The 144,179-nt window shown below is 36.2% G+C and overlaps 1 protein-coding gene across 5 annotated transcripts; it reads right to left on the reverse strand.

Moving 5' to 3' along the window:
- Positions 1-9,992: 9,992 nt before the first annotated feature.
- Positions 9,993-89,101, reverse strand: LNPK (lunapark, ER junction formation factor). Of its 5 annotated transcripts, none has more exons than XM_032356013.1 (14): positions 88,480-88,625; positions 82,117-82,209; position 81,009; positions 80,538-80,579; positions 79,139-79,326; positions 63,844-63,902; positions 56,415-56,455; positions 49,886-49,969; positions 49,753-49,804; positions 30,942-31,154; positions 22,055-22,160; positions 20,540-20,610; positions 19,172-19,342; positions 9,993-11,010 (listed from the first exon to the last, which is right to left on the reverse strand). In XM_032356013.1, the coding sequence occupies exons 1-14, from the start codon at positions 88,608-88,610 to the stop codon at positions 10,775-10,777; spliced, it is 1,488 nt and encodes a 495-aa protein (XP_032211904.1). In that variant the 5' UTR covers positions 88,611-88,625; the 3' UTR covers positions 9,993-10,774. The 5 variants fall into 5 exon arrangements, with proteins under 5 accessions (XP_032211904.1, XP_032211901.1, XP_032211899.1 ...); XM_032356011.1 differs by lacking the exon at position 81,009 and adding an exon at positions 17,442-17,524 and having other exon boundaries at positions 10,844-11,010; positions 82,121-82,209; positions 88,480-88,622; XM_032356010.1 differs by lacking the exons at position 81,009; positions 88,480-88,625 and adding an exon at positions 88,819-89,101 and having other exon boundaries at positions 82,121-82,209.
- Positions 89,102-144,179: the final 55,078 nt, after the last annotated feature.

A 144,179-nucleotide genomic window follows, 5' to 3' on the forward strand; every position in this document is an offset into this window, starting at 1 on the left:
TAAGACCCTTTCCCTCTGCCTCTCCCCATCCCCACCCACTTTCTCTCTCTAAAATAAATGTCTTTAAAAAAAAAAAAAAAAGAACATTTTAAAAAAACACGACAGAAAAAAATAATCAGGTTTTGGTAGGAAAACTCTCACTTTATGACATCACTGCAAGAGCAGGAGGTTTGGGGCGGGGGCTAGGGACAATTAAAGAACAATTAGAGGGGTGGAACTGTAACATTTATAATATCAAAACCCAGTAGGTTACTTTGTGATCCCTTACAATATCCCCATCTTATTTTCAAAATTCGATGTCACCAACTGGCAAGTTTTAAGCAGTTCTCATGTCTATACGTGATCCCTGATAAAGCTCTCAGCAGTCTAAAAGCACGCAAGAGTTCCATTTTTACACTCATTTTGCCACTGACATGGCATGGCTGTCTGGTAGCTGGCATGTAGCTTCTGGCCGTGGGGATCATTTGAAAGGTTCTTTAATGCTCAGAGAAAAGATACTTGAGATTCAATTGGCTTTTTTACATCATTAATCCAAATATTGCAGTAATGATAAGTAATCTCTTTGATTAGTTCGCTGTTCCTCTAGAAGAGAGTGGCAGCCTGCCTGCTCTGTTGGCTCATGGTCCAACTTTGAAAATGAGATAAGGTCTATGGATTCTCTCCCTGGAAAACTGTGCGTGCATACATACAAAATGTTGTAGGCAATTTCTGGAGGCCCATGGACCCTGTTATCCACCTTTGCACAGAAGAATACAAATGTATAAAGAAACAGTAAACCAGCTGATTGAAATGTTTAGGAGGGTGATGAAAGGGCAGGAAGTAGAAAAGGAAGATTCTGTTCTGGGCCACACTTGGCCTAGACTTCCTGTTCTTAAGTTTTCACAGCAGCTCCATGCACTAGATATGATTTTTCTATAGCCAAGGAAACTGAGGTTCAAAGAGGTTATGGAACTTCCCCCAAGGTCAGAGTGCTGAAAGTGGCAGAATACAAATGTTAGCCTGGTCTCCTGCCTTAGTAAGTCCAGCATACATTTCACGGAGCAATTACTGGGTCAATGTACTGCTTTCCCACCTTAGGACTTCTCAAGAGAGAACTGAGCTATTGGTCTAATCACATCTGCTAGACTGGGAACTCCCTGAGAGTAGGGACCGCATCTCATTCATTTTCGATCTCCTGTGCCTGGTCCATAGAAGACACTCTTGAAAGGAGAAATGGATGTATACATTAGCATGCTGGGGCAAAAGTCCTGTGAAGACCAGAAGAAGCCATATGCAGCTGTATGTTGCAAAAACATGAAGGTCCCAGTCATCACTAAATATTCCTCTAGACGACCACTGGGAGCAGACTTTAATAGCTTCAAAAACACACATGGTGAAACTTTTGTAAAGGAGCAGCATTTAATCCTTTTAAAAATTACCTACCTCTAAAACACAAAATAGCTTTACCACAACCTGCCTAAAATGATCAGGTCAGCAATTAAGATCTTCTGGTAGTGAACTACTGCATCGTATAAAAACCAAACTCCTGCTGAAAATAAGTGCATAAATTAGGACTACTTCTAAAGACACTTAATTTTACAAAATTCATAATAAGAACTCCAATGCATTTTTTTTGTTTTTGCAATACTTTCTCTAAGGATGAAAACTAAAAGCCCCATTTCAATGTAGTAAAGGTAATTGCAGCATTTACTGCTCGTGTCATGTTGATTTATGACTATGTATCAAAGGTCATCCTTCTGTACTCATACATTATCAAATTTGAAAGTGCAGTATTTGATTCTGACCAACCTTTAAACTGCCCACAATGTATGTGAAAAATAGATGGAGATCTACCTTGGGTTTTTGTGGGTTTTTTTTTTTTAAATGAACCCATGTTTCGGAAGCAGAGGGGTCAAGAAGCCAGTGGCAAGGTTAGATGTCAGCACTATGAATCTCATACTGTCTTAGCTTATCAATGAGGTCTAGTACAATGATCACAAGCTAAAATTGCTGTACTAATGAAGACAAAGGTCTAAAAAATTAGATAGCAGAGGCCCTCTGACAGAGGGCAGTACCTTGTGGACGATAATGCAGAAATAAGGACATAAATCAGTCTTCAAAGACAATAAAACCTATAATGCACAAATTGAATTGTTTACATGTGTATTGGAGCACTGCTAAAAACGGTTAAGTGTCAACCGCCGTACCTCTTGTTACTCATCTGGAACACAGCAGCCCTGAATTCAGCTTCCTCATTAAGACAAGTCATCTGCTCCCTGCTTCTCTTCTTCCAACTCCAAATACATAGAGCTCCTGTCCCAACACACAATTTAGTAGTTTCGTGCCTTCCTGTCCTGAAAGTAGTGCTGGACATTCACAGTTGCTTCAACCTACTGCTGACCGTATTTGCTGGGAGGATAAACTGCTTGTATCTGAATCTACTAAAACTTGCTGCTCTCTCCTTTGTGGTTGGGAGAGTGGAAAGGTGGGGAGAGGTGGAGAACAGCAGGAAAGAGAGTACGCCCGATCTTCAGTAATGATTGTGGCTGTCTTTAAATAAATAAAATACTATTTAATTTCATCAAGCCTAACTATGGGAGATTACCTATTGAAAAGAAGAACAATCACACAAACACATAAAAAGAATCCACGTTTTCAAAAACCAAAAGAAAAAAAAAATGTTCTGAAATGAATCCACATCATCTACCCAAAACATGTTTCAAGCATATCAATTTTATTTCAGCCTGTACTCAGTTTATAAAATTCACAGCATCCTGTTTGAAACACCCATGTATTATTTGGTTGTGTGAACACTCATAATCAAAAATTCAAGTTCATTCCAAAATTTGAATCATTTTGGTCCTAGGAAAAAAATATTTTTAAAGAAGCAAACCACCATAATTTACTAAAATGTGTTAACTCTTGACAGATAAGCAAACCCTTTAGCATTCTTGCTGTAGACAAGGCACAAAATGCCCATTTTATTTTTAGAAAAAAGAAATAACTTAGCTGACTATAATTCATAAAATATGTATTAGTGCACATTTTAATTACACCTGCCATGTGCAGTATACAATACCTTTTCGTATTTTTTGAGGCAAGTACTCAACTTTAAGGTCTGAATTCCAATGGCCTATATACTGAAAGAGGAAATATTCCTAAATTGTATTTCATGTGTGTGTGTATCCAGGCTCCACCTGATACAATGTCAAAAAAGCACCTACTTAATCCAGAAAATTCCTATGTTAACATCAGATATAACATTAAGTGGGTCAGAAATGAAATAATAAAAATATACAGAAAAACAAAAATATTTTAAAATACCCCATTCTATGGGTGAGTAAAAATATGAGGTCAGAGGGTGTGGAATGCAGAGATCATCAAGAATGGTAGAGTTTATTAAACCAAATTATTTCATATACAATTTAGAAACCTTGCCCAAATAATAGATTCCTGTGAGTGAGAGAAGAGCTTCCCGCCTGTAATCCCGCGTAGTGCCTCAGCCCTTCGGTCATTCCAGCTCAGCTCATCCAGTTACTAAACATCTATGCTGGGGACTAAGGATACAAATGAATCCTCCCCACGCTGTGTGCTCACTGTTATTTCCATATGCTCAAATCTTGAGCTAGTCCTTCTCACGTTCTAGCCATAATTCCTTTACTGATAGGCGTGTCAGAGAGAAGTAGCACGGAGACACTAGGGCTGACCGAGTCCGGTCTATCACTTATTTCTACAAACCCACTCTCTAAACATACATGTAGTAGACACCGTACCAGGTGTGAGTTTTGTTTTGTGTTGTTTTGTTAGAGGAGAGCAAGACTGAGAAAATTTAAATTGAGAAACCCAGCCAGTCTTAGTATTCACAATCAACGAGGGAGGCAGAGAGTTCCAAGAGATCAGGGGACAAGCTACATATGATGTATAAAGGACAAGGAGAACAAAAAGCAAGTAACTGCTTGGGAAAGCTGAGGAAGAGGTCACTGAGATGATGATAGATAAAGCTGGGTCTTAAAGAAACAAGATTTTAACAAGAAGAGCACCACGTAAACTCGGCACAGGGCCTCTCTCAAAAGCATCAAATACTCCTCTGGTCACAATGTGAGGGAGAGTAGCGGAAGAAAAAGCTAGAAAAGGGGATCCTTGCAAGCCCCCTAATGAGTCAGCCATATACAAATGAACCTTAGAATATTTTTTTTGACTTGTGTTTTTTCTCTTTATTTAAATTCAATTAATTAACGTACGTTGTATTATTAGTTTCAGAGGTAGAATTTAGTGATTCATCAGTTGCATATAATAACCACTGCCCTTTACATCAGGTGCGCTCCTAATGCCCATCACCCACTTACCCCTTCCCTCACCCTCCTCCCCTCCAGCTTGTTTTAGAAAACTCCTAGAGCAAAATCGATGCTGGATTTTTAAAAAAAGACAAAGGAAGCAATTGGAGTTTGCCTAAATTGTGAGGATCAAATTATCTGGCCCTCTCCCTACTCAGTAATTCAAATTTTAGATTTACAAAACTGCTCACACTACAAAATCTGCACTAAGACTACAGCAGTGTTTTCCATTTTGGGGGTGTGTGTGTGCACTAACTATTCAACAGCTAATTTATTGTGTCTTCTACATGCCAGACACTAGGAATACATTGATAAGTAAAAACAGATATGGCCCTGCCTTCAAGGAGTTCATAGTCTAGTGTAGGAGATAAATTATCAAAGAATTTCAAGGGGCGGGTGAGTAGAGAGTCTGACAAGCATTCAGCTGAGAAGACTGCCCTTAAGCAATACTTGGCATTATCACAAAAATATGAGAAATCCAAAAGAGGATTATTCTGTTCTTCCAGCTACCAAAAGAGGAGAGGGCTCACAGATAGCGAATAGGACAGGGACTTAATGACCCTAGGTTCTGATTCCATTTTACAACATTCATAAATAAACTAAGTGGTCTTGGGGAATTAATTCCCACTTGCCAGGATTCCACCTCCTTACATGGTTGTAAGAGAACATATGTGAAAGTATCTAGAGCACAGTGGCTGACCAGGAGCAGGTATTCAAACAATGTTCATTTAATTCCTTACTTTCTTCACCTTTCAAAATCAGACGAAGATAAAAATATTTATTTTCACAAAAATGAATGATTTTCCCCAGTTTTCCTAAGTCAAATGCCAGGGATCTGGTAAAAGTCTTTGGCAGCTGAAAATTTGGCCTGTTCTCATATAATCCTGGAATAAGAACTTTAAAAATCTAATTTATGAAGGAGATTTTTGAGAACACTTTTTAATCTCCTCCAACTGCTTCCAACTTCTACCATTATTGCTGCCAAAGAAAAAGGAAGGTATAAATATTAGAAAAGAAAAAAAAAAACTGGAGAAAAATGCATAAAGCAGAAAATCTAGGTTGTAAAAGACATCAAAGAATATAGAGCTATGTAAGTAGACAGTGTTTTCTTCTGAAGTCCACAGTAGTGTAAGTTAAGCCACATAACAGGACCTCTGGAGGCGAGAGAATGGAAAAGTAAACAGAATAAGGCAAACCAAAGGTTACTTGGGGGGACATTTACTTTCAAATAAATTTAACAATTTTTAAAAAGACATTTTTAAATAGTATTGAAGAAAATATACATTTGTTTCTGAAAAGGAAAGAAATTAGGTTGAGGCAAATTAATAGTTTATGGACCGATACAATTTAATGAGGCTTCTATCCTGTATTTTTAAATTTTTATTCTTATGTCTATATTCTAATGCCTGTATTTTTCTTTTTTTTTTTTTTTTTCTAAATTCAGAGCCTGAATACATTTACTTATTAGCTAGGAGGAGTTAATATATTTAGATCTTCAATAACTCTGAAACAAGTCAAATTACAAACGGTAAGATTTAGCAGATCATCAATTCACAATCATCTTTATCTTGATTCATCTTTATGTAAGTATGTGAATTATTTATAATAGCTCTTTGGGAGTCCATAAACTATATCTAAGTCTCTTCTACAATTTTTTTCCAATGAATTGAGGTTATACTATATAGTGACCTCCATTATTTTCTTCTGATTTTTTAAAACAGCTCTGTTCTCCATGATTGTTTCAAAATAGCTATTCATAATTGTGCCAATTATCCCCATTCTTTGCTTTGACTGATTTGCATGAAAAAAATAAGAAAACATATCACATTTTTACAGTAACCAAACTCCAACACCAATATCGATTGGCAGTGTAAAGTTGGTGGTTCAATATAAAGCATCTGCATTAAGAGCTGAGATCTGAGTTTTGGCTTGGTTCAGATGCTAGCTATCCCTATGACCTGTTTAAGTCATTCAGCTTTTCTGACATGCAGCATACAATATAAAATTAGAGTATCTCTCCCATTCACCTTTTCTCTCTCACACACGCACACACACTATAACTATAAGCTATAACTCTCCTAACTCAATCAGGTTCTCCATAACAATACTGCGTACCTAATGCATAAAACAAAAAAGATAAATTTCAAGAATAAAAGGTATAGGTTAACAACAATTAGCAACATTTCCAAACTTGGCTTCTAACTACTCTTATTTGAATGCAATCCAGCAACTATTTATTGCAGGTCCCCATGTCTTTGTGAGTGGGACAATATCCCAGGCAGAGGAAGTGCAAGCTGGGGGATTAGAAAAAAACTTTGCATATACAAACCACAGAACACATTAAGATAGCTACATTAAAAGTGGGGCGGGAATGGTGGCAATAGTTGTGGTCAGAAATGCCAGAGGTAACTAGAAGCAGAATTACACAGGCTCCGTAGGCCCTACCAGTCAGTTTGGACCTCATCCCAAGAACAATGAGGAATCACTGAAGGGTTTAAGAAACAGTGTAGCAGGATTCCTTTCCCAAATTTTAGAACTGGGAAAGGCTCACGCTATAGCGCACAAAATAGATAGCAAGTGAGCAAGACTGGAGACAGAAACCAGTGAAGAGACAGTGCGGAGATACTGGATGCCTCAATGAGAAGAAGCAGGTCAGTAATTCAAAGTAAGACTTCTAAAGTTACTTGTCTGCATTCAAATCACAGAATTTCCACTGACCAAACTGCTTATTCTCTCTACAGCTCAGTTTTCTCATCTATAATCCAGAAATTATGCCAAAGAGCAAATAAGGCACAAATGACAGTTAGCATGTTGCCTGGCACAGAGTAAGAATGCAAATGTTTATTATCATTATTAATGTTAATGGGATGGAGAAATGAAAAAACAGAAATTGACAGTGAAGATGTAGGAAAAAGGGGAAAGGGGAAGAGGGGTCAGTGTAGTTCAAATACATCATATTTTTAAGTTTTGAAGGTTTGAAGGAGAAAATAGTGTTCATTTTTGAATATACTGATTGTGAAAGACATTTAGAAGGCAGGGGATTGTATCTGTCTGAAGGAAAGCAATCTGATCAAGACTGGAAATTTGAGAATCAGAGAGATGGGTGTTAATTAAATCCATGGGGTTGGGGCGCCTGGGTGGCTCAGTGGGTTGAGCCGCTGCCTTTGGCTCGGGTCATGATCTCAGGGTCCTGGGATCAAGTCCCGCATCGGGCTCTCTGCTCAGCAGGGAGCCTGCTTCCCTCTCTTTCTCTCTGCCTGCCTCTCCATCTACTTGTGATTTCTGTCAAATAAATAAATAAAATCTATAAAAAAAAAAATCCATGGGGTTGATGAGATCCTCCAGAAAGAGAATATGCAAATGAAGAAATGCTGGCACCATGAAGAAGCTCTGGAACACTAGTATTTAATGGGTGGGAAGGGGAAGAGAAGCCTGCAAAGGACACTGAGAGGCGGGTGCCAGAGTGTGAGAGCTCCAAAGCCAGAAGAAAAAAAAAATGTTTCGAACCGAAGGGAGTGCTCAACAGTGTCAATACTTCCAAGCAGTGAAATAAGCTAAGAACTGAGAGTTTTCACTGGATTTAGCAACTAAATTATTCATTTGCCTAAAAATATGCGTCAAGCTAGACCTGCAGATACAGGTAAACAAGACAAAAAAGAGCCTTGCACACACACTGTGTGTTGTGAAGATAGTAAACTAGTAAACAAATAAAATACTAATATTGTGACAAGGACCATTAGTAGAGATAAAGTGACATGACAGAGAGTACTAGGCAGAGGCCAGCTTTAGACAGGGAATTCAAGAGCATCCCTCTCTGAGCAGAAAACTTTTAAGTGTAGACTTACTGAAGGACTGGGTTTAGCATGATCACAGAACTGGGAGAGCCGTGGGAGGTACAGCATCGCAGTGGAGGAGAGATGGAGACAAAGAAGTCAGACCGTGTTTGTAGATCACGCTCAGAACACAGTGAGAAGAGTTTGAAAATATCTGTGGAGCATTTCTAAGTAGGGAAGTTTAGATCACTCTAGCTAATAGCACTTAACAGTTTATTTTTCCTTATTTACACTAGTCCTAATAATCAGAAATAGAACATTTAACCATTCTTCAAAACCACTATTTATTACAATATCAGAATAACCTTTTCTATTTTAAAGGGTGCTATACAATTATAGCCTGTTACCTGTTGCAGTGACCTCACTAATCCCCTTTTAACCTGCTTCCATTTTCCTTTCAAAGATGTTTCTCATATTTGCTTGATTCTATCATTCAATTATATTTCTCTGAAGTACCCCTCATTTTCAAGCAATGCACACCAGAATTTCAATGTTTTAAAACAAGAAGATTCGGGGCATGTGGGTGGCTCACCCTGCTAATTAAGCATCTGAATCCAGATTTCGACTCAGATCATGATCTCAGGGTGGTGAGATTGAGCCTCCCATCAGGCTCCGTGCTCATCAGGGAATCTGCTTGAGATCCTCTCTCTTCCTCTGTCCTTCTACCCACTCCAAAAATAAATACATAAATACATAAATAAAAAAAACAAGACAACTCAGCATGATGTCACTAAAACATTTATAGGTCAATAATGTACAAAACCTGAGATCCACCTTCCCCAAAAAAGATTATATTCAGAGATTATATTCCAGTCTCAGGTTCCTACTTCTGTCATCTATGTATTTATTTATATACATGTATATGACAGAGAAAAGTTGATGCAGAAAACTGGCTTGATTCTGAGCAGCTAAATTATATGTCCATATTATATTTTCATTTCCTTATTTACAAGAGGAAGAATTTATAGCCCTTCCGTATTTCACAAGGATATCAATAATATAAAATGCTGTCATTTACTTAATTATTAATTGTCAGGCAGTGAGCTAGGCATATTATATAAATTATTTTTAATCATCCATATACCCCAAAAAGTAGATATTATACCTCCCATTTTACAGTTGAAAAAAAGTCTCAGAGAGGCTGGGTGACTTGCCCAAGACTACAGAGCTAGAATTTAAACCCAGTTCTGTGATTCAAAAACTCTGGTCCCTATACCATAATGCCTCAGACTATTAACAGATTGGACTCATTAAAATACCTATCAGATATAAGATATTAATCATAAAGATGAGCTTTTAAATAATAAATGTTATTTTATTAAATGTTTAATAAACTGTATTTAGTTTACTAAACTTAGAAATATTTGCCATAGATATATATATATATATATATATATACCTATGAACCTTGATTTCAATTTTCTTAATAATGGAGAAGAAAGATAAAAGGAAGATAAAAAAAGATAACCACACTGTATTTAAGGTCCAAAAATTACCATTCTGGGTGACTTTTTTTCACAGTTAATAATACATAGATTAACTCCAATGAATTATTAGTAATTAATTGCTTATTCTCAATACTTATTTATTTCTCAAAATTAGAAATTAAAAATGGCTTCAGGTTTCCCTGAATCAGAAAACCCTAATCTCTGATTAGAACCTCTAAATGCTCCTATTTCTCTGAATTTGAAAAGCAATTAGTCTGAACTGAAGCATCATAATTTACTCTCAGGAGAGTCTATAGATTAATTGTATTGTGAATTGCTCCTACTAAGATTTTTTTAGGTAGCCAAGCCATCCACCAAGACACTGTCTGAAGAAGTCTAAATATTTAACAAAAAGAAACTGCTGCCAGATCATCTTTATTTTCCTTAACAAAATACACACAAGAGCACAAAATTCACTTATATATCACCATTATTTTACAAGTATAAATAATGCTCAGAATTCAAGTACAGTCAAGTGCAGAGGTATTTCCTATATGTTAATATGTAAACATAAGCTAATTATATACATCATGTGCCTTTGGCCCAGCTGCAAAATAAGAAACATCAAAGAAGAAACACTGCACTTGACTGTTCAACTGCATTCTTACTGAGAATTCGTACCAATGCCTATATAGATACAGTTATAACTTTCCTACCACTTAATGTAAATGCCTAAGTAGACATCACCCCTGCAAATACCTCAAGAATTAAAATTCCATCCATTTTTGATGATGAATGATTAAAAATCTTAATTGAGTTTCATTCCTTAAAATAAACACCATTAGAACTTATTCATAACCAAAGTTCTTCCTATGTCAAAATGGTATTATTTATAGGTCACACACAGAGAAAACAAGAATGCTATTCTGTTTACTTTTAGAATGGAAGAAAACATCTAATACCTGGCTAAACAGTGTGGGTCTTTATACATTCCAAAGGTTCTTACTTTACTGATATCACTTGCCTTTAATTTAACATCCAGGAGCTACAACTCTGACATACTGAAATAGCCAAGCAATCTAAATTCAAATGATATCAAGCATATATCCTTACGAGGGAAAAAAGAAAGCACCACCTAGAAAGCGATAACTGACATCAACAAGACTATAAATATCCAGTTGAAGGCACGTGGAAGCATTTACTACATGGCCATCAAAGATTCTCCACTGAGTTCAGGATTAGGAGTAGAATCAGCTCTAGGGACTGCTGATTTGGCTTCATTCATTGAGGTGTCCTCATTTTCAGCCTCTTGTTTCTCCTCTGGTTCCTCTGTGCCAGATACTTTTTCAGTCCCTTGGTCTGTCTCCTCTGTATCTGATATTTTCTCATCTGTCTGCTCTGTACTGTTATCAAGAACATCTTGTTCTTCTACAGATTCTGAAAAGATAAAGAGTCAAGACTTTAGGATTTCCAAAGTTAAAATGCTAAATAAGATAAAAGATAAGCACACACACGGACAAAGAAACAGGAGAATGGTCTAACATTATCCTTAAAATCTTTTAAAATACGTACTTAACTCCCTATTACATACAAGAATTGGTGGAATGAAGGAAAAAACAACTTGGAGAAAACAAACCTATAAACATACTTTTATCTAAAGCCCTATATTTCTCTAAAATTTAGGAATTTTCACAGAATTTAGGAACCTTCCTAAAGATGCATTTAAAAGTTAAATGTCCAAATATATCAAACAAAGTCCCAACAGATTTATAAGACAACAGCCCAGTAAACAAAGCCAATGTATTAACTCCCAGATTACGTTTCCTGAAGGAGTTGTCTCCCTTGCACACAGACAACCCTGTAAACAATAAATGTATACACCTGTGTGTGTATGCATGTGCGTGTGCATGTACAGGCAGTGCCATCTCCCACACTGATTTACCTCTTTATTATCCAAAGACTGGGATGGTCTGAATCCACCTTTTCCAAAGGCATGACAAGTTTCCCCCCATCCCTCTACAACACAAGTTCTCAGGATTTGAATCTCTGGGTCATATGCAGATTTATAAGACCAGTAAACAAAGCCAATGTATTAGCTCCTAGATTATATTATATTAATATAATATACCTACAATACAAGGAAGAGAAAGGGAAGGGTCTTTTGCCCGCCTCCATAGTGGAAGCTAAGTGTGGGTCTTGGTTCCTATCTAAAAATTTACTCCCTTTAAATTTTCCTTTGAGTTTCATTAAATTCAAATCCCTTAATAATAATAACCTTACTCAGTAAAGTCCCTTTAGTTTTTTAAAGTTTAAAGAATAAAATGAGGAAAGGAATGTCAGAAGCAGAAATCTTTGGGCCTCCCAATTTCCAAGTCAAAAATAAAAATCTAGCTTTTGTTTTTATAATAAATAGTAAAAAACATACTTGCTAGGAGAAATATGGTTAAACCACATCAGCCAAACAAATAAGCAAATTTTACTATGCTCCTAGAAGATCCCTTATGATATACTACAAATGTTATTACTTCAAAAAATCTGAAGGAAAAAGCCAATCTACACTAGTAAGAAGTTCAAGTTTAGTTCATTTACAGTACAGGTCAGAGTCTTGCTAAATAAAAACAGATTTGCAAAGAAATTATGTGCTATATGCACACAAGGAAGTAGACATCTTACAAATTCATGGTTTTACCATTATCAGTTTAAATAGATACAAATTATCTAAATCTCACACACTCACGCCAAGACTTTAAAAATACTAAAAAATCAGGGCGCTTGGGTGGCTCAGTGGGTTAAAGCCTCTGCCTTTGGCTCAGGTCATGATCCCAGAGTCCTGGGATCGAGCCCCGCATCGGGCTCTCTGCTTGGCGGAGAGCCTGCTTCCTCTTTTCTCTCTCTCTTTCTCTGCCTGCCTCTCTGCCTACTTGTGATCTCTATCTGTCAAATATATAAATAAATAAAATCTTAAAAAAAAAGTGTATAAAAAAAGACAATTGGAGAGTGAAGTAGCTCTTAAAAAATTAAAATTAAAAAAAATAAAATACTAAAAAATCATTATTACTTTAAACAGACATCTTAGACTCTAGTTTACAGAATTAATTATAACCTCCTTCCCTCTTTCATATATAAAATGAAAAGCCAAAATTCCAGTCAGGGACATCCAATTTAGTGAGGTCTTACTGTATGAAAATTCATAGGATCACAAAATGTAGTGAGGAATGTTCACAAATCCTACTTGTGTCAAATGTCACAAAAATGCTATTTTCAAGTTGAACTGAAAATACACTGCAGTAATGGCATCACAGTACCACTTGGAATCTTATAAAAATCAAGGTAGAAAAGCAGTAGGTCATTTGAGTTTTGTTATTTGAATGTTCCAGTGCACAAAGGAAAAGCAGAAAGTACAAATGAAATTCTCTGGACATGTACGGATCATTTCTGCCACAAGGGCAAGCAAATTCTTCAGTGGAAAGCTTCAGGAGTCGCCAACCATTTGTAATTCTACCCTCCCAGAATTTATGCAGGGTAGAATGGTAAGAGTCAAAGTTTTCCACAACTTTCTGGCCATTGGGCAATACTTACTTGCCCAGAACTTTACAATTTGTTATATTTTAGAAAGCCTTCTGAGACAAACCAATAAAGCCCTACGAAATGAAAAGACAAAAAGCTCAGAATCTGGGACTCAACTCACCAATAAATGTGTTTAGGTGAATAGAGACTCAGATAATTAGTTATAGTCTGTCTGACCAAATGCCTCAGTACTGAACAGGAGAAGTACTCAAGTTCATAGATTATCACAATAAAGCTCTGTGATGTAACTATTTTCAGAAACAGACACATCATTGGTCAAATCCAATTAAATTAAAAAACTCTGGTGTCTTGAGGCAGATAATACAAAAAGAAGTACTATGATAGTTACATTTTTAAATGTATAAAGATGAATTCTAAGAAATACTATGGGCTATCATAATTAGAAAATTACATACACAAAGCTTACTTGTCAATAATTTATTTTATGTCAAAGAAAATACAGAAGACTAAAAACTGGTGAAATGATGCATAAGGCTTGAATATAATGAAAAAGCCTATTAATGACTCTTTTCTACCCCCAGGTTAATCTGCAGAAAAGTCATTTTAAAAACTGTAATACTACAGAAAAACTGGTATGTGTTATGATGCCTATGAAGCAGACATAAGTCTAAATGACACAGATATTCGATTTTTGGATGCCAAACCCATTTTGTTCAAGTCATCCAAATAAGATTTAAGTGAATTAGGTGTGCAAGATTAACAGAGAATTACATGTCTAAGAACTAAAATACAGAGCTTTATAATAAGATTATTAAATGTATTCCAAAAGTATTTACTTGTTTTCTATGGGAGAATATCATTTGCCTATTCTAATAAAAACAGCTAATTTTTTCTGTGAAGTTATAGTTTAAAATAGCTTGATGGTATAAGATAATATAATAGAAGATGTCAATATTTGGACATAAAGTCATAAGAAAGAAACCAGAACTTGTGTTCACACTAATTAAAGAGGCCTCTTCTCCCCCATGCAACATCAGTTTAAGACTAAAATTAAAACAAAGTTAACCAACGTAATACCATCAGTAAGAAAATTTTTTAAATCAACTTTGGCATCCATAATGTCAAGAAAACAATATATCACAATGTTAAAAAACAAAAATGACCTATGGAATTTGTTCCTTTTCCCACTACTGCCCCCTGCCCCTCTCCCCAATGTTCTTTAGAGAGAAAACTTTTTCTACCAAATTGTAAACAACTGGCTTATAGTTGTTTGGAACTGAAACTCATAAAACTGAGTATTAACTGTATAATGAATACCACGGCCTCATCTATAAACCACACACATGCAAAAACATGTATGAACATCACCTTACCTTTTAGGTTTTATTCTCTCTCTTAAAAAAATAATTTTCTTTGAAAATTCGAGAACGGTCTAGCAAAACAAATTCATGTATTTCCTTTAGAAATACATAATTTCTAAGGGGGGGGGAAACTATTCTATTTAGTTTATGCCTTTGAAAATCCTTCATATTTTGGTGAATTCATTTAGATTCTTACTTTTTATTCCGTTTTACAATAACAAAAATTTGTCTTGCTTATGCATCAAACTTTTGCCTTGCTAACACATCAGTACCCACTATATGTGTAGATTATAAAACTTAACCAAAGGAGAATTTGTTCAATTAAAATGGACAGTCTGTCTTTGAACTCACAGGTCTTAAGCAAAGCAGTTTTTATGGGACTTTCTGGCTTAAGGAAAATGGCCAACTTACATTAAGGAACAAAGACATGAATCTCATCTCGAAATTTAACCCATTATGGCTCAATGAATAAAATTAATTAAATAAAAACCACCTATGAGAGAATAACTCATACTAAGCACACAGTAAAACTATTAGGTGAAGGTGCTTCAGCAAAGAGAATCAAAAGACCAAAAGATCTCTAGGTGTAAAACAAACAAAAAGATACTTTTAGGCATGTTTGTATCCTGATAAAGCTATACATAATTAAATATCAATAAAGGTGTAAGCTTTTGGGATCTGGTAAATACATAATTCAACAAAATTTACATTATCAAATAGTTCAATTTCCTAGAGCATCATAACAAACAATAGTAAAAACAGAATTTTCTCTAGTTCAACATAACCTAACAGGAACAGTATGTTGCTTAAAAGAAAGAAAAAAGCAGAAATCAGATTACAAAAATAAATTTCACCTTATATAAATTTTACTTGCTATTTTTGGTATTTTTTATTTTTTCATTTTTTATTTATATTTAATTAGCCAACATATAGTACATCATGAGTTTCAGATATAGTAGTACATCATTAGTTTCATCACTAGTTCAATAACTCATCTGTTGCATATAACACCCAGTGCTCATAAGAGCACATGCCCTCCTTAATGCAATGCCCATCACTTAATTACCCCATATTTTTGATAGTATTGATTAAATGCCATAGGTTTTATTATTAGAAAATTATTTCCAGTTGAATGAAAGCTATCTTTTATTAAAATAATTATATAAGATCTAGACAAATACAACTGAATAATTAAAACAATACTAACATTTTTCAAACATGGTAGCCTAAAATCACTCTATAGGTATGCTAACAATGTAGAAACCTCCTATTCTAAGTATTTATCATAGTTAACAAAAAAGAATGCTACATATCAATTATTTTGGAAAGCATATTTTAGGAAAGCAAAATTGATAAAGCACTTTAATGTGGCTTAGCAGAGATTCACTACTCAGCCATAAAAAAACCAAATAACTTAAAAGTAGTTCATTACTTTGGCATACCATATCTAGTATGCTCTTACATAAAAAGAGAATCCATAATCCTAATTTCTTGTGTTTCCTTTCTTTTTTTTTTTGGATCTCATTTATTTATTTGACAGAGAGATAGAGAGCACAAGTAGGCAGAGTGACAGGCAGAGGGAGAGGGAGAGGGAGAAGCAGGCTCTCTGCTGAGCAGGGAGCCCGATATGTGGGTCAATCCCAGGACCCTGGGATCATGACCTGAGCCGAAGGCAGATGCTTAACTAATTAAACCACCCAAGTGTCCCTTGTATTTCTTTTATACAGTATTACCAAAGCATCTGGATACACAGTTCTAGAAGAAAATTACAGGAATCCAAATGAGTTATTAATAGGAGAAATTTCTTCTAGGTCTCCCTCTTTGATGAAAACTCCAATATCTCTTAAGTTGTTCTAAAGAGTGATCCAAAAGCCTTGTGTCTCATCCTAAATGCAAAATCTTCCACTAGCAGAATCAAGACAAAACTCAAAGTCTTGCATCATAGTTTTTTTTTTAAAAAGGTTGCTTCTAATGATTCAAGATTATTCATATAAGCAGATACAGAATATTTGTTGAAAGGAAAATTCAGATGGAAGAGAGCTATCTTTTTGTTTCCTCTGTGACTTCAATAAACTAATCTCTACAGTTTCTGCCACTATCAAGGAGCTATTTCACTACTTTAAAAAATATAAAAATTGGATGCCTTGGTGGCTCAGTCAGCTAAGTATCTGCCTTCGGCTCAGATCATGATCGCAGGATCCTGGAATCGAGTCCCACATCGGGCTCCCTGCCCAGCAGGGATCTGCTTCTCCCTCTGCCCCACCCGCCACTTGTGTTTGCTTTCTCTCTCTCTCTTTCAAAAATAAATAAAATCTTTAATTTTATTATGTAAATTTATATTTATATTTTATTTATTTATTTTATTTTTTATTTTTATTATATTATATAAATTATATAAATTTTTATATGTTAAATATATAATATATATTAATAATGTATTATATACAAAATATATAATTGATATATAATACATATATAAAAACTTCCCGGCATTTATATATTTATATATTTTATTATTTATAAAAAATAAATTTATTTATTATATATTATTATATATATTATGTTATATACATATATCACGAACGCAGAAATCAGAAATCTAAGACCTTGCTTACACTGGCTGTCAGTACAGAGAGATGACTGAGATGATATAGTCTTACTTAATAGTTCAGTATAATAATCATAAAGGTATGCCACCAGCGTTCAAAACAAATGCAGCTTCATCTTTCACGAGAATACTTGCTAATTACTTGGAAATGGTAACTATATCATAGTGGTGAGACAGTAGTCTTGGAGAAAAGTTTCGATCTTCTGAAAGCTAAAGTAAAAGGTTCTCAGCCTTTTTGATGAATCCAAGGAGAACTATGAAAAAGTTACTACTCCAAGACTATTTTAGCCAATGTAATTGTTTCTTCAGTTCCTTGCCCTACAGAGTTGTTAGACCCTGCCTCTGATTTTGTCTTCACCTATTAATATTACCTTATTAGGGCTGAGTTTGAGCCAGTTAGACTTCATTCTGGAGATTTCAGATAGAAAATGTGACATCGGGGGTATTGTTCCTCCTAGATTTGATGAGAAGGAAAGGTATAGCTAGGTGCTGTTTGCTAACTATTCATCTCAATCTTAGCAGAAGATACTAAAGCATGGGACTCTTTACCAAGACTTTTATTTTGTTGGCTGTTTTCCTTCCTTCCTTTCTTCCTCCCTCCCTCCCCGCCTCCTTCCCTGTTTTTTCTTCTCTTTTCTTTTCCCTTTTCTTTCTCTATCCCCTTTCATTTTCCCTTTCCCCTTTCCTTTCCTTTCTTCCTTCCTTCTTATTAGCTTTCAAATATTCACTTTAGCTTTTAATAAGCAAGTTTACTCATGGAAAGGACTTCAATTTTTCTTCTAGGAATCTTCACTATGAAATTCTTTAGTTTTCTGTCCCAAAAGGCAGCAATAGCAAGGCAGGTGATTTGCATGTGAAAGCATGCAGCTCAGAGCATGACTTAAGCAGAAGAAAACTTGTGATTATGTTTGGAGTTGATGTCGCAGACTTGGAGAAGGTAAAGGTATTGATTCCATGTTGAAAGAACAAGGGCTTTCTGTCATGACTATCTGTGTTCAAATTCATTTTGATAAATGTTAGTAAGCCAAAAGCCAAGCCCAAATCAACACACACATTTTAGGTTCACTCTTCAAGTTAAAAAAAGAAAAAAGGTTCTCAAATTTTCATACTAAACTTCTCATATCTAAAAATTCACTGTCTCATGTCATTCTCAGTTAAAGCAATTTTTTCACTACTCAGCACTTGTATAAATAACTCAAATATATATAAATGAGAATTCCTAGAAATTAAAAGGATGATAAACTATGTGAACTAAACTTCTAATATGGATTTTTTTTTCTATATCAGGCATAGCACCAAAATATAATGGCCTGAGCCATAATTTTAGCATCTTCATCATTCAGAGCTGCTCAACAAACATCACCCCACCTAAGATTAACAGAAATAGTTGGCAATTAATAGTCAGATCTTCCATCTCTTCCCCATTTTTTCATGATTCTTCCTCAAGAAGTCATAAAACAGAATTAGAAGACGAGTTCCAAAAACCAATGAATTCTGATAAATTTTATTTCTCTAAAATAAGGTTGTTTTACATCAAAGGCATCCATTATCAACATTAATCTTGCAGACCCCAAAAAACTGTTTCAAAGGACTACCAGTCCTATCAACATAGTTATCCCATGAATATAAGGATGACTTTCCGATTCCAAAGTTTCCTGCTTCCAGTAACCTTACCAATTCCAGTGGTAGGCACAAACCTATTTCACCAATGTTAATTATAAATCTTATCAGAATTTTAGTCTTATAAGTAGTTGCATAATTCTTATAATCTGCTTCACTTAAATAAATTGAAAAAATGATTCCATGGAAACACTACTAGTCCAATCTCCCAACAGTTACACGAAGATGTCACTCCAAAAACAATGTTTACCTAGCTGTTGCTAGATGCTGCTTAGCACAGTATAACCAACATTTTAAAACTGAAGCACATTAGACCAATCACATAGGAGGCTAGAGTTTCAGAGCCACAGCTGATACGTGCATAATAAATTATGCATAATTATGCATAAATTAATCCATTCTTACCTAAAAGCATTATGCTTTTATTATTAAATAGCAAACATTATTAAGAAGCAAAACTTTTTAATTAACATATTCATACCTTCACTGATCTGGTTCTCTGATGAAATCACACTTCTTGAGGGCAAAGGACCAACTGAACTTGAGCTTTCCACTGCCTGCCTCTTCTCAAAACTAAACTCTGGAAGTCTTGGAGCCTGAGGTCTAGTTTTTCTTGCAGGATTCAAGAAAAAACAGTAGGCACATCTAAAAGCTGCAGAGAATTAAAAAAACACACACACACACACACACAAACCAAAATAAATTCAAGGATTAATGAGATAATTTTCAAGATTACTTTTGCAAAGTAGTCAAAGAACCCTTCAAAAATTACTTATCCCTTGGGAAATTACTTCTGGTTTTAATAATATGGCAGGTGCTCTCCAAAAGCTAATTTTCAAGCACCTTTTCTAATTACTATTAGAATTAGAATATTAATTTTAAAACAGAAAAGATCCTAAGTTACACGACAGGTTATCTAATAGCAAAACAATCTATACTAATCTAAAATGTATTACAGAAATTCCACTTCTAGTCACTACAATCATTAGGTATTTTAAAATCCAGAACCCTGCTCACTTGCCCGAGAAAATGTAGCATAATTAATTAAGTGCAATATTTTTTTAATAGTAGCTGCACATGAGAATCATCTGAGGTACTTCAAAAAAAAGCCTGTCCCCCTCCCTTCAGACTAATTAAAACAGAAAAACAGACTCTTCGTAGGCATGATAATCTTTTTTTTTTTTTTTAATTTGACAGAGAGAGAGTGAGTTCACAAGTAGGCAGAGAGAAAGGGGGAAGCAGGCTCCCCACTGAGCAGAGAGTCTAATGAGGGGCTCGATCCCAGGACCCTGAGATCATGACCTGAGCCAAAGGCAGAGGCTTAACCCACTGAGCCACCCAAGCACCCCTAGGCATGATAATCTTTTTTTTTTTTTTTTTTAAAGATTTTATTTATTTATTTGTCAGAGAGAGAGAGAGAGAATGAGTGCGGGAGAACACAAGCAGGCAGAGCGGCAGGCAGAGGCAGAGAGAGAAGCAGGCTCACCACTGAGCAAGGAGCCCGACACGGGACTCGATCCCAGGACCCCGGGATCATGACCTGAGCCGAAGGCAGTGGCTTAACCAACTGAGCCACCCAGGTGTCCCGGCATGATAATCTTTAAAAGTGCTTCAGGTGATTCTGATACACAGTGAAGTTTGAGAAAACTGACCTAGAAGCTGTACACTGTATGAGAAAAACAACTGCATTGTTTTTCCTGCTTGGCTCTGTGTTCTAAAATAAGAACAATATGCCTGAAAAATACATACAGGGATAGCACCTAAAACAATGTGACATTATATAGGAACTGGCACAGAATGAAATATTTAAGAGTAATATATTTAAATCTAACTGCCCAATAATTCTTACCAATGTATTCAAATTCTTCTTTCAAAGCCATGCCATTATGAGAAAAACACTGCTGACATATAAGGGCATACCTATACGAAAAGGAAAAATGAACATGTCAGTTACAAATGCAGACAAATCCCATGGAAAGGTTACTTTAGCCATCTCAGCTAACTTATATTTTTAGCATAGCAGAATATGTTGTAACAGTTTAGATGTTCCTTACTAAACAATGAACAATACTCTTTAAATATAACAGTCAAAATTTCAGCCCTTTTAAAATATAATTTATACACCAAATTAAAAACAAACTAAGCAAAGTTAAATGAATATGTCCTTACTAAGTTAAAAGAAACATATCCGATGACAGAACACTTAAATTTGAGTTACTTCCGAACATGTATTTCTGGGGATGACAGACCCCAAATCTGTGGCTAGATACAACTGGAAAAGATAGAACTCCTTAGAGATTCACAATGAATGTTACTAAAACCTTTGAGAAGTCTGTATAAAGAAATGAATTTAATTTGCTTAGTCCAATCCAAAGGTTAACATCACATATATCATGATTTCTATACCTACCCCAGTTATACATCTTCCTCATTTTCTATTTATATACTCTCTCTGTTCTCTGTGTACACGCTTAAAAATACTTGGCCCTATGAAACAACTTGTCTGTTTTGAATAGTATACAATTTATAACTGTATATTATATATACATATATAATTTATAATTATATATATAATATATATATATTTGGGGCAAATATATAATTTATAATTATATATGTATATATAATTATATATACTATATATAATTTATAATACTAACATTAAATATATCTAATATACACATATAATTTATAATACTAACATTAAATTCAGTCCTTTTATTAAAATGATAATATTCACCATAACCTTGTCAATATCTACTCAACTATCCTAAGTATTTTTTAGAAGTCTACACTATGACAGTTGCTCTGCTCACATCATCCCTATCTTCCTCAGGTTATTATAAAAATTAAATAAGACAATAAGTGGAAAAGCATTCTGAGAACTAAAAGCGTCAAACATATGTAAATTGTCTTCATCGTTATTAAAATAATCACCATCACCAATTCCAGTACTGACATATATAAAACTCCATTTCTTACAGACTACCAAGTTTTTACTATTTGTTTGCTCTTCAAGCTTAAGTTTCATGAAATGACACAGTTTCTCTAAAAATAATGTCATATACACTGAAAAAATAAAATAAAATTTTAAAAATAAATAATTTTTAAAATGTCATACAATATTATTTTGTTTTCTCTATATATTTTGCTATATTTTAATCTAGATACTTTATCTAAATTCTTACTGAAAAACAACTGAATATTATAGCCTTTGCAGGGCTATAAAATATTCTATTATGTTCTAAAATCAGGAAATAGGAGCCACAGAACTGTAGAACATCTACTGCATACACACACACATGCGCCCTGACCAATAAACTTTTTCCTCATTTTTATTTACCTACCACTTTAATAAGCATACCTGTTCTGTGGACCATCACCAACTAAATATTCAACAATTCTATCCAGAGCACCTCGTTCTCGCGGGAGAATGGGCCTTGCTAAAGGTGGACCCGGAGGATGAAGACCTAGTAAATAAAGAAATATTTATGTATTTGTATAAAATACATTTAAATTTTAATTCAGTTACCAAGTACTACCCATGCTTGTCAGAACTTTTGAAAGATTTTAACAAAAGAAAAATACATCTCTTTAAAGCATTTGAGTTTTCATTAAAAATATTATACTACAAAAAAAAAAGTTAAATTAAGTTCTAGATCAAAACCATCAACATAAACTATTAAGAAATGAAACTATGTTGGGCTCTGTACAAACTAATTTTTTTTCATTTTATTTTATTTCTTTTCAGTGTTCCAGAATTCATTGTTTATGCACCACGCCCAGTGCTCCATGCAATATGTGCCCTCCATAATACCCACCACCAGGCTCACCCACCCGCCTCCCAAACTAATATTTTTAAGTGCCCACACTCTTATTAAGAGGGCATTTGTCGTGAAGAGAACCGGGTGTTGTATATAAGTGACAAATCACTGAATTCAATTCCTGAATTCTACTGAATTGCACTGCATGTTAACTAAAACTTAAAAAATAATTTAAAAATAAATTAAAAATTTAAAAACATGTATATACATGTATGGATAGATAAAACTAAATATATTTTTGTAGGATTATACAAGTAATAGGACATTTTAAAGGACATATAAATAAATAAATAAATAAAATGTCCAGACTCTTAAAATCTTATGTAATAACAAATTAGAAAATTAGGGGACTTCTATTTGGGGCAATAATAGAGTCATGGGGTCAAATTTACCTTCCCACCTAAATTAACTAAAATACTGTGCAAAATATATCATGAAACGGTTTTTAAGACACTGGGTATCAAACAATGTAGGATAAAGATCCCCAAGAGACCAAAAGAGAATAAGAGGAGTCCTGTAACTGCTCCAGCCTGTTGCCTGGAGAAAATTTCCAGGCAAAAGCTCAGGAAAGGTAAGTCAGCTCAGATGTATAAGCATCCCTGAGTTTGAGGAGATAAAGCTAAAACTCTGGGGAGACCAAGGCAGGTTCATAGAAAGAGAATGCAGAGAGCAAGAACACCAAAGATCTACAGAGGAGCCCCAAGACTGTTCAACATCTTACTGGCTAGTGCACGTGTATATTGAAACCGTCTGAGTACACAGAAAAAACTGCCCCCAAATATTAAAGGTAATAGTGTTCACATGGAGCCCAAGTGCTGCATGTTCTCACCAGCCAAAGTGGAAAACACCATAACTCACAGGTTACTGGATTATGTAGTCAGAGGACCTTTGTATAAGGACATAAAAACATCCAGCATTCAATAAGATAAAATTTATAATGCCTGATATCAGACGAAAAATTATTAGACATGCAAATAAGCAGGAAAATAAAACCCACAAGAAAAATCAACCAAAAATGACCTAGAAATGACAGTTTATAGAATTAATATACAAATATATTAAAACATTTATTATGACCACATTCGATATGATTGAGAATCTAGAGGAAAGATTCACTGTGGTAGTCAAGACATGGAAAAAAATTCAAAAGACCCAGACTGAACTTCTACAGATGAATACTACAATGTCTAGAGTAAAAAATTTGCAGATGGGATGAATAGCTGTTTGGACATTATAGGGTGTGCGGAAGTAAACTTGAAGAGACAGTAATAGAAACCATACATAATGAAACACAAAGGAAAGCCTAAAAATTTTTTAAATAAATTATCAGCAAGCCATGGAACAACAACAAGCAGCCTAATATAGATATAATTGGAGTCTATAAAGGGGGAAAAGAAAACAATACTTGAGGAAATTATGCACAAAAATTTTCCAAATTTGATGAAATCTATAAACCCACAAATCCAAGAATATCAACAAACCCTAAGCACAAGAAACATAATTTTGCACCAAGGCACAGGCAATCAAATTACTTAAAACCAGTGATCAAGAGAAAATCATAGCATAGTCAGAAAAAGATATATTTTATACAGAGAAACAGAGGTAAGAATGACAGATTTCTCACCAGAAAATAAGCAAACCAAAAGAGAGTGAAGCAAAGAAAACTATCACTTAGAATTCTGTATTAATAAAAATATCTTTTAAAAATGAAAGCAAGGGTGCCTCGGTGGCTCAGTGGGTTAAAGCCTCTGCCTTCAGCTCAGGTCATGATCTCAGGGTCCTGGGATCAAGGCCTGCATAGGGCTCTCTGTTCAGCAGGGAGCCTGCTTCTCCCCTCTTTCTGCCTGTCTCTCTGCCTGCCTACTTGTGATCTCTGCCGGTCAAATAAATAAATAAAATCTTTTTTAAAAAGAAAAGAAAAATGAAGGCTTTTCAGCATACAAAACTGAAAGAATTCATCATTAGCAGAACTGCACTATAAAAATGTTAAAAGACAGAAAAATGACACCACACAGAAAGAGGTAGTACAAAGGAAACAACTGAAATGGTTACCATGTGGGTAAATATCCAAAACTCTTAAAAAATAATTGATAGCTTAAAGGAAAAATAATCATTTGTTGTAGGGTTTATTAAGTATATTGAAGTAAAATGTAAGGCAACATGCACAAAGGCCAAGAGAGGAGAAATGTAAGTATACTGTTGTTAGATTCTTAAACTGTTTGTGAGCTGGTGTTATATTACTTGAAGATAAACTGTCGTAAGTTAAAGAAATACACTGCAAACCCCAAAAGACCCACTAATATGAAAAAGCAATATAGCTAGTTAGGCAATGAAAAAAGATAAAATACAAGATTTAAACTCAAACTCAAATATACCAATCCTGTTAAATGTACATAGTCTGAACATCCTCATTATTGAGCCACAAACTGTCAAAATAAAAAAGCAAGATCTGATATATGTTGCTTACAAGAAAAAAATTCAATACAAAGACACAAATACGTTAAAAATAAATGACAGAGGGGCATCTGGGTGGCTCAGCTGATTGGGCTTCCAACACTTGGATTCAGCTCAGATTGCGATCTCAGGGTTGTGGGCTTGAGACCCATGGTAGGCTCCACACTCAGTGTGGGGTCCCCTTGGCACTCTCTCTCCCTCTGTCCCTCCCCCTACTCATGTTCTCCCACTCCCTCTAAAATAAATAAATTCTTTAAAAGTAATAATAAACAAATGATAGAAACTATATATAAATAAATATACTAAGACTAATCAAAAGAAATCTGGAGTATCTGTATTAACAGACTTCAGAGCAAACAATACTATCAGAGATAAAAACAGTACTTTTATAATGACAAAGGAGTCAATTCATCAAGGGAGCATAATAATTCTAAATATATATGTGTATCATAGGAGAGCATCAAAACACATAAAGCAAAAAATTAACAGAAACTACAAAAATAGACACATATCTACACTGTGTGTGTATATATGTTATATATATATATATACTTGTGTATATATATACAATACTACAGACATATTTATATATATGCACACACAATAGTACAGTTGGAGATTTCAACAGCTTCCTCTTAATAACTGAAAGAATAAACACAGAAATCAGTAATGATAAAGAAGACCTGAACAACACTATGTGCTACCACCTTATCCTGACATTTATAGCCACTCTATCCCAACAGGAACAGAATATACATATTCAAGTAAATATAAAACATTTAACAAGACAGATGATATTCTGAGACATAAAACAAGCCTCAGTACATTTAAGAAGATTTAAACAATACATAGTTATGTTTTCTGACCAGGACAGAATTGAATTAGAAATCAGCAACAGAAAGACATTAAGAAAATCTCCAAATATTTGGAGACTAACTGACATCCATTTAAATAACCAAGGATGCAAAGAAAAATTAAAATGGAAGTCAGAAAGTATTTAATGAAAAAACAATATACCAAATTTATGATACGCAGCTAAAGCAGTAGGTAAAGGGAAATTTATAACACTAAAACATCTATAAAAGAGGATAAATCTAAAATTCATGAATTCAGCTTCCACCTTAAGAAACTAAAAAGGAAGAGCAAATGAAACCCAAGATAAACAGGATTAAAGAATAATAAAGAGTAAAAATAAAATATAAAATACAAAAATAGAGAAAATCTGGTTCTTTTGAGAATATCAAAACTGATAAACCTCTAGTCAGATTAAACAGGAGGAAAAAAAGGGAAGATAAAAAATACTAATATCAGGAATGAGAGAAATGGCATAAATCTAAATTGTTTACAAGTATATTATTAAGTAATTTTATGCCAATATACTCAAAAATTGCATGAAATAGAGAAATCCTTTGAAAGACTAGCAAATTACCACAGGTTACTCAACAAGAAATAATTATTCAACATGCTAAAATTTATAAAGAACTTTTTATTATCTATGTTCCTAAGAGATAAGTCTGTAGATTTTGTTCTATTGAATCTTTAGTTAAAAACAAATAAAAAAATAATACAACCTTCCACAAAGAAAACACCAGACCCAGATGCTTCCACCTGCAAATTCTACCAAACATTTAAGGAAAAAATAATGTAAATTCTACACAAAACTTTCTGTAAAATTGAAGATGAGAGACTACCTTCTTATACCTTTGATACCCAAACCACAAAAAAGACACTGCAAGAGAAAAAACAAAAACAAAAACAAAAAAACTACAGACCAATATCCTTAAGGAATATTGATGTAAACATTTTTAACTTGATGTAAACATTTACTAACTTTTAGTAAATCAAACCCAACAATATATACAAAAATTAAAACACCATGACTAAGTCAGATTTATCCCAGGAAAGCAAGGAGTCCAACATTTAAAAATCAATCAATGTATTTCACTATATTAATAGATGTTAAAACAAAAAATAAATTAAAACCCTATATGAGCATCTCAATAAATACATTAAAAATGTTAGATAAAATCCACCCTCCCTTACTGATAAAAATTTTCAGCTAATTAGAAATTGAAGGGTACTTCCTCAACCTGATAAAAGCTATCTATGTAAAACAAAATAACAACAAACCCTACAGCTAACACCAGGCTGAATGGTGAAAAGGTAACCGCTTTCCTCCTAAGATCAGCAATAAGGAAGAAGGTCTGCTTTTCCACTTCTTCTTTTTTTTTTTTAAGATTTTAATTATTTTTTTAATTTTATTTATTTGACAGACAGAGATCATAAGTAGGCAGAGGCAGGCAGAGAGAGAAGGAAGCAGGCTCCCCGCTGAGCAGAGAGCCTGATGCGGGGCTGGATCCCAGGACCTGGGACCATGACCCGAGGCAGAGGCCTTAACCCACTGAGCCACCCAGGCGTCCCTTAAAGATTTTATTTTTAAGTAATCCCTACACCTAAAGTTGGGCTTGAACTCATAACCCCAAGATGAAACGTGACAAGCTCCAACTGAGCCCGAAAGGCTCCCCTACTTTTGCCACCTCTAAACATTTTACCAAAGGTTCTAGCTTGTGTAATCAGCAAGAATGAGAAATAAAGGAGCCCAGATTAGAAAAATTATCTTTATTCACAATGTGATAGTCTATGGAAAATACTATAAAATCTACTAAAAAACTAATAAAAAACTATTAAGTTTAGTAAGATTATATAAGACTAATATACAAAAATCAATTGTATTTCTAAGTATATTAGCAATGAATAACTGGAGATAGTAAAACAAAGCCATTTGCAATAGGCTCAAGAAGTGTAAATAATTATATACATATATAACCACGAAAATGTGTAAAATCTACATACTGCACACTACAAAACACTGCTAAGAAAAACTGAAGATCTAACTAAAAAGATATACTGTCTTCATGTAATAAACTAGGCAATATCAGAAGAGACAAATGGAGAGTGGAAGAATAATCTAGTTTTTTTTTTTTTTAAAGATTTTTTCTTTATTTATCTGACAGAGATCACAAGTAGGCAGAGAGGCAGGCAGAGAGAGAGGAGGAAGCAGGCTCCCTGCAGAGCAGAGAGCCCGAGTGGGGCTTGATCCCAGGACCCTGGGATCATGACCTGAGCTGAAGGCAGAGGCTTAACCCACTGAGCCACCCAAGTGCCCCAAGAATAATCTAGTTTTAATTAATGATTTACATCATATAAAAACATTAACAAAAATAAAGAGTTATAAATTGTAACTCCACAATCTTTGAAAACTGACAAAGAACAGTTTGTAGGAGACACTCTGAACTAAGTGACAACACAGAAGACAGCACTGAGAAGAAAGTGAGAGAATAAAATAAGTAAGTGATGTTTGCCTCTATAAAACAAGGCAGGATAAACAATAAGAGAGGCAGCAATGAAGGTTTACACAGAGACCTCATAGAAAGACTTTGCAACAAAAAGAGCCCTTGTAGGATTAAGCCTTACAGTATAAGGATACAAGGTTTTCAAAAAACCTGTGACAAAACTTTAAAGTACTCAAGAATAGTTTAAGAGTAGCAATACTGTATTAATATTTTAAAGGCTAATAAAAAGAGATGTGCCTTGTAAATAATCACAAACCTAAAAGTTGTTGCCATCTAAAAAAGGGCAAATGATGTCAAAATTTTAACAATTAACAAATGAAATTTAGGTTCTAGAATAAGTTCTTTGTATAACAAATCAAGAACATTTTTCAGATTTCATCAGATAAGTTGTTAGTTTACTTGTATTAACAACATTCAATCATTTACAATCAAAAAATAAATTTGAATGCAGACATTAAGTGTCATCCCCCATTATCAAATTTTCAACTTGAATAAGTAAGCCAAATGATATCTTGAAAGCATTTAAGTCAATTTCACTTTTGCTGGAATATTTAACTTCTGAATGTTTAAAATGAAAATGTCCATAAAGGAATCTGGATACATAAAACAACAGATTTCATAAAAATATCTTAAGTGCTGTGCATACTAATAACTTTTAAAATAACATATCCTCATATCTATGCCATTATAGATAACAGTAATTAATACAAACAACAAGAACAATCATTGTAGGAATACTGGTCATTTTTACACAGCTTGGCAAATTATCAAGTACCTGCTGGTTATTAATTTTCAAACATATGGGAGCCCTGTGGTAATACACATTAAATTGATTCTCTTCCACAAATATGGCATAATGAAAAAATGAATTATTAATCTTCTCTATAAGAAATCATTTAACTCATTCATATTTTTGGCAATGCACAACTTAGGTCTTTTACATGGAAAATGAATTAAAAACTTTAGTAAAATATGTTTTATTTACATGATCATGAAATTTAAGCCATTTTTCCCTCTACAGCCCTGTTCTTTATGTGCAATACAGTTTTTATTACTTTATACAAGTTGCTAAACTTTGATTTCCTTAAAACTCAGATACACAAATGTACATAATTCACGCATTCTCACACAAAAAAAGTTCTTCCATTAAACCACTAAGAACTTCACAAATTATGGGTATATCAAATAACAAGAGAAAGATAAATAATTTTCAATCAACTTTGTGATTGAAAAATCAAATTTTTCTCAATTTCACAAAATATATGGCTGCCTTAAATGACATCATTATATGTCAAGTTTACAAGCATTTTTTTCAATAACTACTTTAAAAGTTATGATTTATGTACATTTCATTTGTAGCCAGATTTAATTTGTTTATAAATTAATAGTTTTTTAGTTTTCTAAAATCTCATGCTCCTTTTCTTTGAAGGAAAGGCAGGGGGAAATAAACACTCTTACAGTAACATTTAGATTGTTTTTATTATAAGTGCCCTGAATAACTGATATCAACTACTGACTAGCCTCAAAATCATTATAAATTATGTTAGTAATTAGTCATGAAATAAAAAGGTAATTTAAATTAGAATTAAATATCCTAAAATAAGTAAATAATTTACTATCATATTCAAGAATCTGACATGGAAATTTATACAAAATAATGTAATCTGCTGAAGTATTAGACTTCCATGTCCCATTACACTCCAAAAGAAAGTGGCAGGGTAATATAATCAATTACGCTCCCAAAATGTGATCTTCCCCTAGAGATCTACCTTGAAAAAAGAGATCTACATTGAAAAAAGAGAATCCAAAGAAATGAAATAGAAAAGGCAGTTGTTAATTTAATAGAACTTTATGCTAAAGTATCTGTCAGAAAATACTAAGGTCTGACAGCTTAATAAGAGGAAAAATCGAGGGATGCCTGGGTGGCCCAGTGGGTTAAGCCGCTGCCTTCGGCTCAGGCCATGATCTCAGGGTCCTGGGATTGAGCCCACATCGGGCTCTCTGCTCAGCGGGGAGCCTGCTTCCCCTTCTCTCTCTGCCTGCCTGCCTGTCTGCCTACTTGTGATCTCTCTCTCTCTCTCTCTCTCACTCTCTGTCAAATAAATAAATAAAATCTTAAAAAAAAAAAAAGAAAAGAAAAGAAAAAGAAAAATCTACCAGCCAATATTAACAACAATAGTATTGTATACCACAATACAGAAACAGTCTTCCTGGAATATGTTGTCATGCTTAAAAATATATGTGAAGAGCTTAGCAAAAAGCATGAATATATTCCAGAAGTGTTCTCTTCTATTCCCATTTTATATAAATCTGGAGCCATTCTAAAGCAGAATATAAAAAGATATGCTATACCGTTGACTACAGAATACTACAAAGTTTTATTGCCATTTAAACAAAGAAGCCATAACAGTTAAATGAGCTCAAGAAATAGGTTTCAGTATCACAAGGTGCCAGCTGTAAAGAGTTATGGCTAATTGAATATGGAACTCCTGCTTAATCAGATAACTGCTCTGCTATTTCCAAATGAAATGCCATTTCCATACTGCCTGAAAATGGCCCGTTTTATTGGTAACCAGAGAAAACAATATAAACTGTAAATAACATTAAGTGCTCTGTTTACCCATTCCAGGCACTGAAGTAGCAGGGGATCCAAGACGTCTTGGTAACACATTTGATGATAGGGCTGGAGTAACAGTTCTTTCTGGGGGTCCACCAGGGGCTGAACTATCCTTTGGTGGTCCAGGAGATACTGGAACTTGTGGAGGAGGGCCCTGGCTAGAGCTTGGTGGTGTTGGAGAAAGGTTTCTCTGAGCTGCCGTCCGCTGACGAATCTCTGAGAATAAGAATTAAAAAGTGCATTTTGATTTCATATCCGTAAGGGCCAATACCACAAAATGATTCATGTTTAATAAAGTTCTGTAGCACCAAAAATCATCTGTAGGGTCAAAACTTCTGATAATAAAAAGTTTGTAAGATGTGACATTGAAAACGGACTATAATGGATTACTCTGTTTCTGATCCTACACTTCCAACTACATATAACAAAAGTCTTGATCTAAGTCTATCTACAGATACCACTTTTCAAAATAAATTCAAATAAAATAAAATCATCACCCAATTATGTGTGATGCCTTTTTATGGTAAACTTTCATAATTTATGATGAAGAAAAGTAAGTTTATCAGAATTTGTGGAAACTCTGATGAAAATGGCAGCTTTCTTCAAGATAAGGAAAATGTTAACTCTAAGATATGAGTGAATAAGTATATTCCGGAATTATGAAATAATTTATGAGGTAGTTAATTTAAGCAGTCACAGAAATGCTGAAAAAGTAGTCTTTATTATTAGGTACTATTCCCAATCTCCTTTATACTCTTACTGTCTTTTTGGTAATTTTTTTTTGCCAATACATTCAGTAAAGGAAAACTTCCACTCTGCATAAACAGTATCATCATAAATAAATCTTCTTTTAGTTGCAGAAATTACAAGATTTTCTGTAACAGGGGTTGGTAAATGTGCCAAATCCAGGCCCCCACCCCTTTTTTTAGTTTTATTAAAACACGACAATGCTTTTTTGTTTATATATTGTCTATAGCTGCTGGAGAAGAGCTGTAAGAAGATTTCTTACATATGTAAGAAATCATATGGCTGTCAGAGTCATTTACCGTATTTACTATCTGACCCTTTACAAAAAGTTTCATGATCCCCTACTCCATAAAACAAAATTCAATTCTATCATTTCCCCTTCCCACCAATACCTTATTTGAATGTTGATGGTAAGATCTCAAGAAGTGCTTATTACTTTTTAATTCTACATATTAACTTAAATTATCACAAATCCTCAAACAGTAGGCTGATACTAAACAAGTTAAATTTTAATTGGCATGACTGGTAAAACTGCATACATCCAGAAGCAAAATATTTTAAATCTGGACTCTATTTGACAGTTAAAGATTTTCATGAAAAGTTCATTGCAACTAAAAGTACAGCTCTAGCATCAGGCTTCAGTTAACTACAACCTGGCAGAAAAGTTTGTTTAGAATCTGGCTGTAGCTTACAGCATTACAAGACTTCAGATGGGCTAACTTCATTAACATCTATCTGTAAATTTAGGATAATAATATTAATTAATAGAATTGTTACAAGGGTTAAATGATGTCTGTATTGATAGTTCACATTTATCAAATACATAATATCTCAGATGATGGTGTTTTCACGCAAAGTATTTTCAAATGACCAGTTAGTAGGCTGTAATTACCAAGACCAACTAATCTTCCTCTGGCTCTTAATTTAGTCCCTAACCTAGCCACTAAAATAATAAATTACAAGCAGATCATCTTTATATAAATGGAACTACCTCTATATCTGGCTATTTTTCATGCAGTTTATTTAGAAATTTTCAGATTTTACCTAATTGTATCCTAATAGCTCCTGCAAATTAGCTGTTTACTTAATTATCTTTACTCAAAGGAACTCTTAAAAGGTAGATACACATTGGGAAAGCTATGAAATGCTGCAAAAGGTAGCGAGGGGCACCTGGCTGGCTCTGTTGGTAAAGCAGGCAACTCAGTTTCAGAGTTGTGAGTTGAAGCCCCACAGTGGTGCTTACTTTAAAAAAAAAAAAAAAAAAAAAAAAGTTGCAAAAGATACTAAGATCAATGAAATTATATTAAGGTTAGGTCATTTAAATTAATCTTTTAAAAACAAGGTATCAAATACTATAAATCACTTTTTAGCCAATTTTCAGGTAAGATTACTCCCCAAAAATGACATTTTTCATCCAGATAAGTAAAACTTTAACATGTACCAAACTATATTAAAACTAATTTATTCTTTCACTTCTTGAACAAAGACTTGAAACTGCTTTCTCTGGTTGTGAACCTACCCTGGGAATATTAATTAAAGTACCCTTTTAACATACATCACTCATATCACTCATGAACTACTGAAAGTTAAGGTCTGTAACTAGCTAGGTTAACAAAGGACACCATGTCTAGCATTCCACGAAAGAGACATGGCTTAACAATTTCCGAACATAAATTTAGACAGAAAAAGGAGAAAAATGATATAAAAGAGTCAGGAAAGAGAGAAAACATAGTTCCATTGTTTTCAAAGGAAAAGCACATAACAAAGAGTTACATACCAATAAGAGAAAATAGCTAGCAATACAACACCAAATCTATATTTGGTAAGGTGTTATGAAATAGAATCTGGTAGTCTCAATTTAAAACATCTAAGATTTATTTACTTTTAGTTATTTGCCATTCACAAATGCTTTGTAATATAACTACTCTAAAAATTTCCTGGTATTCAACAAAGTATTATATTGGTTATAGTTAACGTTTCCTGCATTTAAATGTAAAATACCATTCCACAAAAAAGATTTACGAGGCATTTCACATCAATCTGGTAAAGTATCATAAGGAATGTTGCGTAAGTGCAATTCTTGACTAGAGGATGTTTCAACATCCTTATCAGTGTCTGTATTTTTAAATTCAAAACAAGCAAATAGAATCTAAATGAGATTTAAAACTTCTATATTACAATAAACAAAAGAAAACAAAATTTAAAATAATGATAAAACGGCACCTAAGTGGCTCAGTCAGTTAAAATAATGATAAAACAAGATAGTTGTTAAAAAGCATAGACTCTGCCTGAAATAAATTAAAGACAAATACCATATGATTTGACTCACATGTGGAATTTAAGAAACAAAACAGATGAACATAAAGGGAGAAAAAAGAGGCAATCCATAAAACAGACTCTTAACTACAGAGAACTAAGGGTTACTGTAGGAGAGGTGGGTGGGAGGGGGTGGAGATGGGTTAAATGGGTGATAGGGATTAAGGAGAGCACTTGTGATGAGCCTGGGATGTTGTACTGTAAGTGATGAATCACTAAATTCTACACCTGAAACTAATATTCCACTGTATGTTAATTGGAATTTAAATAAAAACTTGAAACTACAAAGAAAAAAAAAGCAGACTCTGGGATCAAGGTGTGTTGATTTAAATTTCAGCTCTATCCTTTTTATTAGATATACAATGCAGCCTTTTCCAAGTTGCTGACAAAACTCAGTTCAGCTTCCTTGTAATAGCAATACTTACCACTTAATAGTTGTTACAAAGATTAAATGAGATAAGCAAAGTGAAGGGCTTAACCAAAGCATAGGTACTTCATAAGTACTTAATGAACAAAAACTATAAGAAGTAGTATTCATCTAAAGGTTGAGATCACAATAGAGACTGTGATCACAGAGATCACAATAAATCAAAAGTTAACCAATCTAGAATTTATATAAAATGTAAATATTAATGTACAAATCAAATATTTTCCTAAACTTATTTGTGAATGTATTTAAATGTATAAATTCACAATTTATGCAAAAACTTAAATCTAGCTTAACTCTAGCTTGCTCTCAAATAATTCTTGAAATAAATATTCTATAACACAAACAATTCTCCTGATTTATCAGATTTTTAAATACTGATTGTTTACATACTTGTAGAGGGTTTTAGCTTCGTTTTGATATTAAGCTATAGTAGGAAGAATACCACACTATAGTTAGGAGACCTGGATTTTCATCCTAGCTAATACCATAGTATTATGGTGGATAGTTCCCTATCCACTCTGGGTTTCAAATTTCTTTAAAGAGCGGTGGCAAAACTACAAAGACAATCCTTGTATTTTCCCTAGCACTGGTCAAAGGTTTTTTTCAACATTATGTCCAGTGCTAAGCCTTGTAAGAAAAAGCATCAAGAAAAAGTCTTTGAATGATTCACATTTGCAAAAGTGGAGATTCTTAAATTTAGGGTGAATTTGGCTCTTTGTAAGTGATTATTAAATGTAGTTAAGTGAGATGTGGGGATATAGCTTCAGGAGAGTTTCTATTTTGAAATTTATGAAAATTCTGGTCTCTATTGTTTAAATTTGTATGATTCCTTTAAATAATCAAAATAATAAAGACCATGCACCTGGCATCTCTTCCTTTTGCTTTCAAAATTTTTTCTAAGGTCTATGTTGACTGTATCATCTTCTATATAACCTACTCATAATAAGCTACTTTAAATTCAGCCTCTGCCCTACTTCTCTACTTAAATTGTTTTTTCAATAGGTGGATGACTTTTTAATAACAAAATGACTCCATAACTACTTCCCTCCCATAGAGGCAAAGGAAAGGAAAGAGAGAGAGAGAGAGAGAAAACTTCCCCAACATTTCATTCCTGGACCTAACACAATCTGTTTTTTGTCCTCCTTCTTAGATACCACACTGTCACTTACCACTTAAGGCACCACTGGTTTGGTTACCAACAAACTTATTACCATTACTGTTACAGCTATTCTTTATCAAATCCCTGTTATCTGCCAGGAACTATAATAGGTGCTTAATGTGAGTTTACTCATGCCACCTAATATTTAGACCAACTCTTTGAGATAATTCCAACCCTCAGTTTTCAAAAGAAGAAACCAAAGCTCAGAGGCTAAGGAACTTTCCAAAAGTCTCAAAGTAAATAAGAGATGGAGGCAGGATACAAATCCCAGGTTTTATTACAACAGTGCCTCAACTCTGCAACCTATCAGATTCGATGACTTCGTTTGTCTTCTACTTAACCTGAACCTTTGCAGACTATGACAGCAGATGCCATCCCTACTACACTTCAACTTTCTAGATACCAGTTTAGTTCTGATTTTAACTCTAATCATTCTTCTGTCTTTTTCCTGAGTTCCTCCTTTCTCCTTCTACTCTTAAGTGTTAATGTCCCCTGGAGTTCCGCCATAGCCTTCTTACTCTATTTTCTCACCCTGAGCAATTTCAGTCAATCCCATGGTTTGAAGAACTATCCTCTATTATTCCAATCGTTCCTACTCTGTACCTATAACCTTAACTTTTTTCCTGAGCTCCATATAAAATAATCAATTACCTATAAACCATACCACCTGGATGTCACTTGATTCAACAAAGCCAAAAGCAAATCCATTATCTTCTAAATAAACCTACTACTCCAATTCTATGTTTCTTATCTTGATTAAAACACTAACATCTATCCAGCTGCCAAAAACCTAGGTGATCTCAAAATGGATAAAAGACCTCAATGTGAGACAAGAATCCATCAGAATCCTAGAGGAGGCAATAATCTCTTTGATATCAGCCACAGCAACTTCTTTCAAGATATGTCTCCAAAGGCAAAGGAAACAAAAGTGAAAATGAACTTTTGGGACTTCATCAAAATCAAAAGCTTCTGCACAGCCAAGGAAACAGTCAACAAAACAAAGAGGCAACCCACGGAATGGGAGAAGATATTTGCAAATGACAGTACAGACAAAAGGTTGATATCCAGGATCTATAAAGAACTCCTCAAACTCAACATACACAAAACAGATAATCATATCAAAAAATGGGCAGAAGATTTGAACAGACACTTCTCCCATGAAGACATACAAATGGCTATCAGACACATGAAAAAATGTTCATCATCTCTAGCCCTCAGGGAGATTCAAATCAAAACCACATTGAGATATCACCTTACACCAGTTAGAATGGCCAAAATTAGCAAGACAGGAAACAACATGTGTTGGAGGGGATGTGTGGAGGAAGGGGAACCCTCTTACACTGTTGGTGGGAATGCAAGTTGGTGCAGCCTCTTTGGAGAACAGTGTGGAGATTCCTCAAGAAATTAAAAAGAGAGCTTCCCTATGACCCTGCAATTGCACTACTGGGTATTTACCTCAAAAATACAGATGTCATGAAAAGAAGGGCCATCTGTACCCCAATGTTTATAGCAGCAATGGCCACGGTCACCAAACTGTGGAAAGAACTAAGATGCCCTTCAATGGACGAATGGATAAGGAAGATGTGGTCCATATACACTATGGAGTATTATGCCTCCATCAGAAAGGACGAATACCCAACTTTTGTCGCAACATGGACAGGACTGGAAGAGATTATGCTGAGTGAAATAAGTCAAGCAGAGAGAGTCAATTATCGTATGGTTTCACTTATTTGTGGAGCATAACAAACAGCATGGAGGACATGGGGAGTTAGAGAGGAGACGGGAGTTGGGGTAAATTGGAATGGGAGGTGAATCATGAGAGACTATGGACTCTGAAAAACAATATGAGGGTTTTGAAGTGGCGGGGGGTGGGAGGTCGGGGTACCAGGTGGAGGGTATTGGAGAGGGCACGGATTGCATGGAGTACTGGGTGTGGTGCAAAAATAATGAATACTGTTATGCTGAAAATAAAAAAAAAAAATTTTTTTTAAATTTAAAAAAAAAACAACAACCTAGGTGATATCTGTCCCCTCCTCCCAGTCCCCACTATCCAAATCTAGTATCATCAAATCTTGTCAAACTACTCTTAAATCTTAATTATCTTCTAAATCTCTTCTTTTGCAAATCCTTTGCCACAACTTTATGTAGTACAAACCTTTTTTTCTTTCCTATATTAGATAATACCTTAATCTTATCTCCATGTCTTCAGCCTTCCATTCTCCATATTACAAAAAAAAAACAAAAAGAAAGAAAGAAAATGTTCTAAAATGCAAAGCCTGCAGAGGCTTCCCATGTTGCATATAAGATAAAGTCCCAAACTCCATAATGTTGCATACAAAATACTTCATAATTATCCCTCCCTCACATTAACACCAGGCACCTCCCTTTTTCAGGCATATAGCACTATTTGCAGTCCCTCAAGGTAACAACTTGTTTCTCTTATCTTTGCATGTGAAGTAGACCTTAAGAGTCTTTTCCCAATGCATTCTCAAAGCAAATTGTTACTAAAATTTATAATGCCTTGTGATTTGTACCTACCTCCATTATGGTCCTTAGTATGTTAAGATTATGTAGGTGTGCACACTCTTTTGAACCAAGAGCTCCCAGATTCAAAAAAAAATACATCTTTGCAGCCCCAGGATTTGGCAAGTAACTAGCAAGAGTATGAGCTTAATAAACATCTATGAAATAAATTTACTTTCCGTTTGCATTTTAATATCAAATTTCCAACTGCCTATTACCCAACTTAGATGGTGTAGTAGGCACAATAATGGCCTCCCAAACATGTCCACATCCTCATCCTCAGAACCTATAAATATTATGCCACATGCAAGGGGAATTAAGACAGCAGACAGAATTAAAATTGTTAATCAGGTGAATAAGTGTTGCCTGCTACATTGAGAATTTCAGCCTAACTTGAGAGCATACAAATAAGCTACCTTCAAGCAAAAAAATATGCTAATCATATATACCACTTGCTAGCCTTTAGTTTACTATTTCGTTCTTCTGCTTTTTAAATTAAGAATATATTTTGCTTATATTATTTATAAACAAATAGTACAATTTAAAAATGAGCAGAGGACCTGAGTAGACATTTTTCCAAAGACATACAGATGGCCAATAGACACATGAAAAGAAACTCAACATCACTAATCATCAAAGAAATAAGTATCAACACTACAATGAGATATCACCTCACACTAGTTAGATTGGCTAGTATCAAAAAGACAAGAAATAACAAGTGTTGGCAAGGATATGGAAGAAAGGGAACCCTTGTAAACTATTGGTAGGAATGTAAATTGGTGCAGTCACTGTGGAAAACAATATGGAGTTTCCTCAAAAAAATTAAAAATTAAAAGTAGAAATACCATACAACTTCCACTTCTGAGTATTTACCAGAAAAAAACAAAAACACTAAATATTCTGAAAAAGTTACATGCACCCTTATGTTCAGTGTATCATTATTTACAATAGCTAAGATATACAAGCAACCTAAGTACCCATCAACAGACAAATGATCAAGAAGATATGATATAGATAAACAGATACACACATACAAACACACACACACACACATATGCATACAACAGAATATTACCCAACCATCAAAAAGGATGAAATCTTGCCACTTGCAACAATATGCATGGGACTAGATGGTATTATACTAAGTGAAATAAGTTAGAAAAAGACAAGTTACCATATGATTTCACTTATATGTAGAATCTTTAAAAAAAAAAAAAAACAAATGAATAAATAAAATGAAAAACAGACTCATAAATACAGAGAACAAACTGGTGATTATCAGAGAATGATGGTGGGGGGACAAAATAGATGAAGGGGATTAAGAGACACAAATTTACAACTATAAAAGACATCACTGGGACAAAAAGTGCACTATAGGGAATATAGTCAACAATATTGCATTAACTTTGGTGACAGATGGTAACTACATGTGACTTGGAGAGTCTTTTAAAATGCACACAATTGTCAAATCACTATGCTGTACACCTAAAACTAATTTAATGTTGTATACCAATTATATTTCTATTAAAAACAGATTATGTTTTGCTTTATAGTTCTTTATCTCAACACTTACTTTTTTCATTACCATGACTATCTATTTCCACTTTAATTTGTCTCCTACCTCTTTCAACTTTAAACAACCTGCACCTTGCAGTTCATCAAGGTTCCATTTGGCAAATTACTACTTTACAACATTTAATCAAAATTCGTTAATTCTAAAAAAAATTTTTTTTCTTTCATTTCCTTCAACTCATTTATTAAGCAACCACTATGAGTAAGGCACTATCAAATGGAATGCAGAGTTGCATACAGAGGTGACAAGCAAAGATAACACAAAATCATGAAACACCAGGTAAATGCCATAGAAAAAGGAACCAACAAAGCACCATGGAGGGTCCAAGAATGGGGAGATTAAATTCAGTGATGGGATGCAGGAAGGGTTCATGGTAATGGTGGCATTTAAGAACACTGAAAAATGGATGGGAAGCTAAATGCCTCTGTTACCTGTACTAAGGTACATGTAGAGTTTTAAAATACAGGTTCAAAATTCTTTGATTTGCCATCCTATAAGGGAGGGAGGATGTCTATGTCTCCTCCCTTGAATCTGTGTTCTGTTACCGTTTGACCAAGAGAATATAGGGGCTCCAGCTTTCTGGACTACTTTCTGTCTCTTGGGCTGCTTGTTCTTAGAACCCAGCCACCATGTTGGAGCAACTCCAAGTGACCCCATGAGAGAAGTCTATGTGGAGAGGAACTAAGTGCCAGCACCAATTTGTCAGCCACGTATATAAGCCATCTTGGTAGTATATCTTCCGGGCCCAATCAGGTAGCTCCAAGAGATATGAGGCAGAGATGAACAATCTCAGCCAAACCTTACCAACACTACAAATTCATGAGCAAAACAAATTAAGGTTGTTCTAAGCCACTACGTTTTGGGGTGTTTTTTATACAACAGATAACCGTAATGGTATAGATATGATACTTAAGAAACCCGAAAAAAAGTGAATTTACTGTTTTACCAGTGTTTTCCAGATTTTCTTAATCAGACATACATCCCCCCAAACATCAAAATATGAAGTATTATTCCCTTTACTGTCAAGATTATAAAGATTAGTGATTCTACTTTAATCTTCCATATCTGCCATGGAACACAAGTAAGTAAACTCTAAAAACCTACTTAAGGAAATTATAATCCATTTTCTCAAGCCATTAAATTTTTCTACAATACTTACTCTGATTTCAAATTTAGCTGTGGGGGAATACAATTGACTTTTCTTTTGTTAATTTCATTAGTAGAAAAAATATTTCATTAGTAGAGATGCAGGGTTATGTTCAAAGGTAAAAAAGAATGCCTATGTAGCTTCCTTTTGAAACAAATATAGGAAAGTCTGTTAAGGATTTCTGATCATAACCAATCCTAGAACCTTGCCATTAGGGATAACTGCAGCCTTTTCAAGTTCAAGCACCCCTCTCTGAAACCACACTTTTCCAGATTAATTACCCTGTTATTCTTTCAACTCCAAGAGGATCTATGACCCATTAGTTATTAAAGGGGTCAACAAACTTTTTTTGTGAAGTGTTAGATAGTAAATATTTTAGGCTTTGTGAACCATACAGTTACTCTTGCATATTCTTTTTCTTCTTTTTTTATTTTTTTGGACACTGCAGACAAAGGGCTGATATCCAAGTTCTATAAAGAACTCCTCAAACTCAACACTCAAAATACAGATAATCACGTCAAAAATGAACAGAAGACATGAACAGACACTTCTCCAATGAAAACCTACAAATGGCTAGCAGACACATGAAAAAATGTTCATCATCATTAGCCCTCAGGGAAATTCTAATGAAAACCACACTGAGATACCATCTTATACCAGTTAGAATGGCAAAGATTAATAAGACAGTAAACAAGAAATGTTGGAGAGGATGTGGAGAAAGGGGAACCCTCTTACACTGTTGGTGGGAATGCAAGTTGGTGCAGCCTCTTGGGAAACAGTGTGGAGATTCCTCAAAAAATTAAAAATAGAGCTACCTATGACCCTGCCATTGCACTACTGGATATTTATGCCAAAGATACAGATGTAGTGAAAAGAAGGGCGATATGTACCCCAATAGCAGCAATGGCCATGGTCGCCAAACTGTGGAAAGAGCCTAGATGTCCTTCAACAGATGAATGGAAAAAGAAGATGTGGTCCATATATAAATGAAATATTACTCAGTCATCAGAAAAGATGAATACCCAACTTTTGTATCAGCATGGATGGGACTGGAGGAGATTATGCTGAGTGAAATTAAGTCAAGCAGAGAAAGTCAATTATCATATGGTTTCACTTACTTGTGGAACATAAGGAACACATGGAGGACATGGAGGACATTAGGAGAAGGAAAGGAAAAAATGAATTGGGGGAAAACAGAGGGGGAGAGGAACCATAAGAGACTATGGATTCTGAAAAACAAAATGAGGGTTTTAGAGGAGAGGCAGGTGGGGGGATGGGTGAGAGTGGTGGTGGGTATTAAGGACGGCATGTATTGCATGGAGCACTGGGTGTGGCACATAAACAATGAGTATTGGAACACTGAAAAAATTAAATTAATTTTTTTTTAAAAGAACACTTTAAAAATGTAAAACCAATTCTAAGGTCAAGAGCCATATCAAACAGATCTTGTAATTTGCAGACCCCTCTATTAACATTCCCAACACCTTTGACTGTCCATCATCCTCCCCTCATGTCCTTATTTCCTTCATGATCATCTTAGATCCCATAACACAGTTATAGTCACTCCCTTGTAACAATTTCACCTCCTCTGCCCCTTTATCACTTTATTTAATCCATTAGGTAAAACCCCAACCCTGGTTAAGACCAACTCTCTTCCTACTTCACACATGTATCCACAGAACTAAACACAACTGGAAAACATGTACAAGCATGCTTTAAATTCATGACTGTTACCTAATTTACTCTTTCTTTCCTTTCTTTTCCTTCCTTCCTTTTCCTTCTTTTCCTTCTTTATAAGTAGTGGGAGCCCACTGTGGGGTTTGAATTCATGACCTTGAGATCAACACCTAAGCTGAGACCGAGCCGGATGCTTAACCAAAAAACTGTGCCACCCAGGTGCCCCAGATTCACAACTGTTAACTTTAAGTGGATATTAGTGTCCCCTGGCATTCCTACATTGTTCTAATCCATTTATTCTCACTCCACTAGAGATTTATTTTATATATTCTCTTCAGGCCCCCAATATCATCTTCCCCATTCTCACTCTCATTAAGAATACAGATACAATCAAAAGACAATTCCCACCAGTTACCTTTATCTGCGCATGTCCTTTGTCTTCACTCCTTACTACTGACAAACTATGCATGCTCCCATCAAAAGCTAACTCCCTCTATGCTACCCAAAGCAATCTACACATTTAATGCAATCCCTATCAAAATCCCACCCATTTTTTTTCAAAGAAATGAAACAAATAATCCTAAAATTTATATGGAACCAGAAAAGACCTCAAATAGCCAAAGGAATATTGAAAAAGAAAGCCAAAGTTGGTGGCATCACAATTCCAGACTTCAAGCTCTATTACAAAGCTGTCATCATCAAGACAGCATGGTACTGGCACAAAAACAGACAAATAGATCAGTGGAACAGAATAGAGAGCCCAGAAATAGACCCTCAACTCTATGGCCAACTATCTTTGACAAAGCAGGAAAGAATGTCCAGTGGAAAAAAGACAGCCTCTTCAATAAATGGTGTTGGGGAAATTGGATGGCCACATGCAGAAAAATGAAATTGGACCATTTCCTTACACCACATACGAAAATAGACTCAAAATGGATGAAGGACCTCAATGTGAGAAAGGAATCTATCAAAATCCTTGAGGAGAACACAGGCAGCAACCTCTTTGACCTCAGCCACAGTAACATCTTCCTAGGAACATTGCCAAAGGCAAGGGAAACAAGGGCAAAAATGAACTATTGGGATTTCATCAAGATCAAAAGCTTTTGCACAGCAAAGGAAATAGTTAACAAAACCAAAAGACAACCGACAGAATGGGAGAAGATATTTGCAAACAACATATCAGATAAAGGGCTAGTGTCCAAAATCTATATAGAACTTAGCAAACTCAACACCCAAAGAACAAATAATCCAATCAAGAAATGGGCAGAAACAGACATTTCTGCAAAGAAGACATCCAGATGGTCAACAGACACATGAAAAAGTGCTCCACATCACTCGGCATCAGGGAAATATAAATCAAAACCACAGTGAGATACCACCTCACACCAGTCAGAATGGCTAAAATTAACAAGTCAGGAAATGACACATGCTGGTGAGGATGCGGAGAAAGGAGAACCCTCCTACACTGTTGGTGGGAATGCAAGGGGGGCAACCACTCTGGAAAACAGCATGGAGGTTCCTCAAAAAGTTGAAAATAGAACTACCCTATGAACCAGCAATTGCACTACTGGGTATCTACCCTAAACATACAAATGTAGTGATCAGAGGGGCACGTGCACCCGAATGTTTATAGCAGTAATGTCTACAATCGCCAAACTATGAAAAGAATCTAGATGTCCATCAACAGATGAATGGATAAAGAAGATGTGGTATATATACACAATGGAATACTATGCAGCCATCAAAAGAAATGAAATCTTGCCATTTGCGATGATGTGGATGGAACTAGAGGGTATCATGCTTCGTGAAATAAGTCAATCGGAGAAAGACAACTATCACATGATCTCCCTGATATGAGGAAATGGAGATGCAACATAGGGGGTTTGGGAGGTAGGAGAAGAATCAATGAAACAAGATGGGATTGGGAGGGAGACAAACCATAAGTGACTCTTAATCTCACAAAACAAATTGAGGATTGATGGGGGGAGGGGAGTCGGGAGACGGAGGTGGGGTTATGGACATTGGGGAGGGTATGTGCTATGGTGAGTGCTGTGAAGTGTGTAAACCTGGCGATTCACAGACCTGTACACCTGGGGATAAAATACCCATATATGTTTATAAAAAATAATAATAAATTTTAAAAATAAATTTTAAAAAGCTAACTCCCACACTTGTACACCAAATCCCATCCCTTCTTGCCTCATCCTGGACAGTTTTCCATCAACTGTGTCCACTCTCTCCATCATCAATTATTCTGTGTCTTCTAGGCCATTCCTAGCAGCACACAAACATGCTATTTCTTTCATGCAGCATATGTTCACCCACATACACAGAATGCTTCCCGTCCAGCTATCCATTTTTCCACTCCCTCTTATGCAAAAGAAGAGCCTCTTCCATCTCCAACTTCTCTACTTCTCTATTTTCTTAAGCCCGATCTAATCAGGCTCTTGCCCTCATTCCTCCTCCAAAATCATTATTTTCAAGGTGACTATGGACCTCAACACTGTTAAAAACCAATGTTCAATTCTCGATTTTAACCTAATTGGCAGTTTTTCTCATAGGTGATCACTACCTTGAAACACTCTCTTTAGTTAGCATCCAGGACCCAACATTCTCCAGGATTTGCTCTTGCTGACCACTTCTCAGTTTCTCTTTATGGTTCTTCCACATTACTCCCAACATCTTAAGGTTGGAGTGCTCCAGGGCAGCCTTGGTTCTTTTCTCTTTTTTCTCCATATTTACATCCTTGGTAATCTCATTCAGTCTCACAGTTTTAATATCACCCACATTTTGATGATACCCAGATTTCTATCTCCAACCCAGATAATTCCTGTTTGCCAGACTTACATTCAATTGCTTCCTTAAAATATCTACTTGAATGTCTGGCATCTCAAATGTACATGTCCCAAATCAAACCCTTTTCTTCACCACATCACCTCCAACTTCCTCTCTTCCCCAAAAAGTGCTCCTCTTGCAATTTCTAACATATGGGTAATTGACAACTCCATCTTCCCAGTTACTCAGGTCAAAATTCTAAGTTATCTGATTCCTCCTTCTCCCATGCCATATCCAATCTATCAAGAATTCTTTTGGGTTCTGACTTCAAAATATACGCAGAATCTGACTAATTCTTAAAACCACCTTCACTGTTACTGAACCAAGGCCCAAGCCAACATCAGTGCTTTCCTAGATTACTACAATAGGTTTCCAAGTAGTCTCCCAGCTGCTACCTTTGCTCCCTTTACAGCCTCAACAGCGTAACCTTCCCTTTAAAACATAATTTAGACTATGTCAATCCTCTGCTCAAAACAAAAACCAAAATTTTTTTAAAGTAACTGAAAACTGAAATTCTTACAACGATCTATTCTCCATAAGGCCCTACATGGTATGATCCTTTCTTTCCTCTCTTACTGCCCCTCCTATTAGTCTCCCCATTGTTCAATCCAGTGCAGCCATACTGGTCATTTTATTTCCAGAGCAATCTGGGCCTCCTGTCTATTTACCCTATGCACTTGAAAATTCCTTTGTCTATAATATTCTCCCTTCAGATATCTGCATGGAGCATTCCCTCATTTTTTTCATATCTCTGATCATTTCCTCACTCCTTTCATATCTTTTTTTAGATATGAAATTTATTTATGTGGCCTTCCCTGACAACCCTTATTTAAAACTTCAACCCACCCACCTTACCCAAGGCACTCCCTATTCACCATTATTTCTTTACTTTCCTCCATCTAACATTTTATATATAAACAAAATATATGGCTATTTCTCTCTCTCTCTCTCTCTCTCTCACACACACACACACACACACACACACGCACACAGTTTTTTGTCTGTTTTATTCCCAATTATGTCCCCAGGGTCTAAAACAATGCCTGGCAGAGAGCACACACTCAAGTAAACATTTATTGGGAAAACAAAACAAAACAAAACAAAACCAGAGATTAGTACATAGAAGTCAAATTTATTCCTGCAGGCCAATTAAAACTTTGAAAAGAAATGTAATTTCTTACCAATCCTAAATATCTCAATTTCTTTATTCACCAGAAATCTATTCAGAAAATTATACTGGCAAATTCCATTTTTTCACTAAATCCAAACTTCAGCATGGAGCCCAATACAGGGCTTCATGACCCTATACATGACCCAATACATGACCCTAAGATCAAGACCTGAGCTGAGATCTAGAACTGGACACTTAACAGACAAAGGCACTTTTTAATCTAAGGACAAAGCCTTCCCAACTCTCAGTCTATGACTCCTAAAGAACTAGAATAAATGCTAAACACTGAAGTACCAGATCATTCTATTAAATGTAAATATGTATATATACACACATATCTACCTTTTATGTTCATTTATTCCTTCATATCAAATGATAACACTGATTTCCTAAGATTAAGCACCCACTAATAAAAATTCCTTATAAAAAGGGGTCGGGACTATACTGTCAAGGTCATGAAAAACAAGGAGAGTCTGAGAAACCAGCACAGCCAAAAAAGCCTAAGCCATGTCAACTAAATGTAATGTGGTATCCTGGATGAGATCCTGAAACAGAAAAAGGACATGAGATAAAAACTAAGGAAATCTGAAGAAACTATGGACTTTAAGTTAATAATAGTGAATCAATATTGGTTCATTAATTTTAGTAAGTGTACTATTTTAATGTAAGATGTTAATGGGGAAACTTGGTACAAGGGTATATGGGACCTCTTTGTACTACCTTTGTAATTTTTCTGTAAATCTAAAAATATTCTAAAAGATTAAGTTTATTAAAAAGGAGGAGATGGGCAGGTTAGTATTTTGTCTGTAAATATCACACTCCTTTCAGTGCTAAACCTAAGCAACTCAAAGAATACTATTCTCAAATATTATAATCAATCTCAGTATAATATATACCATTAGCACTAAGTAATAAAAAATGAAAGACACCTTATACACATGAATCACAGTTCTCATTCAGCAATCATGCAAGACAGCTAACAAAATATCTATATGTATTTATTTTACTAGCTCTCTTGTATTATATGGATATGTATACACAAACATTCACATTTAGTACTTTCCCCCCTTTTTATTCCAGTTCAGAAACAGGTAAAAGACAAGAAACGGAGTAAAAGAGGGAGAGAGGAAAAAGAGGGGAAGGAAGGAAAAGAATGAATGAGTGAATAATGGTTCAAGCACAGACAAATATTTGGCTAAATTCACAGGAACACAGAACTTAAACATAAATAGAAGGTATGACTGTCACCTACAAAATAATAGGAACCTAAAAGAGATCTGAAAAGATTAAAACAACAAAACTCAATTATAATTCTCAAAAAGTAGAATGAGTTGAGATAGAATTTAAAATTTTTTAAATAAGGAAAAAATTCTGAACACCAATTAATTACTTCAGACCTGGAAGAACTACTAGTCATACTAGAATAGGACACTCTAGAAGAAATATTTTTTAAAGTAAAAGAAAAATAGCTTATAAGCTTAAGGTCAAAAACCATATTATATTCCTCTCTGTATTCTCCATGGTGTTTTCACTTAAGATTATTTAAAATGTTCTTTTAAATAAACAATTCATTTATATTATAGCTAAGGGTTAATTCTCCCTAAAAGGATATCCAAAAGCAGTGCCACAAGAATCAAGAGCAGAGAGACCAGCAATGGTTTTTCAATAACTATAATATGACATCAGAAGGAAAAAATGTATTTGGGTTTCAAAAGCTTCTAAGGAAAAATGAATTTAATTCTTCAAGGAAATCATGTTGCCTAAATATTAATAAATACTCATGAATGTCAGTAAAGAGGTCGTATGTCTTTTTTTAATGAGAGAAAACAGATTTTTTTAAGTAATAGCAACAGCTTTCTGCAAAAATCACATTTTAAAAATCTATTTCCTAAAGTTATTTAAAAAGTATTTTTTAAAAGTTGGTGCCAGTTATACAAAATACTTTAAAAAATTATAGAAACCTGGCCTATAGACTAAACACTCTTTTTGAAATTACTAGGTGGTATAAATTACAGAAAAATTTAAATGGATTATGAAGGCAGCAGTTTCAGTGTAAGTATCTAATTTATTTTAATTTCTATAAACCAAATCCTACTTACAGAAAATGGGAGTGGGTGGGATTCTTCCCATATAGCTCAGCCAATTAGAAAAACTAAAACTCTTATGGCTCATTTAGTATCCATGGTCTTTGTGGACATTTAAAAAAGAATTGACTTTCCAAGTTCTAAATGTCATCCTAACATTATAAACCAAGCTACCATTCTGATGATTTAAAAGAACAGAAGTTTACATTTTTAAAAATAATATATTCTAACTTGCAACAAAAGCCTTATAAACTATATTATTATAGTATAGAGAAAAGAACAAAGAGGAAAGCCAATGCAAACTCAAAAATATCTCTTCACATGTCAGTCTTAGAATTACTTCATGTAGCCACTTGAAATAATGACTTTTTAACTTTTACATAATATTCAATGATATAAAAATGATGGTTTCACTAATAATCTGATTAGCTTCAAAAAGCAAGTTAATATTATTATATAGCAGTAATTCCAATTCTTTCTAAATTATTAGAAATTCTAAATCTCTAAATTATTTTATTATCTTCCTAAATAAAAGTGTTTAGAAGAAACTTCAAGCCTGACAAAAATCTTCATTAAATTCCTCAAAAATAAATCATAAAAATATAAGAATTTTTTTTTTTAAGATGTATTTATTTGAGAGAGAAAGAGAAAGCAAGAGCATGGAGGGGAGGGGCAGAAAGATAGGGAGAGAGAAACTTAAGCAGCCTCCAAGCTGAGCGCAGAGCCTGATACAGGGCTCAATATACAACCCTGAGATCATGACCTGAGCCAAAACCAAGAGTCAGATGTTTAACCAACTAAGCCACTAAGGTGCCCCTGTAAGGATTTTCATAAGGTATGCTAAGAGATTCTCATTTGAAAGGGGGAAAAAAAACCTTACAAAATACTGGTGAAATTATTTAAATTTCAAAAGCTTAAAACCAATTACATATTTATCGCAAAAGATAACATCTTTACTCAACATATTCCTGAAAGATCAAAATGAAATAAACTTATTGCCACCCACTCCAAGTCATAACCCGTATTACCAAATATAAATTAACACAAAAGCATTCTACATAAGTTTCTACACACCTCTATCACACTTTTGAACTCACTTGGATAAATATGGATCTTTCCAACAGCAGCAGCAGTTTCTACAAAGTTATTTACCTTGTCCAGGTCTTGCAGTTACAGCTGCTCCAGCAGATGGCGGCTCAAGCTCCTGTCAATTACAATAATGTTATTACAGTGACCTACTACAATGCGCTATTTACAATAAATTAGAGTGATATAACAACCTTACCTTTGCTTTCTTTGAGTCTGGATCAAACCTTTCAAGAATTAATTTAGCAGTTTTATAAGTTTCTTTTTCCATGACTTCTTCAAGCTACAAACAAAAATTTCCGTAAATTGTCACACTTTAAAACATATACACGACTTACTTTTATAAGTCCTATTCCAAAAGTGATCAAGTACAATGCTTAAAATAAACAGCATACAATATATTCAGATAGTATCAAAGACTTCCTACAGTCAAATAATTAAAATCTACATTTTAAAATGGCTTCTAACCTCTAATATGTTACTTGTATTTAACAGCTTTACTGCAAGGAAATACCAAATACTGCTAATTGTTTACATATAATGAGGAGAATAATTACATGCACCAACTTCAATAATGGAATGTGCAAAAATCTATCAGCCATCATTATTGGAAGTTATTAGACATGACAAGCAAATGACAGGCAATTCCTCAGATTTATTTCCTCATAGCACTTAATGCTATTAATTTAAAGAAGGTCGTTAGCCAAGAGCTTTACAAAATAAAATCTCTGTGCCAATTAACTGCTGTCAGCATCGATTTTAGATTATTTATTAGCAGAAGCAATTAGCTTGCTGCAAATGCAGTGAAAACTCACTAACTGGGAGAACAGCCATGGAATTTGCTCAAATGACTTTAAGAGCTGAAACTCCCCCTTTTTTACATAGATTCAAACAACTTTAGAGGGGAAAAAAACCACAGTAAGAATTTAAGTAAAAATTTTACTGAGTTCTATACACACACTAGGGGCTGTAATTAAAACAGTTCATTATTACAGCATTTTATTTACAATACACTCAAGTCAGTCAGGGTTTAATTTAAAAAGCAATAACCAGTAAAGTATCATTTTAGCAGTTATGGCCCAGTATCAGAAAAAGTTTAATTTTAGTATAAGACAGTTGTATTATGACAAATAGCTAATGTGTAGAAGAAAATGCTTTGTAAAAATTGGAATGGGACCTTTTCCTTCTCAGTGACCAATGACAGCCACTTAGATTCATTAAATGTGACATTTATTCAAAAGGTCATTTATTTTAGAATACAACATGGAGCACATTTACCAAGTTTAAAATACAGTTAAAAATATGCTACCCAACAGTAGTTAATGGGCTCCTTATTAAAAATTCAATTCAACATTTAAGAAGCTAAGTGCTTAGATGAATAATTTAACCTTGGTTTAGTGAAAATAAAACATTTTCCTAATTATTTCAAAATTATGATAAATTCTCAAAACAATCAAGTTTAATGTTCTAATGTAAAGGAAATGTAAAGAAAACTTTAGAGTTGAGAAAAACTGGTAATCAGGATTTTAAAAAAAGGACATATCATATATCCCTAAATCTACATAGTCTACAAGGAATCTACATGGAATATCAATGAATTAAATCCAATAATTTTTAATGTTTTAGACCAACATTGTGGCAATAGAACTTTATGTAATGATGGAAATGGCTTATATCTTCACAATGCAGTAACCACTAAGCCATATGTGACAAATGTTGCTTGTGCAACTGAGGAATGGAATTGTAGTTTTATTCCATTTTAAACAATGTAAATTTAAAAGATACATGGGGCTTTTGGCCACTAATGTGGACAACACAGATCTAGATGAAGATGACTGCTAGGCTTAAAAAGATGAGGTAACACTGTGATTTTTAACCAACTGAGCCACCCAAGCGTCCCTTGGTAACACTGTGATTTTTAAAACACACGAAACTCAAAACCAAAATGCAACTTCAACAAATGACTGCAACACTTGGTACACTGTTCAGCAAGTATTCATTTTTATGTCTATGTTCATGTAAAGTATCTTCAATAAAGTCATTTTTTAAAGCATTAAAAGATGTAAATCTATTCTCCTTTTCTTTAGTACTTCTAGCAAAAATTTTTCACATAATTGCTTAATAAACACATGTATCCATACAACATTTTAGGTGAATAACTTGTTTTAAACAGAGACATTCTGATCAGTGCAAAAAACATAAACCTTAAACTCCAAAGTCAGAAAAAATCTGGGTTCAAAGCACACCTCCATTCTTAATTATGTAGAAAGACTGAGCAATTCCACTGGCCTCAGTTTCTCTTTTTGTAAGGCAGATACACTAATATTTTTTTCATAGCACCATTAGGCACTTTAAATACAATAATATATGAGAAAGAGTCTCTAACAGTACCTAACACAAAAACACAAAATCGTTAGTGATACCCCAATTATACAGAATGGGTCTGAAAACAGCAGTGTTTCCAATACGCAACATATTCATCCCAGGATTCAGGAATGAAAAATTAGATTCTCAAAACTCCCTAAAATATAAGTTGCACTGTGTTTTTCATATTTTTTTAATTTTTTAAATTGTTCTATGATAAATTATACTAAAAGTTTCAGGGCTTTTTATTTAAAAAAGAAAATAATAAACATAGTTTATTATCAATCAATATTTTGACAAGATTATGTATTTCAATGACATGTAAAAATTATTTCTACTTGATACAGACATTTCATCATAGATAACACTAAAAGAAGGGAACATGAATACAAATGTCAGAAAATAATTTTTAATTTTAAAAGGTAATCCTACAAATATTTAATATGTAAATTATCATTCTTGAAATAGAATTTTAAAACAGAGCATCAATTGCTCTATCCAGTATTCTTGATCTTTGCTTTGTGCCAAATATTCTAGATATAGAAAAATTTCTTTTGTTACGTACTCGTCAAATTATTAGGAATGTGCCCCAAACCATCTTCAACATACAGCATTAGGGTACATGTTGCATTATATAAACTCATCTTTTTTACAATGATGAAAATACTGTCTGCTTACCCTGATTTTGGTTATACTGCTGAAATCAATACTGTTTTTACTAGTTCAGATTTTACATCATTTTCTGATTTCACATAGGAGTATTCCACAATAATAGTCATATCTTTTCTCTCTGCATTTCTTCTACTAAAGTATTTACAAAGATCTGTAGCCTACAGTGAATATTCAAATACTGGAAAATGGCAGCAAAAATTATTGGGTAATATAAATATAGCATTTGAAACTTCTAGTGAGGTCAACAGCCCTACACAGAATTACATGCTGAACTTGCTAATTTAAGTACTTCTTTTGCTTCTAAAACTTATTTCATAGAATGTCATTCATAGGATTGTACATAAAATATATCATGTATATAAGCTTATTATTACTTACCTGTAAGAATAATTCACCATTGACAAGAAATGGGACCCACAAAATATGGCCACAAAAGCAAGACTGACTGATTAATTAGACTGTAAGACCTCTCTACTGCATGCTCCTGTCCTGTTCCCACAAATGTCCATATTAACCTATAGCTCAGCATGTCAGCATTTCTTGCTCTTTCTTTCAACTGGCAGTAGCGGATTTCTTTGAAGCAGTAACATTTGTAGTTAATTGTTAGGCTATACTACTCAGAGAATTATAACACTTCCCCCTATGTTCCTAATTTCTCAACTGATTTTTCTCAAAATTCAGAAAAACACAAATTTCCTGAGAAATGCCAGAAAGGAATTACCACATAGAAATAATATTCTTGAGGGGCACCAGGGTACCTCACTTAGTCAGTTGAGCTCAGTAGGTCAACTCTTGGTTTTCACTCAGGTCATGATGTCAGGGTCATGAGATTCAGCCCTGCCTCTGGAGCCTGCTTAGAGATTCTCTCCCCTTCCCTTTCCTCTCCTTCCCCCTCTGCTCATCTCCCACCCCCCACCTCCCTTGTGAGCAGGCCCAGGCTTTCTCTTTCTGAAATAAATAAATAAAATCTAAAAAAAAAGGGAAAAAAGAAATACTATTCTTGGAAAAGTATGGTATTTTCATGAACACACTTAAATTTCGACTCATGTTCTGATGGATCTGGATTTTGAACTGTGTTGATGGAATGCTCATGGATGCAAAGGGATTATCGATTAAGCTAATTTTTTTTCAAAAGCTAAACTTTTTTTGAGTAGCAAAATGTACACATCTAGGGAGTTTTTTAGATAATTAGATAATTAGAGATTTTTAGTTTTATTTTAATAAGTAAATAGTTACATTAAGTTCTTAGATTTAAATCATTGTCAAGATACTAATTTTCCTGGGCGCCTGGGTGGCTCAGTGGGTTAAAGCCTCTGCCTTCGGCTCAGGTCATGATCCCAGGGTCCTGGGATCGAGGCCCGCATCGGGCTCTCTGCTCAGCTGGGAGCCTGCTTCCTCCTCTCTCTCTGCCTGCTTCTCTGCCTACTTGTGATCTCTGTCTGTTAAATAAATAAATAAAAATCTTTTTAAAAAAATATTAATTTTCCTAAGTAATTTAACTTTTTAATCAATTAATAGTTCATGTTCTTTCTTAAAATTACACTTATATGAATTATGTATTATTTTACAAATCTATTCAGAATAAAGAGATGCATCCCTAAGGAAACCACCTTTAATAAAATGTCAAGTAGTAAATATAATTGGTTTTCATTTTGTTATTGAAAGAGGAAGGATAGGAACTGAATATTTTTGGACTGATAGTTATATTCCTATAGGCATTTTAATAATAAAAGTATTTTCAAAGCTAATGTAGAGTTTAAACTTAAACATCCATGAGCAAGATCAATTTTTATTGCATTTAGTTTTTGTTCAAAAGTAGTGCCCCTTCTTTTTCCTCTCATTACCAGCAAAATGATCAGCAAGCACTGTGCTCCTTTACTAAACTCACCCTTAACACCTATTTTTCTAAACAAAGTAAATGTAAAGCAACTCAAAGTAGCTCTGTTAAGGGCTTGAGTAATAAAGTCCAGGGATGAAGTTTCCAGTAGTAACCGTCATAACCAACAATAGTCAAGTCAATGCAAATTGTTCCCTAATTAATAAAATGAGTTGGAACAGCCAACTTATTTTTCTTAAATCATACTGCAAGAAATATGGCATATTAAACTATTCTGTAATATTGACACCGTTTGAACCATTTAGATATAGACAACTCTTGGCCCTGAAGTGAATTTTCCAACTGTGAGGCCTAGATGAAGCAGCTTTATGCTGTCCTTCCTTTGAGGGTTATTAAAGAAGTAAATAGCTTAATTTGTCTTTTCAGTTTTCCAAGTATGCTCTGTTACTCTTTTTTGCCCAATCACCTGTTTTCTAAGATTCTGCTTTCTGGTCACGTGACAGCACTGATATTGGATCAGATTCTCTTCATTTAAATTTCTTTTTAAATTTTCTTTTTTTTTTCTTTGTCTTCCTTCTTATATTTTCTATATTAATAAAAATTTCTCCATTTTGATACAAGTAGGGTTTAGCTCTGATCACCTCTATCAGCCCTTCTTTTTAAGCAAACCAAACTAATCATATCACAATTTCTATCAGTATTTCCTCACTTTGAATTTATGGCTGTTATATAATGCATGGAATTAAAGAAATATAATAAGATATAAGGGAATATTTCTATGTTTCAGGACCATTAAAAATGTCAATGCAATGTTGGTAAATCACAGAATACCGAAGAAGCTCAAACAAATAAATCCTTTCACAATTAAAGTTTTTTTATTTTTCAAGCACTTAAACTCTCAAGACCAGTGTCTTTTATTACCAATTCAAAAACAATTTTTTTTAAGTAAGCTCTAGGCCTAATGTGGGGGTTGAACTCACAGCCTCAAGATCAAGAGTTGCATGCTCTATCAACCAAGCCAGCCCTGTGCCCTCACAGAACAATTTTTACACTAATCTTAACTTTCATAATGTTTATTAGTTTCATAATCGTTACTTATTACATGTTACACTAAAATACACTGATCATATGCATCTGATTAAATTTCATTAAGTTTCTACATAACAAGCCACTGTTACCAATTATCATTTTCATACTTCAAAAATAATTATATAAAAAGGCATATGTAAATTCAAGTCAAACACCAAGTTCAATTCACTTATTAGAGGGTATGATAATGCCCTATAAATAGCTAGGGCCCTTCTTCTCTTATGCTTGGCCCCCTTTCCAAACATTTAACTGGCCCCACAAGAGATACCCATGTGATCAGAGCTGCTGATAAAAAATGAAAGAAAAAAAATTCTTTCTTTCCCCCTTTCTTCAGCCTTTTCATGTTAAATTTGACTTTTACAACCAATCTTCTTGATCCCCCTCTCTCCTAGCCTTACCTAGCCTTATTCTGTCCAGAAAACCTGAGAAGTTACATATGTAGATGTTTGATCCTTTTTTAACCCTAATAATCAATTTGGATACCCACCTTTTTACCCCTCTGCCTCATTTAACCTTCCAATGATTCATTTACTTGCTTCTCAGCTTACAACTGCATAGATTCCCAGACTCAAAAAAAAGTCCACATAACTACTTTTTCCTGTCAATCATAACTAATTAGCAAAAATATTCATAATTTAGCTTCATCATTAAAATGCTATCCATACTTGTTACTTGGATGGTCATAACGTATTAACAGATAAACACTGTTTATTCAGTTCTTAATGTATTTGTTTTACATAAATTAATTTTACATAAGTTAACTTACTATTTTCTTCTTCTGGGATTTTAAATCATCCAATGCTTCATCTAGAAAACAAGATTTAAATCAAAGCTAAATCAGATATTAAGATACTTAGATATCTTAAAAACAGTATGCCAAAAGATATATATTAAGCAACCACAAGGAAACTGTCTTATTTTAGAATTTCTCACTGATGTGTACAGATAAAAATTATCTCAATCTTCACACATATATATTTCATACTGTTGCCTATATATTACAAAGCTAAGTAGCAAAAAGTTGACTTTACATAGAATAAAACACCTTTCAAAATTTAAAAAGACCTAAACATTTTATCAAATAGAATTTAAGTAATTAATAATTTTTAATTAAATTTAAAAATAAAATTACTATTTCTTCATTAAAGTTCCAGGATAGCAAACATCTGAATACCCAAATCAAAGTATACTATTTATGTAAAAATCCAAAGACAAACTTATACAAAGATTTTACTGTAATTTTTCAATATTTAGTTTTTAATGTGTTAGCCCACTTACTATTAAAAGGAAAAAAAAGTCTGCTAACATGTGAAAAGAGAGTAGTCATCTATAGTTAGAGAAGAGCAATGAAATATTTATTCCTTAATCGAGAAGTCAGAAAATTTTTTCCATAAAGGGCCAGACAGTAAATACTGGAATTTTGGCCAAAAGGCAAAATCGAATAAGTACTTTTAAAGCAAAAGAATGAACAAATTTCCATAAATCTTTACTGACAAAATCAAATATAATAATAATTAAGTTCAATTTTTTGTAACATAGGTCTATCACTGAAAAGAATAAAATTATTTTCTTTTGGGTGAATAGATAACATTTCACTTAAATGAGGTTCAAAGTTGCTCTTCCCTATCATCAAAACCGACTGCAAATATTAATACCTTAATGTTCATCTGTCATGAGATTTTACACATTTGACTTTTGAAAATGTTTTTTCACATGTATAGGTACTGCTAAATACTGAAATCAAATGACAAGCACATGATTTTAACTGAGGATATTCATTGTTTGGAAAGCATTTATAGAATTCTTTAATTCTTCTATTGATATTTGCCTTTTCTTATCATTACATTGGAAATTAAACACTTCCAATTGAAAATAAGTGGAAGCCCCTCAATTGTACAGTTAAGTGGATTCTGCAATATGGAAACTTCATTTGCACTTCTTGAAGTCTGAAAATCACTGCTGGATTGCTTTTCTTTTGGCCAAGATCAAGTGTGAAAAACACTGTTGGAACAATTGTTTGAGCTCAGATCATATACTTGATACAAATTTCTGGGGGAATGGAGATTGTGCTTCTTGTTTTAACTTTTCACAATCTTTTTAGAAAATTACTTTGTGTTATTACAATGATATTTGTTTCCAAAATGACTTTATAGCGTATAGGTTTTGCACATAAGGACTGTTTTGTCTTGCAATCTTAGGCTGAATTCATTAAGAACCATTATCAACTCTGCAGCAAAAGCTAATTTTCCAAAGCCAGTCAGCATTCAATCACAGTGGTTGAAGGTGATTCTTTGCATGCAGAAATATTACACTCTAGGCCCTGAGCTCAAAATTTCACAATAAAACTTTACCACTGCTGAGCCATCAAACTGCTGTGGGGCTGGGCAGGTTATGATAGTCAGCTTCTATTTCTTTTTTTTTTTTTTTTTAAGATTTTATTTGTTGATTTGACAGACAGAGATCACAAGCAGACAGAGAGGCAGGCAGAGAGAGAGAGAGAGGGAAGCAGGCTCCCTGCTGAGCAGAGAGCCTGATGCGGGACTCGATCCCAGGACCCTGAGATCATGACCCGAGCCGAAGGCAGCGGCCCAACCCACTGAGCCACCCAGGCGCCCTCAGCTTCTATTTCTGATTAAAGTTCACATAATTGACAATGGTTAAGTTCATGAGTGTAAATGAAGTTCCCATTGACACTACTAATTTAATAACACATGGTAGGTTCAATTATGCTTGGCAAAGTACCCGCTGTCACATAACACAATGAGTAACCACAAAATTTAAACACCTTACAATTTCACAAGTTTGTACATTAATCCAAATAAGCCTTTTTCTGCTTCCCACACTTTTTTAATATAGTTGACACACAATGCTACATGAGTTTCAGATATACAACTTAGTGATTTGACAAGTTTATACATTATGCGATGTTCACAAGTGTAGCTACCATCTGTCCTGTTACATCACTATTACAGTACCACTGACTGTATTTCTTATGCTGTGCCTTTTATTCCCATGACCTACTCATTGCATAACTTGAGGCCTATATCTCCCTCCCCCCTTTACCATTTTGCTCAATCTCCCACTCCCCCTCTCCTCTGTCAATCATCAGTTTATTCTCTGTTATTTACAGGTCTGATTCTGCTTTTTGTTTTTTTTTGTTTTTTTTTTAGAGTCCATTTATGAGTAGAATCATATGTTGTCTTTCTCAGTCTGACTTATTTCACTTCACATAATACCTTCTAGGTCTATCCATGTTGTCTCAAATGGCAGTCTCATCTTTTTTATGGCTGTGTAATATTCCATAGTATATGATATATACACAGAACATGTTCCTTATCCATTTGTCTATCAATAGGCACTTTGGTTACTTCTGTGATTATTGTAAACAATGCTGCAATAAACATAGGGATGCATACATCTTTTCCAGTCTGTTTTTTGTTTTGTTTTGTTTTCATTTTTTCTGGGTAAATACCCACTAGTTGAATTATTGGATCATATGGTATTTCTCTTTTTAATTTTTTGAGAAACCTCCAAATTATTCCCCACAACGGCTGTAGTACCACAACGGCTGTACCAATTTACTTCCCTACCAACAGTGCACAAGGGTTTCTTTCTCACTGAAACTTGTTTATCTTTTTGATTTTAGCCTTTCTAACAGGTGTGGGATGGTATTTCATTGTAGTTTTGATTGGTACTTCCCTGATGATTGATGATATTGAGTACCTTTTCATGTGTCTGTTGGCCATGTGTATATCTTCTTTGGAAATATTTTACCACCAATATTTATAACACACCTTAGCAGATTCTACTTCAGGTTGTACTGAACTGGTGTTTTTTCAACTTTGAAGATATTCTGTCCTAGAGTTGTTTTATAGAGATTTTATGTAGAAGTTAATTCAGTAACTGCAAACTCAAAATTGATTCCTCAAATAAACTACAATTGAGGAGTATCAGAGTCAAGGAAGATCACTTGGAATCATTTACCATGTTTTTAAATTAACTATCTTGCTTCCAATATTCTCAGTTCTTCAAATTGTTCATGCCAAAAGGCTACTTACTAACTAAGCAAGTATAGCTTCTCTGAACAATTCTGTTCAGCTGCTGCAATCAAACACAATTCAATTAATTCACCACTGGTAAATAAATGGCTTTCCCTGCTTCACTAATAAGCCACTCAGAAACTTACTGCATTGAAGCTCCATTTTCACTTTTAATTTTTATGAAGAAATTCAGCTATGATGAGATATTCCATTTTAAATGTTTTACTTTTTCTGACCATTGCTTTTCTGTGAGTTGGGAGTATCATGAGTTAAGTACTCACGGTAATATGGTAATGTCAATGTATATTTGTATTCTTTTAGCATAGTCCACTATGCCCTAAAAATGCAACATTCAAAGTCCAATCTTCTCTTCTTTTGTTGTTTTTACATGTTGAGTATGCATTGATAATTAAAAAAAAAAAATTGTCACAATACATACGGCACATGGCACATGAAATGTCAACTTATAAATTTGTATCATTTGTCGTACATTCTCCAACAGTCTCAAGTGTTGAGATGAGAGCACCACATAGTTTGCTACAAGTACTTAACTCTGCCACTGTAGGATGAAAGCAGCTACAGACAACATTTAAATGAATGGGCAGTGTTTTGATCCAGTAAAAACAGAAATCTGAATTTCATATAAATGTAATGTCACAAAATATTCTTTTGAATTTATTCAATGATTTGAAAATGTAAAAATCATTCTTTTCTTTAGGATTTTATTTATTTATTTGACAGAGAGAGAAAGAGAGCACAAATGCACAAGCAGGGGGAGGGGCAGAGAGAGAAGCAAAGCTCGTTGGGGAGGAGGAAGCCTGACACAGGGTTCAATCCCAGGACCCTGAACCAAAGGCAGCCACTTAACCAACTAAGCCACCCAGGCATCCCTAAAAGTCATTCTTAAATCATGACCTGTACAAGGTAGTGGGCAAGACTTGGCCCACAGGCTATAGTTTGCGAACCCTTAATCTATATTATGTCCAAAGCAAAAAACAAAGGAAATAAAACTAAAACAGAACAAAAAACAAGGACACAATCAATAGCTTCAGGCTGACTTGATGCTAAAAAAATATATTTGTAGGACATTAAGATAATCTTTTCTGATGTCTATTTTAAATGTACATGTAATACCAATTCAAATGAATTAGATTTTTTTAAATAAAAGGATCCCTGAAGTAAATTTTTAACGCAACGCCTTTATATAATAACCATGTCCTGATGTGCCTATTTCTAAGTTAAAATATTCATACATTTAATTTCCTTAGAAAAGTGTTTCCAATCACTCTTTTAAAATAAGTTTTCTTATATTTTCTACTATTTTGTTAGTTCTATGAGGTCAGAGAGCATATTTGTTTTAAACTTATTCCTGTCCTCCTGGTATTTACCATACTATCAAATATCACGGGAAACAACATCATATGTTTATTTTCCTTTTTGATATTTGATATTTGAAAAATACTGATATTTAGTATCAATATTTTTTAAAACCACAGCAAACATAATACTTAATAATAAAAAGTAAAAGCTTTTTCACTGAGTATCGGAAACTAGAAAAGGAGTCTGCTTTCCCACTTCAATTCACTATTATACTGAGTCCTAACCCATTAAATAAGACAAGAAAAATTTAAAAAACAAGAAAAATAAAAAAGAATAAGGTACAGAAAAGAAAAATCAGCACCATCAGCCCATATGTATATTAATACTTCGCAATTTTTATATATTTTGGCATACAGTTTCACTTAATACTCATAATAATCCATCCTAAACATTTTATGTTTATGATGATGATAATATAGGTTTCCACTTTACAAATTAGGAAACTGATGTTCAGAGAATTAAAACTTATCTGTAGGACAAAAAGACAGCCAATGTGGCTGGAGCAAAAGCAAAAAATGTAGAGTAGAAAGAGATGAAGTTAGAGAATGGGCATAAGCCAGAAAGTAGGATAAAATAATTCAGATTTACTCTAGTTGCCACAGGAAATCAACAGAGAATCTGAAACAGAAAAGACACGACTAAATATACCTCAAAAATAGACTATTTAGGAAGCCACTCCTAGTATAAGTAGGAGATGATGATCACCTGAATTAGAACAGTAGTAATAGTAAAGCAGGTTAGAAGTGGTCAGATCTGAAATAATGTTGGAGGTAGAGATGACAGGACTTTGAAGGGGAGAGAGAAACTCATGGTAGATTAAAGGGAATATGGAGTCAGGACAGGGATTTCCCCCCAGCTGTTTATATGGAAGGGAGATTATATACCAATAGAGACAATCAAATAGAAATAGCTAATACAAAAGAGGATAATGGCAGGAAGAGATAACTGCAAGAACAATGTTCTTGAAATGGCCAGAATATCCAAAATCCAAAGCATAATAGATGGAATCAAGGTCAGTCTTCCAGACTACCACAGAAGGATGCCAACATACTGAGTAACAGATGGAGCTAACTTGATATATTTGGTGGTGGAGGTAGTTCTCATCTGTTTATATCTATTTTCTCCATAAAGTGAGACTCACACATGAGAGTGACCAGGTAGATTTTTGTGGGGTTTTGCTTGTTTTATGAATTTTGAATTTTTATTTGGTTGGTTGATTGGTTGGTTTTATTTTGGTTTGGTTTTTGTTTATTTGCAGGAAGGCAGGTATTAGTTATTTGAAGAGAAATACCAACTCAAAAAATACTCTTAAAGAGAAAAAAGTGAATTTTCTAAGAAACTATGAAATAGGACTGTGCAACAGTACTGAGTATACCTTTAATATTTACAATATAGATTTAAAATAAGTCTGGTCAGGGGCACCTAGATGGCTCAGTCTGTTAAGCATCTGCCTTTGGCTCTGGTCATGATCCCAGGGTCCTGGAATTAAGCCCCACATCAGGATCCCTGATCAGCAGGGACTCTGCTTCTCCCTCTCCCATTGCTCCTCCGCAGCCCAACTCATGTTCTCTCTCTCAAATAAATAAATAAATAACCTTTAAAAAAAAAATAAGTCTGGTCAGTATGCTGTATGATTTTCCTCTTCTAAATTTAGCTTTTCTGATGCAGGGACAGATCAAGCTTATGAAAGTTTTAACCAGGATAGAGTCTTGCCAGTCACAGATTAAGCACATAATCGTATTTAAAGAAGGTACAGTTTTTGCCAGACAAGTAGGATGCAAAAGAGGGGCAAAGGAATCAAGGGTATCTGCAAGGAATGGTCACTGGGCTAGCCCAGTGAGCCTAAACCAAGTTGGAGAGAAGCCGTAACTCAGGGGGGCAGTTTGAAAGTCATGTATCTGTATGAACCGTACTTGGATCTTGAATTAAACAAACAAAATACGTACATTTTATGATATTAAGAATTCCTTTTCAGATAGGATAATGTATTGTATTACATTAATGATAGTATACTATATAATTTATTTTTTTAAACATCTGTCATGGATAGATATAACTAGGATATACTTCAAAATAGTAGAGTGGGTAGATAAGTAGATAGAGTTAAAAATTAAACAAGACTAACCAGGAGTTGATGGTTGTTTATGTTGTGTGATAGGTATATGAGGACTTATACTATTTACAACCTGCTTTTGTGTATGTAATTTTGTATATGAAATTTTCCACAGTGAAAAGTTAAACAAGAAAAGAATAAAGAAGTCACATATAAAGTTCATTTAAATAAAATTTATATACCTTTGTTAAATTATAACTCATACTTTTAAGACCTGAAAATCTTTAAAATCTATACATACACAGAATACAGAAGGAAATATTATCACAATTTACATATTTCCATAAAAACAAAAGCCTAGGAGCTATGAGGTTAAAGAGAATGGTACAATTAATAGTACAAATCAAAAGATGTCTAAGTATATTCTACTCTATAATAATGTAAGTTTTGCATAAAGATTAACAAATAATTTCTCTCAATTTAAGAGATGAATTAATGAAATTAGTTATTTTGTGTAAAAAAATCTAAAGGAACAAGACAAAAATAACACAAAGAGAATCCTCTTGATTATTCAAAATACTTGATAGTAAACAACCCTTCAATATTTACAAGATTTTCATTTCAATATCCTGTTTCACAATCTACCATTCAGTTACAAACCAATGCACTATCAGAAGGTGTTTTTTTAAATGTATTTATAAGAATTTAGAAATTAAACTTACTATTTCTTTCTGTTCTCTTGGAAAAGAAGAAAATAAGCACTGTTCTTATGCTCCAGATGCTACAGAGGAAGCAAAATTCAGAAACAAAAACCATTATTAGGATAAGTGAATTAGAAGACATATAAAATGAAAACAAATACACATTTCCACTTAGAATTCAGTACAGTGCTTCCCTTTATATTTTGAAAATCAGAAAGTACTCCTTTCTTTCAGAAACATCAGAGGTCTACATCTGCATTCAAAAGAGTTCTCAACCTAAAATCCACAGACTTTCTGAGGGTTCCCCAGAATTATGAAATTGCCATTGTGTGCATAACTTTATTTCTCTGGAGAGACCACTGTGTTCATCACTCTGTAAGGAGTCTATGAAACCTTCCCTCAAAAAACAAATTAGACAGTCCCCTCTAACTAAGTAAGCATCAACTCCAAAAATCTGTCCATTCCCATGCATTGAGGGAAAAGCATTTTACAAATCCAGCACATTGCATAAATGTAAGTTGCGGGACACCTGGGTGGCTCAGTGGGTTAAAGCCTCTGCTTTCAGCTCAGGTCATGATCCCAGGGTCCAGGGACTGAGCCCCACATCCGGCTCTCTGCTTGGCAAGGAGCCTGCTTCCTCCTCTCTCTCTGCCTGCCTCTCTGCCTACCTGTGATCTCTGTCTGTCAAATAAATGAATAAAAACCTTTTAAAAAATAAATAAATAAATGCAAGTTGCTACTACTTCCCTATTATTTAACATTGGAAGGATCTTCCCTACTAAACAAAATAAGCTATCTAGAAGAAAAAAACCCTATCTTCAACTAAGTACTTGATAAGTAAACTTAGCTAAACACCACCTTTTAAATATTTTATGAGGAGAATTCTCTGGGACTTATATTAGTAAAACATCAAATGATATTAAAAGTAAATTAAAGAATGATCCTAATCACAAATTTGTTAAGGTCATCTCTTAAATTCAATGTAACTATAGCAAAATACCTCTTTCTCCAAAGAACATGGTGGAACATATGTAAACATCATTCATAATTTCATAAAAGCAATACATTTTAGGGGTGCCTGGGTGGCATTAAATTCATATCTTTCAATAATTACTCTAAATGTAAATGGACTTAATGCTCTAATCAAAAGACAGAGGGTATCAGAATGGATTAAGAAAAAATAAGACCCATCAATATACTGCTTACAAGAAACTCATTTTAGACCCACACACCTCCAGATTGAAAGTGACAGGGTAGAGAACCATTTATCATGTTAATGGACATCAAAAGAAAGCTGGAGTAGCCATCCTTGTATCACACAAACTATTATCTTAAACCAAAGAATGTAAAAAGAGATTATTATATTTATAATATCATAATAAATGGGTCTATCCAAAAAGAAGATCTAATAATTATAAATATTTATGCAGTTAATATAAAGCAATTAATAACAAAATTAAAGAAACTCATTGATAATAATACAATAATAGTAGGGAACTTTAAATTTCCCCCTCACTGCAATGGACAGATCATCTAAGCAGAAGATCAATAAGGAAACAAGGGCTTTGAATGACACACTGGACCAGAAGGACTTCACAGATATATTCAGAACATTACAACCTAAAGCAGCAGAATACACATTCTTCTCAAATGCAGAGGGAACAGTCTCCAAAACAGACCACACACTACATCACAAATCGGGTCTCAACCAGTACAAAAAGACTGAGATCATATGTCATGCATATTTTCAGACCACAATGCTATAAAACTTGAACCACAAGAAAAAATTTGAAAGGGAAGTTAAATAAAATCCTACTAAAGAATGAGTGGGCCAACCAGGAAATTAATGAAGAATTTATAAAATTCATGGAAACAAATGAAAACACAACAGTTCAAAACTTCTGGGATGCAGCAAAGGTAGTCCTAAGAGGGAAGTATATAGCAATACAAGCTTTCCTTAAGAAACAAATCTCAAATACACAACTTACCCTTACACTCAAAAAAGAGCAGCAAATAAAGCTTAAATCCAGCAGGAGAAGAGAAATAATAAAGATTACAGCAGAAAAAAAATGATACAGAAATTTAAAAATAAAAAACAATAGAACAGATCAGTGAAACTAGAGAGCTGGATCTTTGGAAGAATTTAGTAAGATCGATAAATTACAAGCCAGACTCATCAAAAAGAAAAGAGAAACACTGAAGAAATACAATTACAAGAGAATATTAGGTGCAATCATATGCCAATAAATTAGCAATTAAATTTGGAAAAAAAAATGGATAAAGTCTTAGAAATATATAAACTACCAAAACTGAGAGGAGAAAAAATAGAAAACCTGAAAAGATCCATAACCAGCAAAGAAACTGAACTAGTTAAAAACAAACAAACAAACAAATCCCCAACAAACAAGAGTCTAGGGCCAAGTGGCTTCCCAGGGAAATTCTACCAAACATTTAAAGAAGAATTAATACCTACTCCTCAGAAACTGTTCCAAAAAATAGAAATAGAACGACAACTTCCAAACTCATTCTATGAGGCCAGCATTATCTTAATCCCAAAACCAGACAAAGACCCCACTAAAAAGGAGAATTACAACCAATATCCCTGAGGAACATGGATGTAAAAATTCTCACCAAGATACTAGCTAATAGGATCCAACAGTATACTGAAATGATTATATACCACAACCAAGTGGAGCTTATTCCTGGGCTGCAGGGGTGGTTCAAATCATCCTCAAATCAATCAACGTGACACACTACATTAATAAAAGGACAAGAACCATATGATCTTCTCAATAGATGCAGAAAAAGCATCTTTTCTTGATGAAAAAACTCTCTGCCATGTAGGGATAGAGGTAATATACCTCAGTATCATAAAAGCCATATACAAAAGACCCCAGCAAATATCATCTTGAACAGGGAAAACTGAGGGCTTTTCCCCTAAGGTTAGGAATACAACAGGGATGCCCACTCTCACCACTGTTGTTTAACATAGTACTGGAAGTCCCAGCCTCAACAATCAGACAACAAAAATAAAAGGCATCCAAATTGGCAAAGCAGTCAAACTTTCACTCTTTGCAGATGATATGATATTCTATGTAGAAAACCCAAAAAACTCCACCAAGAAACTATTAGAACCGATACAGGAATTCAGCAAAGTTGCAGGATATAAAATCAATCCACACAAGTCAGTTGCACTTCTCTACATAGCAATAAAGCAGAAGAAAGAGAACTCAAGGAATTGATCCCATTTACATTGTACCAAAAACCGTAAGATACATAGGAATAAACCTAGCCAAAGAGGTAAAGGATCTGTGTTCTGAAAACTATAGAACACTTATGAAAGAAATTGAGGAAGACACAAAGAAATGGAAAGACATTCCATGTTCATGGATTGGAAGAACAAATATTGTTAAAATGTCTATGTTACCCAAAGCAATCTACACATTCAATGCAATCCCTATCAAAATAACACTAACATATTTCACAGACCTGGAACAAATAATTCTAAAATTTGTACGGAACCAGAAAAGACCTCAAATAGCCAAAGGAATGTTGAAAGAGAAAAAACAAAGCTTGTGGCACAACAGTGCCGGATGTCAAGCTCTATTAAAAATTTGTAGTAAAGACACTATGGTATTGGCACAAAAACAGACATATAGATCAATGGAACAGAACAGAGAACCCAGAAATGGACCTTTAACTCTATGGTCAACTAATCTTCAGCAAAACAGGTAAGAATATCCAATGCGAAAAAGGACAGTCTCTTCAACAAATGGTATTTGGAAAATTGAAGAACCACATATAGAAGAATGAAACTGGACCACTTTCTTAAACCATACACAAAAATAAACTCAAAATGGATGAAAGACCTAAATACAAGACAGAAATCCATCAAAATCCTAAAAGAGAACACAGGTAGCAACCTCTTCATTCTCAGCCACAGAAACTTCTTGCTGGACAGGTCTCTAAAGGCAAGCGGAAACAAAGGCAAAAAGGAACTACTGGGACTTTAACAAAATAAAAAGCTTTTGCACAGCAAAGGAAATAGTCAACAAAACCAAAAGATAACCAACAGAATGGGAGAAGATATTTGCAAATGTCTTATCAGATAAAGGGCTGGTATCCAAAATACTTAAAGAATTTATCAAACTCAACACCCCCAAAACAAACAAACAAACAAAAAACCCAGTCAAGAAATGGGCAGAAGGAGAGATAGAGAGGAGACGGGAGTTGGGGGAAATTGGAAGGGGAGGTGAACCATGAGAGACTATGGACTCTGAAAAACAATCTGAGGGTTTTGAAGGGGTGGGGGATGGGAGGTCGGGGTACCAGGTGGTGGGTATTATAGAGGGCACAGATTGCATGGAGCACTGGGTGTGGTGCAAAAATAATGAATACTGTTATGCTGAAAATAAAAAATAAATTAAAAAAAAAGAAATGGGCAGAAGACATGAACAGACACTTCTTTAAGGACATACAAATGACAAACAGACACATGAAAAAATGCTCAACATCACTCAGCATCAGGGACATACAAGTCAAAACCACAATGAGCTACTACCTGACACTGGTTAGAATGGCTAAAATTAACAAGTCAGGAAATGACAGATGTTGGCAAGGATGTGGAGAAAGGGGAACCCTCCTACACTGCTGGTAGGAATGCAAACTAGAACAGCCACTCTGAAAAACAGTATGGAGGTTTCTCAAAAAATTAAAAATAGAACTACCCTACCAAACAGCAATTGCACTACTAGGTATCTATCCAAAGGATACAAAAATAGTTATAAGAAAGGGGACATGTACCCCAATGTTTATAGCAGCAATGTCCACAAGAGCAAAACTGTGGAAAGAGCCATATATATATATGCATATATATATATATATATATAAAATATTTATATTGTATAAAAATATATTTTTATATAATGCAATATTACATTATATTATATAGATTTATATTTATTTGTAATACTCCTATATTTACATATAAATATATATTTATACATAATGCAATATCACTCAGCCATATAAAAGAATGAAACCTTGCCTTTTGCTACAACATCGATGGAACTAGAGGGTATTATGCTTACAGAAGTCAGTCATTCCGAGAAAGACAAATACCATATGAGTTCACTAATATGTACAATTTAAGAAATAAAGCAGATGAACATAGGGGAAGAGAAGGGAAAATAAAATAAGATGAAAACAGAGAAGACGACAAACCATAAGAGACTCTTAACTCTAGGAAACAAACAGGGTTGCTGGAAGGGAGGCTGGTGGAGGGATGGGGTAACTGGGTGATGGGTATTAAGTAGGGCACTTGATGTAAAAGAGCAATGGCTATTATATGCAACTGATGAATCACTAAATTCTACCCTTGAAACTAATAAAATTTGACTATATGTTAACTAAATTGAATTTAAATGAAGAATTTTTAAAATTTAAAAAAAAAAAAAAGATTCTCTTTCGTTCTGCCTCTCCAGTCCTGCCTTTGCCGCAGTTGTGCTCTCTCCCTCTCTAGAGAGGAGGGAGAAAGAAAGGAAGAAAGGAAGGAAGGAAGGAAGGAAAGCAGGCAGGCAGGCAGGCAGGAAGACATTGAATCTGAATTCATGTTATTTCTTCACTCTAAAATACATCATTGCTATTCTTGGGAGTTAGCTTGCAAGTCACCAGTGACCCCTGTCTCCTGATATTTACACCTTTGTGTAGTCCTCTTACCAGTGTTGGTCTGTATAACCAATAGAATATGGCAGAAGTAATAGTATGTCACTTCAAGATTAGGTTATAAAGGACTGCAGCTTCCATGTTAGGCCTCTTCTTCCACTCACCATCTTTCTCTCTCTCTTCTCTTCTAAGAGAAGCCAGCTGGTATGCCATGAGGACATGAGGGAACTCTATGGAAAGGCCCATGTGGCAAAAAACAGAAGTCTGTGGCAGAGAGCCAGTGAAGAGATGAGGCCTGCCAAAAACTACATGTATGAGCTTAGAAGTAAATTCTCCAGCCTTAGTTAAGCCTTCAGGTAACCTTAGCTCCAGCCAACAGCTTAACTGAAATTTGTATATAAATAAAGACCCTAAGCTAGAACCACCTAAGTTGCTCCCACATTCCTTCCTGCCCCTCAGAAACTGTGAGAGATAATAAACATTTGTTGTTTTAAGTTACTAAGTTCTAGAACAATTTATTACAGCAACAGATAATCAAAATATGCTTTTTATGTTGTGGTGACTCGTTTTTATGACTCAGACAACTATCTAAGCATTAAAAAAGGCACTGAGCACTGTCCTTATCAAGGGAAGGGAGAGGAGAGTTTAGACATACTGCTCATAACACTCAAGGATGCTACAACAGGAAACTCTCATACTAGTTCTACACTACAAACCCACTGAAATAGTGGCAGCACAGAGATGATATACGCGGAAAAAAATGTACAGGAAAACAGAGAACATGGGAAGGAATTGCAGAGAAAGTGACTAGTATTCCGTAGAAAATCAGTAAATTTTCTTTGATATTTTTTAGAAGCATATATACTTTTCAAAGTGTGAAAACTACAAGAATTGAAATATACTCCCTTACTTCAAAATAAAACGCAGTAATCCCTTTTGCAGACAACAGGTTCTCCTTTTGGTTTTTATCAGAATTGCTGCTGGAGAAATGAGCTATCAAACAACACACACTTCTTTCAAGACTTGAGCAGCAGAACATATGTAGTGCATTCATCTTTAAGGCTAAATTAAAAGAAATCCTTTTGTATTTTTAAAACAAAGTTTAGGGGGGGAAGGTACTTCAGAAATCCGTCTTAGTTATTCCAATAAAGGTTTTGCTTTCCTAATAGTTAAATATTTTTTTATTAGTCTTGATGTAAAAGAAAACTTAATCTGAATAGAAAATTCCTTAACATGATAAAATGTTCCAATGCAAGAGTCAAAATAATTCCCATGATAATGGGAAACATCAGAAGCATTCCCAAGGAACAAATTCAGAATGTTCACTATTTTCTCAATAACTTAACATTGTCCTGAAGGTACTAGCCAACAAAATAAGCCAAAAGAAAAAAAAAATCAGATAAAAAATACGAAAGGTGGTAAAATTATTGCTGTTCACAAATGTTTGAATACTCATAAACTTTTTTTAAGATTTATTTATTTATTTGCGAGTGCAAGAGTGAGAGCACAAGTGATGTACAGAGGGAGAGGGAGAAGCAGACTCCCAGCTAGCTGGGCAAGGAGCCAACGCAATGCTTGATCCCAGGACCCTGACGTCATGAACTAAACCAATGGCAGACACCTAACTGAATGAGCCACCCCGGGTGCCCCAGTAACTATAAACTCAAAAAAATCAACTGAAAAACTTATTAGAAACAAGATGGGGGTGTCTGGATGGCTCAGTTGGTTGGGCACCTGCCTTTGGCTCAAGTCATGATCCCAGAGTCCTGGGATCCAGCCCCACACTGGGCTCCCAGCTCAGTGGGAACCCTGATTTTGCTATCAAATAAATAACTAAAATCTTGAAAAAAAAATACAAAACAAAATTTTAAAAAACGAGATGATTCTTGTAGTTGAATACAGAATTAGTATGGAAAATCAGTAAGTTCAAATATACAATCAGTTCTAGAATATACTAAAAACTCTCCCTTAACCTATTTCATCAAATCATCCCAGTTTTCTTTTCTGAATGAAATTGATACTATTTGAAACATTAGTACAGCATGAATTTCTGTTATACATAATCTAGTGACTTACACCATAAAATTACAAAGGTATACTAACAGGGAATACTTGGAACCTCAATATAACAAAATTACATTTTAATTATAGTAAATATTTTAAATCCCTAATATTTAGTGTTTTACTGTACTAAAATTAAAAATGGTAGATGTTAAAATATAGCAGAAAATCTAAAATTCAATCAACATAATCACACCTTCCTCACTTGTACTAAAGGATTAACATTCCATAAACCTCCACCCAAAACATGAAGGTTTTTCATCAACCTTCAAATATGAAGCACTTTCTGACAAACTCAGGTGCTATTTTTTCAACAACCACATCACCCCCATCCATTTTACTGTTTTTAGAGGAGATTTAGCAATATATAAAGCTAAAAATTAAAAGATATACATGTGTCAATATTTATAACTATGTTGACTACTTTGTCAGTTTAACTATCAAAGGTTTTAGGAAGAATTACCTTCACATTCAGACAAACTAGTAACAATAATTTATTCCTTATAAGGAACAAGGCAGGAATCAAGCTTTTTTTTCTTTAATTGACTTTAATTTACATATATATATGTATAACCCAACACCATTTTCCCCCAATGATTTGAAATGTCATTTTATCATATATAAAAACCATATAGATCATACCATACTATATACATATTATATACAAAAATTCCTTTGAGACTTTATTTCTGGATTCTTGTGTCTCTTTGGTCTATGGAAAACTTCTAATTAATTCATACACTATTTATTTATGCACTGTGCATAAATAATTTATACACTATTTATATTCTATAGCAAACTTTTAATTAATGAAGTTTTATAATGTATTTAATGCCTGGCAGACCTCTGCTCCTTATTCCTCTCCTTTTTTAGAATTTTCAGAACAATTTTTATGTGTTTATTTTTCATTAAAAAGTATGGAAGGGCACCTGGGTGGCTTACTCGGTTGAGCGTCCAACTCTTGGATTTCAGCTCAGGTCAGGATCTCAGTGTTCTGAGACTGAGCCCCTCATTGGGTTCCATGTTCAGCAGGGAGTCTGCTTGATTCTCTCTCTCTCCCATCTCCCTCTGCCCCTCCCCCCTTCTCTCTCAAATACTAAGTAAATCTTTTTTAAAAAGTATGGAAAAAGTGTGCCCAGATTTTTGAAGTACTGTTGGTATTTTTAATGTGAACACACACTTTTAGATTAATCTAGGGAGAACTGATCTCAAAATAATACTAAATCTTCCCATCTAAGAATAGGATCTGTCTCTTAATTATATCTCAGTAAATAATTCTTTCAGTATAGAATTCTATTAAGTGAATAACCATCAATATTCAAATATCTATCAACATTGCAAAAGTGATGGCTTGCAAAATGATTTCTTACCTACCAAAACCTCTTAGTAAATATTCTCTTTGAGTAAATAACAAAGAGATGTTCACAGATACCTTCTCCTTTAAGAGCCAACTTTGGTTGATGACAGATACTTTGTATTCTTATTAGAGTGCCATGAAAGAAATGTTTAACTTTCCTCAAAAGGTTTGTCAAATTATACCTGTCAACTCTTCTAGATGGATTGAGAAAATATATTTTGCCAGTTAGTTCTGAGGGGGGCAGAAAGGAGACATTGAAAGCTGTGTAAGATCAAAGCCCTATCCTCAAATGGCCTTCAATTCAAGTAGGAAAACAAACAAACAAAAAGAAAACATAAAAAACAGGGATAAGACAACCTTCCTCAGTTTCTTTGTTGAACTTTTTCTTTCCCTAACTCCATTTAAAGAGGAATTTAGGAAAACAAACAAACAAAACAGAAGGAAAATATGGTTAAATGCTCTGGGAAGGTCAATGTTTTATGCCAATAAGCCTCTATAATGATCTTATAGAGAATGAAATTTCTAGGAAGTTACAATCTGTAAGAATAAAGTATCGCATGGAGCACTGGGTGTGGTGCAAAAACAATGAATACTGTTACACTGAATAGAAATAAAAAATAAAAAATAAAATTTAAAAAAAACCTGCTATAATTGGGGGGAAAAAAAAAAGAATAAAGTATCCAGGAGTAAAGTCTAAGACTGCTTGTAGAGTTAGGTTAAGAGACAAAGCTTAATGGCTGTTCACTCTTAGAAAATGAACCAATTCCCATAGTAATGCATACTTGCCAGCATAATCAAGAAATATAAAACTTAAACTATGATCCAAACCTTCCCTCACCATGGACCATAGCCTTAATGACTCTTATGAAATAGGTTCAGCGTTTAGATTATAATTTATTTCAGTAATAGTTGAAATATATTGAAATAGTTGAAATATATTTCAATATATTGAAATATACTAAAATAGTTGATCAGAGATGTAAGTTAATTATTGAATCTGAAAGGCAAAAAAATAATAGGTTGGAATCATACCAAGTTCCTCCATATGAAGGAAAGAAGATATAGTAAAAATCAAAGTACCTTATAAAGAATATTGATATTGTATAACAAAAGATAACTTGAAGATAGTTATGATTACATAATATACGCTCAGTACTGAATCTATGACTTCTCTGTCCAGTAAAAGCATTTGGGAAATCTGGAATGCAGAAATAACAGTCACTTTTTGCAGTTATCAGGTAGATTTCTAAGCTTTATTAATCAGCATTGACAGTGTTAAGTAAAACACTACATTTTACTGCTCTTTCCGCTTCCATTTCTTTAAGTAAACCCTGGTCTAGACCACAAAATTTTTGTTTCCAAAGAAAAAAGTCCAGAAATAAGCTAAGGCTACAGATCACACAAAAGAAAATGTCCTGTGGTAAGTCTTCTTTCTACATACCACAACATCTACTTTCTCATTGTTGTATTTTATTTCATGCTGTTTTGATTGTCATCAATCAGGAGGACAATTCTATTCTTTGTTTGATGACTGGCCTGTGCTTCCAAAAGTGAAGAGCTCAGTGAAACAGAAGCTGCAGCAGTTGAGAACCAGGTCACAAATGTGAATGAGACAAAGTGAGAAATGGCTCTGAAGCTTAACAAATCAAGAAATACTAGATGCTGGCGATGCAGAACAGGGAGGACACAGTAAGGCTAAAAGAGCCTCATACTCAAAATAGGAGAAAGATCCAACTGAAGAAATAATAAACATTTTTTTTAAAGATTTTTATTTATTTATTTGACAGAGAGAGATCACAAGTAGGCGGAGAGGCAGGCTGAGAGAAAGGAAGGGAAGCAGGCTCCCCACTGAGCAGAGAGCCCAATGCGGGGCTTGATCCCAGGACCCCGGAATCATGACCTGAGCCGAAGGCAGAGAGGCTTAACCCACTGAGCCACCCAGGTACCCCTGAAGAAATAATAAACATTTTTAAAGAAATTGATGTGTATGTATGTGTATATAAATATTTGCTATTTGTAGGAAGGACTCTAGGTCCAAAAACTCCCTTTACTAAGGGAATGTTGATATATGTATATTTGCAAAGAAAGAAAAAATAAAGAACAATGTCTTACCTTAAAAAAAAAAAAAGAAAGAAAGAAATTGTGTTTTTCTACTTTTAAAAACAATTAGTATATGATTTACTTGCCCAAAAGTCTTCTGCAGCATACCAGATCCAGTAGATCAGTTTGTGAAAAGCCATTAGAATTAGCCCAGTAAAGTTCCCTGTAAGACATTCTTTTGCAACTAGATAAAAATATTTCATAATCAAAAAATCAATTTTGGGGTCACCTCGGTGACTCAGTGGGTTAAAGCCTCTGCCTTCAGCTCAGGTTATGGTCTCAGGGTCCTGGGATGGAGCCCCACATCAAGCTCTCTGCTCAGCAGGGAACCTGCTTCCTCCTCTCTCTCTCTCTGCCTGCCTCTCTGACGACTTACAATCTCTGTCTATCAAATAAATAAATAAAATATTTTTTAAAAAGTCAATTTTGATATGGAAATGGAGGTCAATTGAGGTTTTTTCTAAGTTTTTAAGGATGCTTCAGTCAAGTAAATATCACATTTATTCCCTTTCTAAATTTTTCTCCCCTCTTTTTATAAAACACTAGAAATGAACAAGGAAAAGGAGCTCAGCATTATAAAATCTACTGTTACACCTGGGATAAGGTGCATTCCAAAAAACTCCAAAAGAGAAAGCAAACGGCAGAGATTTTATTTGGTAATATGCATGCACTCAATTTTTGGCTCTTTTATCTATATACAAAGCTAAAATTTTGTGATCTCCAGTTCCAATTTGAAAATATGCCCTGTACTAAAGATTAAGCAAATGAAATTTTTTTTTACTACAGCAGTCTCTAAGAAAGATCAGACACCTGCCAAATATCAAATCAAAAAAACCTGAATATCACCCAATTCCTTCTTTTCCCTTACCTTCCATCTCCTCACACCAAGTTGTCTCACTTGTATTTCTGAAATACTGGCATCTCTTTCACCTCCACTGCTACTGGGATGTGAAATCCATCTTTACCTTTAAACTCCTGTAGCAGCCTCCTAGCTGATCTCCCTGTTTCTGCCCCGTCCTCCTCTACTCAGTCTCCACAGGCAGCACACACGATCCTCTTAACTTAAATCGCATCATGCCATTCTTCCACCAAAACCATTACAAGCTTCCCATTTCACCCAAAATGAAATACAAACTCCTAGGCCATGACTCTCCCATGATCCAGATACTCTGATTCTGCAAGCACACCTCCTTTCACTCTCTCTCCATCACACATTCCATATACACTGATCTTTCTGACTCTCAGATTAGTCATGCTCTCTCCTACCTCATGCAGAGCCTTTGTATTTTCGTTTTCTCTTCCTATAAAGACCTTCCCTCAACTCTTGGATTTTTGTTTTAGTTTTTGTTTTTAGGATTTGAAGAACACATTGATGTAAAAAATTCAAACAATACCAAAAAACCATATGGAAAGAAACAACTACTAAGAATGACTACCCAAAGAGAATTTCCATTAATACTTTGAGGATAATCTGTTCTTACATCTCTCTATGGATTCATATGCTATTATATACTGTATATATAAATAATCTTCCATAAATTCCAACTCTTTCCAAGCTGGTTCTTTCTCATACATTAGTTCTCAACTCAAATACCACCTTCTCAAAAGAGGGACTGTTCCTCTCTATATCACCCTGTTTATTTTCTTCACTGCACTTCTTTGTTCACTTGTCTCTCATTTTTTATCTGTTCAATCCCCCATAGAATGTAAGCTCCATGAAGGCAGAGATCTTGTCACTAATTTCTCAATCACGAAGGTCTAGCCCAAGACTGAACACACCGCAGGTGCCCAATATTTACCGAATGAACAGATGGTGGCTCTGTTTAACATTAATAAGCTGCCAAATCCTAAATTAATATCTCCCATTCAAATTTATCTCCTGAGCTTCATACTCATACTTAGTCATTCTACTTGTCTAAATAGAAACAGGTATTTTAGTCTCAGTGAGCAAACCTGTTCTTCATCATAGGAGTCCCTATTTAGATGGTATTCCCTATTTAGACAAATGACACTACCATCAAACAAATTTCCCAAGCCATACATTTAAATTCTATCCTTGATGCAATTATTCCCCCTCACCTCACACCCACTGAATCAAGAACCTCTCCATACTATCTCAATTGTACCTCCTAAGACTTCAATACTCATTCAAGTCTCATTCAGCCCATCTGCTTCTCTTCCACTCTCCTGCCTCCACTCAATAGCAAATCACTGTCACTCATTTTTCCCCAGACAACTGTAATAACCTAACTTGCTGCTTTAGAACCATTCTTATTCCCCTCTAATTTATTCTCCATGGTGTAGCCTCAGTATTTTCAAAATAACAGTATGATCACATCATATTCCTTCATTAAAAACTTCAATGGTTGGGACGCCTGGGTGGCTCAGTTGGTTGAGCAGCTGCCTTCGGCTCAGGTCATGATCACAGTGGGACTCCTGGGATGGAGTCCCACATCGGGCTCCTCACTGGGCAGGGAGCCTGCTTCTCCCTCTGCCTCTGCCTGCCATTCTGTCTGCCTGTGCTCGCTCTCTTTCCCTCTCTCTCTCTGACAAATAAATAAAATCTTAAAAAAAAAAAAAAACTTCAATGGCTTCCCATTACTCTTAGATTAAGTCTTAAAATCCTTATCATGCATTATAAGGCCCACAAGAAATACTCGTTGCCTAACCACCCAGACTTTCCCTATAAACCAGTCTTTGGCCTTCTTTCAATTCTTTAAACCTACCATTCTCTATTCCCCCTCATGGCTTTCATATATGCTGTTCCTTCCACCTAAAGGATTATCCACCAAGTCACACCACCCTTGCAACACATAATCATCCTTTGGGTCTCAAACTCAAAGGCCACTTCCTCAGGGAGGCTATGGTAGGCATAAATCTAAAGCTATCTCTCTTCCTCCCCAAGATTTCCATCCTCTGTTATACAATCAAATAGTAATCTAGGTATTGCTGTGAAAGGACTTCCCAAATATAATTAAGTATTACTCAGCTGATTCTAAGCAAGAGAGATTATCCTGGATTATCCTGATGGGTCTAATATAATCAGTTAAACCCTGAAAGGCAGAGCTTTCTCTGGGCTGAGGGCAGAATTGGAAGTCAGAGAGATGCGGCACAAGTCAGCAAGCAACCTGACTAAACCTGGAAGATTCTCCCCCTAAAAGATTCCATGTAAGATCCCAGTCCAACTGACTGAGTACCTTGATTTAGGCCTGCAAGACTTTTAGCAGAGACCCTAGTCAAGCCACCTGGACTTCTGATCTACACAAGCTGTGATACAACAGATGGGTGTGCTCTAAGCGGCTAAACTTGTGGGAACAATAGAAAATGAATACAAAGACTTCCCTGACCCCCACCTCCACCACAGATAGTGTTAGAGCCTCTGTTAAGTGTTCCCATAGCATGTGACACTTCTCTTTCATAATATGCATCATACTTACTACTTAATTTAATGTACGCTGCCTAAGATCTACATTCAGAGATTTTGTCTTTGTATACCATACACCATTATATTCCCACACCTACAAAACTGCTACTTATAAATGTTTATAGAGTGAATGAACCAATTTCTTATTCATCTGTCTCTCCACAGTCTCAAACATGACACACCTTCGGTAAAATGCTATATTATAAAATATTGCTATAAGGGTCAGTTGCTTTATAGCAGTGACTGAAAAGAGAGGAAAAGAGAATGGATGATTGTAATATATTCAGAATCACTGGGGCAGTTTTTTGTTTGTTTTGTTTGTTTGTTTTACAAACCTTCTCTCACTTACAACTACCCACAATCTGAAATGCCCACTCCTTGCCCTATACCCCTGGGTGGGGGTAAGGGGGGTGGGGGGGGTGGCACATGACCATCTTTAGAGAATTACAAAAGATTCCCATATAGAGCCATTATTACTAAAGTCACTGAGTCATATTCCTCACTCAGTCATATTCCTACAATTCAATTCCTGAATTGTAAATTAAGGTTTAACACACAAAGTTGGTTTACTTTTTTAAAGAAATGCTTTGCAAAAGGAAAAAAAGCAAATTTACTCAATCTGAAACATTACTATTTCACAATAACGAGATACTGAATACATTTTAACCGGTCAAAAAGAGGAAAGTCAACTGAAAGAACAATTTACTTACATCAATGGAAAAGCAAAAAATGGAAGTGTCATGGCAAGTCTTGCTGTAAATTCATCAGGAAGATACCACAAATATACAATTAAACATGTAAACAGATAAAGAATTGAAGAGTAGAGAATTAATCTTCCAACCCATAATTTTTGTAATCTCTGATTTTTTTCCCTAAATTCTTCCAATGCTTGAATTTCCTGTTAAGAGAAATTGTTTTATATTATTGAATTGAATCTCAAATTTCATAAAGAAATCAAAATAGTAACAAAAAATTTTTAAATGATCGATTATTTATGAAGAACTCTGAAAAGTCAATGAAATATATCTTAATATTTTTAAAAAGAACATAATATGAAAAAGAAAATTAGAAATAAAATTAAAAACATATGAAAATGCTTATTCTGACAAGTCACTATTTTATTTTATTTTAGTTTTTAAAGATTTTATTTATTTATTTGGCAGAGAGAGAGAGAACACAGCAGAGGGAGTTGGGGAGGGAGAAGCAGGCTTCCCACCAAGCAGGGAGCCTGATGTGGGGCTCAATCCCTGGGACCATGACCCGAGCCGCAGGCAGATGCTTAAGGACTGAGCCACTCAGGCGCCCCAACAAATCACTATTTCAAATGCAAAATTAAGGGATGCCTGAGTGGCTCAGTAGGTTAAGCATCTGCCTTCAGCTCAGGCCATAATCCTAGGGTCCTGGGATCGAGCCCCACGTCAGGATCATTGTTCAGCAGGGAGGCTGCCACCCGCCCTGCTTATGCTCACTCTCTCATTTTCTTTCTCTCTGACAAATAAATAAAATCTTTAAAAATAAATTTTAAAAAAATTAAGATACTATTTTTGACCTACCAAATTAGCAAAGATCAAGCATGGAATTGACACCAATAAATAGTACTTCTTAAACTAAATAATAATTCTCGCTGTACAAGGTCTAAAAAAATGGCTAGAAATTAATCAATTAATTTTAAAAATCTGGCTACAAAAAGAAAGAGTTAATAAAAATGAAAACACTGACCCATACTAGAGTCTTTCAATCTATTTATTCACCACTCTTGATATTCCTAAGCAACAGGCACTTTTGATAATGAAGTTTATGAAGTTTTTGGACTGATAAAACTATTGCAGACTATTTTATAATCTACTTCATCCCATCTGCAACATTGTTTTACACCATTCTATACATCTAATCTAATTTCATACTAACAGGTTCTAGTGATACAGACTTCTTAAGTCCCTGAGAGATTTCTGATTTTTTTTTTTAGATATAACATTAAAGTTCTCAGGCTAACTCTATATCTCTAAATTCCCAAGCCAGATCCAGTCTCCAAAATAATATACTTATACTAAAATAATATTTATGCAATACCCAAGATGAATTAAAACACCCCAGAGCCAAAAATCATACCTTATCTATATTTTCCAGAACTTCTACAGTTGAAGGTTTTGTCTGTTATAAAAACAGATATAAGACATTAAAATTTGTTACTGCAAACTTAGAAACACTTTGACTTATAAAATCATAAAAGAACATTTAATTCAAAATAAGTTTTTTCAAATCTCAAGTAATATGTATTCTTGTTTATTAATGAGATTTAGATTTAAATAAAATTATAATTATAAACAGAACTACATACGGTTACAGAAGTAAGCATTTTCCTACTTGGGTTTTTAGTCCTAAAGGTGCTTTCAACTCCAACAGCTCAATTTCTACCATTCTTTTTTTTTTTTTTAATTTCTACCATTCCTAATCCCAATAGAACATGCTTTTATAGAGAAAGTTTTCCTCCAAGAAAAATTTATTCAAAAGAAATCATATATTTAAAAGCTCAAGACTAAAGATGGTCTGATCTACTATTGCTAAAAGTTCACTTAGGACTCTGAAAGTCAAAATCAACAGTTTACCTTCATTCTGAATTCCTAAAGTATTTTTCTGAAGATCAGATTTTTAAAAGACATCTAAGAATACTTCATTATAGCAGTTTGCTAAAAGTATTTTTTATGCACCCACAATAAAAACCAGCCAAAATATCTCATACAAAATGTCTCATACAATACCAATTATATACTCAATAACATAAGAGGGCAGTGGATATCAATTCATTATAGTTCCCATAAGAGTTTTTAACATTAGGTTGAACCATATGAAATTGCTTTTTATGTAAGTCAAAACAGTTGAATATTGGTGATTTCATATGGTTCAACCTAACAAAGACAAAGGAAAGGTAGACAAATTTGCTCCTCAAGCAGAACTGTAATAGAGTTTTAAAGGGAGGAGCAGAGAGTCAACAGAATATCAATCCAAAACAAAGCATTTCCATAACAGTCCAAAAATTAGTCTACCAAGTATTGCAAGACTCCTTATGGTAAAAAGGAGTTAAAAATAAGCAAAGTAATTTCTCTGAGACTACACTATCCTCTCTCATATTAGAAAAGAACATTTATTAATATATTTTATATTTTATAGCACTAAATAGGAGATACTTCCTCTAAAGCCTTAACCAATAAAATCAAACTGCATTTCAAATTTTCTTTAAGCTTTAACTCCTAAAAGTATACTTAGTATGACTTCAGCAAATACATAATAAAAGATATAGCCCATAAAAACATTAAGTGTTACACAGCATACAACTATAATTTCAAATAGTTCAACAATAACAGTAATTTCAACTATTTTTCAAGTAAGGTTGAAATGTAGGCAATATAAGAAGAAAACAAGAAAATACAACCATTTGCATGTGAATGCATAAATAAATTAAAATAATCCACAAGTCAAAGTGAAATAATCATGTTAAACAGTCATTAAGATACCTATATAGCAAGTAGAACTATTAAAGTCCAAATATACAACTAATTCATCAGAGAAGAAAATTAAATAGAATTAGGGGTAATATCAAGCTCTACTCAAGGCTATAGCACAAAGGAGACTTTACAAGTAGGTTTATATGACACTTTATATTAGACTAAGAATTGGATGTAAAGAAAACTTACCCTCCATCGAGAAAATAATCCACCCATCTTTTATGTGTAGAAGATGAGCACAGTGATAAATATCATCAATTGTCCAAAGGAATTCACAACTATAAATAAAGCAAGTATTTAAAAAATTTAAGTTAAACACACACTATACCCACTCTAAAATTTAGATGTTGCGATACTGCCTAAAAATACTATACAATATTAATTTCTTTGAACTCCGTTTATGTGGAAGTTCAGTTCAGATAGTCTTGGGATAAAATCTACCCTTCAAGAAATCCCTTCTTGCATGCCAGGACACATTTAAAAGTGAAAATATAGCTGAAAAGGCTTTTAAAAAGGCAAGGCATTTTAGGAGTGTATATTCATACCACTTTGCAACTTGCTGTTCCTTAAAGTAAGTCCCCTCGTGAGTGGGAAAAATAAATAAAATAGGCCCCTAATGTTCTAAGAAAAGTTTTACCATACTACTTTCATTCTACATTCTTAGATACAACGTTTCCATCATTCAGCTGTCTCCCAACTAAACTAGTTATTCAGAATTAGGGGTATCTTACAATGTTTAGAATAATGTTATTTTACAAGTAATAACACAAAGCCCATGGATTCTGACTAAGAAAATAAAGGTTACAAGACTACTAGTGAGCTTGAGCAAATCATTTAATGCTTTTTGAGCTTTAATTTTCTTTTCTGTAAATTAGACTTAATATACCAGCACTTCACAGGATAGCCTTCATTATTACCATTTTACAGATAAGAAAATTAAGTGAAAAGACATTCAGTGATTGGCTCAGAAGTAACAGGATTCAAAGCTACTATCTTCAGGGACACCTGGGGGGCTCAGTGGGTTGAGCATCCAACTTTCTATTTCAGCCAGGGCATGATCTCAGGGTGTGAGATGGAGCTCTGAGTTGGGCTCTGTGCTGGTTATGGAGCCTGCCTGGGATTCTGTCTCTTCCTCTCCCTCTGTCATTCTCTCTCTAATTTAAAAAAAAAAAAAAGGAGACAAACAAAAACCACACAAACTACCCTATCTTCAGACTTCCAGTCTGTTCAATACTGATCCAATACTCAAACATTTCTCTCTGAAATTGTGTCTAAGTTGGGGCAGCTGAGTGGTTCAGTTGGTTAGGTGTCTGCCTTCAGCTCAGGTCATAATCCCAGAGTCCTGGGATTGAGGCCCACGTTGGGCTTCCTGCTCTGTGGGACCCTGCTTCTCCCTCTCCCTGCCACTCCCCCTACTTGTACTCTCTCTCTGTGTCAAATAAATAAATAAAATCTTAAAAAAAAAATTGTGTTTAAGTCTCTAAAGCCAGTTGACCTTCATGTGAGCTAGCTATGTATCTATGTCCTTCTTATAATTATTTTTCTATGACTCTGAAATGTATTACAATATTACCATGTGGATGAAAATGTATCAGCCATCTTAGATTCTAAATCAACTTAGCAGCCCAAAATTATGGATCTTTTTTATTCTTTTATATAGAAATAGTGAAAGTATACTTTCAAATTTACATATTTTTACTAGAAATAGTTAGATACTCTCAGTGTATAAAACTACTTCATTCCACACACAAAAGAAGTTACGCCATAATTCTCAGGTTTTTTAAGACCATTAATGTAATAAAAAATGATGCCAGTACTAAGGAAATACATTCACTCTGCAACACTCTTTACAGATTAGAATTAGCATAAGGCATACCAATCTTGGACTTTCTTGGTTAGAGAAATAACAAAGATCCTAATTACAAATACTTCCACTTTACAAAGTGATTTCTAGGACCAGAAATAGCTATGAACTGTCCTAAAAAGTTTTGGTGTTTATAAACGAATGTTACAAGTCACATTTAAATTGCAACCTAAGATCTATTAATCCTTCAATATTAACTCAGTATTCAAATTTCTAAAATGCGGTGGTAGGAAATCCAGAAACTTTAATGAATAGAAGTATAAATCTCTCAGTTGAAACATTAAATATATCTTAAAACCTTCTTAAGATGCTAAAAATACTCACCAAGAAAGGTGACTGGTTTGGAGGCGATTTATATGAACCATTGAACTTGGTACTTTAAAAGTATATAGTGTTTGGGAACTAACTGTATGGTAACTAGCACAGTGTTTTATATATAACTGACCTACACATTTTGGTTTGTAACAGTTATATGCCTCCGAGTTAAGTTTATACATATTAAAAATTGGAATTTTTAATATTTAAAGGTAATAACAGGGGTGCCTGGCTGGTTTAGTCGATAGAGCATGGGACTCTTGATCTTGGGGTCATGGGTTCAAGCCCCATGTTGGGGGTATAGTTCACTAAAAAATAAATAAATAAATAATTTTTTAAAACAACATTTAAAAAAAGTAATGACAACAGTAAAGATACCAGTTAAATATTTGATAAATACTTTATCTCTGGTATGCCCTAAAACAAATGCTTTACATGAATTTTATTATTTAGATACCATTATCATCCCATTTTATAAATGTCAGAAACTGAGGCTAGGGAAATGAAGAAATTTGCTTCCAAAAATACTAAGTAGCATAGCCAGACACAGGATTTTAGTTGTGGCTTTTTATGAAGCAAATAGTTATTCTCAATAACATAAAATCAAAATTAAAGTTTGCTTTGTATAAATTAGATTGGAATATTTATATATCAAATACATGAAAGCACCTCTGACATTCTCAAATCGCTGGTAAACAAAGCTACTGAAGTGGAAAGTAAGTTATAAACACAAGAGACAGTGTTGGTACAGTGTATCATGTGGCCCAACTCCTCATTTGATTAAATCTGAATGCTTAAATCTGCATGGAAGAAAAGCTAAATGATTTGCCAAATCATTTTGGCAGCTAGCACCTGCAAGGGGCAGAATTGGTACTGAAAGTCTGCAAGTACTGCCTTTACTTGTTTACTGCACATCACTTTTTAAGTGTAATATGAAATATTGCATAATATTGCAATTAATACCAACCTTGACATCAATTATTTGCTTGGAGAATTGTTTTGAAGTTAATGACTCAAACTATGGCTTAGTCTTTAAGATCCCTGAAGCAGAGTATTATGCTTTAAGATTTGTCCTCTAAAACAACATTAGGGTAAATAGTCATTAAATGCCTATCCATGCTTTCAGGATCATAATCAAAGAATGAGTTAACCTTCATTGTTCCAGCAATTTTCCTAAAATTCCAAATTCCTGTATTTATTAAAGAAGCTGATTTGCTATAATACTCATGTAATGGTAGTACTTTCCAACAGATATGAAACATAACACTCAGTCTTTCTATATAGCTTTAATTTCATACCTCTTCTATTTTCAAACACTTTTTCCCTCCTTGCCACACGAACATCTTACCTCCAATTCCTGTGGCCCATTACTTACTATGAAACCTTGGGCAAATAAGTTACTTAACCTCTCAGTTACTCAGTATCTTCAGGAAAAGAGGGATAGTTAAGGACACTCTTAAATTTTGAAACGCTGAAATGATGACATAATGCATTTGAAAGTATTTACAGCAGTGCCCAACATATAACTAATTTCTCAAAACAAATTGTTTTTACTGCTGTGGTCATTGCCTTTTCCTAGTCCATCTCTTCCAACACACGCAAGATATATGGGAAGCAAATAACTAGCATTTCTTTCTGAAGCATAAATCAATGTTTGCCCTTGAGTGGACAGATTGCTCAGTCTCAAATGGCTTATCCCCAAGAACTCTTCCACGAATATGTAGTCTCTTTTCACTCTGATATCACAATGGCATCTGACATGACCTTAAGAGCTGGATACATCTAATGTGTTTTTCAATAAATAATAATACCCACTATATTATTTCAATGTGTCCTACTAACTGATATTCACACTCAGGTTTGGGCATCAGAATTTAAAACCTTGGGTCATGTTGTTCTTAAATTTTCAGCTCACTTCAAATCATATTAAAATAATGGAGGGGCACCTGGATAGCACAGTTGGTTGAGCGTCTGACTCTTGGTTTGGCTGGGGTTGTGATCTCAAGGTCGTGGGGCTCTGTGAAAGGTGCAGAGTCTGCTTAAGATTCTCTCTCCCTCTGCTCCTCAACTCCCCTGCCACACCCCACTCTCTCTCTAAAATAAATAAGTCTTTATAAGAAATAAAATAATGGAGTAAAAAGGGTCTGAATCAAAATATGGCTCAGATGCATACTAACAATGTGATCTGAGGTAAATTAAACTCTCTAACCTCAGTTTCTACATTTACATAGTGGCGAAAATATCTACACTTCACAGAACTGTTGTGTGAATAAAATGAAATTAAATATCACTTGGAACAGTGTCCAACAAGTAGTGAGCACATAATAAATCTTAGCCATTATTATCATTATTTATCAGGAAGCACATGTAGTACAGACAATACTCCTCACACAGAACCTTTCTAACTTCTTATAAAGTACCTACTTGGGGGACATCTGGGTGGCTCAGTCATTAAGTGTCTGCCTTCAGCTCAGGTCATGATCCCAGAGGCCTGGGATCCAGCCCCACCTCAGGCTCCCTGCTCAGCCAGAAGCCTGCTTCTCCCTCTCTCACTCCCCCTGCCTGCGTTCCCTCTCTCTCTGTCAAATAAATAAAATCTTAAAAAAAAAAAAAAAGGTACCTATTTTCATAATTTTAAAATTGGAAAAATAAATTAGTTTGTATTTTAATGGAAATTGTATTCATGTGCTCTAGTATATAAAAAATATATATACTCTGCATATTCTTCCATTAAAACAGCAAAGAAAGTTAACTTTTATGTTTATCAAGTTCCAAACCTAAGTGCAAAGTACTCAGTCACCATCAACAGTACCTCTCTATTGTACTATTCAAGATTAAAAGTGATTTGTTCTAGAACTCTTTCAATTATTCTAACTGAAAAAGCAATTCTAAAATGTCCTAAATCACCATATTTATTGATCAAAAATAAAATTACTGAAAAGAAGTACACCTCTAAAAGCACTTTTATTATACGCTGATTTACCATGGTCTTCATGGTAAGTTGATGTCCATTCTGAACTAAACACTACCAAAAAATGCCTATTTAAGTAGAAAGATCTGGATATTAAATCATGTCTGGTTGATAGCCATATAACTTCTTAGATTCTCTATCAAGTTAAAAATATATAAACACCGTAAATTTTTTAAGAGCGGTGAGCTAATCTTAACAGGTGACAGAGAAACTTAACATTCTAATTTTAAATGCACTCTTGTTTTTAAAAACGTGTTCAAAATCAACTTCCTCCTGAAATGGAACTATGGGGGCTGCTGAGAACAAGAGATTATCGCTCCCTGCCATTCCCTGCCAGTTTGAACACATGCCTGAAGCCAAGCTTACTCACATGCACACACACTGCTGTTGAACAGGGTCAGTTATATTCATGGTGACACCCAGGCCAAAGAGATAGGAGAAAACAATTGACATAAACCAGACGCCAACTGGGAAAAGCGGAACATGGAAAACTCCGTGAGTCACGGGTTTTACTACCATGAGGTCACCATCAGCAAAACTGAGTTCACTAATACCAACTCTCTCAATCGTCATACACAATATTAAAGAATTAAACTATTCTTTAAAGATTTTTATTTTTAAGTAATCTCTACATCCAATGCGGCCCGAACTCACAACCCCCACCCCCACCCCCCATCAAGAGTCCCATACTCCACCAACCGAGCCAGCCATCAATTCAACTACAGATGTCGTTCAGATCTGCTCTTCTCCTCGGGACGTGCCTGTGGCACCTACGCAACCTCGCCCTTTCCTCCACCCCTTACACCGCCCACCTTCCCTCAAATAAGGACAGCGGCAGCAGACAGGCTTCTCTAAGCACCTCGTAGTCCACGCCCACATGCCTGGGCCGAGCAGCATGACACTGACAGTTTTCCGTCTCTCCCGACCCGTCCAATTCGTGGCGCCTCCGCACAACTCAGACAAAAAGAGATGGACAAAATACTCCAAGCGACAGCTTAGCGTTGAACCTTCTGACCCTTCGTCTCGACATAGGTGGGCCAAAGAGCCGATGCTCAGCTCAACCTATTCACCCCGCGGTCTCTCTGACAACAAGGCTGGGAAACTACCTTCCCGTTGCGGGAGGTGGGGGCGGGTGGTGGCCAAAAGGGTTCTCTATTACTCCAGAGTCACCCCTGGCACTTTGCTGGGAAATCAAGGGGAGCAGGAGGCGACGTTGGTCAGCGCGCAGCCCGGCGGGAGTCGCACTAGCAGCCGCCGCAGAGCTCTCAGGCCACTCGGAATGGGGCGGGGGCGCCCGGGAGAGGCAAGCAGGGAAACCGGAGCTATCTCCCCGAGAAGAGCCCAGCGCGCTTCCCCCCTGCCAAGCCCTCCCAACTGCCCTCATTTTGAACGTTTTACCTGCAAGAAGCGGGCAAAGCCCGGCGCTTGCGTCCACGTCTGCCAGCTTCGGCGGCCACCGCGCAGCCTGCCTCCAAAGCAGGCAGCAGCCGCCACCGACAGAGCGATGGGCCCGGCCAACTCCTTCCCATCAAACCCCGCGCTCCCGCCGCGGGCCAATCGGCGCCACGGCCGGCGCGCGCCGCTCCCCGGTCACGTGACGGTGACCAGGGCGGGCAGTTGGGGCGGGCCAGTCGGGCGGTTGGCCGGAGGGCGCTTGTCCCTCAGGCTTCCGCGGCTAAGTAGGGTGCTCATCGTGGCGTCTCGGGGGTGTATACTGCCATTTATTATGAGTCTTACCGCAACTGTTACTTCTTTTCCTCTGCCTCCTCTTATTCTTTGCAAGCCTGTTCTCCCAGCTCTCACTGGAGAAAGACAACCCCGAAACCGATCCTGGTGGTCCTAGACCGCGGGGAGAGAGACGAGTGGGGTTGAGGGTGGAGATGGGTGCGTCTGGCAAGGACTCCTCCTTAAAGGATCCCACGATCCGCGGTCATGCAGCCGGCCGCAGAGCAAGTTGATAAAACCACACAGCTTAGAAGAGGCCGGTTCCCAAACAAAACGATGGAGAAAATTCAGCCTAGACTCCAGAAGTGCTTGAGGCTTTCATCACTCGTGGACGTCAAAAAGGGTCATTTGATGACAGGACGCTTACCTCACCCGTGTGTGGTAAGCTTCAAATGCCAGATGATGATGATATCAAGCCCTTAGATAACATAAGCCGAGTTTTCTATCGTTAAACTCTGAACTCAAAAGGTCGTGATACGTGGGCCCACGAATAAACCACCCAGGCTGCATTCACTCCAGATTTGAAACATTGGCTAGAGAGCGTTCGATTTCCTAGTCACCTGGAAGTGAAAAGTCTAAATAACAAAAGATCTTGAACCACACAAGGTAAACAGTGAAGAAGGGTTGAAAAGCAAGCAAAAGCTTTGGTCATGGTTTACCTCTGGGACATGTTTTAACCCTTTGTGTCAACATTTTTCATGGGGTTTTTCTATTTTGTTTATTTACCTACATGTTTTTAAATTTTCCATAGTTTTTGAAGAGTGGCATTGTTTTCATGTGCTACATGTAAACTTTGGCAAAGCAACCAGGTAAGGTGAAGTAAGAAATTGAGCATAGGATTTTTTTTTTAAGATTTTATTTATTTATTTGACAGACAAAGATCACAAGTGGGGGGGGGGGGGGCGGGGAAGCAGGCTCCCTGCCGAGCAGAGAGCCCCATGTGGGGCTCCATCCCAGGACCCTGAAATCATGACCCCAGGCGAAGGCAGAGGCTTTAACCCACTGAGCCACCCGGGCACCCCTTTTTTTTTTTTTTTAAAGATTTAAGAAATTGAGCATAGGATCTGATTGGTAAGAATAATATACTGGAAGCTACCAGATAATTCACTGTGGAGTTGTTTATCCTCACTGCTAAATCTTTAGTTACAGCTTTGTAAGCTTGAAAGGATGAAGGGAAGAGGGGGGCCAAAGTTTACTTCTTGTGCACTCTGAGTCAGGTATTTTACAAATCTAGAAGAAAATAGGAAAACATTTCATCTATTTCAATATGAAAATTTAACCATTCATTTTTCATCCTTTGCTATTTCAAAGCATATTTTTAAAAGGCCTGTGCAGTTAATGCAAATATATCTCCTCACCTCAGGAGTATCCTTTTCTAAGAGAACAGGGAAGAAATATTTTCTACTTGCTAGTGATTTGTTCTCTAGTTTTAACTGAGCCATCATGGTCTGTTGTAAAGGGGGAAAGAAACAGGGTGGGGGAAACAAAGAAGAGCTAGCCAGGTGCCAGATATCCCAAAAACCTAATCCTGAGACAAAATTCCTAGTTAATTGCTCCAGAAGAGGAGAGACTAGGCCTGAGAAGGGGAGGGTGAGATGTATTGAATCAGTAGCACTTTAAATCAAACAACTTTTTAGGTATCATTTTTCAGATGGGGAAATTGAATAGAAATATGTATATTGTTGAAAGTAACACTATATGTCTGCCTCTTTTATATTAAACACTTTGTCAGGCAGTGAGGGAAGACCAAATATTGAGGACAAAATCCTGTGTTAAGTGTAAGGATGCAGAGATAAATAACAGAGCTGCCCTAAAACAGCTAACACTAGCGAGAGAAACCTTCAAGAAAACAAACCAAAAAATACAGGGTAAATAAGTACTATGATAGAGGCAAATGTTCAAGAGAGTGAAAAATGAGAAAGCAGCAGCAGCCAGAGAGGATATGGAAAACCAATGAAGGTGGTGCTTCAGCTGAGTCCAGATATTAAAGAATTATTCCCTACTAATCCTAAAACTGTCCTGGGATAGATTCTAAGAAAGTGAAATCAGGAAAACACCAGAAGGGTCACCCAGTGGCTCAGTCGTTAGTCGTAACACTATACTTCTGCGTCTGCCTTGGATTCAGGTCGTGGTCCCAGGGTCCCAGGATCTAGCCCTGCATCAGGCTCCCTGCTCAGCAGGAAGCCTGCTTCTCCCTCTCCCATTCCGCCTGCTTGTATTCCCACTCTTGCTGTGTCTCTGTCTGTTAAATAATAAATAAAATATTTTTTAAAAAGGAAAACACGAGAAGATGAGAAAGGAAACAAATTACTCTAGTTAAAGGAATGCTAAAAGGTCTAATTCAACAAATAAGTAAACCACACTTATTTAAAGGAATAAATGAAAATTACAAGACATATGTGCTATGAGAGCTTATAAGAGGGTCATTCATTAAACTGGTCAGAAACATTAGGGAAAAATTCCTTGAAGTCATACTGGATTGGAGATCTGAAGGATGAGATACTGAAAAAATGAAGAAAAGGAAACAGAGAACATCATGTCTAAAGACCTTTCGTCAGGGAAGAACACTGCAAGCCTGAGAGACTGAAAGCCCAATGCTGCTAGCACAGAGAACACAGAGAGTGTTACAGTATGAAACTAGATACCAGATCTTGCCGACCGTACTGAGACAGTTTGTCTTTTTCTTGAGAAACAGAGAAGGGAATTAACCTGAACAGATTTGTGTTTTGAAAAGCTCATTCCAACTGCAATGGGGGAATATGAACAGGGCCAATTAGGGTCTATGGGTGGTAGTTAGTGTTGGTGGTATTTCAAATGTTGGGGTGGGCACAAGGAGATAAAGACAAGTAGAGAAAATGGAACAATTTAGGAAGTAAAATAGAAGATTTGAAGATGGAATTAAATATGGTGGGTGATGTGGAAATATTGGGGTTAGGAAGAAAATTCTTGAGGGGCGCCTGGGTGACTCAGTGTCTGCCTTCAGCTCGGGTTGTGATCCCAGGGTCCTGGGACTGAGCCCTGCTTTGGGCTCCCTGCTTGGCAGGAAGCCTGCTTCAGCCTCTCCCAGTCCCCCTGCTTGTGTTCTTGCTGTGTCTCTGTCAAATAATTTTTTTTTTTAAGAATTCTTGAGACATCTTTGGTGCAAAAAGGTGGTTTTATTAAAGCACAGGGACAGGACCCATGGTCAGAAAGAGTTGGTGGGAGGTCATGAGGGGTAGCTGGTTACAAACTTTCAAGTTGGGAGGGAGTTAGGGACAGTACAAGCCATCAAGGTATTTTGGAAATAAGGTTTCCAGGACCCTGAGGGGGCTGTCTATTGTTAGGAAAAGGTCATTTATTACTGTTATAACTCAGTCATGAGACCCTTCAGATGAGTATCAGTGGGGCCTGATGCTTGGAGTATGATTGCTAATATATATGTTGAGGGGTAGAGATAAAGGATGTTTCCAAAGGAATCTCTGTATGTTAAAAGTATATATACTCATAAGATCCTGCGGGGTCAGGCTAAGATTGCCTTTTGCCCTGAGCAAAGTGTCAACATTGAGGCAGGTGAGCTCTTAGAGGAAGATTACTCTGCCTGTTTCAAGGACTTGTCAGTGGGCTGTAAGTAGTACAGAAATTTAATCTTTCTGCTTTTGTTACCCACATCAGTGAAGTGGACTGGGGATTATTTTTTTATTTTAGATTTTTTTATTATGCTATGTTAGTCATCATACAGTATGTCATTAGTTTTTTATGTACTTTTCCCAGATTCATTGTTTACATATAATACCCAGTGCTCCATGCAATACGTGCCCTCCTTAATACCCATACCCAGGCCAACCCATCCCCTTATCCCCTCCCCTTTAAAACCCTCAGTTTAGGGATGCCTGGGTGGCTCAGTTGGTTGGACGACTGCTTTCGGCTCAGGTCATGATCCCGGAGTCCCGGGATCGAGTCCCACGTCGGGCTCCCAGCTGCATGGGAAGTCTGCTTCTCCCTCTGACCTTCTCCTCGCTCATGCTCTCTCTCACTGTCTCTCTCTCAAATAAATAAATAAATAAATAAATAAAATAAAACCCTCAGTTTAGTTTCTCAGAGTCCACAGTCTTTTCTGGTTTCATTTCCCCCTCTGATTTCCCCCCTTTCACTTTTCCTTTCCATTTTCCTAATGTCCTCCATGCTATTCCTTAGGTTCCACAAGTAAGTGAAACCATATGGTAATTTACTTTCTCTGCTTGACTTATTTCACTCAGCCTAATCTCCTCCGGTCCCATCCATGTTGATACAAAAGTTGGATACATCCTTTCTGATGGCTGGTCCCTTGTGTGTATGGACCACTTCTTCTTTATCCATTTGTCTGTTGAAGGGCATCTCGGCTCTTTCCACAGTATGGCTATTGTGGATATTGCTGCTATGAACATTGGGGTACATATGGCCCTTCTTTTCACTACATCTGTATCTTTGGGGTAAATACCAGTAGAGCAATTGTTGGGTCGTAGGGTAGCTCTGTTTTTAATTTTTTAAGGAAACTCCACACTGTTTTCTAAAGTGGCTGTACCAACTTAAATTTCCACCAACAGTATAAGAGGGTTACCCTTTGTTAATTTTAGCCATTCTAATTGGTATAAAATGGTATCTCAATGTGGTTTTAATTTGAATCTCCCCGAAGTCTACAGCCATACCACACTGAATGCGCCTGATCTCGTCTGATCTCAGGAGCTAAGCGGGGTTGAGCCTGGTTAGTACTCGGATGGACAGGGGGTTAAAGAAGAGGAAGGAGTCTGAGATGATGGGATCTCTGCTAGGCGTGGTGGGTTGATAATAATGCTATCACTGAGATATGGAAACACGAAGAGAGTTGGGTTTGAGGGAAGATGGTGATCTCATTTTGAACGTGTTGAGTTTAAGATGTTTTTGTGACTTCAAGGAGAGAGATGACATGTAAATAGATCTATTGTCCAGCACTGAGAAGTCTGGGCTAGAGGAAAAATATATATATTTTACAGTTTGGAATCTTTCCTTTTCAACATGGTACTTATTTTTTTCAAAATGTAAAAAAAAAAAATACTATTTATTATAAATAAATATTTTGTTTGTAAATACACTATGGAAAACAAAATAAAAGGTAGAAGTCTTTAAAGCTATTTCCCAGAATTCTCTGTGAGTCACCTGGGCCTTGGCTTAAAAAACAAATTCTCAGGCCCCTTCCCTGGAGATTCTAATTCTACATGTCTGGTATGGAGCCCAGAAATTTGGATTTTTAACAAGTGTCTCTGGTGACTCTTCTTATCAGGAAGTTTTTCTGGGTAATGGTAGTCAGTGCCAGAGGTCACCTACATAAGAGTTATCAAGGCACTTAATAAAATAAAGTGGGCACTCTTGGGGCACCTGGGTGACTCAGTCAGTTAAGCATCTGCCTTCAGCTCAGTTCATGATCCTGGGGTCCTAGGATCAAGTTCCGCATCAGGCTCCCTGCTGAGCAGCGAGTCGGCTTCTCCCTCTCACTCTCCCCCTGCTTGTGTTCCCTCTCTCTATGTCTTCCTGTCAAATAAGTAAATAAAATCTAAAATAATAATAAATAAAATTAAATTTAAAAAGACTCTTGGGCCTGAGGTAGAAGGGATGAGAGGAATGGAAAGAGGGAAAATAAACAGTACCATGTGGTCTAAGATCTCACCCACTGTCTCTGACGGAGGTGTCCTAGGATCTCCACCAGGCGGTTCAGAGACAAGCTGGATTCTTCGCTGGGTGATACATATGCAGACAGGAAAGACACAGCAGGAAAGCTCTTAGCCCAGCCTTCCTGCTGTGGCCGTGTCTACCAAAATGGCACTCCACTAACTCTGATGCTGTCTCTCTCTCTCTCTATTTATTTATTTATTTTAAATTTTAGAGGTGCCTGGGAGGCTCAGTCTATTAAGCATCTGGCTTCAGCTCAAGTCATGATCCCAGGGTCCTGGGATGGAGATGGAACCCCCCACGTCAGGCTCCCAGTCAGCAGAGTCTGCTTGTCCCTCTCCCTCTGCCCCTCACCCCCACTCAGGCCTTCTCTCTTTCTCTCAAATAAATGAAACCTATTTATTTATAATAATTTATAGTTATTATTTATTTGAGAGAGAGCAAGTCGGGAGAAGGGCAGAGGGAGAGAGAGAATCTCAGACTATGAGCTGAGCAGGGGGCCCGATGCAAGTCTCCATCTCACGACCCAGAGATCATGACTTGAGTCAAAATCAAGAGTCAGATGCTCAACCAACTGAGCCAGCCAGGTGCCACACTGCTCTCTCCATCACTCCCACCAAGCCTCATACTTCCCTGTCTTGCCCCATCCCCAATCTTCTTCAGAGTTACAATGCATATATTCCTCCCAGTTCAGGAGTTTTTTAAGCTAATCTGGACAGAACTAGAAGGAAAATAGGGTCAAATGCTATGTTTCACTCTTGTCAAAGCTTTTTTTATCCTTGAGAACCTACTTCAGAAGTGTTTCTGTTTTTAAAGACTAAATTGTTTGTACTCTCTGTAGTCTTACTATAACAACTCTAAGTCTCTATGAGGCACTGTAGATGCTTCTAACCAGAAGAATCAGGAAGTGTGGGGAAGAAAGAAGATTGGATATTTTTTGTGATGGAAATTTGGCAAACAAGGAAAAGTTCATAAAATAGAAGTGTACTACTTGAAAACTATAACCCAAACACTCATGTGACCCCGCAGGGTCAAAAAGCAAAACACTGCCAATACCCCGTAAGGACCCAGTGTACCTCTTCCCTTATAACCCCCAAATGCCCAGAGATAACCACTCACATGATTATTAGCCTATTTACTTTCTGCTTTTCTTCACATTCTTTCTTCCTAATTACTCATTTTTTAAAATATATTTATTTATTTATTTGACAGAGAGAGATCACAAGTAGGCAGAGAGGCAGGCAGGGGGCGGGGAGAGGGGGGGAAGCAGGCTCCCCGCTGAGCAGAGAGCCCAATTTGGGGCCTTATCCCAGGACCCTGAGATCATGACCTGAGCTAAAGGCAGAGGCTTAACCCACTGAGCCACCCAGGTGCCCCCCTAATTACTCATTCTTAAAAATATAGCTTATGCTTGTTTTTGAACTCCTGTGTAAATAGAATCAAAGAGTATTTCTCATGTCTTGAATTGTTTTGGTCAAGGTTATGTCTTTAAGTTTCACCCATGTACATGTATCTATTAGTTCATTCATTTTTGTTGCTGTAGGTTACTATATTACATGGAAATATCATAATTTACTCATCTATTCTACTCTTGATGGGTTTAGGCTATTTCCAGCTTTGGGCTATTATGAACAATGCTGGTGTGTGTGTGTGTGTGTGTGTGTGTGTGTGTGTGTTTATCTTGGAACACAAAAACACAGATTTCTATAGAATCTTTACCCTGGTATGGAATTCCTGATTCAAGGGCAGCTTTTAAAGGCTATGATAAATAAATTTTACCAGTTTATATAACCAACAGTGACATTAAAACATTTCTTTTGCTCCTTCTCCTCAACACTTGAATTGTCCAACATTTTAATTTTTGCTAATTGAATGGATGTGTAATACCTACTTATTGAACTACTGGTTTGCATTTCCCTTACTTTAACGAAGAATAGCTTCTTTTTATATAAGCACTGCCCCATTTCTCAGGTGTTTTCCCATTTTTATATTGGGTTATTTGTCTTATTGATTTCTATTAATTGATTACAGAATATGGAAATAAGTCTTTGGTTGATTACATGTGTTACAAATATTTTTTTTCCCATTCTGACTTACCTTTTCACTCTCTTAATAATGTCTTTTGATGAAAAATTCTTAGTGGAATCAAATTTATCACTCTTTTCCTTTGAGCAATGGTGCCTGTATCCTGTTTAAGAGATCTTTTCCTACTCTAAGATCATTAAGATAGTCTCTTCTGTTGTCTTCTAAAATTGTATTGTTTTGCTTTTAAAATTTAGTTCTAAGCAGGCCTGCAGTTAACTTTTTTATTAATGGTGAAAGGACAGCACCTTTTGTCTCCCTACCCCTACCCACAACCTCAATGTGGAAAATTAAATCAGCACCACTTACTGACAGGTTGTCCTCTGTACCTTATCCTGCAGTGCTATCTTGGTCATAAACCAAGTAAGTAATCATATATGTGTGGATTTGTTTCTGACCTTGATACTCTGTTCCATGAGGTGTATTTTCCTTTTTATATATTCCTGGATTTGGTGTGCTAATATTTTGTTTAAGATCTGGGAGACTCTCATATTTTGTCTAAGGACTGAAGAAAGAGGAAAAACTGAAGATAAAGACAGAGCAAAAGAATTGTTGCTGTGAGGAACACGACAAGAATGCCCACTCTCACCACTCTTGTTCAACATAGTATTAGAAGTCCTAGCAACAGCAATCAGACAACAAAGAAAAATAAAAGGTATCCAAATTGGCAATGAAGAAGTCAAACTCTCTCTCTTCGCAGATGACATGATTCTTTATATGGAAAACCCAAAAGACTCTACCCCCAAACTACTAGAACTCATACAGCAATTCAGTAATGTGGCAGAATACAAAGTCAATATACAGAAATCAATGGCTTTCCTATACACTAACAATGAAAATACAGAAAGGGAAATTAGAGAATCGATTCCATTTACTATAGCACCAAGATACCTGGGAATAAACCTAACCAAAGAGGTAAAGGATCTGTACTCAAGGAACTACCGAATACTGATGAAAGAAATTGAAGAAGACACAAAAAGATGGAAGACCATTCCATGCTCTTGGATCGGAAGAATAAACATTGTTAAAATGTCTATACTGCCTAGAGCAATCTACACTTTTAATGCCATTCCGATCAAAATTCCACTGGTATTTTTCAAAGAGCTGGAGCAAATAATCCTAAAATTTGTATGGAATCAGAAGAGACCCTGAATTGCTAAGGAAATGTTGAAAAACAAAAATAAAACTGGGGGAATCACGTTACCTGACTTCAAGCTTTACTACAAAGCTGTGATCACCAAGACAGCATGGCACTGGCATAAAAACAGACACATAGACCAGAGGAACAGAGTAGAGAGCCCAGATATGGACCCTCAACTCTATGGGCAAATAATCTTCGACAAAACAGGAAAAAATATACAGTGGAAAAAAGACAGTCTCTTCAATAAATGGTGCTGGGGAAACTGGACAGCTATATGCAGAAGAATGAAACTGAACCATTCTCTTACACCGTACACAAAGATAAACGCAAAATGGGTAAAAGACCTCAACGTGAGACAGGAATCCATCAGAATTCTAGAGGAGAACATAGGCAGTAATCTCTTCGATATCAGCCACAGCAAGCAACTTCTTTCAAGATATGTCTTCAAAGGCAAAGGAAACAAAAGCGAAGATGAACTTTTTGGACTTCATCAAGATCAAAAGCTTCTGCACAGCAAAGGAAACAGTCAACAAAACAAAGAGGCAACCCACGGAATGGGAGAAGATATTTGCAAATGACAGTACAGACAAAAGGTTGATATCCAGGATCTAAAAAGAACTCCTCAAACTCAACACACACAAAACAGACAATCATATCAAAAAATGGGCAGAAGATATGAACACACACTTCTCCAATGAAGACATACCAATGGCTATCAGACACATGAAAAAATGTTCATCATCACTAGCCATTAGGGAGATTCAAATTAAAACCACATTGAGATACCACCTTACACAAGTTAGAATGGCCAAAATTAGCAAGACAGGAAACAACGTGTGTTGGAGAGGATGTGGAGAAAGGGGAATCCTCCTATACTGTTGGTGGGAATGCAAGTTGGTGCAGCCAATTTGGAAAACAGTGTGGAGATTCCTCGAGAAATTAAAAAGAGAGCTTCCCTATGACCCTGCCATTGCACTACCGGGTATTTACCCCAAAGATACAGATGTAGTGAAAAGAAGGGCCATCTGTACCCCAATGTTTATAGCAGCAATGGCCACGGTCGCCAAACTGTGGAAAGAACTAAGATGCCCTTCAACGGACGAATGGATAAGGAAGATGTGGTCCATATACACTATGGAGTATTATGCCTCCATCAGAAAGGATGAATACCCAACTTTTGTAGCAACATAGATAGGACTGGAAGAGATTATGCTGAGTGAAATAAGTCAAGCAGAGAGAGTCAATTATCATATGGTTTCACTTATTTGTGGAGCATAACAAATAGCATGGAGGACAAGGGGATATGGAGAGGAGAAGGGAGTTGAGGGAAATTGGAAGGGGAGGTGAACAGTGAGAGACTATGGACTCTGAAAAACAATCTAAGGGTTTTGAAGGGGCGGGCGTGGGAGGTTGGGGGAACCAGGTGGTGGGCATTAGAGAGGGCACGGATTGCATGGAGCACTGGGTATGGTGCAAAAACAATGAATATTGTTACACTGAAAAGAAATAAAAAATTTAAAAAAAAAGAATTGTTGCTGTGAGACACAAACCAATAGATGAGAAAGAATGAAATTGATCTGTAATTTTTCATTCTGGTAATGTCCTTCTTTGGGTTTGACCATAAAAGTTACACTAATTAGCCTCATAAAATGAATTGGGAGATAGATTTTTTCCCTTCAAATGTCATTTTTATTAATTTATTCTTTTTATCTTTGGAATCAGATTATCAAGAACCCCCCCAATCTCATTTAGATTTTTATAAAACTTTCTTTAGTTGTGTGTATTAATTTCAGGAGTAATAATATCCTTCCACATGAGCCTTTCCTTCCTGGAATATTGCATAACTCTATATTTGTTCAGGTGTCTTTATACATTCTCCAAAAAAATTGTCATTTTCATCATATAGGTCTCATACTTTATAGTAGGCAGAATTCCAGATATCCCTGCCAGATTGCCATCCCCTGGTTAGTCAGTAAAACACTAATCCAGGTGCTGCTGTAAAAGACATTTATGGATATAATTAAAGTTATAAATTATCCTGAATAGTGGCACCTGGCTGCCTCAGTTGGTAGAGCATCTGACTCTTGATCTCTGAGTCTTAAGTTCAAGCCCCACATTGGGTGTAGAGATTACTTAAAAAAAAAAATATCCTGAATAATCTAGGTGGGCCCAATTTAACCACTTGAGCCCTTGCAAAGAGAAATTTCTCAAGCTGGAGTCAGTGAGTTTTGGCAGAAGAGGAAAACTAGGTCGAAAGATGAGGTAGAAGAGGAGGTCAGAGATTCAGAGAAGGACTTGACCCATTGTGGTTATCTTTGAAAATGGAGGAAAAGGAGCACAAACCAAGGAATGTAGGCACGTTCTAGCATCTGAGAATGTCTCCTGGCTGACAGCTGGCAAGCAAACTGAAACTCAGTTGTACAACTGCATGCATGGAAGTGAATTCTGTCAACAACCTAAATGAACCTAGAAACAAATCTCCCTTGAGTCTCCCGAAAGGTACACAACTTGCTGATACCTTGATTTCAACCTGGTAAAACGCAAAGCAGAGAGCCAGCTGAGTCACTAGACTTCTGACTTACAGAACTGTGAGAGAATAAATGAATGTTTAGATTCTAGAGTTGTGTTAATGTTTTATGGCATCAAAAGAAAGCTAATTCATACCTTTCTTTTTAAATTTTTTTATTATTTTGTTCAATTAGCCTTTGGAGACATGTCTTGAAAGAAGCAAGAGAATCAAGCAAAAATGGACTTCTGGGACTTCATCAGGATAAAAAGCTTTTGCACAGCAAAGGAAATAGTCAACAAAACTAAAAGGCAACCCACAGATGGGAGAAGATATTTGCAAATGACAGTACAGATAAAGGGCTGGTATCCAAGACCTGTAAAGAACTTCTCAAACTCAACGCCCAAAAAGCAAATAATCCAGTCAATAAATGGGCAGAAGACATGAACAGACAGATATTTCTCCAAAGAAGATATCCAAATGGCCAAAAGGCACATGAAAAAATGCTCCCCATCACCTGGAATCAGGGAAATCAAAACCACAATAATATACCATCTCACAGCAGTTAGAATGGCTGAAATTAACAAGACAGAAAACAAAAAATGTTGGTGAGGATGCAGAGAAAGGGGAATCCTCTTACACTGTTGCTGGGAATGCAAGCTGGTACAGCCACTCTGGGAAACAGTATGGAGTTTCCTCAAGATGTTAAAAATAGAGCTACTCTAGGACCCAACAATTGCACTACTAGGTATTTACCCCAAAGATACAGAGGGAGTGAAAAAAAGGGCCACAGGCACCCCAGTGTTCAGAGCAGCAATGGCCATGATAGCCAAACTATGGAAGGAGCCGAGATGTCCTTCAACAGATGAATAGATAAAGAACATGTGGTTCATATATACAATGGAATATTACTCAGCCGTCAGAAAGCATGAATACCCACCATTTACATCAACGATGTAACAAGAGGGGATTATGCTTAGTGAAATAAGTCGAGCAGAGAAAGACAATAATATTGTTTCACTCATATGTGGAACATAAGGAATAGCAAGGAGGACATTAGGAGAAGGAAGAGAAAACTGAAGGAGGGGAAATCAGAGGGGGATATGAACCATGAGAGGCTATGGACTCTGGGAAAGAAAATGAGGGTGTCAGAGAGGAAGGAGGGGGGTGATGGGTGAGCCCAGTGATGGGTATTAAGGAGGGCATGTATTGCAATGAGCACTGGGTGTTATACACAAACAATGAATCATGGAACACTATGTTAAAAACTAATGAAGTACTGTATGGTGGCTAACATAATATAATAAAAAAACACTGTGGCCAATACACGCCTTTCTTATTAAGCAAAATATTTTCGGTAGCTCATCAAGTAAGACTTGATGATGATACCAGAAAGGTCGCACTCTTCAAATCCTGTGGCTGGCAATTGTTGCGCCTTTTATTATTTTTTTTTCTAAAGATTTTTATTTATTCCTTTGATAGACAGAGAGAGATCACAAGTAGGCAGAGAGGCAGGCAGAGAGAGAGGGAGAAGCAGGCTCCCCGCCGAGCAGAGAGCCCGACGCGGGGCTTGATCCCAGGACCCCGAGATCATGACCCGAGCCGAAGGCAGAGGCCTAAACCACTGAGCCACCCAGGCACCCCTGTTGTGCCTTTTAGAATCCAGACTAAAATTACCCAAGAGAGAGGTAGTCCTGGAAGCTACCTCCTGAAGGCGGTCTTGGGAGACAAGATAAGTAATACCTTGGAGCAGTGGGACAAGAACTCGGGGAAAGCACAGCACCAAAAGCCAAGAACTTGGGGTACCGCAGAATGAACAGTGCAGGTCCTCAATATTTACTCACTTCAAGGTGGGACCTGTGCATCACAAACTTTCTAAAGTAAATATGTGCTAAGTGTGGTTCCTACGTTCCAATAAAAAACTGAGGAAATAGAGCCTAGACTGGTGTGAAATAACTCTGAAAATATTTGTATATTTTGATATTGACACTTATCAAGTCGAATAGTAAAGATTCCTACTCTCATCATTAATACATAATCTTAGAGCCATTTGTTCTGAAAGATAAGATTTAAAACTAGAACCCAAGGTATCCCGGCATGTAGACAATGCTATGTGAGTTCAATCTAGTTATTGAAAAAGAGAGCAGCATTTTCCTCTTAAAATGGAAAAAAAATTCTTTTGCTTATTCTGGAGTTAAAATAAATTCTTGTCTTGGTGCCCAGTAATTCCAAAAGGTGGCATTCTAATGCTACCTAAAACTTAATGATAACCCATGACAAATCAGGTACCTGGGGAAACTTGAGTCTTCACTCTTCTGCATTTAAAGCTTAAACATAAAACAAAGAAGATGTAACATTAGCTAATTTATATTGGGATTTATTGTTAATAGGAGTTACAGGAGTATATGGTGTTTTACAAAGCATAAAATATTGAAAGACAAATTTTCTGCCCTCAGGAGCTTAGTAAAACATGTGTAGGCAGTAGCTAACAGGATTTAAGTCATGATGATTTACAAAGTGACCACCAATGGAAAACTGGATATAGAAAAAATGTCTTATTAAAAGAGAGAATTGGAAAATGCCAGGGATTTGGTGGCTGGGTGGGGGTGGGGGTGGTGGAGGAGATGGCAAAAGCTGAAGGAAGAATGAAAAAGAGAGGAGAGAAATGAAAAAGAAAGTTCTAAGAAATGAGGAAAGAGGGGAAAGGGGGAAAAAATGAAGATGGAAGAAAAGATCTGCAGCTGCAAGACATGAACTAATACATGAGAAAGAATGTAGGACTGATTTCCTTGACGAATCTCTGAAATTAGACAACTGGAGATCCTAACTATACAATTCGTTTTTTATAAAACTTCAGAGCTGGGGCGCCTGGGTGGCTCAGTGGGTTAAGCCTCTGCATTCAGCTCAGGTCATGATCTCAGGGTCCTGGGATTGAGCCCCGCATCAGGCTAGGGCTCTGCTCAACAGGGAGCCTGCTTCCTGCCTCTCTCTCTGTCTGCCTCTCTGCCTGCCGCTCTGCCTACTCATGACCTTTCTCTCTGTAAATACATAAATAAATAAAATCTTTTAAAGCGCTAATTTTCCAGTAGATATTAAACCAAACCTCTTGTTCAAGCTGTATTATTCCACTTATAACAGATAGAATATACAAATAAAATTCCATGCAGATCTGAATGCAGCTGAATTGTGAACAACTTAAAAAGTTTGAGGAGGGACACCTGGGTGACTCAGTTGGTTAAGTGTCTGCGTTTGGCTCAGGCCATGACCCCAGGGTTCCTGGATTGCTCCTCTCTCTCTTTCAAATAAATAAACAAAATCTTTAAACCTGAAGAGTACTCCTTCTTGAGTTTAGAGTTTCTTTATATTTTCCATGTGTTAAACCCTTAAAAGATATATAATGTACAAACACTTTCTCCCATTCTATGGGTTATTTTTCCACTCCTTTGATATTGTACTTTGACACACAAAAGTTTTATGTTTGGACCATAGGTCTTCTAAGAGTTTCATCATTTTAACCCTTCAGTTCTTTGATCTATTCTGAGTTCTTTTTGAATATACTATAAAGTGAGGGTCGAAGGAAGCATTTCCTTAGCCTGATAGAGATTTATATAATACTTAAAACTCCCTAGAAAAACCTCTAAATGGCAGGATTCAGAGAGATTCCAGATTGGTGAACAGTGGAGGTGCTGGGAGGGTGGCCAGCCTGGAGAGGGCATGGAGAGGGCATGGTGGTTCTGTGCCATCCCGTCTGCCCCATACTTTTCCCTACTCATCTCTCCCATTGGGCTGGCTTTGAGTTGTATTCTTTATAATAAACTAGTATTAGAAAGCAAACTGTTGGGGCGCCTGGGTGGCTCAGTGGGTTAAAGCCTCTGCCTTCGGCTCGGGTCATGATCCCAGGACCCTGGGATGGAGCCCAGCATCGGACTTTCTGCTTCCTCCTCTCTCTCTGCCTGCTTCTCTGCCTACTTGTGATCTCTGTCAAATGAATAAATAAAATCTTTAAAAAAAAAAAAAAAAGAAAGCAAACTGTTTTCCTTAGTTCTAAGAGGATGTGAAAGAAAAAGTATTACTCTCACATTCTCTGGCCCACAGGGATCCCCTTCCCTGGTCTTCTGGACAAGAAGAATTTCTCTGAGTTTAGCGGTATGAATGCCCCAGCTCTGCCAGGGGCCCACCCTTGGCTTAAGGACCATGAGCAAAAAGAGGGGAAAAATGGGAAACTCACCCCCGTACAGCTCACTTCTCCAGATTTTGACTCTCTTCCCCAATCTGTCTGCTTTCCTTTCCTTTTCAAAGTCCTCAAATAGTTGGGTTTTGTATTTTGTCTAGAGAGAGATTTTAGTTGTAATCATCAGAGGGTTAGGGTCTAGTAGGCCTTCTCCATCTTGGCCATAAAAGTTGAACCTGCATACTTTTTAATTGTCTCTCCATGTAACAATGATTTTGTAATATCATTTTCTTTTTTAAAAAAAGCTTTTATTTATTTTATTTGACAGAGAAAGAGGCAGGGAGCACAGGCAGGGGGAGCAGCAGGCAGAGAGATAGGGAGAAGCAGACTCCCCGCTGAGCAGAGAGCCTGCCATGGGGCTGGATCCCAGGACACTGGGATCATGACCTGAGCTAAAGCCAGATGTTTAACTGACTGAGCCACTCAGATGCCCCTGTAATATCATTTTCTATAAAAAGTAGAAAGATGATTCAGTCTTCTGGTTGATTAAAAACTTTTTTGCATTATAGACAGTTCAGGCAAATATTTCAGCTTTGGGTTAATATCATAAATTTTTAGAATGGCTGTCAAATGTAGGGAGAGTGCTATCAGATTATTTATTAGCTTTCTTAGAATGTCCTATAAGATGTCTGGGACTTTGAAGTGTCCTTGTGCACTAATTAATCTGAAATATTCTTTTAATCAATGAAACTTACTACTCATCCTTGATGTCCTTGTTCTAATGGCATGAGTTTTACATTATTTTATTTTATTTTTTCAGTGTTCCAAGATTCATTGTTTATGCATCACACCCAGTTTTATATTATTTTTTTCAGAGTAACCATTTTGAGTCAAATCAAGAACTTTTAAATCCTTTTTCAATATGTTCATATAGTTCCCTCCTCTCATTAGTTGGATTATCAGACAATCCTAGAGCCTTTTCAATACTTATCTTTGAAATGTATCTCTTCCTTCTAGTGAATTCCTGCATTTGGTGATGATTTGAAATCTTTTTTGTTATTTGTCAGAATAATTTTTATTGATTGTGTACCATTTTTCACATCTATTTTATATTCCACTAATTTTTATCTGAAATTATTTTTAGTTCTTTATGAATAGATTTAAAGATAAGAAAATATGGTGCCCTTCTGGGATGTCTGGATGGTGCAGTCGATTAAGAAACTGACTCTTGGTTTCAGCTCAGGTCATGATCTCAGGGTTGTGAGATTGAGCCTCTGTCAGGCTCCACACTCAGCATTGAGTCTTTTTAAGATTCTCTCTTCCTCTGGCCCTCTCCCCCAGGGGCGCCCTCTCTCCCTCTCTCTCTCTCTAAAATAAATAAACTTTTATTAAAATGACGAATTTTTTTTTTTAAGAGCATGAACGGGGGAAGAGGAGAGAGAGAAGGACAAGCAGACGGTGCACTGAGCACAGAGCCAGATGTGGGACTCCATCTCACAACCCTGACATCATGACCTGAGCTGAAAGCAAGAGTCTCATGCTTAATGGACTGAGTCCCTCAGGTGCCCCAGGTGACTCAATTTCTTAAATGTCTCATGAAAACATTTCAAAGTGTCCTTCTGAATTACGATTAAAATTAGGTATTTTATTTTTTTCAACTTTTTGAGTAAGTTTTTTGCTTTTTTTTTTCTGTTGCAGTTTTTCTTCCCAATCTTTGAGAAATATGTTTTAGAGTGCATAAAATGTCTTTGGCCTGTGTTGCACGGCTTGAAAAGCTTTATAATGGACCACTCATTATATTATACTTAGACTTGTTTTGTTTTTTTTTTAAGATTTTATTTGACAGAATGAGAGACAGAGCACAAGCAGGGAGAGCAGCAGACAGAAGGAGAGGAAGAAGCAGGCTCGCCACTGAGCAGGGACCCCGGATGTGGGGCTTCATCCCAGGACCCAGGGATCATGACCCAAGCCGAAGGCAGACGCTTAACCAACTGAGTCACCCAGGCACCCCTACATAGTCTTTTTTTTTTTTTAAATCCAAGTTGATATATGTATGTAAAATACTCCATTGATGAGAGGAAACTGAGAGGCAAATAGCTGTTGTAAATGCCAATGTGGTTAACAACTGTGGAGGCAGATTTTTCTTTTACAGATTAAAGGAATGAGCTACACATGGTGAACATCCTGCACACTTATTAATATCTTTAAAGAGCGCTAGGAGCCCTTTTCCTCACCTTTCACAGCAGCCCTGTTGCTGGACAACACGGCATGGGTGTTTTCAACTGCAGGTTACTGTTGTCAAAAAGTTATTTCCCATTGTTGGATAAGCCACAGGCAGGTTTTCAGTTAGTAAAAAAGTTTAAAGCCATACACCGAGTTTTCAGTCACAGCAGTAGAGAACAATAATGGCAAACTAATCAGTGTTGGACACATCAACGGACTCCACATCAATGGAGCAGTATCTGGCGTCTGGTTTATTTATTTGTTAACACTTTCATCATATGTATATTCTCCTATTAACTCTAGTCATCTTGTGTTGTCTAGAATAACCACAGCTTTTGAGGACTTTCAATATATTCATTGCGTCTGAAAACCCATCCAGTGTAAGCGAAGTCTGTCTTGCTGAAAATAAACAAAACAACATGTATTACCTTTTTTTCCTGCCTTAGAAGAGACTCTCAAGAATATAATGATTTAAAATATTTTTATATATCCTTTTGAGAAACATTCCTTTGCCTGTTTTATATTGTTTGATTCTATATAAATATTAGAATCACAATTTTGAAAGGAAAAAGTCTTTAATTAAAGTATTGGGGGGGTGCCTGGGTGGCTCAGTGGGTTAAAGCTTCTGCCTTCAGCTCAGGTCATGATCTCTTGGTCCTGGGATTGAGTCCCTCGTTGGGCTCTCTGCTCAACAGGGAAACTGCTTCCTCCCTCTCTCTCTGCCTGTCTCTCTGCCTACTTGTGATCTCTGTCAAATGAATAAATAAAATCTTAAAAAAAAAAAAAGTAAAGTATTGGGTGACATTACTTTTTGTAACAGGCCATAATGAAAGACCACAGTCCTTATTAAAGTCAATGAATCATAGGATAGCTCTATTTTTAACTTTTTGAGGAACCTCCATGCTGTTTTCCACAGTGGCTGCACCAGTTTGCATTCCAACAGCAGTGCAAGAAGGTTTCCCTTTCTCCACATCATCTCCAACAACTATTGTTTTTAGCGTTGTTGAACTTGGTCATTCTGATGGGTGTGAAGTGGTATCTCATTGTAGTTCTGATTTGTATTTCCTTGATGATGGCTGATGTTGACCATATTTTCATGTATCTGTTGGCCATCTGTATGTCTTCTTCAGAAAAATGTCTATTCACTGGAAAACAGTATGGAGGTCCTCAAAAAGTTAAAAATAGAACTACCCTATGATCCAGAAATTGGACTGCTATGATTTATCCAAAGAATACAAAAGTTCTAATTCAAAGTGATACATGCACCCTCATATTTACAGCAGCATTATCTATAATAGCCCAACTATGTGAACAGTCCAAGTGTCCATTGACTGTTGAATGGATAAAGAAAATGTATACACATACATTAAAAAAAAAAAATGAACTCTTGGGCACCTGGGTGTCTCAATAGGTTAAACGTCTGACTCTTGCTGTGGCATCACATCATGATCCTCAGGGTCATGGGATGGAGCCCCAGGGCAGGCTCCGTGCTTGGTGTGGAACTTGCTTAAAATTCTCTCTCTAGTTCCATCCATATTGATGCAGATGATGGGTATTCATCTTTCCCGATGGCTAAGTAATATTCCATTATATATATATATATATATATATATATATATATATATATATATATACACACATATATATATACCACATCATCTTTATCCATTCATCAGCTGAAGGACATCTCGGCTTCTTCCACAGTTTGGCTATTGTGGCCATCGCTGCTATGAACATTGGGGTGCATGTGCCCTTTCTTTTCACTACCTCTGTATCTTTGGGATAAATACTAAGTGAAATAAGTCAAGCAGAGAAAGATAATTATCATATGATTTCACTCATATGGAACATAAGGAATAGCACAAAGGACCACAGGAAAAGAGAGGGAAAATTCTCTATTAGAGGAAATCAGAGAGGGAGACAAAACATGAGAGACTCTGGACTCTGGGAAACAAACTGAGGGTTACAGAAGGGAAGGGGTTGGGGATGGGGTAACCGCGTGGTGGGTGTTAAGGAGGGCACGTGTTGTGATGAGCACTGAGTGTTATACACAACTAGTGAGTCGTTGAACACTACATCAAAAACTAATGATGTACTTACTATATGTTGGCTAATTGAACATAATTATCAATAAATAAATAAATAAATTCTCTCTCTCCCTCTCCCTCTGCTCCACACCCCTACACTCACACACATGCTCTCTTTCTCTTTAAAAAATAAATAAATAAATAACATTTTAAAAGAATGAAATCTTGTCATTTGCAATGACATGGATAGAGCTAAAAAGTATTATGCTAAGCAAAATAAGTCAGTCAGAGAAAGACAAATATATGGTTTCATTCATATGTGGAATTTAAGAAACAGAAAAAGGGAGAAAAAAGAGAGAAAGAGGCAAACCAAGAAACAGACTCTTAACTGTACAGAACAGATTGATGGTTACCAAAGGGAAGGTGGGTGGGGGATGGGTGAAGCATGCGATGGGATGAAGGAGAACAGTGGCTGTGATGAGGCCGAGCTGTTGTACGGAGGTGTTGAGTCACTGTATTGTAAACCTAAAACTAATCTTATAGTGTATGTTAACTAACTGGAGCTTAAGTAAAAGCTTTAAAAAAGAAAACTTCTTCCAAAATATGGGCAAGAAAATAAAGTCATCAGCCTGAAGCTGCTGCCAACCTTCATTGACTACACAATTCTGTTTTTGCTTTACTATTTTCTATTTCTTCTGCTTTTTTTTCATTTCTTCTTTGGAAGTGTCCTGAGTCTCATAATCTTTAAGTCTTCTGTTGTAATTTTCATAATCTATCTTTTCCTGGCCTTCATGAGTGCTTTCTTTCCTGCACAATTTAGACCGTTTTCATAAATCCCAATGTAATAAGATAGTTTTTGATGATTTGAGGCTTTTGTGAAACTTCCATCTAAATCTTTGGCTTCCAAAAAAATACTTTCTTCCAGATAAATTTGAATGTTAGAATAACTAATAAATTCTTAAAAAAAAAAAAAACAACAACTTGTTAAAACCCTGAAGTTAAAACATGGGAAGGAGCAATACAAATGCATTTTTAAATTTGTTACTATATTGTGATGAACTGGAAAATGTGTAGGCTATCACTCCTATTACATACATGGGTTTCTTGATAGTATGTGCAGTGCAGGAGTTTTGTCACTGGAACACTTGTGTGCTCTGACTGTCTCACTGTATTAATGTTAGCTTTCCATGCCTACTCTCCTAAAACACAAGACTTTGTCAGGCTAAGATAAACCAGTTAGGCTAAGAGAACTTATAATACATCGGGATGCAGAAAATACACAGAATGCTTGTTATTTTAGTACAGATATGTACCCCCAAAACAGAGGAATTTTGGTAAACTATTTTGCACAGTTCCCATCAAAAAAAGTGTGAATTATGTATAATTGCATATGCCGCATTATCAAGTATATTTTTTATAGGAAAGAACTTTTAATTTCACTAGATGTTAATGAGAATTCAATCCTCCACTTACAACTTTACTCATGTGATGACTGAAAGAATTTTTCCGCAGACTAGCTTCTGGCTCCATATATTGCAAATTTTGTGTCTGCTCCACTAACAATTTATTCCCTACCCAGATCCCACTCATTTTGTGATAGCCTTTGGCCTTGCACCTTCATACCACCATGCCAAGTGCATCAGAATGGGCAACTTCTAGTATGCCTAGAAGTTATTCTTATCCTGAGAAGTCTAGCCACAGGAGTGGCTATAAATCATGTAAATACGTCCCTTTAAACCCCAAAAATCATACCTCCAACTATCCCTGACCTGCATCCCCAAAATGCCTGAGCAATTCCAAAGCCACCTAATACAAGGGGAAATGCATTGGAGGGAAAGCCAGAAGAGAAAGATACGGCAATCTTCACTGACTGACCTTAAATATCTTACTTGGGCAAATCTAGCAGACAACATAGGATCTTGTGAACACATCATTGCAGTCCCTGTCCAGAAGCTTTGTAACGGTTTCTTCCAAGGAGTCATGACACATCAGCCTCCCCAGCTTCATGGTAAATCTGCCCATGGACATTACTTCCAGGCATTAACCACAATTTTCACCACTGCCTGTGCTGTCTTATCCCTTTTTCTGCTCCTGGAAAATCCCTATCCTTCTTTCAGGGCTTGATTCAAATGTCAATAATTCCCTGAGAAAGAACCTTGTGCATTGAAAAGAAATGGGGCTCTGGTAAAAGACAGATCTAGTTTTCAGTCTTAGCTAGGTCACATGTTGTTTGTGTGTCACAAGCAAATTACTGACTCCTTTGAGCCTCTCCTTCATCTATAAAATATATATTATATATAATATAATATATATAAAATATATATAATAAAATAAGAAAATATACCTTGCTGACTTTGTAAAAAAAATTAAATTAGCATTTTATCAATTCTATCAAGTGATAGAAAATTCTACCAATTTCTTTCTTATTTTAATATCTTCTCATAGAATATTGGGAACATGGGGAAAATGATGCTTAAGAGAAGGTTTAAATTACTTATTTCTCTTCTGACAACACTTTGTGATTTGGGGGACATCAGGACAGGAAGTACGATGAAGTAACTGAGGTATTTGCCTCACGTCCAAAATTTAGAGAGGTGTCAAAGGACTCAGTAATCAATATAAATAATAATTTAATTCAATATTTTAAAAAAATCAGTGCAAATGAATTCATGATGAATAAAATATCAAAATTGTAAATAAGGACAGGATCAGTATTACTGATTTTTTCCCTTTGCCATAGGCTCCAGCATGGCTCACTGGTGATCAAAACTTGAAGTAAGCAAAGAAAGGAAAAAGTACTTGATGAAACACTTTGGAATATTATTTCTCTTTATAATGATTCATAGCAAATTTAAAGTATTCTCTTTACATTCAGTTGTCTTTATAGATGCCATCTTTCAACACTCCTGATAATAATTTTTATAGCATTAAAGCTTGACCCTCCACAATACGTGAATATGAACAAAGTGCCTTCGTCATATCTTAGAAATATTGTTCATACTATTGAGAAGTAACTTAGTGTTTTGGAAATCTTTCAGTGATTTCTGTTGAGATGACATCACTGGAGAATGAGCTACTCCATTTTTTTCATATACTGAAGCTGTTTAAATTTCTCACTCAAGCTCTGACAGAATGGATCTTTCAGAGCACTTCGGAGACTTTATGCTTCCTTTAGGAATTCTACCTATATATCAATAAGTCGTTCTTATTTTCCATCTAAATCATTTGGTCAAATTTGTTTATGACCATTCCTCTGAGATGGTAGAGTAAAATACTTCAAATATTCTACTTGAGATGTGATCTGTAATCTGTACTCTAGTACATTGTTAGTGGAAGTATAAATTGGCAGTTGCTTAAGGTCAATTTGAAAACAACTACCAAATTTGAAATATGTAGAATATATATTACTTTTATAATTAAAAAAATTTTTTTTATAATTAAAAATTTTTTAAAGAAGTAGCTTCTTCCAGGTGAATGAGTACAGGGTCCCTAGCTTCAAGGTCCTCATACTTTAAGGGTGAAGGAGAAAAGGGCATACATAGGGCATATTTTACATATACACATAGGGCATATTTTTAAATTGTTGTGAGGTGTGTTTCCATATTTTAAATATTAATTATAATCCATCATTATAACCCACACAAAAAGTGTGAACAGAGTCTAAAAATTTTTGGAATTGCCTTAATTCTACATTTTTGAAATAGAAGATAATTTTGTATTAAATGTAATAAATCCTCAAATTAAGAATAAATGAATTGTTATACTATTCACAGTATTTCCCTTTCTTAATTATTTTGTTTATTTTTTTAATGTTTTAATTATTTAAGTAATCTCTACACTCAATATGGGGCTCGAACTCACAACCCTGAGATAAAGTCACACACTCCTCCGACTGAGCCAGCCAGCACCCCATTTTGTTTATTTTTGAATGCATAATACATGCATATGATACAAAATTCAAAGGTTGCAAAAGCGCAAAGAGAAAAAATAAGTCTCTCTCTCTCACCTTGGCCTCGGGATGCAGAATTCCCCTTCCTGGAGGCAACCATTGTTGGCAGTTCTTGGGTAGCTTTTCAGATGTATTTTATGAATATATGGATATATTTATTTCTCTTTTTTATTTTTTGCACACAGAGTAGTTTATTCTATACATGATACTGCATATATCTTAAGAATCAATTCTCAGCAGTCTTATTGGCTGCATTCAACTGAAAGAATGTATCATTCTTCATCTTTTCTTCAATTAAGGGACATTTAGGTTGTTTCTGATCTCGTATCACTACAAACAACACAGCAGTCCAAAACCTTGTGTATGCATCGTATCTTTGTGTGTCAGTATACATCTGTAAAGGATATGTGTAACTTATCCTTTCAATAGCTATTTCCCATTATCCTCCATGGAAAATGCACTAAATCACATTCCTCACCCTAGACAATGCAATGTATGGTCACATTTTTATTTTCGACAGTGTGATGTTTTTAAAAATGGTATCTCATTGTAGTTTTGCATTTTTCTAATTATAAGGTAGGTTGAACATCACTTCATGTGTTTAAGAGCAACATTTACTTTCAAGATTCATTACATAAAAAGGAGTCAGTATTTCCTTCTAAATTTGATTAGATTTTCCCCCCTCAGTGAAAAAAACCTCCCATTGAGGTGTAACTTATTATGGTCTACGATTTAACTAACTAAACTAACTAAGTCAATCAATCAATCACTACAACATCTTAGAATATAAAAGCAGGGTTTCCCACTTTTTCTGGAAGAATTCAAAAGTTTATATTTGTGAGCACCTGGGTGGCTCAGTGGGTTAGAGTCTCTGCCTTCTGCTCAGGTCATGATCCCAGGGTCCTGGGATCAAGCCCCACATCGAGCTCTCTGCTCAGCAGGGAGGCTGCTTCCCCCCTCTCTCTCTGCCTGCCTCTCTGCCTACTAGTGATCTCTGTCAAATAAATAAATAAATAATCCTAAAAAAAAAGAAAAAGTTTATGTTTGGATTTATAACAAACATGGAAAGTTTCGCTGAAATTATCTATTAGTAAAGTTTGAAATACCCACAATATATATACATCCTTCATCTTATTTATTTATTTATTAAGATTTTATTTATTTATTTAACAGAGATACAGCAAAAGAGGGAATACAAGCAGGGGGAGTAGGAGAGGGAAAAGCAGGCCTTCCACAGAGCAGAGAGCCCAATGGGGCTCGCTCCCAGTACCCTGGGATCTCAGCCTGAGCTGAAAACAGACACTTAATGACTGAGCCACCAAGGCACCCCTCATCTTTTTTTAAGATTTTATTTATTCATTTCAGAGAGACAGAGACTGAGAAAGCAAGGATGAGTGGGGGGAGGGGCAGAGGGAGAAGCAGACTCCCTGCTGAGCAGAGAGCTTGATGCAGGGCTGGATCTCAGGTCCCTGGTATCATGACCTGAGCCGGGCAGACGCTTAACCAACTGAGCCACCTGGGTGCCCCTATATCATTCGTTATGATTGTCTTTTTTATGATTCAGTGTCGAAATGCAAAAAATATATACCTTAATTGGAAAAACGTTTTCCTTTAAAACAATAGCTTCCATATTATTCAGTAATGAAAATGCAAACTTCTAAGACTAAGAAAATTTTTCCTAATGAAAGTTTGTCTTTAGGGATTTTCTAAGATGATTATTGATGAGTAATATAAATATAATATAAGTTTTCATGCAGAATTCACAAATAGAATTGTTGCTAGTGTTACAATACCCATGTAAATAAGTACTGTAAATGGATATTAAGTAGTGTTACTCTCTGTTCTGTGTCATTTCAAAGTCAACATTAAATCATTGCCTTTCCATCATTGCTATAAAAGTGAATTTTATTGGGGCACCTGGGTGACTCAGTGGGTTAAAACCTCTGCCTTCAGCTCAGGTCATGATCCCAGGGTCCTGGGATCGAGCCCCGTATCGGGCTCTCTGCTCAGCGGGGAGCCTGCTTCCCTCTCTCTCTCTGCCTGCTTCTCTGTGATCTCTGTCTGTCAAATAAATAAATAAAATCTTTTTTTAAAAAAGTGAATTTTATTAAATAAAACCATGCACTTGAAATGTGTCAAAATCTTAGGACTTTTCCAGTTTGTATTGGTTATATGGAAATTACTTAGTATCTTAGAGTTCTATGTACAAAATAAACTTTTTAATATCATTATTTTAGAAAATTAGTCTTTCTACTCCCTACGACCCACCCCACCCCATCAGCTTCATGAGGAGAAATAACTCTCTCAAGTTATAGATGGGAGATGCCTATTCATCAGTCTGGCCGGTCACTGGAGTGAAAGATGTCACTGCCAGATCCCCTGATGCCCTGTAGAGTGGCACAGACTTCTGGAATTGAAAGGGAGCCAGATCAAGGAGTCATTTAATCCAGACCTCTCTCTTCCTGCAAGGCTCTGCCTGAAATGTCTAAGACAGATGGTTTGTCCTTAAAATTCACCAGGGACAGAGATTCTACAATATTACTCTGGAGCCTTTTCTAATGTTTAATCACTATTTCTGTCAAGTCAGTTTAAGCTCTTCTCTGCTAGTTTTTCCTCTGCAGACATGGAAAACAGTTGGTCGGCAACCTCTTTCTAATCACCTTTCCAGTTCGAAAAGACATTTTCCAAGGTGCCCTTCAGCTTTGTTTTTTCAAGGTTATATCATTTATCTTCTATCCATCTTTAATATATCAATATTTTATCTCATTAATCATTTGGATTACTTTTCATTAAACCCTTTCCATTTGTTCTATAACACTCCTAACTTAGTATTATAGCAAGCTCTTTAATTGAACTGTGCTTTTATAAATTTTAATTATTGTAGGTAATACAAGGTAACATACAAGGTAACCACACTTTCATTTATTCCCTAAATAATTATTTATTAAGTATTTTTTGTCAGCAAGAAAAAGATAAGCATATCTCCTGCTCTCTTACAATGTTACAATATGCATTCTAATAAAAGAAATCAAGAATAATTAAAAAATGGATCTATAATACAACTTTATGATGAGAATAAAGTATCTTGTAGTAATTAGAAAAAGACCAGACTGCCGTGCTAGAGACCCAACAATAACTAAGTGGGTTTGAAAAAGAGGTTTACTTCTTACCTAACATTCCAGTGTGACTGCTTTGGATCATCAAGAAGTTCTGCTCCGTGAAGTCATTGAGAAACCCCAGTCCTTCTATCACGTTGCACCATCAAACCTTAGGTCACTGTCCTTATCTTTATAGTATAAAAGCTGAGTCACTCTGAGTTCCAACCAACAGGGAGGGGAAGGATAGTATGGATGGAACTATCTTGGGCCCAGAAGTGGCACCCATCACTTCTCTTCTGTGCGTTAATGAGAGCACAGTTGCAGGACCACACTTGACAAAGGACACTGGGAAATGTAGCCTAACCATGTACCCAGGAAGAAGAAAATAGATGTTAGGGGACAGATACAGTATGAGCAAACACTATCAGGGTTTCTCACCAAAATCTTCAGATCCTTTAATTTTTTTTCAGATTTTATTTATTTATTCAAAGAGAGAGCACAAGCAGGATGAGGGGCAGACAGAGAAGTAGAATCCCTGTTGAGCAGGTAGCCTAATTCAGGACTCGATTCCAGGACCCCAGGATCATGACCTGAGCCAAAGGCAGCTGCTTAACTGACTGAGCCACCCAGGCACCCTTCAGATCCCTTTTTACCTCTTTGTGTGTTTCTGCTTCCAGCAGCAAACAATGGGCTGTTTTTGGGAAAATACCCTAGGGGAACAGGATCTCACCGTGCCAACACTGGAAAGTGCCTAGGAATTTACTCCCCCCACCATTCTACTTCACCCAAGGGGGATTGATGGGTGCAGGAATATGAAAGACCCCTCCAGTCAGGACAATTCTGAGGCATGACTTCTTCCCAAAGTTCCCGTGCAGGCACATGGTGAAGCCACCCTCTACAGGAGTTGGCCTGAGACTCATTTTTGCTTGACTATCTTTTCTGTGCTGCTTTCCACTTCCCTTTACTGCTTTCCCCCAGGAGTTCTTTCTTAGTAAATCACTTGCATAGGAATCCTCATCTAATTGCCTGCATCTAGGAAACCTGATCTAAGACACAAGGTAAAGTGTTAAAGGTGCTGGATTATTTTTAGTGGCTTCACACCTAAGATCAAAAGGAGTATTTGGTCAAGTGTGAATGACTTAGCTCATAGCTATCATTACTACTATGGAAAAAAAAAAACAAACTAAAATGTGTATTTTTGTTGTTTGCTAGGATCACATTCATATATATGTATACATATATAGCTTTTGTGATGTGGATTTCTACAAACTTCAAAAAGTGAATGCATTTGGGGGCACCTGGGTGGCTCAGTCTGTTCAGCATCCAAATCTTGATAACAGCTCAGGTCTTAATTTCAGGGCCATGAGTTCAAGCCCTGTGTTGGGTTCCACACTGGTTGTGGATTCTACTTAAACAACAACAACAACAACAAAACAAACAAACAAACAAACAAACAAACAAAAAGTGAACACATTTGGGGTGCCTGGGTGGCTCAGTGGGTTGGGCCGCTGCCTTCGGCTCGGGTCGTGGTCTCGGAGTCCTGGGATCGAGTCCCGCATCGGGCTCTCTGCTCAGCGGGGAGCCTGCTTCCTCCTCTCTCTCTGCCTGCTTGTGATCTCTCTCTGTCAAATAAATAAATAAAATCTTTAAAAAAAAAAAGTGAACACATTTATATCTTGTTCTATATTATCAAAGGAATCTTCATAAAAACACTCTTCTAAGTGTATCTTTGAACATAAAAGGAATACACTTAGGTGAATGGAGGGAAGAGGCAGCAAATGTGCTCAGTGATACTGAGCCCTGGGAAACCCATCAGAGACGTAGAGTATTTCAGAATACAAGAGGCCATGGATTCTAAATTAACTAAAATGCTGAAAAGTAACATCTTTCTGGGGGCCAGATATATCACAAATAATTGTTTTGGACAAGGGTACCATGGGATAGGAGAGAGGACTTCAGAAGGAACAACTGATTTAGCTTTGACTCTACTAATTGTAACCATCAACGATTCTCTTTTATGATCCTAATTAATAAATTAACACAGAAGTTTATGTAACAGTAATTTTACAATAATATTGAAGTATGTAAATATTAAACTTATTTGTGTATTAGAGAATTGCTAGGTTTTGTTATGAGTGACTCAATAAGATAGAATTTTTAAAAATAGGTTTCTGATTTATAGTACCAAAATCAAAATCAAAATTAATGAATATTTACAGAACAATTTATAATAATATAATTTATATTAAATTTAAAATAATAAAACCTTTACCACTTAAAGCACATGGTACAAGTATTATTATTTATTACTCTATAAGTTATAGAAAATGGATAATTCATATTTTTGTCCCAATAAAAGGCAAAGTATATCTAGTAGAATACAATTGATTATTGTTCTCTATATAGATCAGTCTTGCCTTTGTTTATAAATGTTATAGCTTTCCATATTGCCCACATGTATATAGTTCTTTGAATTCTCCTTATAACATTCTATTGGTTCCCTCATTAATTAATGCAGTAAGAAAAATACTTGATATGGGTTCATTTTAGATTTGTATAAGTTGGTTTTACCTTCTTTTAGAAATATCCTTTAGTGGCGCCTGGGTGGCTCAGTGGGTTAAGCCTCTGCCTTTGGCTCAGGTCATGATCCCAGGGTCCTGGGATGGAGCTCTCTGCTCAGCGGGGAGCCTGCTTCCTCCTCTCTCTCTCCCTGCCTCTCTGCCTACTTGTGATCTCTGTCTGTCAAATAAATAAATAAAGTATTTAAAAAAAAAAAAAAAGAAAGAAAGAAAGAAATATCCTTTAGGAGCACCTGGGTAGCTCCGTCGGTTAAGTGTCTAACTCTTGGTTTCAGCTCAGGTCATGATCTCAGGTCATGGTTTCAAGTTCCTCAGATAGAGCCCCACATTGGGCTCTGGGCTGGGTGGGGAGGCTGTTTCTCTCCCTCTTTCCCCTCCCCGCCTTTCCTCCTGCTCAAGTGTGTTCTCTTTCTCTCTCTCTAAAATAAATAATCTTTAAAAGAAATAGAAATATCCCTCAACATCTTAATAATACCTTAAAAACATCTTTAATAGTGCTAATGGTTCACTCTATCTACACAAAAATATATTGAGGACAAGCTTCATGAAGAGTGCCGTGCTGTGCTGAGCATAATAAACAAGTATGGGAACTGACTATCTTCCTAACACTTCCTCACAGAATTCTACCAGTCAAGCTGCAAGGAAATTAGCAAAAGAAGTATTCATATGTATTTTGTTTTTTATCATTATTGGTTCCTGTAACCACAAAGTCATTCTTTTCTGTTTCTTTTGTTGTGGTTATTTTTGTTCTATTTTATGTGACCCATAACAGAAAAATTACTCAACATTGGAAAAGAAGATAGTTCAAGCATTGGAATTTCAACTCCATACATGTTTCAAAGAGTGCAAAAGGTTGTGTTTCAGGAGGGTACTAAAATTACTTATGATTTTTTTTTTTCCGAACAAATGCCAAGAACTGTATCTGCTAATAAGTTTTGCCCAGCTTGGAAACCAAACTCAGCCACGTAGTAGGAGAATGCCAGATATACGACAATAAATATTTTTGGCATAGTTTCAAAGCTACATAATGCCAGACATAGACATGTAAAAGTAATGGCAAGAACTACAAAGATATAAAAGAAATAAAGTCACAGTTCGTAATTCATATGATTATGTTCAATAGCAGGCTTAGACAGCTTTTCACATAATAAGATCCACATGTAAAAGCATCAGCTTATTTTACTCAGAAAAAGATAACAAATACTAAAATGGCTTTTAAAATAAAATTTTGTTGAGAGCTTGTAAATGTATTTTTGCAAGCTAAAGGAGAGTAGCCTAAATTGGGTTTTTTTGTTTGTTTCTATTTAGATACCCAACTTTTGCTTCCTTTTGTCACAAGAAAAATTAAGCCAAAAAGGAAAATGCGGTCTCAAATACTGGACCACCTTTTAAATATTGTCACTGTAATCAGTATATTAAAACTGGAGTTTAGAGAGAACACCGTTCCCCTAAAATTAAATAAATTATTCATTGCATTTAGAGAAAGGATGAAGGAAATATAGTTGTCAGATGTCAAACCTTAATTTGACTACTGAGTACAGATTATGGGGATCAAAACCAAAGTGACTAAAATAGTCCAAAACAATCCCACTGCATCCTCCGTGGCAAGATGAAGAAAAAGACTATCTAAGGCTGGGTTTTGGTGCAGGTCCTCTAGCAAATACGTTGTGCTACTTGGGTTATTTTATTTTAGACCCAAAGAAATCAAACTCAATTGGGTTTGTAGCAGGGTTGACTTCCAGAGATAAAAGAAGCCCCGTTTTGTGTTTTCCTTCTGTTTAATTTATAGATTAGAAGTGGTTGGCCATCAGGGTGGGCTAATGAAAAGCAAGACTAGGGGAAATGCTAGTGAAAGAAGAATGGAAGAAACCGTAGAATCTGAGATAAACTGTCAGTCCCTTAGGCAAGATAAGCCAGAACTCCCCAGTGCCAAGAACAACTAGCTCAGGTTTCAGTTCTCAGTCACAAGCAACTGTGAATTGAGGTTTACTTTTTAAAAAGGAATTTTACCAGGATAGAAAAGAGTAATTTAGTAGGTGAACCAAAAATTGTCACATTTTAAGATTTTATATTCAGTGCAATAAAAATAGGTTGGTTAGTACCGCAGGTCTCTATTGTATTGAATTTCAATTTTGTTGTCTAAAATATTAAAAAGTGCTTTTGTTTCTTTTCAACCCAGTAAAAAGGTATAACGTGGGATAAGTTATGTGACAGTTCTTATCTATCAACGATAATATAAGAAAAAATAATTTTCTACAAACACGTTATTTCCAAGTTTTGCCTGAAATTTTTAAATACCTCTCTAACAACACAGTATTTATGTCGGATACATGTGTAAAACATCGGTGGAGATATACAATTTTACCTAGAAATGGGTGAAAATGTTCATTACAAAAAGACATTTTCGGAGTGCGTTCTATCTCCATTCATACGTGGATCCCTTTAATGGATGTGGAGAGTTTTGATTTAGAACTTTTAATAGGCTCGTTTACATTTTGCAAATCTCTACCTTTGAAATAAAAATGCAGTGACCCACCCATCTGCAGACAATTAAGACCAGCAGCCAAGTAAAAAGGGTGGAGAACTTTTAATGGGTGTTTATAGATTGGAAGCACCGACCCCCTTTTAAATGAAAGAGGCCTAAGAAGAAATAGTAAGTGTTAAGGATAACCATGAAATTCATTTAACCCCCCAAGCAGAAGATCTGTTATCAAAGAATTGGCAGGAGATTTGCCTTCCAACTTAAGGTTCTTAGCTCAAGTACTCAGCAAAAGTACCCAGAAAAGAAATATCTTATTTAGAAGTGTCTTGATTATAATTTCTTAGCTGCTTTAAGGTCAAAACACAAGCCCACAGGAAGACCAACAGTAAGGTATGTGATATAAAAACAAATATTTCCATAAAATCTTTGCCCTAGCAAAAAGAGAAATTCTTAGTAGGTTCAAGGTGGGAATTTAGGGAATAGTATTTTTTTACAGGAAATACTGGTTAGGCGTTTTATATAGGGGGTTCTGCATTTGTGAAAGGATAATTTGCTCTAAAATATGTGGGCAACCAGCCTAAATTCTCTAATTGAGTAGTTTGCTCATAACCCCAGGCCATTAGGTGAATGTAAACTGTTACAGGCTTAGTAAGAAAATAGTCCCATTAGGATTTTTGTATTTGTATGTGGTTGTGGGTTAGACTAACTGTTTCCAAAATCGTGGATTAATGAAAGGCTCTTTTTTCTGAGTTTGCAAATACCAGCTTTGAAATGCTCAAACTCAACTCAAGGCAAGGATTCTTTTTTTCTGCTGCTGCTGTTGTTGTGGTGGTGGTGGTGTGTGTGTGTGTGTGTGTGTGTGTTTACAGTTAAAAAATTTTTACAAGTCTCAGCTATAAGTTCCATTGTTAGTTATCTTGGGAAAATTAGAGGTACTTAATTGACTGGTTGTTAATAAAGGAAAACAGCCATATTTTCATTGATACTGTCATTCAAATACATTGCTCATGTGCCAAAATTCCTCTCAGTCACTGCCAAGAAACTTGACACACAGAAAATGGGTATGACTTTTCAAAATAAAGACCAGTACAGAAATTCAGGAAATGTGTCTGTATATTTCATTTGGAACTTGTGCGGCCCATAAGCTCATATTTTTGTGAAAAAGAAGACAACTTTATGTGCTGCTTCTTGTGTCCAATCTTGGGCTCCCTTCTCCTAATTGATCTCTGCAGCTAAAGTCTATTTTCTTTCCTATTCGCCAAGTCCTGATATCCTGCGATCATCATATTACGACATTATCATCACATTGTTTCTTACAAAGTGTAGTTTACTGGTATGTCCCAGAGCAGGGGAAGGAAGGAACCCCAAATAGACTGTGCTATTTCTTTAAATTAATAACTGTAAAAGCAAAAGAAAGTGAGTCAGAGGAGGAAAATCTCTGACCAAAAATAGCAGATCAATGTAATAGACATATTCAAAATTAAGATAATTCATGAGTCTTTTGCCTGTTCCCATGTCCCTACTGAAATTGGCTCTACTACTAATAAGGTTGTGGGTGCTAATATTATATCAAGTTTTCTTTTAAAAATTGAATTACACAAGCATTTTTCTTAGCAATGAGATAAATAACAAAATCACAGTTAGAGCCCAACACCAATCTCTTACGCCACCTGGGGCAGTCCTTGGCATTTTCATAAGCTGTTTAACTTTTTACTCTGTCAGATTTCCTTTTTTCCATGTTAAAATTTCCTATTTCAAAACATAACGGTATGGCAATAGCATAAATATATGCTAAAAATATATTCTGAAAAATCAGAATAATATGATATGGAAGGAAATCTGTTTAAAAATATATTTTAAAGAAGATACTGCAGCAGAATTGTTCTGAAATGACTTGTGAAACGTGAGAAATTAAACTCGTATACACAGGACTATGTGGGAGAAAAATGGCATTTCAAGAGGACCTTGCTCTACTGTGAAATTATGGCTAAATTCCATGCCTTGAAAGACTGTACTACAGATTTCCAGAATAGTTCAATAGTTTTGAATAGATTTCTTAATAACTTTCTGTAAGATATAACAAAGAGATTGTATTTATTATCTTCTTTGGATTGAGATTGAAGCTATAATACTTGAATAACAAATTTTGGACAAGTTGAGAGATGAGATTTGCTCAAAGGACTGACAATAAAGGAAATACAAATGGATCCTGGGAACAACCGAATGAAGAAAAAGAATTCATCTTCGAAATTCTTCCCGTAATTCCTTCCTGTCTAAAATAATAATACTATAGAAAGGAAAGACAGTGATTCGTCAGATTCTGTCACAAACCACTTTTTTTTTTAGGATTTTTTTTTTTTTTTAAGTAATCTCTACTTAAACATGGGGCTTGAACTTACAACCCCAAGATTAAGAGTTGCACGCTCTGCTGACTGAGCCAGGCAGGCGCCCCTCACATACCACTTTACCAATATTTTTAATACCAGCATAACTATGAATTGTGTTAAAAGTAAAATGAAGATAGACGTTTTTGTGGAGAATAATCCCACTTGAAGTGACCAAAAGATACAGTAAAATGTCATTTATAGCGGAGACCTAACAGAGAAAGAAAAATCCGTAAGTATAAACATAAAATCAGAATCTACCTCCTCTGCTTCAAGAGGATTCTAGATGACTTCTCAGAAGAGATGCAGGTAGAACTTTCTAAAAATATTTTATTTATTTGACAGAGAGAGACACAGCGAGGGAGGGAACACAAGCAGGGGGAGCAGGAGAGGGAGAAGCAGGCTTCTCGCTGAGCAGGGAGCCCGATATGGGGACCTGAGCCCAAGACAGATGCTTAACGACTGACCCACGCAGGCTCCCGAAGGTAGAATTTTTAAAGAATAAATGTCCCATCTCTCTTAGTTTTATCTGGCACATACAATACCTTTAATAAACATTTTTTGGACGAATGAGAAAAAAGAAGAAAAGCAAGGCCATTCTGACACAATATCTATTCTGCGAGAAAGAAAATACTCTGTCTAAATATTTGCTCTTTCGAGTTTACTAAAATACGGTTTAAAACAGGTTTCTGGTAGGTAACTGCTGCAGTTGGGTGAGAGGATTTCATTACAGCGTTCTCTCTCTTTGGTAGATGTTTGATTTTTTCCATCATCAACATTTAAAAAATGAAAAAGCGGGCTCCTTAAATTTTAGAGATCAGATACATCAGCATGTGCAAAATTCTTATTTATAAGTCAAAACTAGGAGGTTATTGTGGAATTTCTTCTCTAGGGAAGATTTGGGGGAGGGGGGGTGGATAGCAATGTGGCCTGTGCTCAGCCTAGTGACAATGAGACAAGGAGGCAGAATGAGGCGGAAAGGGAAGCCAGAAGGGAGGGGCGGGGCCGCCCTTGTAAGTATGGTGGCTATTTTAACATTACAAGACGGTTCTGACGCTTCACCACCTCATTAACCTATGTGTCATTCTGAAGTATTTTGCCATGCTCTGATGATTAGAGTCTCACTCGCTAACAACACAACATTTTAAATGCAAGCTCTTCCCTGGAGTCATGGTGAATTAATTTTCAATTAGTTTTCATTAACGAACTTCATTTTTATGGGTCTAATTGCTGTCCCGGCTTCCAGAAATTCAGCATGCACTTTGGTGGGGTGGGAGAGGGACAGCTATGGAGTCAGGAATATCCTGGGTCCTTTCCACAAGACCTTGCTTCTGTCATTGTCCAAGACAAACAAGCAAACAAAAATTAGGTCTAAATGGTAAATCAAACATGTACCAAGAGAACCCATGAATCTTTTCTGGAGTCTTCAGAGGTAAGATGTATTGCTATGCTGCATTTGAGGTTTTTTGGTACCCTGAAACCGGGCTGAAGAAGGGAAAAGATCGGATGGGAGTAGAAAAAAAGCTCTGGGTGCACCACTCTTTCTTTTGCCTTAGGTTCCTCTCGTGGACAAGGCTTATCCAGATTGTCCAGATCCAGACAATATGAGGCCATACCAGCTGGCAAATAATTACAAATAAATGTAATGCAGGACGAACTACATAGTAAACTAATGTTCTTGGGTTGTTAATGAAGGATGAGGAGCCTGGGTAACATGACCACAATCCAAAATCATAGCAGCTTCTCAGGAAAAGTGAGATGCTCTTGTGCCAAAAGACTTGTGCTCTTTCCATTTCCATTTTAAAAACCTACAGCTGAGAGCCGTGAGATACTCACCACCCACCGCCTGAGATATTGTCTTTATAAAATTTAAGAAACATTTTTCTTCCTTGCGATTTTTCCATGAAAAACTAATTTTGTTGAGAGCTTAATCCTTCACTGTTTGCTCATGGGAGGCACATATTTTAAGGTACACAGTGATTTTAGAATTATAAAAAGGTATTTAATTCCATCTTGTTCCTCTGACTCAAAAATAAATAAAACTTGGAGCCCCTGCCTGGCTCAGTCAGTAGAACATGCCACTCTCAATCTCAGGGTTGTGAGTTCAAGCCCCACATTGGGTGTAGAAATTACTTAAAAAATAAAATCTTTAAAAACCAACAAATAAATAAAGCTTGTTTCTTAGTTGATGGTGTTGATTCTTCCCTTCCCAGTGAAATGATTATTTCAGCTTGCTTTCAGTAGGTATTTACTGAATGCTGATTCATTCATAATACTGAGATCTTCAAGAACATATCTTAAAAAAAGATAAAAGCAAAAAACCAGAAGGTGGAGTCCTGTTCTGGTGAAGTCATAAAGTAGTTGAATGATGAAAGAGGAGCGTGAAACTATGGAACAGTGACAAAACAGATCAAGAAGTACAAAACAATGCAGTAGAAATTATAAGGGGAAGTGCCCATGGCATGTAAAATAAAGCAAATTATCATGGCTGGTTTTTTTATTGTCTTTATTTCCTTTTTTCATCAGAAGCAGTTCCTCTGCATTGCTGATCATTTCTTGTCAAACCCAAGATTACACGTCTTCTCAAATGAGTGTATCAGGGCTTCTGGGCAGGTTCAGTCAGCAGAGCAAGCAATTCTTAAATTTGAGGTTGTAAGTTCGAGCCCCACATTGGGTGTAGAGATTACTTTTAAAAATAAGATAAACTAAAACAAAATCTAAGAAATTAAAAATAAAAAAATAAATGAGTGGTATCTTCCAGACAGAAGCATTTCCTGGAATTCAGTTCTTTGCCTACGGAAAGGTATAAAAATAAAATTGGGGAACTTGCATGATGGTGTGCAGACTTTCACAAAAGTCTGCAGAAACTAGAAATGTGAAATTCTTAACTATGTAAGTGACTTTTAAAGATCTGGAACTTCACAATGCAAATTAGAATCCAATCTATAAAAATAGAAAAAGAATGATCAATAATAAAACTGAAATCATGTGCAGGAACAAAACAAACCCTCAAAAGAAATAAGTGGCCCATTAGTTAATGTGATGAATTAAGGACAATTTGTCAAAGCATTTAGAGATGTTTTATCTTTAAGAAATACGGCCTCACTGCTGACGAATTTCAGATCTGGAGTCTGATGCTGGTGCAGTAGAAAGAGCTTAGAGTTTACAGTTCTACAGGCCAGAATTAATTCTATTTCTGATGTTAGGAACAGATGCTTGTGTGAGTTTCTTAACTTCTCTGAGCCTCGGTTTTATTATTGGTCAAGTACAAGTACTAATAATGCCTACGTTAGAAGGATTTTTCTGAGGTTTCATTGGAATGACTCATATAAAAGGTTTTGCACATGGTAAGCACTCAAGAAAAATGAACTATTGCTGTGACAGAGACTCAAGTAAACATTTGGAAGCCAGAAAGCCTCTAGGAGGATAAGGAGTTACCTTAAATGCTATCCCTGTGGAGAACATAAAATATCTTTATTGAAAATCACTTATAAATTGGGATACATTATCAATGAGAATGATGTGACTGTCATCAGTCAGACTGCCTGGAAATCAGTTCAACGCACTGATGGCATGTCCTTGGTTTCCAAAAATCTCAACTTCTGGCACAAAACTCTAATATTTAATATTAATTTGCCTTCATAATCCCACAGAAATGCCAGATTACTGGGTTCTACCTATTGGGTTCTACCTAACTCTCTACCTATCTACCTACCTGCCTAACTCTCCTACCTAAACTCTTCTGAGTTTAAAAATAAATAAATAAATAATATTGATGTCCTGTGTCTTCCTGTAAATAAAATATAAGTGGATCTATCGAGTGTGATTAGGTCATTTGGGAAAATAAACTTCCCCATAGCCATGTACCTGTTTTGTACATGCTCTAACATGGCAAATGTCAACTCCCTTTAAAGAACCACTGGGAAATTAGACTGTAAGTACATTTTCCTAAACTCAACATAATAATACATTTTCTCACATGATCCATGTTTTCCCAAAACATTAAAGGACTTTTTAGGGAGTCTCTCATTTTAGTCATAATGTTCTTGTAAGGTCGATGATTTTTATGACTTTCATTTTTTTAAGACATAACTGTACCATCATAGCTGGAAGTCAAACAGTATTACCATAAAAAGACAATGAGAGAGGGGCACCTGGATGGCTCAGTAGGTTGGAGCCTCTGCCTTCGGCTCAGGTCATGATCCTGGGGTCCTGGGATCAGGCCCCACATCAGGCTCTCTGCTCCATGGGGAGCCTGCTGCCTCCTATCTCTCTGCCTACTTGTGACCTCTCTCTCTGTCAAATAAGTAAATAAAATCTTAAAAAAAAAAAAAAAGACAATGAGAGAGAATTGAGTAAAACTGTAATTCTGACTCTGCAAGATACTTTTAAAAAATAAATCATCTTACCTGGGGTAAAAGAACAGAATGTTCTTGCCCCCCATCTTAGCCTTGGAAAATGTTAACTATTTCGCTTTTGTTTTTTGGGAAGAGTAAGACATGTACTACAGAGTTTCAAAATTTTTAAGGCTCAAAAGAATATGCTCCCCACACTGATCTCCAAATTAAACTTGGAGTGCAGATGATAAATTTAATATTACAGTGATTTTACCTGATGTATAGACAACAGGCGATGGATAGATCGAATTTACTTCTGACTTAATAATGTAGTATATATTATATTCTACATTGCATTTTATATTATACTACCAGTTAATAATGTAGCATATGAAATCAGACGTAAATTAAGAAATAGAACATAAGTTACTGCAAGTCGTTTGTGACTTTGAGTTTTGAAAAAAATATGTAACGTAAAAGTCTCTATTGTGCTTTAAAAAGACCATTAGGAAAAGTTATGAAAACCATTTCACTAAGAGTGCTATTTATATAAAGTCGAAGGAGAGCGGAAGAAAATACTGGGAGCTCCTACCCAGCCAGACCCAAATAACCAGAATTCTTTGTCGTCATAGACAGAAATTACTTATGTTTCTGTAAATGGACCAACGACACTACAGGACGCAAGTTCCTTTGGAAGCACAAAGCAATACAACTGTTAGACTTAGTCTTGATATCAAACTCACCTTATTGTATCCGATTTCCTTGAAATGTATGATTCAGAATGAAAGGTTTTTGTATGTGTGACAATTGTTCTGTTACCCAGAATATTAAATTAATCATAATATTTCACTCTCCTCAACTTCTTTAAAAAGAGTAGTTTCCTTTAAATTTCACATGGAACTAAGAGAACGTGAAGCAAGAAGGTAAGACGATCTTTACCTATACGGAGCCATGACTAAGACCTCAGTCTCTCCTCATTCTTGACTGCATTATTACTAATATTGTCTTAGTATACTGAGCCACTTTATTCTTTTGTTGTTCCTAATTAATATAACTCATATTATCAGACAGTCAGATGTTTCTTAATAGATTTTGATTCCAAAAACACAATATCTTAAAAGCATACAAATACGTTTCAAGTGACTAAAGTAAAGCTATTAAGATATTTTCTACAAGGAAAAATACTTGAAGTAAACGCAAGTAATTGTGTCGAGATATCATAAATGCACATTGGGCATTTATGGCACTCAGTTTTATAAGTTAACAATTTATTACCATTTACTGTTTTTTTTTTTTACGTAATTTCTTCAGAGCTAGTTACCTCCCCTTTTTACACCCATTTTAATAATTATGCATTGTACCTGGTTTGAATAACTGCCTTAAAATGTCTCTCCCTGAATCTAATTTGGAAAGTAAATTATTAACACAGAACACTGTTGTAGAGGTTCCTACTGAAAATTTAGAAGAAGTGTTTTACGTAGGCTTTGCATTGAGTTTTTAAAATGTTTCAAGCATAATATATTATTATTCCATTATTAACTTCAATTTTTTAATATTTATATGTGTCAACATTGAAATATTTGTCTTGACAGACAGAAACCAAAGGAAGCAAGGAAATGCACAATTAAACCAGAAAGACACCGTGTCATCCAATACTCAGACACCACAAGGTATGTTAAGGGAGCCATTAAAAGAGCATTCCATCGTGTTACAGTGACATATGGTAGGCTTCCAGAATTAGCAGAGTATTTTGCTGCCTGAAGGCTTGTATGGCCCTCTTACTAGCTGCTGGGAAGGGTGTTAGTTGTTTGTTTAGGGGTTTTTTTGTTTGTTTGTTTGTTTGTTTTTTGCAGAGGGAACACTTAAAATGTCTTCTGTGTTTTGATAAGTGCTTTTGGGAGTTTATGAAGCGTGAATCTCTTCCAGATATGTGATTCTGGTTTTAAAAAAAAAACACTCAGAAATCACATATTTTTGTTTGTTTGTTTTCTTCCCAGCTCTCGCCTCTGCTCCAGGCCTAATCATTTCTCCGTGCTGATTGGAGTAGCTCCCCGCTCTCTTCCTCTCAGCCAACTTGCATTTTTTTTTAAAAAAAGATATTTTCTAAGTAGATTAGGGAAGCCATAAACCTGTTTCATTCTGATATGGGTCGCTCATGCCTGATCTAATAGGTTGTGAGTTCCCCCTTGACCTTTCATGGATGCAGCCGTCCCCAGTTTTGTTGAAGACCCACGGGGTTAGCTCTGCCTTAGCACATCCTTGACACCCACGATGTCACTAGAGTCCCTGTCTCTTAACTTCAGCTTTATGAAATATTCAGTTTATGCCCTAGAATGTGTTCACTATATAAATCAGATTTCAGTAGGTTTCCAAAATATGGAATGTGTTTCTAAACCATCAGGAAGAACACAGAATCTCATCTCAAGCTTTACATAGTCAGGTCACTGTGTGGCACTGACTGTTTTCAAAATGAAATGAAGGTTTTTACAGTCATATCAACTCAACCTCACTGTCCATGTGTACACTTTCTAAATATGAATTAGGATACTCTGAAGCTTCAATAAACTGGGGTGGGGACTCCTCTTCCAAACCTCCACCACTGCCATCTGTGTCTAAAGCATCTATTGGCTATTTGTTCTACCAGATATCAGATTTCTTTCCAAGGGTGTTCTTTTTAGATTTTTGGAGGAGAAGGCAGTGATACTTAGCTTGATGCCCCTGACTTACCCCCAAAGGGGTCAAAGGGCAGGACATATTTTGAGGTCAATTACTCTGTCTCTGATTTAGAGGGACCCTAGTTGCGCAATCTTCAAGGCACAAATGGTAAAAGGGTTTTCCTGCGCCCAAAGTCACTGACACCACACAGTGAGAGATCCCAGCCCTGCTGAATTCCTTCCTCCAATGGTGTAGCGAGACAAAGCACAGACACAAGATCACCAGGCAGAGGATAGCTGCAGTGTTGTTCGCTGCCTTCAGCTGACTTTCTCCTCCTGGAGCCAAGGGGGAAGACTCAGTTGCAACATGTTTAAGAACACAGGCACTGAGTTTAGGTAGTCTGGGTTCAAATTTCACACATTGCCAGCTGTATGATTCTGAGCAAGTTAATTAAGCTTAACTTTCTGCTCCATAAACTAGAGTTAATGACCGTATCCACTTCATAGAGCTTTAGTGCCATAATGTGAGTCAAGCGCCTAGCGTGTGGGTAGCACCAAGTAAATGTTGGTTATTATTATTTCATTCATTCATTTAACAAATACTGAATACCTACGGCAAAGCATTTTATGGATGGAGAACTGTGGCACAAAAATCTTGGGCAGTTATCCAAAGTTATTGTCGAAATAACAGTGGGACACAGATTGTCCTAATGTCTGTTTTTATCTCACCAGGCTAAGCTGCCTCTCTTAATGGGATATTAAAAACCCAACCTAGATTTGGGAAACAGTCAGAAGCTTCTCTAAAAATGAAACATTTTAATGAAAAACTTATTTCTTATTTTGGTTTTGGGCAGGGTGTAATGATTTCAAACATGTCTGTGGGGTTATCATGAGCAGAACAAAATAAGCTGGGGTATGAAAGCAACCCATTAAAAAATGCCAACAGATCCTTTGGCTATACAAAAATCCTTCTCACTGCTTTGCCTGTATCTTGCAATTCTAGAAAATATGCCTTGTTGTGAAGGAAGGACCAAGATTTTTATTTCTTTAATTGTATATATTGTCTTTATTTTTTCATATAATGAGATTCTTACAAATTTTAATCAGTACTATTTATAATATACAAATTATCAATAAGAATCTTGCCACTTACAACGACGTGCTTGGAACTAGAGGGTATTATGCTAAGCAAAATAAGTCAATCAGAGGAAGACAATTATCACATGATCTCACTGATATGAGGAATTTGAGAAACAAGACAGAGGATCATAGGGGAAGGGAGGGAAAAATGAAACAAGATGAACCAGAGAGGGAGACAAACCATAAGAGACTCTTAAGCATAGGGAACAAACTGAGGGTTGCTGGAGGGGCAGGGAATGGGGGATGGGGTAACTGGATGATGGACCTTAAGGAGGAATTGTGATATAATGAGCACCGAGTGTTATATAAGACTGATGACTCACAGACCTATACCTCTGAAACAAGTAATACATTATATGTTAATTAATTAAATTAAATAAATAAAGGAAAATAATCAATAAGGGCGAACACTGGGTGAGAGGCAGAAAAAGAAAGTGTCCTGTGTGGATGCCTGGGTGGCTCAGTGGTTTAAATAAAGCCTCTGCCTTTGGCTCAGGTCATGATCCCAGGGTCCTGGGATTGAGCCCTCATCGGGCTCTCTGCTCAGCAGGGAGCCTGCTTCCTCCTCTCTCTCTGCCTGCCTTTCTGCCTACTTGTGATCTCACTTTCTGACAAATAAATAAATAAAATCTTAAAAAAATAAATTAAAAAAAGAAAAAGAAAAAGAAAGTGTTCTGTGAATTGATTTTCTCAAGTGAATGCTTACCCCCAGAGATTGCCTAATAAAATGAAGTTATTATATTAAAAACATTAACTCACCTCCACCCTACCAAATGCCAATTTTAGATTCCCTACTGAAGAAATATGACTTAAACCTTTAATTTTCATATCACTACTACTGAATTGAAAATTTTGGGCTCTGTAAATTTGTAATACTGTATAAAATGTAATACTGGATAAAAGACTATAAAATGAAATCAAATCAGATTAAAGTTCTTCACATATTCTAGTAGGAGACTAAACATATGATACTTTGGTTGTTTCTGCACAACAATGCAAAAATATATTTATGTTAAAGAGTAATAAAATCAGGGGTACCTGGCTGGCTCAATCAGTGAAGCATGAGACTTCTGATCTTGAGGTTGTAAGTTTGAGTCCCACATTAGGTGCAGAGATTACTTAAAAATAAAATCTTAAAAAAAAAAAAAGTGTTGGGGGCATCTCAGTGGCTTAGTCGGTTGGGCATCCAGCTCTTGATTTCAGCTCTGGTCATGGTCTCAGGGTCGTGAGATTGAGCCCTATTTCACGCTCCATACTCAGTGAGGAGTCTGCTCAAGATTCTTTCCCCTCCCCCTTCTTCCTCCTCCTCTGCTCCTTCCCTGCTCCCCTGCTCCCTCTCTCTCTAAAATAAATAAATAAATAAATCTTTTTTTTTTTTAAGTGATAAAATCAATAACCAGTTAATGTAGTCACTAAAACACTTCAAGGCCAATCCAGCAATGAGAATTGCTTCCTGCTGAAAGCATAGAAAGTAATTACCTTAAGACTATCCAAATAATTTAACCAAATTTAATTCATGCTCTCTAGGTGGATTTTCCAAACATCTCCAACTAGAATGCTGAAGTTTGATGAGATAGGGTAGACGCACATTTCATGATATGAAGATTTCAAAGTGTTAAGCTTGATTTTTCTTAAAGCCCTTTAATCGAAAACTATACCAAAATTAATATGAAAATAAATTTTGAAACAGCCAGGGGTCAAAATGTATATTTTGTCTGACAGCAGTTCTACTGCTGTATAGAGACCTCTTTATAGCTTCGGTTCCACGATTGTGTGTTTCTGATACGGAAAATGTATTATAAGAAAAACAAGATAGTCTCGGTCTCTGTAAGTGCATTGAAAATGTGTTCTTGATAGATACCTTGAGATATACTTTGATATACCTTGATAATTTGAAAAGGTGAGAATGAATGTTTTTGCAAATGACAAGACTTTTTACATGAAACTAGCATTGACGGTGTCATTTACAGTAGCAGTTAGTCTTTCGATCCATGTAATCCTGGAGTATCTGTGGCAAATGGCACTGGTCAGTTTGGGGTCACACCGCAGCACAGCTCTGAGCTTAGTATTCACGTTTATGTTCCCTCTCCCCTGATACAATAGCAATTCTGAAACCGATCAAAGTAAGATTTCTCCTTCCTGAAGAAGAGTTGGGATGAATCCATCCATTCATTGCACACATTTTTACAGAGTGCCTATTATATGCCAGCTAGGGACCCATGCAAGAGAAAACTTCATGGTCCCTGCTCTCACCTAGCTTAGACCCCAGTGGAGGAGTCAGGCCTTTAACAAATAATCACACAAATAAGTGTATAATTTAAAGGTGGTAAGTGTTACGAAAGAAAACTGTAGGTACCTTGAGCTAGAAGAGAAAGACTCTATAGTTTGGGAGATCAGGGAAAGCCTCTCTGCTTAGCAGCTGCCATCTCTCTACCTGGACAAAAGCCAGCTTGAAAATAAAGCCAATATACAAGAGAGGGAAGAACCAGGATAATCACAGTGAAATGAAGCCTTGGTGGGATGTTAAATTACGGAATAAACCAATGCCTGGTCCATCCAATTTGGGTTTTTGTTAATGGCTACCAAAAGCATTCTGCTACAGGCAAAGAGAATTCTTGGCAGAGAAAATAGCCTACAGGAAAACCCTAATGCTGGAAAGAAGGTGATACAATGTTAGATACTTCTTACTTCCAGCACAGATCCATTCCTTCCCCCTTAACGACACACATCTATGCTTACACTGTTTTCTCTGTCTCCGGTGCTTTTCACACCTACAATCTGCCTACCTATCAAATCCTACCCATCCTTCAAAATTGTGTTTAAGTACCCCCTCCTTCTCCACTAGGTCTCTAACCATTTTTACTCAAAAGAATTTACCCTTTCTTCTTCCTGATCATAGCCAACTTTTTCCAGTTTTAACTTCAGCATCTGCTGTATCACTCAACCTCCCTCTCAACCTGTTCTCTAATGCACTTTTGCATGGACATGCCTTCGCCCAGCATATTTCATACTTCCTAGACCTGGAATGAACTTCCTCTTATACCATCTATTGAAATCCCACATATCCTTCAGTCATCTCTAATGCCACCTTCCTTGGAAAGCTTTCTCTAATTGTCTCATAGAACATAAACATTATCTATTTCTCTTACTAGGCTCTCCTTCCTTGAAGAGAGGGACCACTTTTTATTAACTTTGAGTTCCAAATGCATACATCCCTGCAACAGAGTAGACACTAAAGAAAAATTCTTATTGAATGAATAAGTGACCGAAAAGATGGATGGAAGAAGAGATGGAAAGATTCTTTTATTTTATTATTTTTTAAAGATTTTATTTACTTATTTGACAGACAGAGATCACAAGTAGGCAGAGAGGCAGGCAGAGAGAGAGAGAGAGAGAGAGGGAAGAAGGCTTCCTGCGGAGCAGAGAGCCCGATGCGGGGCTCGATCTCAGGACCCTGAGATCATGACCCGAGCCAAAGGCAGCAGCCCAAACCACTGAGCCACCCAGGCGCCCCGGAAAGATTCTTTTAAATATATACTTTTATATGTATGGAAGTTCTTAGAAAAAGGAACCTCTAATTTTTTAATCCTGTCAGTACATAGAATACACATATAGAAACTAAATATAAATATTTTTTAAAGATTTTATTTATTGGGGCACCTGGTGGCTCAGTGGATTTAAGCCTTTGCCTTCAGCTTAGGTCGATTTCAGGATCCTGGGATCTAGTGCCACATCAGGCTCTCTGCTCACCAGGGAGCTTGCTTCCACCTCTCTCTGCCTAATTGTGATCTCTGTCAAATAAACAATAAATAAAGTCTTTTAAAAAAGAAGATTTTATTTATTTATTTGACAGAGACACAGCGAGAGAAGGAACAGAGGCAGGGGGAATGAGAGAGGAAGAAGCAGACTTCCCGTCGAGGAGGCAGACCGATGTGAGGCACGATCCCAGAACCCTGGAATCATGACCAGAGCCAAAGGCAGACACTTAATGACTGAGCCACCCAGGAGCCCCTAAATACAAATATTTTTGAATGAAAAAAAATGAGATGATAGAATTTAAAATAATCAGAAGTATGGGAATTTAAGCAAATGTTTGATTTCTTCCTTCCTTTTTTCTTTCTTTCTTTTCTTTTTTAGTTTTGTCTAACTAGAAGCCATATAAAGTCATTTAGCCACATTTCCTTTAATACCAAAAATTAAGCACATTCTTTGCTTATGACATAAATCATCAGAGCCATTACTAAAGCCACTGATGTACAAGGATAGGGAGCTAATAGAAACCAGAAGTGTTGTTCATGTGGTTAAGCACTAAATTTTGGTGAATTGCATTTAAATAGCAAATAGCCTCAGCTGTAAATACTGGACTGAAAGAACTAAAGACCCATGCTTAATTCTTTTTATGAAATGTTCTCTTGAATTGGCAAATAGAATTTCACAATGAGAATGTCTTTCAGTGGATCACACTAGAAACTTAATTGCTTTGTCATTCTCTTTAAAGTAAGTACCTCAAAATTTCAAGTTAGTTTAAGGTTTTGGTACCACTCACACAGTATTTGGTGAGAATATAATTGATACAGATTTTTTGAATGACAATTTGACATTATCTACCAAAATATGCATAACCTTTGACCCATTGAATCTTCTAGGACTGCATACCAAATTTAAAAAAAAAAAAAAAACTCACACTAGAATACAAAGAAATACTTCTGAATGTCTGAAAATTTCCATAAGACAGAGTTTTTTAACTATAATCATAGCTCATTTTATTATGCTTTGCTTTATTGCATTGAGCAGATATTGTATTTTTTACAAATTGAAGTTTGGCACACCCTTAGGTTGCACAAGTTTATCAGGGTCATTTTTCCAACAGCATTTGCTCACTTCATGTCTTTGTGTTCCATTTTGGTAATTCTCACAATATTTTTAACTTTTTCATTATTATTATATTGATTATAGTGACCTGTGATCAGGGATCCTTGATGTTACTATTGCAAATGCTTTGGGGTGCCACAAGCCACACCCGTAGAAGACAGCGAACCAAATCAATAAATGTTTTGTGTATTTAACTGCTTCACCAGCCCACCATTCCTCACTCTCTCTCCCTCTCCTCAGGCCTTCTTATTTCCTGAGTCACAACAATAACAATATTAAACCAATTAATAACCCTACAGTGGCCTTTAAGTGTCCGAGTGAAAAGAAGAGTCACACATCTCTCACTTTAAATCAAAAGCTAGAAATGATTAAGCTTAGAGAGGAAGGCATGTCCAAAAGCTAAGATAGGCTGAAAACCTCTTGTACCGGTTAGCCAAGCTGTGAATGTAAAGGACAAGTTGTTGAAGGAAATTAGAAGTGCTTCTCCAGTGAACACAAGAATGATAAAGAGAAACAACTTTATTGCTGATATGGACAAAGTCCAAGTGTTCTGGACAAAATATCAAACCAGCCACAATCTTCCCTTAAGTCAAAGCCTAATCCACAGCAAGGTCCTAACTTTCTTCAAGTCTCTGAAGCTTGGGAGAGATGAGGAGGCTGCAGGAGAATTAGAAGCTAGCAGCGTTGGTTCATGAGGTTTAAGGAAAAAAAACCATCTCCACAGCATAAAAATGCAAGGGAAGCAGCAAATGCTGATGTAGAAGCTGCAGCAAGTTCTCCAGAAGGATCCAGCTCAGATCATCCATGAAAGTGGCCACACTACACAGCAGATGTCCAAAGTAGATGAAACAGCCTTCTGCTGGAATAAGATCCCATCTAGAACTTTCATAGCTAGAGAGGAGAAGCCAACCCCTGGCTTAAAAGCTTCAAAGGACAGGCTGACTCTCTTGTTAGGGGCTAAAGGAGCAGGTGACTTGAAATTGAAGCCAGTGCTCATTTACCATTCTGAAAATCCTAGAGCTCTTAAGAATTATGCTCAATCTACTCTGCCTGTGCTCTAATGGGACGGCAAAGCCTGTGAATGACAACACATCTCTTCATCAATGTGGTTTACTGATTATTTTAAGCCCACTCTACTGCTCAGAGACAAAGACTCCTTTCAAAGTGTGACTGCACACTGGCAATGCACCTGGTCACCCAAGAGCTCTGATGGAGATGTACAATGAGATGAATGTTTTCATGCCAGCTAACACAGCATCCCTTCTGCAGCCCATGGATCAAGGAGTCATTTTGAATTTCAAGTCTTATTATTTAAGAAATATATTTCATAGGCTAAAGCTGCCACAGATAGTGATTCCTCTGATGAATCTGGGCAAAGTAAATTGAAAACCTTCTGGAAAGGATTCATCATTCTAGATGCCATTAAGAACATTTGTGATTCATGGGAAGAGGCCAAAATAGCAATATTAACAGGAGTTTGGAAGAAGTGATTCCAACCTTCATGAGTGAATTTGAAGAGATCAAGACTTCAGTGGAGGAAGTAACTGCAGATGTGGTAGAAATAACAAGAAAACTAGAATGAGAAGTGGAGCCTAGGGGCTCAATGGGTTAAGCCTCTGCCTTCGGCTCAGGTCATGATCCCAGGGTCCTGAAACTGAGCCCCATGTAGAGCTCCCCACTGAGTAGGGAGTCTGCTTCTCCCTCTGCCTCTACCACAACTCCCTACTCATGCATTCTAAAATAAATAAATAAAATCTTAAAAAAAAATAGAGCCTGGGGGCACCCGATTGACTCAGTCAGTAGAGCATGTGACTCTTGATCTCAGGGTTCATGGTACTTGATCTCAAGTACCATGTTGAGTGTAGAGATTCCTTAAAAACAAAATCTTAAGAAGAAAAAGGGGAGCCTGCAGATGTGACTGAATCGTTACAATCTCATGATAAAACATGAACAGATGGGGAATTGCTTCTTATAGATGAGGAAAGGAAGTGGTTTCTTGAGATGGAAACTACTTCTGGTAAAGATGCTGTGAAGACGGTGGAAATAACAACCAAAGATTTAGAATATTATCTAAACTTGTTGATTACCTAAACTAGTTGATAAAGCAGCAGTGGCATTTGAGAGGATTGACTGAAATTTTGAAAGAAATTCTACCAGGGGCAAAAATGCTATCAGATAGCATTGCAGTCTATGGAGAAATTATTCATGAAAGGAAGTGTCAATTGATGGAGTAAACCTCACTGGGTCTTATTCTTTGTTATTGTCACAGCCACCCCCTTATCAGGCTGATTTCAGCAGCCACCACCCTGATCAGGTAGCAGCCATCAACAGTGAGACAAGACTACCCCACCTGTGAAAACATTACAATTCACTGAAAGTTCACTGGACAGTATTTTTTTAAAGATGTATTTATTTTTATGAGAGAGAGCATGTGTGTCAGTGGGGGAGGGAGATGGTGGGGGGGGGCAGAGGGCAGGGGAGGGAGAGAGAGAAACAGACTCCCCACTGAGGGCAGCCCGGACTCAGGGTTCAATTTCACGATCCTGAGATCATGACCTGAGCTGAAATGAAGAGTCAGACACTTAACCAACTGTGCCACCCAGGTGCCCTTGTTAGCACTTTTTAATATAAAATATTTTTGATTGAGATGCCTGGGTGGCTCAGTTGGTTAAGTGTCTGACTCTTCATTACAGCTCAGGTCATGATCTCAGGGTTGTGAGATTTGAACCCTGAGCCCAGTTCCATACTCAGCAGGGAGTCTGCTTCTCCCTCACCCTCCCCCACACTCTGCTTCTCGTAGCCTCACCCCCCACATCCCCACCTCACTCATGTGTTTAGTGATCTCTCTGTCAAATAAAAAAATAAATAAAGTCTTTTTAAAAAATAAAAAGCATTTTATTTAAGGTACGTACATTATTTTTTAGACATAGACTATTTCCTACTTAATAGACTACAGTATGGTATAAAGATAACTTTCGGGACACCTGGGTGGCTCAGTTTGTTGAGCGGCTGCCTTCAACTCAGGTCATGATCCCAGTGTCCTGGGATCGAGACCCACATCAAGCTCCTTGCTCAGCAGGGAGCCTGCTTCTCCCTCTGCCTCTGCCTACCACTCTGCCTGCCACTCTGTCTGCCTGTGCTCACTCTCTCTCTCTCTCTCTCTGACAAATAAATAAATAAAATCTTTAAAAAAAAAAAGAAAGATAACTTTCATATACACTGCAAAACTAAAAAGTTCGTTTCACTCTATTGCAATATTCCGTCTATGGCAGTGATCTGGAACTGAACCCGCAATATCTTTAAGGTATGCCTGTGTCACCTAGAGTTCCACTTCTGCTTAGGATCTAGAAAGCTTTAAGAGAACATTGTTCCCATATCCAGGATCTATAAAGAACTTCTCAAACTCAACACACACAAAACAGATAATCATATCAAAAAATGGGCAGAAGATATGAACAGACACTTCTTCAAAGAAGACATACAAATGGCTATCAGACACATGAAAAAATGTTCATCATCACTAGCCATCAGGGAGATTCAAATTAAAACCACACTGAGATACCACCTTACACCAGTTAGAATGGCCAAAATTAGCAAGACAGGAAACAACATGTGTTGGAAACAACATGTGTTGGAGGGGATGTGGAGAAAGGGGAGCCCTCTTACATTGTTGGTGGGAATGCAAGTTGGTGCAGCCAATTTGGAGAACAGTGTAGAGATTCCTAGAGAAATTAAAAATAGAGCTTCCCTATGACCCTGCAATTGCACTACTGGGTATTTACCCCAAAGATACAGATGTCATGAAAAGAAGGGCCATCAGTACCCCAATGTTTATAGCAGCAATGGCCACGGTCACCAAACTGTGGAAAGAACCAAGATGCCCTTCAACGGACGAATGGATAAGGAAGATGTGGTCCGTATACATTATGGAGTATTATGCCTCCATCAGAAAGGATGAATACCCAACTTTTGTAGCAACATGGACGGGACTGGAAGAGATTATGCTGAGTGAAGTAAGTCAAGCAGAGAGAGTCAATTATCATATGGCTTCACTGATTTGTGGAGCATAACAAATAGCATGGAGGACATGAGGAGATGGAGAGGAGAAGGGAGTTGAGGGAAATTGGAAGGGGAGGTGAACCATGAGAGACTATGGAATCTGAAAAACAATCTGAGAGTCTGAAGGGGCGGAGGGTGGGAGGTTGGGGGAGCCAGGTGGTGGGTATTGGAGAGGGCACGTATTGCATGGAGCCCTGGCTGTGGTGCAAAAACAATGAATACTGTTACATTGAAAAGAAACAAAACAAAACAAAAAAAGAGAGAGAGAACATTGTTCCCATCCTAATAACAAGAAAGCCAGATAATCTACAAAGTCATAATTTTTCTTGAATCCATTAGAGACCTGAGTCCGCAAGGCAACTAAATGATATAAATTCCACAGAGTGACAAACTCCTCCAAGAACAAAGGGAATGCGTGAATTGTTTGAGCCATAGCATGCAAGCAAGGACTGGCCACTGTTAAGGTAGATAAGGAGAAAATAGCTACACGTTTAACAAATTCTTAATGGTTGAATGTAGGCTATTGTATCCATTTAGGAAAAAATGGGAATCACAGACTTCTGCAAGGAACAATTGCATTTATTCCTGAGCTGTTATCCACCAGATGATCACATGAAACATTAGAGGAAGAGAGAGGAATAAGAGAGAGTCCCCTTTGGGGGCTCAGGCTTATAGTAATGATCAGTTTCCCCCGGAGAGAGGTAGGAAACACAGCCCACTTCCCGCAAACCTTCCTTCATAGAAAGCAAAAGCTTTGAGCAGCTCAGGGGCAGGAAGAGAGTAGTAAAGCCTCCCACTGAGGGACCCAGGCAAAGAGCCACTTCTTCTGCTATGGAAAGAGTAGAGACAAAAGCCCCTGGCCCAAGGGGAGAGCTAAAAGAAGGTACTGGGCCTGCGGTCCCGCTGTACTACAAAGCAGGGGTCCTGGGCAGATAGAGAAGAAACAGGACGCTTTCATCTGTTCAAGACTCAGTGCAGATGTTCTCGGGATGCCTTCCTAATTTGCACACTTTTTAAAGAATTAACTTACTTAAATCACAAAAATTATCTCTTCCAGTAAGGGTCATTTTTCTCTACATGAAGGAATCAGATAGTGGTGGAAAATTTTGCAAATAGTCAGAAACAGCTGGTAAGTGATTCCCCCAAACCAAGCTTGGAAGGATATATTCTCTTCATTTTCAAAGAGGACCTTAGCGGATCACTTAGCAAACCATAGCAGTGATTATGTTTTAAGGTGGAGAGGAATAATGTCTAGTAAGCATCCTTTCCAAAGGAAAGGCAACTTTGTGGAAGGCAGCTTGAGGTCGGAAAAACGAGTTTTGGTAGCTCCCAGGCCTCTAACTGTGGGACCACGCACATCACTTTCCTCATTTCCAAAACAGGAGAAAAGGGAAAATAATGCTGACTCTTCCAGTTGCCTGTGAAAATCAATTAAGCTCAGTATGAAAACAGCTGGTCCTTTGCTTGGCATATGAAAGACACATGCTACAAATGTTCAGGGCTCTCTCTCCTCACCCTACCAACATCCTTTTGTTGGATATTTTGTTTTATGAATCTAGCCACTGTTTGCAGATCTTCTTCCCATATACCAATCTCAGACTAAGATATTGATACAAAAAATCGAATTCCTTGTTCCCTGCCTGACCTGCGAATTTTTCTGTTTCTTACCTTTTTTCCCTTCTTCCTCAATGCTCCAAGACATTGTCTCAGCCTTGCTTCAGCTCCCATCATGACTGTGTGTGTGTTTACTGATGCTGTTTTTTAATCTTATTATAATAATTACCATTAAGCTGAAGTCATTTCTCTGTCCCAGTGAATAAATGACACGTGGGAATATTTCTAGGCAACAAATTGTTCTTTACTTAGGCATTTTTACATCCCAATTCTTGATCAGTCCATCTTCCTTCTTAAAACAATTACTGTGTTTAAGCTAGAAGAGAAGTTAGAGGACCATAGCTCATCCTCCAAGAAGGGACAGTCAGCATGTTAGTGGTAAAGCTGAGCTTGAAACCCAGGACTCCTGCCTGCCTCAGGCTGTTATTATAAAGCAGACTTGCAAAGTAGGGTTGTTTTTTTTTTAGATTTTGTTTATTTTTGAGAAAGAAAGAGAGAGAGAACAAGCAGGGGGAGGGTCAGAGGGAGAGAGACAAGCAGACCCCCCACCGAGCAGGGAGACTGCTATGGGGCTCAACCCCAGGACCCTGGGATCATGACCTGAACCAAAGACAGATATTTAACCTACTGAGCTACCCAGCTGTTCCTCAGCTATGTGGATTTTAAAAAGCAAGTAACTGTACTCATCTCTATATCATAATTAAAGATCTCCAAAATATTGGACAATACCATAGTGAAGACTTTTTTTTTTTTTTAATTTTAAGTAAGTTCCATGCCCACTGTAGTGCCCAATGTGGGGCTTAAACTTACAACCCTGAGATCAAGACCTGAGCCGAGATCAAGAGTTGGACACTTAACCAACTGGACCACGCAGGCACCCTGTCACAGTGAAGGATTTCATGGGAGAAAGCCCTTCAAGACCTTGGAAGAAAAGAAGCTGTATGAATCCAAGTTTATAACAGCAGCCATTATTATTATTACTACTGTTATTCAAACAATTGAATTTAGTTAATTTTCTTTTTCTTTTTTTTTAAGATTTTATTTTTGTATTTGACACAGAGAAAGACAGCAAGAGAGGAAACACAAGCCAGAGGAGAGGGAGAAGGAGAAGCAGGCTTCACCACAAGCAGTGAGTCTGACGGTGGGCTCAATCCCAGGATGCTGGAATCATGACTTGAGCCAAAGGCAGACACTTTACCAACTGAGCCACCCAGGCGCCCCTCATTAATTTTTTTTAATGTATTTATTTAGGGATGCCTGGCTTCCTCTCTCTCTCTCTCTCTCCCCACCCCGACAAATAAATGAATGAAGTCTTTTTTAAAAAAAATGCATTTATTTATTTTGGGAGACAGAGCACACTCAATTGTGTGCAAGCTGAGGGAGAGGCAGAGGATGGGGAAGAGAGAGAATCTCAAGCAGACTCCCTGCTGATCATGGTGCCCAACGGGGCTCTATCTCAAGACCCTGAGATCACAGCCTGAAGGGACGTCAACAATCAGTTGCCCAACTGACCAAGCTCCCCAAGAGTTCCATGTTTTAGTTAATTTTAATATTGTACTCTGGTAGATTAAAGATAACCTCATATTTTTTTCCACCCCTGCCCTAGAATCTGGGCTGACCTCAGTAACCTGTATGACCTATAAAATACAGCAGAAGTGAGGTCGTGGGACTTCTGAAGCTAAGAAAAAGGAGCCTTGCAGCTGCTGCCTAGATCTCGGAATCTTCTCTCTGAACACCATGAGCTGTTATGTAAAAGTTCCCAAATGTACAACTTAACAACAGAATAACCCAATTCAAAAATGGGCAGAGGATTTGAATAAACGTTTCTACAAATAAAACATACAGATGTCCCATAAGCATCAAAAGATACTCAGTATCACCAGTCATTAGGAAAATACACATCAAAACCATCATAAGATACCATTTCATGCCCATTAGGATGACTTTAAATTTTTTTAAGAAACAGAAAACAAAATCTGTTGCTAAAGCTGTGCAGATTGGAACACTCACGCATGAGTGCAGCCGCTATGGAACACAGTTTGGCTCCTCAAAAGGCTAAGTAAAGAATGACCACACCATCCAGTAATTCTACTCCTACATATATACCCAGAGGTATTGAAAGCATTGCTTGGGGTAAATGAAAAAATTTTGTAATTAGACAGATGATTGTACTACACTGAGAATTGACTTCATGCCACTGGACTGAAGCTTGAACATGGTTAAAATGGTAAATTGTATGTTGTGTACATTTCACCACAAGGAAAGAATGGCAACTTATGCCATATATTTTTTTTAAAAAAAGGGAGGAGGAAGAGGAGAAGCAGAAGAGAAAGAAGATCATCCTAGTCCTAATACTATGAGACCATCACTGGAGAGGCCACGTGTAGGTACTCT

This window comes from Mustela erminea, chromosome 8 (genome assembly GCF_009829155.1).
Source record: "Mustela erminea isolate mMusErm1 chromosome 8, mMusErm1.Pri, whole genome shotgun sequence".
NCBI classification, from domain to species: domain Eukaryota; kingdom Metazoa; phylum Chordata; class Mammalia; order Carnivora; family Mustelidae; genus Mustela; species Mustela erminea.

Excerpts from the sequence above, each read along its gene's own strand:
- LNPK (XM_032356013.1), bottom strand. The coding sequence starts at position 88,610 with ATGGGAAGGAGTTGGCCGGGCCCATCGCTCTGTCGGTGGCGGCTGCTG. Across the intron at positions 82,210-88,479 it reads GCTTTGCCCGCTTCTTGCAG|TTGTGAATTCCTTTGGACAA; the intron begins GTAAAACGTTCA and ends CTTTATTTATAG. Across the intron at positions 22,161-30,941 it reads TACTTCAGTGCCTGGAATGG|GTCTTCATCCTCCGGGTCCA; the intron begins GTAAACAGAGCA and ends TTTATTTACTAG.